The sequence below is a fragment of the Staurois parvus genome, unplaced genomic scaffold (assembly GCF_062004578.1).
Source record: "Staurois parvus isolate SC_StPar_1 unplaced genomic scaffold, SC_StPar_1.0 ptg000199l, whole genome shotgun sequence".
Lineage (NCBI taxonomy): Eukaryota > Metazoa > Chordata > Amphibia > Anura > Ranidae > Staurois > Staurois parvus.
In genome coordinates, this window is record NW_028317995.1 from 1112574 (window position 1) to 1238373 (window position 125800).

Here is a 125800-nt window from a genome sequence, read left to right on the forward strand (position 1 = left end):
TGAAGTCAAATTGAAATTTAGGGTTTCACTTTAAACGGAACACCAGACAAATATTAAAAACCACCCTTTAATCCTGTGATATATTCGTTAAATTAATCATTAAACGTCTTTATAAATACAACTAGCATAAATGCCCGAAAATGTCATAATTATAATAAAAATGAAAGAGGGGAGGTCATTACACTCAGCCAACCAAAACTAAAATTTGGGGTTTCACCTAGATTGAAGCACCAGCCAAATATTTTAAATATATTCTTTTATCCAGGTATATATTTATTAAATAAATATCTTTTTAAATAAAACTAGCATAAATGCCTGAATCTGTCTTTATTATCATGAAAGTGGAAGAGGGAAGGTCAGCACACCAAAATTGAAATTCAGGGTTTCAATTAAAATGGAACACCAGCCAAATACTTAAACAAATACCCTTTAATCCAGTTATATGTTCATTAAATAAACCATTAAATGTCTTTTTAAATACAACTAGGATAAATTAATCTGCCTTTATTATAATGAACACAGAAGAGGGAAGGTCATCACTGTACTGCTGCTCATGCTTTGTCCACCTATAGGCGGGAAGGGAGAGAAGTGTCTAAAGAAGCAGAACTTCAGCAGCCTTTTTTAATGCAATAAATCTTTATTAGTAGAAACAAATATTTTCAAGAAAACAGAAGAGAAAAGGCTTGTTGAGAGGCACTTGAAGAACGGGAGGAGTGCAAAGCAGGGAACGCCACAAGGGAGGTAAGGTACCGCCCTTTGCAATACCATTGCACAGAGGAGGTAAGCATAACATGTTTATTATTTTAATGAAAAAAAAAATTGCACCATCGAATTTGTGACTGTGTTGGAGATATGAGAAGGAAGCGGGTTCCCTGCTTTATATTTGATAGTCCTGTCCCAATATTCAATGTTCCTGGAGGGCAGTTCATGACACTGTCACATCAATCTACACCCTTCTGCTGGAATTTACTTTTGTGAGTTAACTTCTTCATCACAGGCTACATCTTATATATATATATACCACAAATCCTTGGTGATGCATTTGATCAATGCAGCCAAGCTCTGTGCACCTGTACATTGGAGGTCTAAACATACTTCGGAAAGTGGCTAGCATCACCGAGATGGAAGAATTGTAAGCTCCAAAGAGCAAGGCCCTCCTAACCCTTTTGTATTGAACTGTATCATTGCTGTGTTGTCTCCCTGTGAGTCACTTTGGGTGGGGGGGGGCCCATGGAACCCAGCTCACTTTGGAGAGGTGGGGAGACCCCTGTCTCAGCTCCCCATATCCCTCTCATGTGTAAATCACCCTGTGCCTGTTAGGGGTACAGGGTGATCTGTCCTAATATTGGGGTGGGGGGTTGTTGATTGTTTGATGTTATGTGGCTGCATCCCATTGTTCTATTGTTTGGGAGCAAATTATTATGGGATGTATGTGTTTATGTGTATTCGCTTAGTGGTGGGGTGTCTCCAGCAGGCCTCCCTCCTGATGGGACTGTCTGCTGGTGTGAAGTTTGAATACCTGTGTGTCTCTTGTTACTACATGTAGATTGCCCCGCCCTGTGTCATTATGCAGGGAGGGGGAATTGTCCCCTGAATGTATATATCTTGTATCTGTGTTCAAATAAACTAGCCTACCTCCTGGTTTACTTCAAGACTGGTGTCGTCTAGTCTTGTATGGTCGGCTGTGGTGTCTGTTGTCAGTGTTTGGACGGGGAAGCGGTATTTTAACGGAAGTACTCAAGCGCAGTCTGGGTCGGTTCCGTTACACTCCCTTTATATTATAAAGCGCTGAGCCAACTGTTGGCGCTATCTAAATCTTTTATAATAATAACAATAATAATAATTGATACATATATCCAAGTTCAAAACTACATGGGCATGCTGGATCCACTTTCAGACCAATGATATCTACCACACTCTCCTGTCTTCTAGCCTATAATTGTATTATCTACTGCCATGTATAAGTGCCGAGTACCTGTTGAACCTGGATACAAGAATGCCTTACCCTCAGGGCTGGCCATAACATGAACCTGGTTTAGGCGGGTGGAGGAGAGTATGGGGTTGCTTCTCTCCCCTTCCCCTTTCTTTCCAGGGGTTATTCTTCTTACCCCCTCCTTCCCTCTCCCACACAATTTTTTTTCCTCTTTCCCCTCTGCCCTCTTTCCTAGTACCTGGCTTCCATGGCTTGTCAACTCTCTATAGTTCAGGATTTTGTCCACTAGTGGGGACTTTGTTCTCTGGTCAGGAGCCCCATTTTGGTGCAGACTTTAGAGAGCTCAGAGATTGACTCAGCATAATTTATAGAGCTGATAACTAGCTTCACGTAATATTGACTTTTCCTCTTGGATCTGTCTTTTCTGATTAATGTGATCCTTTAGTCCTATCTATCCTGCTCGTCGACCTATTATGGTTTTATATCTCAGACACCATCTAAGCTGCAACTGATATGGTTTAGTCGTATCTTTTCCCCAAATATTTGTAGGTCTTTTATGATATGTCGAACTTCTGTTTGACATATGGTTTCATGCACACTGACAATAATTTTAACTCCCCTAGAAGACAGCAGCGTTTTGGATAAAACACGCTTGATGCTTGTAAAAGTGTGTACCAGGTTTACCCTTGTCAAGCATTTGGGTGTTAATTAATTTCATTGGCCAGAAAAAATTAATTTATTCTGGCCATTGAAATAAATTAACGCTAAAGCACTAAACATGCCTAGTGTTAACACGTATTTCTACGAAATCCTATGTGTTCATGAAGTCATAGGATAACATGCAGGGGAGTTTAGAGACATTAAAAATGAATGCCTGATGCCCTTAGGAGCAGCTGTAAAAATGTCCAGTGTTCATGAGGCCTAAATGTTGCATTCGTTGGATGTCAAAATAAAGTTTTTGTGGAATAAAATAAATACATACATAAAAATAAGCTTTACACCCACTTTAAGCTGGCCATAGATGGTTAGTTTTATTTTGTTCTGCCAAAAGAAAAAAAAACAGATTCCTCCATCCACACAAATGAGGTGCAATCCCCTCTGCTGAGACATTGGGAGAGATTTACTAAAATTGGTTCATTCAGAGTCTGGTGTAGCTGTGCATGGTAGCCAATCAGCTTGTAACCTCAGCTTGTTCAATTAAGCTTAGGCAATAAAACCTGAAAGCTGATTGGTTTTTATGCAGAGCTGCACCAGATTTTGCACTCTCCAGCTTTAGTAAATAATCCCCACTGTATTCTGACAGTGAGACCCTGCAGCTGCTGATTGACAGACGTTTTCTAGCATGTTCCTTTGACAGAATCAATCTCACGATCCCTGTTGGAACAGACATACATACTTGAATAGTTTTTTTTTAAAACCAGAGTTTAGTGTCACATTAACCGCTTGCCAACCGCTTCACTTACATGTGTGGCAGCAAGGAAGCTATCCTGCACTGGATCATGTACCTAGCATGTGATCCAGCTCTTCTGGGTAGGGGGTGCGCGCACGTACACGCCCACTGCCCCGGCTGTGCTGTGATTAGACACAGCGCAAGCTGATCAGTGGGTCCCAGCCAATGATCGATGGCAAAGAGGCTGACAGGACAAAGCTCTGTAAACAGTACAGAACTCTACTCTGTCAGCATGGATGTGCTGATTTTTGTTTCCCTGCAAAGCAGAGAATAAAAACCAGCTCATCCTCTAGTAAAAGTACACACACAAAGCACTGTTAGGCATACACCTAAAAGAGAAGTATAGGATGTGTTTTTTTTTTAAAATCATACTTACCTAGATGGATGCAGCATTGGTCCAATGCTGCATTGGTCCCCCGCTGGCTCTAAGTGTGAGGACTCAGCGAGTCTCGCAGCCACTTTGAGCAGAGAGCAGTGACTGTCAGCTCTCTGCTCTGCCCCACCTCCCCTCATGCTCACTGGAGCACTGGGCTGTAGAGGGGGAAGGAGCCACTGGCTCAGGATAAGTGCTGAGAGGCTGAGCCAGGTGCTACTCTAGACTCGGGGGGTGGATCCTGACTTTAAAGTGTGGATCTTTCAACAGCCTGGACTGGCTGCGTGAAGTCAGCCGACAGTGGGCTTTAGTCTGCTTTCAGCTGAAAACGGGTCACAGGAGTGCAGAACACATTGGACTCCTGTGATCCACAGGAGAAGTGCAGCCAAAAGAGCTTTGGCTACACTTTTCCTTTAACTCTTTGATAACTCCTAGCTGTTAACCCCTTCCCAACCAGTGTCATTAGTACAGTGTCAGTGTATATTATTAGCACTGATCACTGTATTAGTGTCACTGGTTCCCACAAAGTTTCAGTTACTGTCAGATTGACCGCCATACTATGACCGCCATACTATTACAGTTAAGTTGCTGAGCATCGCCATACTAGTATAAAATAAACAAAAACATACATAAATAAATAAAAATTTCAGTATATATCCCATAGTTTGTAGACACTATAACGTTTGCGCAAACCAATCAATATACACTTATTGGTATTTTTTTTACCAAAATATTTAGCAGAATAAAGTTTGGCCTACATTTATGAAGAATTTTTTTTTTAATTGGATATGTTTTATAGCAGAAATTAAAAAATATTGTTTTCTTTCAAAATTGTCAGTCTTTTTTAGCACAAAAGATAAAAACCCCAGTGGTGATCAAATACCACTAAAAGAATATAAATTTCATGTGGGTACAGTGTTGCATGACCACTTAATTGTCAGTTAAAGTAATGCAGTGCCGTATAGAAAAAAAATGGCCTGGTCAGGAAGGGGGTAAAATTCTTCCAGAGGGCAAGTGGTTAAATAACTTAGTTCTACAAGCAATGGTGTTATCATACCATTATATCAGCTTGAAAACATCCTTTTAAATGTTATTTTGTTATTGGATGTGTTATTTGCTACACATTATTTATTTATTTATTACAGGTACGTGTACAGCGCTGTCAATTTATGCAGCGCTTTACATACATATTGTACATTCACATCAGTCCCTAACCCTCAAGGAGCGTACAATCTAAGGTCCCTAACTTACATTCATACATACAAATACTAGGGACAATTTAGACAGGAGCCAATTAACCTACCAGAATGTCTGTGGAGTGTGGGAGGAAACCGGAGTACCTGAGGAAACCGGGTACCGGAGGAAACCCATGCAGGCACAGGGAGAGCATGCAAACTCCAGGCAGGTGGTGCCATGGCTGGAATTCGAACCAATCTCCCTAGTACTGCCAAGCAGAAGTGCTAACCATTTAACTGCTGTGCTGCCCACATTATAACTTTATGTGCCTTGTCCTTGAAAAAAGCCAATTTAATTAGCATGAAAAATCCAACAGTTTACAATGCTTTAGGGCTTGTTCACACTTGACTAATTTATAACTCTTGCCAAACGCCCCTATGGCGTTTGACAGGCGTTAGGCATTTGGGAAGCATTTTTAAAGCTCTTCAAATGCCCTATGTGCATTTTTGAGGCATTTGCCAAGCTTTAAAACCGCACCACAAATGCCTATAATGAAGTTTAATGGTATTAATGCTCCAGAAATGCCTTGTAACGCCACACAAACGCCCCGCAAACGCCTGCCAGGCGTTTAAGGAGCATCATCATAGACTTGAATGGGAGGCTTCAACTCCTCCTGACTCAACATGCCACGACGCTAATGCTTCAGTGTGAACAGCACTGTGTGCTGCCATGTGCAGAATTTTCATAGGCGTTTGGGAAGCATTAACCACGCTTCCCAAACGCCTGTCTAATGCCTGCTGACAAAGGTAATGTGAACTCAGCCTTATGCAAAATGGTCAAACAGGCCACAAAACAAAGAGATTCTAAAATGCAATACTGCAAATGAAAATGAGGTTTTTCAAACATGCTCCTTGTAGGTGGTGACTGAGCTCCTAGCTGGCATGCAATGCAAGTTGGGACAGACAACTAAAAAGGTTACAACTGTGATGTGTTGTACAGTTTAGAGAATCCAAACTAGAATAGAGATTGCCAGGATAACACTAATTAATGATAAGTAGCATGACAAAACCCTTCGCATAAATACGCATTCTAAAGGTGGGAATACACGATTAGAAAATCGACCGATCGGTCATCTGACGACCAAGAGGCATTTGTTCATTGGTTGAAATTGTGGCCCGCATTAACCAATCTAAAAAAATTGTTTGTCGGGCAATACGTAGTGTTGATGTCTTCCGTACAAGTGGAAGTGATGCAGTGTGCGTATGACCTTGTAGCCACGCCCCTCCGGCTAGAATGAGCGATATACACAACAATTAACAGCAATGAGTATAATATCGTTTATTACATTATCTATATAGCCGCTGGCTATCCCCGCTTCAGTCGATCCTGAATACGGCTGCCAAACTCATTCACCTTTCAAACCGCTCTGTCTCTGCCACCCCCCTCTGCCAATCCCTCCACTGGCTTCCAATTGCGCAACAGATCAAATTCAAAATCCTAACGCTGACGTACAAAGCTGTCCACCATACTGCCCCGAACTACATCACTGACCTAATATCCAAGTACCGCCCAGCACGCACACTCCGCTCCTCACATGACCTCCTTCTCTCTAGTTCCCTGGTCTCCTCCTCCCATGCCCGCCTCCAGGACTTCTCCAGGGTGTCACCCATCCTCTGGAACTCCCTGCCCCAACCCATCAGATTATCACCTACTCTCCTCTCCTTTAGGCGCACCCTGAAAACCCATCTCTTCAGGGAAGCCTACCCCACCCCCTGCTAACTTGCCGACCTCCTCCACTCTTCCTACCACTCCATCCCCCACAGCTATCTCCTCCTGTGCCGCCATCCCCTCCCTCCTAGATTGTAAGCTCGAAAGAGCAGGACCCTCAATCCCCTCATGTTTTGCATTGTATTGGTATTGTTCTGTCACATGTTCTGTCCCCCTTTGTAATGTACAGCGCTGAGCGAACTATTGGCGCTTTATAAATACTGTATAATAATATTAATAATAATAATCTATATACATAAATAGTGATACATAAAATAGAATCTGCAGAATTCTGGTTTCATTATCTCATTAGGCCAATCTACTTTTAACATTTGGATTTTTCGTTCATGTTTACGAAGATTCCTTGGTCATAAACATCCGAGTCATCTTCTGTTTCCGCTCATGCGTGATAGCGCTCGATAGATTTTTTTGTACGAACGTCATACCACTGCATAGAAAATCGGTCGTTCGTATGCAAAACGACAACATTTTTCACTGTTGTTCAACCAGATATTTTCGTTCACAATATCGTTAGCAGTTAAAACATCCTGCTCATCAACAAAGAGAAAATTGTTCGATCAGTGGTTCCGCAAAATTTTTCATACGATTTTCTTATCGTGTGTAAGTAGCATATGGAGGGAGATAGAAAAACAAGTTCATTTAAAAACCATGTCGGCCAGGATAGACAATCAGCTGTTCGCATATATTTGTTCTGTCTACCACAATCAGGCGGTAGCATAAAACCTTTTTGATTGCCGGTGACCAATATCATTCCTCTGCACCGCTTCTTATGACCGACCCCCCTCCGCGTCGTTGCCATGGATTGCAGTAATATTTTCCACTAGTTTTAAGAAACAATCTCCTCTGAATCTCATGCTTTCACTAAACAAGCAATCATCACAGATATATAATGCACGTTATGTGACACACGTCAAAGCAAGTTTGAAGGTTATGCGAAATTTAAGGGTTTACAGTTCTAGGTTTGTAAAATAATGTATATTGTAAAAGCGAGATCAATGTGATGTTGGATCCTTTGTGCTACTTGGTAGCGGGTGCAAAAAGTCGTTGACAGGTTTAAAGCAATGTTACATAATGGTAGATAATGGTGTGTTATACTAATGTGCCTGGGAACATACACGGAATTAGAATATCTATAACAACTTAGTAGAGTTGTTAGAGCAGCTGTAAACAGAGGTGATATTACTAATGAACTGAGCGCGTGGAGAACGCCTTACACTAAGTATTACACAGCATTTAATTGCTAGCTTTCCATAAATTATACGCTTATAGAGACTAAATGGCTTATTTAATAAAATAGTGCAAAAGGAGCACGTGTGTCGGAAGGCGAGCATCTAACTGGGTATTGGCTTTTGCTTCTCTTGCTGCACTACATATGAAGACCATCAGGCTTATCCAGTAAGGCAGTGCAAACAGCAATACCGATCTGAAGAATACCAATGAGATGTCATTTTTCACTGATCTAACTTATTGCAGTACACTGATATTTGATTGCTTGCTATGGGGTAATGTATAAGGCCTCCTTCACATGGCTGTTTAGCCGCATATGCCACATTCCTGCAGCAAGAATCATCAGATTCCTAGGCTGGAATGACAGGTGTATGCGAATAGTGGCAGCGGCTCAGCCTATATAAGCTAATGACAGGCTAATGCCCCGTACACATGATAAGAAAATTGTACGAAAATCTTTGCAGAACCACTGATCCAATGATTTTCTCTTCGTTGATGAGCAGGATGTTTTAACCGATAACAATATTGTTAAAAAATCCGGTTGAACAACAGTGAAAAATGTTGTCTTTTTACATACGATGATTAATTTTCAATGCGGTGGTATGACGATCGTACGAAAAAAATCTATCAAGCACTATCACGCATGAGCGGAAACAGAAGATGACCCGGATGTTTATGTCCAAGGAATCTTCGTAAACACTAAAGAAAAATCCAAATGTTAAAAGCAGATTGGCCTAATGAGATAATGAAACCAGAATGATGCATATTATATTTTATGTATCACTATTTATGTATATAGGTAATGTAATAAACTATATTATACTCATTGCTGGTAATTGTTGTGTATATCACTCGTTCTGGCCGGAAGGGCGTAGCTACAAGGTCACACATACACTTGTACAGAAGACAACACTATGTATAGCCCAACTGTTTTTTTAGATTGGTTAATGTGGGCCACGATTTCGACCAACGAAGTCGTCAAATGACCAATCGGTCGATTTTCTAATCGTGTATTCCCACCTTTACAGTGGCCATTGCTGTTTCCATGTAGCCGCACACCATGCAGTTACCTAGAGTAGGGTTGCCACCTCATCCCTTTAAGACCGAACACATATTAATTACACAGGTTTTGGGGCTGATTAAGGTGGTAATTAAACTCACTTGGTGCCTTATCTGCATTAAATTAGCCTCAGAAGTTGTGTAATTAATATGTGTTCAGTTTTAAAGGGATTGGTGGCAACCCTAACCTAGAGTTAGGAACAGATGTCTGAGCCTGGACACAGCTGATTGCGTCCATGCTTGGGCATCTGTCCCTAACCACAGGTAACCCCATGTAGTGTGGCTACATGCAAACACCTACTATTTGCATGCACTTATCATTACAGCTTCAAGAATCTGCTGATTTTTGCCACTGGGAACTGGTGTATGCGACTAAACAGCCATGTGAAGGAGGCCTTGTACATATTATTACTGCAGTTTGCACTTTATTGAATAAAGCTGGCCACACAGGTTACAATCTGATTGTACTAGTACCAACAACATATAGAGCAAGGACCTACCTGACTGGGTATAAATTTACAGGAGCATTGCTCACTACATAGCTGCTGAAAAATCTCACAGGGCATATGTATTTATTGGATTGGATGCAGCCACTGTTCAGCCAACAATTTTCTGTCCGCTCCTTCAATTTTCAGAACAAAGGATGTCAGGTGGGAAGAAACTAACAGGGTCACATATGGATTGAATTTTGAATGCTGAAATTTGCTCAGTGTATGGCCATCGTAAGGCCTCTTCAAGCTAGGGTTGCCACCTCATCCCTTTAAAACCGAACACAAATTAATTACACAGCTTCTGAGGATGATTTAATGCAGATAAGGCACCAAGTGAGTTTAATTACCACCTTAATCAGCCACAGAAATTGTGTAATTAATATGTGTTCGGTTTTAAAGAGATGAGGTGGCAGCCCTACTCTAGGTAACCATGTGCGACTACATGGAAACAGCAATGGCCACTGTAAAGGTGGAAATACACGATTAGAAAATCGACAAATCGGTCATCCGACCACTTCGTTGGTCGAAATCATGGCCCACATTAACCAATCTAAAAAAATCGTTTGTTGGGCAATACATTTGTTTAATTACCAAATTAATCAGCCACAGAACCTGTGTAAATAATATGTGTTCCGGTTTAAATGGATGAGGTGACAACCCTACTTCAAGCTGTGGCTGTGTTGGGATGGAGAAAAGTCTGGAAACACATACTGGGTGTATAGAATGTGTATTTCCTGCACTCAAAGTTGGAACCAGGATTTTTTTCTCAGAGAATAGGTGCAGGTATTCTCCCTTCTGAGTCACTTTTTGTCTCTGCCCCTACCCACCTCCAAGTACCATTTCTTGGTTCCTCACCCTACAGACCTCCAAGTACCATTCCTTGGTTCCTCACCCTGCCCACCTCCAAGTACCATTCCTTGGTTCCTCACCCTACCCACCTCCAAGTACCATTCCTTGGTTCCTCACCCTACCCACCTCCAAGTACCATTCCTTGGTTCCTCACCCTACCCACCTCCAAGTACCATTCCTTGGTTCCTCACCCTACCCACCTCCCAGTACCATTCTTTTTAGAGAATACACAACCAACTATAATTTTGAGGTGCTAAGAAATGTGTATAGAATATGTTAATGATAACAATCAAACAGTAAAAAGTGTCCTCCTTCAACAGTAGATCCCTACCAGCAACAATAGATCTCCCACCAGCAACAATAAACCTCCCCAACAACAACAGACCCCAGCTCCCCAGGGACAATAGATTGCCCAGCAGCCAGCATCAATAGACCCTCCAGCATGCCCCAGCACTTCTTGCCATTACATACATTCAGTGCTGGAGCTGACGCTCCCCCGCTTTCCCATTAAAAGCAAGTCCTGGTTGGAACACCTTATAAAACAGTTTGTAAAATTCAGAAATGTATAGGGGAGAAGCAAGCAGCTCAGTAAGTGCACTACACAGGACACTGCTGATCACACTGTCTGTCATCTAGCTATCCATTTAGAGAGTTTCTAATATGCAGAGATCAAAGCTGATTAGATCAGAAAAGCAGCCACCAACTATACCACAGCGGAGACAAATGTATGTGTATGTATACCAATGTCATATGATCAGAAACAATTACTGGGTCTTAATATTACACTGCGAAGACTATCGATGTGCAGTAGTTCAGATCAACCAATCAAATACTGCATTTCATCAATTTAGAGTAGTCAGACCAGCAAAAGATGATTAGTAAATAGCTGTTGTTTATTACTGCATTCGGTGCATTGATATATCGTCTTTATTTCAAGATCAATAAGAATGTACAAAGTTAGAAAAGCAGCCAACAAGGTTTCATTTTACTGTAGTGCATCTGTTTTTGGGCACTAATCCATAGTAATCAGCCCAGTTTCACCTTTCATCTTGTGGTCTGATCAGTATAATAAAATGTGATAGCTGATTCTGAAGGCCACAGGCTACAGCAACATTTCCAAAATCTACATGGATCGACTTATTTCAGAGAATCTGTGACATGGCTAAATTCATTGCCTGTGCACCAAAATTGGGAAGAAATGTTTTCCAAGCAAATATTATTATTATTATGATACAAGAATTTATATAGCACCAACAGTTTGCTCAGCCCTTTACAATATAAAGGAAGACAATACAGCAACAATACAGTTCAATATTTATTTTACTGAAGGTAGATCCATTTTTGTGCAGTAATCCATAGTAATCAACCTAATTTCATCTTTCATTATGTTGTTGGGTCAGTATAATGAAACATGATCACTGATTCTGGAAGCTACAGACTACAGCAGTGTTTCTGTACCTCCCAAAATCTATGCGGATCAGCTTATTTCAGGGATCCTGCAACTTGGGTAAATTAATGGCCTGTACACCCAACTTGAAACAGTGTTCTACAAGAGGTAGAGGGGTTTATTTAGCAAAACCGCAGAGTGCAAAATCTGGTGCAGCTATGCATGGTAGCCAATCACCTTCTAACTTCAGCTTGTTCAATTAAGCTTTGAGAATAAAACCTGGAAGCTGATTGGTTTTTGAGCAGAGCTGCACATGATTTTGCATTTTCCAGTTTTAGTAAGGCTAGGTTCACATATGTGCGGGTGGTGCCGCTGCAGATCTGCATGAAAATTTGTGCAGCCACACTACCCGCACAGAGGAATGCGGACCTGCGGGTGGGTGCCATTAATTCTAGTGGCACGCTGCCCGCACTGGAAAACGCAACAGTACTGGGAACTGAGGTTCCCGCGCGGGCTGCGTTTTCAGAAAAAGTGCAGGGACTTCCCTGCGTGTCATGGGGCACAGCCGCACATATGTGAACCAGGGGTAAATCAACCCCAAGATGTTTTTCAATAGAAAGTGCAAAGTGGGAAAATGTGGTCAGGTCAATATAATCAAAAATGACCACTGATTTTGGAGGCTGTGTTTCTGCAGTGTTTTTGAACCCCCCCAAAAAAACAAGGGAGATCAGCTTATCTCAAGGACTCTGCAACCCTGGTGTATAGATTGCCTTTACACCCAAATTGTGAAAAAAAATTTTCCAATAAGAAAGTGCAAAGTGGGAAAATGTGGTCAGGTCAATATAATCAAAAATGACCACTGATTTTGGAGGCTGCATTTCTGCTGTGTTTTTGAACCTCCCCAAAAAACATGGGAGATCAGCTTATCTCAAGGACCCTGCAACCCTGGTGTATAGATTGCCTTTACACTCAAATTGTGAAAAAATGTTTTCCAATAAGACATACTGAAAAATCAGATTTCCTTTGACTGTAATTAAATGTATTTTTGCACAAAATTCAATAGTAATCAACCCAGTTTCACCTTTCATCATGTGGTCTGATCAGTGTAATGAAATGCGATTGTTGATTCTGGAGGCTGAAGGCTACAGTAGTGTTTCTGTATCCCCGAAAAACCCACGAGGGTCAGCTAATTTCAGGAACCCTGCGAACTGGTTAAATTCATTGTCTGTACACCCAAATTGGGAAAGAAATATTCTCCAATGCTTTCATTTCTTACACGATTTATCTGCATTTTTAAAATATATTTTGTTTGCAAAATGCTTTAAACGTTTTACCTGGTGGAGGTAATTCCTGAACCATAGTCCTACTAATTAATCATCTCTGTATTACAGCACTTTGCACATCCCTCTTTGCCTTATTAAATAAAGGTCATTCTGTTAATGTAATATCCATATGTAATTGTTATTCATCATAATGAATTGGAATTGCTCCCTGCCTGTAAACCAACTATTCTTCCCTCGCTCTCTCTCTCTCTCTCTGTTTGATTCTATTGTTACTAATATATAATTATCTTGTCGTACTTCTATGCAGAGCTGCATAATGTGTTTGCTAGTTATAAATAATCTCCTGTCATAGCACACATTTTGCTGTCTTTCTGGCTTGCTTTATTTTTTAAGAACGCTGAAAATGTAGCTGTGCGAGCTCAGACCTCAAACGCATTAAACGTATAGAAAAAAAAAAGAAGAAGAAAGGTTTGTTCTTCACGCATCTGTTTAAAGATGTATGGAGGAGAGAAGACGTGATTGTGGTTGATTTCCTTGACAAAGGAGAGAAGGAGTTAAATGGCACAGTGTGCCACCCCCAACCCTCGCCACTTCCCTTATTCTCTCTCTGCCTCCTTATATCTTACACACTCTCCCTCTCCATCTATCCTTCTCTCACACTAACACACATAAGCAGTGTCTCTCTCCCTCTCTCATGCACATACGCAGTTTCCTGTGTCTCTGTACTGCTATCCAGAGTGAGAGACTGACACACACACCAGTCCACCAGCCAACAATATAGGCAGAGCAGAGATGTCAGCACACCCTTGTAGCATTGGAGACATAGGCTCCCTATACAATGTTCATACACTGAGCTAATTGCATTCATGGAAATACTGTCATTCTTCATACGCCAAGGGGATAGGTAAACGTACGCGTATATACAGGAATACAAACACACCCCGCACCTACACGCCGTATTCTGAATAACGGATTTGGCTCATAGGAACTGCATGCAGCTGATGTTATGACAGAGCAAGAAATGCAGCAGCCATGAACCAGCTGTGTATGGAGCCCTGCAGAGCACTGCAAGGTGAGTGAGCTGTATCTATCTATCTATCTATCTATCTATCTATCTATCTATCTATCTATCTATCTATCTATCTATCTTTCTTTCTTTCTTTCCTTCTAAGTCATCCTATACAAATCCATGTCCCTGCCATTATCTTTTATCTACATTGTCATATATATTGCTCACTGATCCCTGTATTAACACCGTTATCTGTGTAATTGCTCACTATACATAGCTATTGTACGTGTACGAATCGCCAATATGAAAGGTCATGGGTCACTTCATAAGTAATTACCTGTAAACCCTGACTGTGAATGGCCTAACACTTTTGTTAACATGCAGATGGCCCCAATTATCACATAACCTTGAATGAGCTGTTATTTATTATAATATAGGAATCTTTTTGGACTGATCCAGCACATACTTGACTAAGTGTGAACAGCATCTCAGATTATAGTTGTATGAAGCAATTATCTGAAGTCAGTCTCCTGTTGTCTCACTGTAGTCTATAATGTGTGGGTTGTGAGATTATTTTTTGCTCCATGTAGCAGTGACTTATTCATGGCGTGTGTCCATATACTATCTGCCATGGTTGCATTTAGCAGTAAAAGTGCCTACAAACTCACGGTACGGAGCTCAGATTTCCTGCTAGATTTTCCATTGCATGTACAAAGTATCAATATGCTCACCGCATTGTCTCACACTGTCTCCACAGACAGCATTAGACAGCTGCTGAGCCGAGCTGGAGGAGAGTTTCGTCTCCAGAGAGTGCAACTGGAGACCAGACCCAGAAAGCTGGAAGACAGGATCCTGGTGAGTAGCAAATGTGTATTACTGCCCTATCCCCTGGATGGCTGTACTTGTCATGGAAAATATCTTAATGTTCGCTGAACATTCATAACTTGCTTTTGTAGAATCCTAGCTAACAAGGCCTAACCTCCTGCCTTCAGGACTAAGCTTCTCTAGTGTAGCATCTTGGCAGTAGGGAGGAAACCACATAAAAGCAATAGTTGATATATCCCCACGCCAACCAAGGTATGTGTGAATAAGGACAGGCTTGGATCAAGGTCCACCATAAAAAGAATGGCATTAACGTTGGTATCAATCTGTAGTCCTTATCTGCAGTGTCCCTTCCAATAAGGCATCTGCACAGAATGTGAAGGGTGTGTGCCATATCAGGAGGAGTGTGGGTAATGTACTGTCTCTGTCTATACACCTGTTACGGATCCACATTCAGGATCTGTTTTTTCTTGTAGCGTTCTTAGAGGATACCTTGAACCTTGTTGACAAAGGATTCAGGATATAGTCAGTAAATTGTTTAATACTGCAGAGCATATGGTAAGCTTTTGGATTTTTTTAAGGAACTTTCTTGAGATCTGATCTTCTCATTAACGAAGGATTCAGGATATAGTCAGTAAATTGTTTAATACTACAGAGGATATGGTAAGCTTTTTTTTTTTAAGGAACTTTCTTGAGATCTGATCTTTATGGCAACATGTGTAGTGCAACCTGTATAATGACAGAAGTGGAGTTTGGAAAGCCAAAGTCAGACAACCACAAAGTGGCAAAGAAAGCGTTGATGCTGTGTAAAGACTGGCATCCTGGCACCAAGCATGTTACCTTGGCAACCCATTGGTTTCACTGCTGTAGATATATCTTTTCGCTAACATTTCAATGATGTGAACCTAAGCATTTTAACTTTAGTTAACGGAGCCTGAGCCATGTCTTTGAAATTCTGGGTGTCAGTTTTGGGTGTTGCCTAGCACTAGTTATAACACGTCCTCTGGAATGTGAATCTACAAGTTGTTAACCTTGAATCCAAATGAAATGATAAATAGGTTTTTAAATAAATTAAACAGCGTTTACAGTAATGAAGTGTTAACAAAAGAAAGGTTAATAGAAATTAAATTTTACCACTACATTAGGTCTATTGAAAATAGAATGGAAAACACTGAGAGGTTGGATGCTTCGCCTGTATGTGTAGGAGTAAAACGTCATGTGTTAACAGTATGGTGTAGCCAGACTAGTGAAAGCAGATGTATTTTTGTCTGATACTGCTTATTTTAGTCATTGCCATTTTAATACTGTATCCAGCATTATAACTGTTACTAACCAAAGATTCAGATAACACTGCAAATATAGAAAGTGTAAGGTAAGACAAGACTCAAGGTGGCCGTTCAATGGTTCAATTTTTCAAGCAACGCTCTTGCTTCAAGCATCACTTGTCGCAATCAGGATTTTTTGTGCTCTTCAGAGAGTAATGATTAGCATATCCAGCTGTTGAAGGTTCTCGTCATTTAACACTGAGATTTTCCAGCTTAAGAAAAAAAATTGTATGCCAGCAGGATCCAGTTTTCCACAAATGAAAGGGTATTGCCTTGCTTGCAGTACTTTACACGCCAACCTAACATAGAAGAGGGCCCCGTCTCTGTTAGCAGATATCTCCCCAAACATTGTTCTCCACCATCTATGATCCCCTGAAAACTAAAAATCAACCCTGACAAATAAACACACTAGCTCAGTTTTGAACAGGGAGAGTATTTGGCAAGCAGTCAAACCTTTAAGAGCAATATGGTTTACATACTGCCTTGCCTGCTGAGCCTAATATGTGGGTGGGGTGTTGGGGGATTTAGTCAAGTCTAGCAGGTGTGAAGGCAGCAATGAGTTTTAGAACTAAATGAAGCAAAGCTGAATAAAATAACCTCACAACACAGCACAAATAGCCTCCGACACACCTGTTTTTCAAGTGCCAGACTGGTTCTGTAGAGTTGAAGACATTTCACAGCTTAGCAAAGCTGTTTCTTCAGTTCTAAGGCTAGGTTCACATCTGTGCGGGTGGTAACGCTGTGGATCCGCACGAAAATCCGTGCAGCCGCACCACCCGCACAGAGAAATGCGGACCCGCGGGCGGGTGCCATTAGTTCTAATGGCACGCCGCCCGCTCTGGAAAAAGCAACCATACTGGGAACAGAGGTTCCCGTGCAGGCTGCATTATCAGAAGTGCAGGGACTTCTTCTCTGCGTGTCACGGGGCATGGGAGTCCATTCAAATGAATGGGCTCTCATGCCCATGCAAAACGTGGCCCGCACAGCCACATATATGTGAACCAGGGCTTAGTCCTCATACACTGGATGTTTTTACAGTGGCTGTTTTTGGCATATGACATTTTTTTCTACAGCTAGTAAACCCCCCAGCATGTTATCCTATGTGTCCATGCACACATAGACTGTCATCAACGAATTTGGAAGGGACGTTTTTTGGCTGGAAAAAAACCCCAGGACTAGTGGGTTTCTAGAGGAGATTTTTAGCTGTAAAAACACTCAAACGCTGAAAAACATGGCAAATTGCTGTAAAACACCGCAAACCGGTGTTTTTTGGACTTTTTTTGACCAAAGAAATAATGCTAAAAACTGCAAATGTGGAAAAATTGCAGGAAAACACAGCTAAACACTTGCAAAAATGCTAAAAAAATGCTAAATGTTTTTAACGTGACTTTACACAGCTAACGTTACCAGTGTTATGAAAATGTTCAGTGTGCATGAGGGCTAATGAGTGTCAGGAACACAGCCCGTATTTATAGTCACACAAGTAGCACAGCCACGTATATGTTAACTCTCACCTTGTAAAACAACCCATTCAGTTTAAAATAGAAATGAAAGGCAAAGTGTTTGTGTATAGATGTAAAAAATATGTATGTATAAGTGATCGGATTATCTCTGTTCCCAGCTGCACAAGGGGCTTAGAAAGCTAGAGAAGGAGAAACAGTAGCACACTAATCTTCCCAGTAAAACGCTGTGCAGGAGAGGAGCATGTCAGCACAAATCTGATCATTGGAGAATAGGCAGGCTGTTCTCTCAGCACAGCGAGAAAATTGACCAGCCTGGGATAGATGTGCTCTCATGGTCAGTTTGAAATAGGAAAGCAGGGGGACTAGTAGGATTAACAGATACAGTCATGGCCAAAAATATTGGCACCCCTGCATTTCTGTCAGATAAGGCACCACTTTGCCCAGAAAATAGTTGCCATTTCAAGTGTTTAGGCATTTTTTGTTTCTCCACTTTTTTGTGTCATAACAACAAAAGAAATAAACATAAGAATGCCTAAAAAATTTGCCTGGAAATAGGAAAGCAGGGGGACTAGTAGGATCAACAGATACGGTCATGGCCAAAAATATTGGCACTCCTGCATTTCTGTCAGATAATGCACCACTTTGCCCAGAAAATAGTTGTAATTTGAAATGTTTAGGCATTTTTTGTTTCTCCACTTTTTTGTGTCATAACAACAAAAGAAATAAACATGAGAATGCCTCAACATTTGAAATTGCAACTATTTTCTGGGTGATGTGGTGCAATATGCGACAGAAATGCAGGGGTGCCAATATATTTGGCCATGACTGTACTTCACACAAAGGAAGTAATACAGAGAGAACAGGATACTTTTTAACACGAGTGTATGCTACAACATACACGTTTTAGGAAATGTTGGGGTAGCATATCCTTCAATCCAATCACCATGAAATGTGTCCAGTCAGATGTTGGGGTATGAAATAAAAGGTTGAAAACGAGCGCTAGGTGGAACAGATATTGGTGAGTGGTAAGAAGCTGCTAGCATAAAAGGCAAAACCTCAAAGACCTCCTCATAAAATAGATGAACATAAAATATGTAGCGCAATAAATTGGATATTTAAATAAATAATAAAATGTACATGATATACATGTGCAAATGAGCAATAAAACTTAGTGCTGAAACCAATTGATGTAAAACAATATCAAATATCCTGAAAGAAAAATGTGCAAATAGTGACAATGGTGCCAAAGTCAGTCTATCCAGTGGTATTGCAAAATAATAAAAACAATCCGTGACATCTGTGGCTTAGAAAGTGAATGTTGATTGCACTAATCAGATAGCGCAAGTAGTATTTTTATTAAAGGATGTAATATAAAAACAGGTAAACAACTTGCATAAAATATCAAGATGGCCGCCGGTCGTTCATAAGGACCATGCGGGCTAAGGTCACTGTGTGGGGGCACCTCCCTAACTGTTGGGGTATGTTTCTGACAACAGATAGAATTGAAGTATGGTGGACTGTATGCCTAATAATCATTAGAGCTGAAGAAGTGGCTCAGATAGGCAGCAAAATGTCTTCAATATTGCAGAACAAGTCCAGCTGAATGTGACTTAATGCTACCAACGAATCCATGACCTGGATAAATGAGAACCTTCACAGCTTTAGGCATTTACTTGTGTGAATGGTTGGTGCAAGCAGGGGCGGACTGACGATTTGGAAACTCGGGCACTGCCCAAGGGCCCGGGTCAGTAGGGGGCCCCATAAGATGCCCCTGGTACCTTTTTCATAGGCTTTTTTGAGTTTGGGCAAGGACACAGGGGCCCCATGATCCCCTATTGCCCAGGAGCCCCATGAGTTGTCAGTCCGCCCCTGGGTGCAAGTGAATAATTTTCATCAGGTCCTTGAAATGTTTTGTTATATCCTATTCTTAGGGAACTTTTTCACTCTTTTTACGTATTACATATTGATCAATGTATTGGATTTAACTTTAATGATCACCACCAGACGTTGAGGGAAAAATCCAGCAGCAAACCATGAAGGAATGGTGAGGATGCTGTATATTGTGATGTCATCTCAAATATCCCCCAGCTAATACACAACTATTGATGTATTTGGATAAAATAAAAGGAAAATGTTTCAATTATGTATTTCACAAACATATAAGTTGATGTTATGGTGTATTGTGGAAAACGTAAGCCGACCCTTGGCCTCAGAAGCTGATATTATCCCCTTTAGCAGAAATCACTTCTAGTAGATGTTTTGCATATCTGCCCATCAGTCCCTGATTTTGACTTTTTGACCACTCCTCCATACTAAATTCCTATGCCTGCAATGTGTTTGTGGGGATCCATGGAAAACCTAATTTAAAAACCCACCTCCCCCAAAGCACTTCAGTGGGATTCACAGCAGGGCTTTGTCTGGACCAGTCCATGACCCTACATTTCTTCATTATGAGTCATTCTTTGGTGGATTTGCTAGTGTACCTGTGATCATTGTCTTGTTGAAAGATCATTTTTCTGATCAACTTCAACTTTTGGACAGAGAGTCTCACATTCTTATCAAGTAAAGTTTGATGTGATGCAGAATTCATAGCTGAAATGATAAATAAAAACTGCCTAGGGCCTGAAGCCACTACTATGCTTCACATTTGGTATGAGGATCTTCTAAAATGCTGTTGGTTTGTCAGTCCATATGTAGGCAGGTGGCCTACTGTATTGTATGTTAGTTACTTGTTTGCCTAGGACAGGGGAAAGGGTGAGGGGAAAGGGGTTAACATTTTGTCGCCTTCCCTGAGTATGTTCGCTGGCTTTTTTTTCTGCGGTCCCCTGCATTAAAGAAAAAATGGAAGAGGTTTGAGTCCCAGAGTGAGGTCAAAGGATTGATAAAGAATAGGAGCAGAAGTCTGCTGGGACCTGTTCCCACTATCGGAGCGCTGAATCACTGGGACACCTGTAGCCATGGACATCAGCGTTTGAGTTTTGCCATTTATGGACTTTTCCCGTAAGGACTACTTCTGTGCAGGTACACTGGGGAAGCCACAGATAGGTGTAGTTAGGAGGAGGATGTACATGTTGTGCCAAGTTATCAGTAAAAGTAATTTCAACTGCTTTGAGCTTGGTGTAAAGTTATTCAAGGGGTGCATGTTGGGGTATATGGAGCAATATGGGGTATGTGTAACATCACTACAAAGAGGTTAACTCACAAAGCAGAGGAGAGGAGGAAGTTGCCAAGGTTAACTAGAACAGCTACTGCAACCAGTCGTTGGCGTGGTACCTGGTTAGGTGACAGATCCTCTGGTAGTGAGGGGGTTGGTGCTCTGACTCCCTCCATAGGTCTCTGTCTCCTCTGGTCACTGGGATCAGACTAGTAATAAAGAGATCTAAGACCTGATGACTAGGTAGGGGAAGGAAAGAGCTAACCCGGGACATGCATGGGACCCATGCTATGTGTCTGGCAGGGTTTCATTCTGTTACTGGAAGTTAGGTAACGGAGGTACGCTTGACTGGTGGAGTGAGCAAGGGCCCTGTATATAAGATACAAAAAGAGGGTGCACGGGCCTAGTGCATTACCTTTAAAAATGAAATTTATTCATAAAAAGTAAATACTCACAAGAGAAATAAAATCAAATGGAAAGCATGTCACAAGGGATGCAATGTGGTTCAAAACCCCTGAAGGTGGTGTGGTGGGGGACTGTAGATTTCTAGATAGCTGGTGGCTGACACGTTGCAAGGTTGTACCTCTTCCTCAGAGCCAGTCTATGTGTCTGGCAGGGTTTCATTCTGTTACTGGGAGTGAGGTAACGGTGGTACGCTGGACTGGTGGAGTGAGCAAGGGCTCTGCATGTCCCCCGAATGCAAAACATACTGTATATCAGTTACAAGTGTGTAGTGACATGGGACAAAACATCTTACAGGTGAACTTTGTACATTATTGTTGCACACAAGTAGCTCATCTCTGAGTCAGGGACTGTCTTAATGTTTGATCCTATCTTGGTTAGCAAGCCTTTGGGCGAGGTGTTACCCCAAGTGCAGAGCTAGTGATCCCAATTATCCTCTGGCATAGCCAAGAACCCTTGAGGACATACAACTTTGAGTAATCGGCAAGGATAAGCTGCCATACCGTACTGCTTTCTCCCCACCCCCACACACACATAATGCATTTTTCCAGAAGACCTGGTCTTTTCCTGATTGTTTAATGGTAAACTGCAGTTTTGCAGTTAATGTTCATTTTGTACAGCAAAGACTCTTTTCTAGCACACCCACCATGCAAGATAAATTGGTGCAATCACTTTTTGATTGTAGATGCATGCACCTTGACACCACCTGCTTCTACGTTCAGATCCCACAATTTTATTTTGGGTTCTTGGGATTGTATTTTAGCATCAAACAATTAGCTATTAGGTTGAATTTGCTGGGTTGGCAGGTTCTGGACAAATTAGCAGATGTTTGAGTTGTACACCACTTGTAGATAATTTTTCCCCATAGTGGAATGATTGATTTCAAATAATTTGGCATTCTTTGTAAATCCTTTGCCAGAATTATAGGCATCCACAACTTTCTTTCTAAGAGCCTTAGAGAACTCTTTTGCTCTTGGCACTATGCCGCCACACACATCAATAGCAAAGAAAACACAAACCCTTGATATTGAAATATACATGAGGCAGGTTCTACATCCATACTCCCTAAGGAGGTTCTAATCTTTAAAGGATAAGTTCACCTTTTACAAAAAATAATAAATGCACGTTTTGTTGCAGGTAAATATTATAGATACTATAGAATGCATTAAGGTAAAAAAAACATTTTGCCTTTATAACCACTTTAGCTCTGTGCTCATTACATTTTATGTTCTTTCCATAGAAAACAAATCCTAGTTGTGACATCCTTAAGTGGCTAACTCTAAAAATAAAAAAACAAGCTTAAGGACCACCATCATAAAAAAAATTGCATTTTTAAACCTGTATGGGATTAATGACTGTCTTCAGTATTTAAATATCTTTTTTATACCAAATTTCATTTTTCTCTCCTCATGTACTGTACATGCAGACCGAGCTGTCTAGGAAAAGTGACAGTTACAGGGATTTGAACAAACAATAGCACTTTCTGCTGTGCTTGAGCAGTTCTAGTCATTATTAAAATTATTAGTAATATTTTTATTTTAATAAAAGATAAATTGATATCATATGTGAGTACCACTAGCAATGATAAAGCTTGTCCCAAACCCTTTTACTGCAATATTCGCTGGCGAGCTTGGTCTGCATGGAAATGTGGTGAAAAATAATAAACAGGCATATGAAATAACTACATGTGACTACACAATGCCTTTTACCGTATGGTTACAGCTGAAGTTAAAATCTATATCTACTGTTGTCTTATTATAATTATCCCCCTAAGACGTATTACAAGTATTCTATATTATGTACTTATTTGCGAACTATTGTACTGATTCCATCTGATCTTCTAGCTCTTCTATCACCAAATGAGCCATTATGCTAAATTATAAAATGTTATTCTATATCCCTGTGACCACATTGACTCGTTGGGAGGAACCCTTCTCCCTCCCCTTCCAATCCATCCCTACCCATCCTCTTCTACTTTTCCTTCCCCTTCCCTCCTCTTTTTGGTTGAACTACTACTTTGACTCTCCCTGCATGGAGATGCCCTGGCCATTCTGGCATTAACCCAAGCCATGCTAGTTGACTGGCTATGGGGACTTTGTCATGTCTTTTTTCTTACGCTGAAAAACGTCAATAAATAGAATTATTAAAAAAAGTCCAAAATGCTATTTTATTGAAGGTGCTTTCAAATAAAATGGTAGGTTTTTTTCCTGTTACTAAATACAAATCTTAATTTCTGTTTTAAAAGATTGCAAACAAAATAATTTTTTAACTGTATTGTTCCCACACATGGCAACATTTTCCTAGCCAGCTATATAAAGATACTAGGTTAATTTTGATTGGTTCAGAATCTGAAATGCTGAAATTATCGCCATCAGTCTTGATTGCATGAATGTTTATTGCTTAGTTACAGTAGGGTCTGCCAATCACATCTTTCCTTGACACTGACAGTATCCCACATCTGCTACTGCTGTAACAAGCTAGAACATTTGCAATAACCAGCACCTTGTACTGTATGAACTGATCATTATCATTACCTACCCAGTAATTGTAAATTAAACTGAATCAAAAGCAATTAAGCTGTTTATGGCCAAACTTTCCTGATCTGTATAGATTGGCCATGAATGTAAGATATATTTAATAACAACAGCCTCTGCTTGTAGAGGGCAAGGCCTTTCTTTTGTAGGCATAGGTACATTAAAGTGTATTTAAAGCCAAAATTTGGGATTTTCCATCACTTTCTGTATTAGAGATAGCAGTCACCAGAACCAGTTGTGAGGGTGAATCTCCCCAGTGGGGGCATAGACCGCAATAAAAACACACCAGATGTTATAACTCTTTCACATTCTTTCCTGAACTCTAAGTAGTTTCCTAGAATACCAGCAGCTAAAGAGGGAGATGGAGTGAAGAATGGTAATCATAGGTTTTAATTGATATCAGTCTAATAAACACATATACAGGTCACAAGCAAAACATCATATGACTTCTAATTATAACCATTGCTGATTCTCTTTTGAGAAAAATACTCTTTACGATTCAGCGAGCGGTAAACACAAGAGGCGATATTTGGGATATGAAATTTGTGTTTGGGAGAAGTGTAGAGGAGGACAAACAATGAATGGGTGGGTATAGGGAGACCATAATGAAAAACCGAGAAAGCACACTGAATAAGGGCCCTTTCACATGTGTGGAATGATCAGGTCCACCTGTCCTTTTTTCAGGCGGACCTGATTGGACCACCCATTGTTCTCCATGGGGAGGTGGACATGTGTCCATTTACACCCTCCTACATCCGATCCACTAAAAACAGACTTCTAGAGGATCGGAACGGATGACAATCTGATGTAAATGGACAGGCGGTCCATTTACATCTGTCCGCCCCATAGAGAACGGCTGGCTTTGTCCATGTCCACTCTGCACAAGTGGAGTGGACATGGACTTGTCATCCACCTTTTCAGCCGAGGTCAGTGGACAGATTGCCCGCTGTACAGGCGGATCTGCTTTGCGGAGTCCGTCTGTGTGAAAGGACCCTAAATGTAGTAATTCTTTTAATCAAAGATGAATAAAAACAAAGTATAAAACTCATAAAAGTGGCCTTGTATTGGAACATGTCAGAAATGCAAGGCTGTGTTTTGTGAGTGCCACATTTTGTTTTTATAAATCTTTGATTGAATGCATTACTACACTAAACTTTGCACTGTTGTGCTTGTGTTGCTTTTCACTATAAATTAGAGCACTCTTCTCCATTTGGCAAAACTGTGGGATACTTCCTAAATCTTTGGACTTTGATATAATATGTTTATATTGATACCATTTTGAACTTCAGGTCTGTTGTGGATTTTGAGATTTTTATGGTTTTCATGTACAGTTGGTTACTTACATTTTTGCATATACTGTGGACAGTCGGAGGTGTTCAATTAAACTTTTGAAAATGTGTCATCCTAAAAACAGTTGCAAAAGCTGGCTCTACACTGGGTAGAATTTTGTTTGAAATTTTTTCAATTTTAGGAACTTTCAATCAATTTTCTAATTGTTATTAGGGTCAATTCAATGTTCATTTTTGATCAAAGGGACCGAAAAATTAAAAGGTGCAGTATGGAAACATTTTTCTTGAAATAACACATTTCTAACAGTGCATGTGGTTTTCTCTGGGAAAGTATATTTGTTCCGAAAATCAAATTTTAAAAGTATATGAGATTTTAAGGTATTGTCAAATGACATTCTTGAAGTCATCGAATGTACTGAGAATCGTTGTATACATTTTTGCACAAACGTTCATATAAATGTTCATTCAAAAATCTTCTAGTGTATGTCCAGCTTTACTTTCCTCGTGATTAGGGCACAAAAGAGGTGGGGATTGGGATCTAACATTTGCCTTTGAGAAATGTAGACAACATAGGAGTGGATATGGATGCATCCAACATGAAATGCAGGGACTGAACTTGACATATGCATTTGGGAGGAATGTAAGGCAGGGTAGTCACCAAAGAAGTGAGTATGGGCAATAGTATGGGGCGCACATAAAAAGGCAGGGTTTGAACTTCACATTTGGGAGGAGTATAAGAAGGGAGGACAATCTAGAAGTGATTATGGACAGACTACATTGTGGGGCACACATAAGAGGTAGGATTCAAACATGACATATGCATTTGGGAGGAGCGTAGAGGACAATACACAAAGTATGGGTAGACATTATTGTAGGGAGCACACCAGAGGTAAGGACTGGAATATATATTGCTTTTGGGAGGAGTGTATAGGAGGAAAGACAATGTTAGAATGGCTATGGAAATGGTGGTATGAGTGTTTGTAAAACTTCTAAAGAAACAAAAAGGTCTACAAGAATTTATGCAAACAGGTGGGCAGACATTATATAACCTTTGCTGCACTAAAAGAAAATAATGATGGTGATGGTGTGAATACTTTTTCAGCTATCCTGGGACGGGACACCAGAATGGTCAGAAAGAGCCCCCAGTACCAGAAAAAGACAACCATTTGGCTAGTCCATAACAATTTGTCAGCTTAATCACTTTTAATTCTAGCTAACAAAAAAGAGATAAAATGACATGCGCTTTCTAAAGTAGTGGGACAATCAACCAACATGCAGTGAATGGTCGATATGCCTGTTGAGTGATGAGTGATTGCCTGGAATTCTAAGTGATAGTTCCCTGAATGATCAGACGTTTGACCACTGCATCCTCCTATGTATGAAGAACCAATAATTTTGTTCACAGCTTGCAAAAATAGTAGATTTGAAATGGAGTCCACTGAAGACAGGTTTTGTTGGCTTGCTTAGTATGTAGTAATGCATACTATTCTGCTTAGTGTATTGTTCTTTGTGTCTATTGGTGTGCTTTTCCGTTCGTTAAAAAAAAACCTTGCCAGAATCCTCCCATTCACAATGATAAACCATGCACATTTATAGGCTCAGCTTTTTTGTCTTCTTTTCTAAAACGTTAGACAATTAAAAGGCTTTCCGAAATAGAGGATGAATGTTACCATGGCAACCTATGTTTTTGGTACCTGTTTCTGTGCAGGAGATTCATGAACAATAAGTTATAGTCTGTAGCTGGTTCATTAGTAGAAGTGCATGTCTGCTTATTTATGTTCATTTACACTCAGCTGTGTTTTTCTGCAGGTAACAACATGCTGGAGATTCTATATTTTTTACATCAAATTACCAGCAAAGGTCAGTATGCTCTAAACTTGATTTCTTATATCCATTGTGGCCTTGACACATTCGATTTCTAGAAACTGTGCAATTGTGTTGCTTGTAATTGTTCTGTTTTGCATGTTGATTAAGGCTGATTCTTTAAAATCTGGTAAAGGAAAATTCCCATGTGGTTATGAGAAGTAATTGTAACCAGAACATTTATATGCAAGACGATACGAAATTGTGTATGCTGAGCTGTCCACTGCTGACTGTGCTATTCTATTGGATTTTTTAAATGTTTCTTTCTGTAATAAAAAGAAAAAATGTACTAGCCACCAAACTAATACCAGTCCAGCACACTAAGCATATAGCTTGGTATCCCAATAGCAAGGGGATTGCAAGTGTAAGGGACATCTGCTATATAATTATATTGTAAAGCGCTGAGCAAACTGTTGGCGCTATATAAATCCTGTATAATAATAATAAAAATATAATGCCGGCTTATGTATATGCCCTATAACACCAATCAGGTGCTTCAAAAGGAGCTTTGCATTATTAGAGAAAGAGCTAAAATTATGTTCACGCCTTCATCCCACATTAACAAATTGTTATAAATTAGGTGTTAAATTCTTAGATTTTCAGGTCCGATGCCCACATGTTATTAAAAGGTATCTATGCCCCAGAATTTATGTATTGTTGTACTTGTTCCTGTAGTGTTAAAAGTACAATTATCTTCATGCTTTCTGGCTTCAATTATCCATCCCTGGTGATCCTACCAACAAGGTGTATCCTAAGAGCTTGTTCACGCTATGTGCAGACAATTACCTCTGGGGCATATAGGAAACAAATGCTGGTGTGGTGTGCAGTGTAGTGTGGAGAAATTCAGCATGCCTGCATATTTCTTCAGTGTACTGGATATCACTACATGGTGCCACGCACCACGCGCCTTTGCAGAAACATGAATGAAGTGGCACTATGAGACACCTAAACAAAAGTTTAAAAAAGTAAGCAGTGCGATGCTCTGAAACATGCATTGCACAACTCCCTGCCAGAGCTGACATCATCATCATCAGCCTGCACATTAAAACACTGTGTTTTACTATGTGGGCTAATGTGAATCTAGTTTAGGACATTTTTAGCGCTCCTCTCGTGAGGGCCACTGAGTTTCCAGATCCCCTTAAGCCCCGCACAGCCAGGAAACATGCATTTTCCACACTTGCACCCACAGTTAGTGAACAGTCCTTGAACTTGTTTTTTGTTAGGGAAAATAACTTGGATAGTGTAATAGGAAGTATAGGATGCCCAAATTTACTGAATGAATGCACGGGGACAACTTCCTTGCTATTTACAGAAACAACATCAGTCATTTCGGATCAGTAGCAACTGCCCCTTATGGGCTAAGGACTTGCAGCACCACCTTGAAAGTTAGCTTAGCTTGTTGCAAACTACATGCAGAGATGTCTCCTCTCACCTGCACAACTGCTCCCAGCTTCACAGCCTGCAGACACTACCAGCCCTCCCGGCTGCTCTGAAGATCTCCCAGAAGAAGGATAAAGAATTAAGCACACTGCTGTCCTTTGAGAGCTTGCTACATGTGACAGTATCTCCCCTTATAAATTCCTGGGTGAGCTGATGAACTCACTCTGTCCTCCTTGCTCCCACTGCTCTCATGCCTTCATCCTGCTCAGGCCACACTGCTGAATAGACCCTCCTGAGCCAGCCTGATCCCATCCTGGAGGCTGCCCCCCCCTAGACCTAGGGGAACCCTCCCAGGCCACTGACAGTCTCCTCAGCGATCCATCTTCCACCTGACTCCTCTGCCAGCCTGACTCTCCCATATTTATGGACTGGTCCACCACTCTACCAGAGCCTCCAGACCTGGAATTGATTAGACTACCATAAACATGATGATTAGATTTCCAATTCCTCCACCCACTGGCTTCCAGAAGGTTCCAATGGTCCTCCAGAACCAGGTGGAGGTGATAGAGTCCCAAACTGTTAAGCCATCCAGCTTCACCTGCAGTAACCTGACCTTAATCACAGACTCACACAGTTACCATGAGGCATAGACAAAAAAAAAATCCTACACTATTGGAGTAGGATACTAGGGGGTGCTACACATTTTAATTCATAAGATGAAAATGCTTAGTCAGTTCACCTGAGGTATGGTCACCCTTTCCCGCACACTCTGGAGCTGAACTACTAGTGATTGTTGTGATGCACAGTGCACTGGCACGTGCTGCCACTCAGTCACTGTCACTACAGTAAAACTGTGACATTCAGCTGCCTCTGAAGAGTGCATAACTCATTGCAATAGGATTAATTTACTAAAGGCAAATATGCTGTTCTCTTTGCAAATAAATTTCCCTTTCCAAGCCAAAATACTTTGTTATAGTGTCTTTGCACATAATTGGGTATTCTTTGCAAAATGAAATTTCAACACATTCACTAAGCTAAGGGAAATTTCCCCTGCAAAGAGAACAGCCTCTTTATCTTTAGTAAATCAACCCTGATTTGCTTACCAAATGTGTTCACAGGAGAAAAAACATGAACTAAGTAATGGAAAAACAGGTTTTAACACAAAAATAATTATAATCTTGTTTTACTTGCAGTTTGGGGGCAGTAAAAACACATGGCTGAGCTCCATTTTTACCACCCCTCCAACTGTTCCCCCTTAAGTTGTAAAGGCAGCAGACAGAGGTGCATACATACCTAGGCTGCAATGCTTTTCATCGCAGCATGGACAAAAATTATCCCTTCCATGATACCCATTCAACTGAAGTGTTGTGGTGCAGGTTTTTAGGGGTTGAAAGATACATTGAGGAGGTGACCACTTATCAAATGACTTTTGGAAAAAGCAGTCCACTGCAGATTGCTCCTCAGTGATCAGCAAGCTAGTTTAAACTTAGGTCACACTTACAGTGATGTAAAAAACGAAGTATTCTTCATGAGGATTTAGTTAATGTTTGGAATGTTTCACTGTCGATGAATCAGGTAGTATTGTCATTCAGTAGAGGGGGTTAAAAAATGATTAAAATCTACTAATACATAGCAATTATTCATTTACTAGAACCACAGGGAATGGTTACAAATTGCTATCGGGTTCTTTTTACCTAGTTCAAAAAAAGATCAAGTATTATTGATGTATTCTTTTAATTTTGTGAGTCTACACTTATTTCCTGTTGCGCCTTATCTGTCTTATACTACTTCCATCTGTTTTACTACCCTTGCTCATCTTTATTACCCATTGTAATCCAGTGTTCCCTTGTGATACTTACTGTGATGTATCCATGTTATTCTCTTTAGATCGAAAGTTCTTTCAGTGTGCTGGAAATCCGATCTCTTACAGCAATCAGTCTAAGCCAGGTAATGAATATTTGTCACACATGAATGATTGAGATTGATAAAATGTATCAAAGACTATTATGCCACCAAATCCAGTTATATAAAGTTAATTTGATTGCTTTGATTACCTATGCCAAATTATCTGAAACAAGGTTCCTCCAGAGGTTGCTAGAGGTTCCTTGATTTGTGGCTGATCGACCTCCAATGTACGCCATGTACTTCACTCCATGTTCATGGCCCAATACAGAACATATGGAAATTGGCAATTATTGCAGTCCTTCCAGGCTATCAGTTGATGTATACCAGTCGCCATTGCCAGAGAATGTTTGACAAAATCTGGTCCAACTGGATAGATACCAAAGGAATTACCATCTGATGACAACCAATATCGGCATGCTACCAGCGTTCTTGGTGGTTATGGCCCAACCTGTGGCATGTTTTTTCATAATGACTTGTGTGCGGACTTGACTGCTACCCCCTGTCTCCTCCTTCCTCTCCTCCTCCCTCCATTCCATCCCTTCCTAACCCCCTCTCCCCCTTCCCCTTCTTGTCCCTTCCTACTCTGTTCCTCTTGGGTGGTATTCATCTAAAATGCTGGAAGGCATGGGCTATACAAATATAAGTATTTCATTGTATATTTAGACTGTTGTTACTAAAGTACCTTCCCATATTTGTTCAATGTATTCTGCTGAGTTTTGACCTGTACTCTGCTCAGTAAATATTTTTGCTGACAATATATATATATATAATATATATATATATGGCATTGTGACTAAGTAGTTGGCCGAGCGCTGGGTTATAGTTCATTACTGATTAGAACTCTCTTTCTATATGAAATGTTATACTTTGGTTTTCCTCCACATTCCCAAAACATACTGGCTACTATTTAAGCTGGGCCTGTAGTAGGTGAGTTTGTATGGGTAAGGACATCCGATCAGTAGCACCACTGGAGTAGGTGCTTCCATGTTGGTCACATATACTCTGTAAAACTCTATATATCCTACAACATATACACTATATGGCCAAAAGTATTGGGACACCCCTCCAAATCATTGGATTCAGGTGTTCCAATCACCTCCATGGCCACAGGTGTATAAAATCAAGGACCTAGGCATGCAGACTGCTTCTACAAACATATGTGAAAGAATGGGTCGCTCTCAGGAGCTCAGTGAATTCAAGTGTGGTACTGTGATAGGTTGCCAGCTGTGCAATAAGTCCATCCGTGAAATTTCCTTGCTAATAAATATTCCACGGTCAACTGTTAGTGGTATTATAACAAAGTGGAAGCAACTGGGAACAACAGCGACTCAGCCATGAAGTGGTAGGCCACGTAAATAGACAAAGCAGGGTCAGTGCATGCTGAAGCTCACAGTGCACAGAAATCGTCAACTGTCTGCAGAGTCAATAGTGAAAGACCTCCAAACTTCATGTGGCCTTCGGATTAGCACAACAACAGTGCGTAGAAAGCTTCATGGAGTGGGAATGTAAAATGTGGTGCTGCGCCACATTTTACAATTTGTGTTAACCATTTTTTTGGTATATGGTTAGGTGTTAGCAGCTTTAGTCACAGGTTCACCGAAGCGCAGGAGGACTTTGAATATTGTCTATGGAATGGGAATGGGCAGCTGCATCCAAGCCTTACATCACTAAGTGCAATTCAAAGTGTTGCATGCAGTGGTGTAAAGCACGCCACCACTGGACTCAGTGGAGACGTGTTCTCTGGAGTGACAAATCACGCTTCTCTGTCTAGCAATCTGATGGACATGTCTGGGTTTGGCGGTTGCCAGGAGACCAGTACTTGCCTGACTGCATTGTGCCAAGTGTAAATTTGGTGGAGGGAGGATTATGGTGTGGGGTTTTCTCTCAGGGGTTGGGCTTGGCCCCTTAGTTACAGTGAAGGGAACTCTTAAGGTGCCAGCATACCAAGGTCTTTTTGGACAATTTCATTCATATCATTTTACCCCTGTACAAATCATTAGTAAGACCTTATCTGGAATATGTAGTTCAATTTTGGGCACCAATTCACAAAAAGAACATTGGGGAACTGGAGAAAGTACTGAAGAGGTATGGAGGAGCTCAGCTATGAAGAAAGAATAGAGGAACTGAATTTATTCTCTCTTGGGAAGAGGAGATTAAGGGAGGATATGATCTCCATGTATAAATACATCAGTGGTTCATATAGTGAACTCGGTGTAGAGCTATTCACCCTGAGGTCATCACAGAGGAAAGGGGGCACTCTTTACGTCTGGAGGAAAAGAAATGTAATCTCCAAATATGGAAAGGTTTATTCACAGTAAGAGCTGTGATAATATGGAATAGACTCCCTCAAGAGTTGGTTCTGGCCAGCTCAGTGGATTGTTTTAAAAAAAGTCCTGGATTCTTTCTTGGATACACAGAATATAACTAGATACTAACATTTATAGGTAAAGTTGATCCAGGGAATATCTGATTGCCTCTCGGGGGATCAGAAAGGAATGTTTTCCCATGCAGGAGCAAATTGGATCATGCTTTACTGGGGGTTTTTTGCCTTCCTCTGGATCAACCCTCAGCGTAGGATTATAACTTTTTTTTTTTTTTCATGGTTGAACTGGATGGACTTTTGTATTTTTTCAGCCAGACTAACTATGTAATTTCATGTTCCCAATTTTGTGGGAAGTTTGTTCAATGTTCCAACATGACTGCACACCAGTGCACAAAGCAAGGTTCATAAAGACATGGATGAGCAAGTTTGGGGTGGAGGAACTTGACTGGCCTGCACAGAGTCCTGACCTCAACACAACAGAACACCTTTGGGGTGAATTAGAGAGGAGATTGCAAGCCAGGCCTTCTCTTCCAACATCAGTGCCGACCTCACAAAAGCGCTTCTGGAAACATTTCCATAGACAAACTCCTAAACCTTGTGGGCAGCCTTCCCAGAAGAGTTGAAGCTGTTATAGCTGCAAAGGGTGGGCCAACTCAATATTGAACCTTACGGACTAAGACTGGGTTGCCATTAAAGTTCATAGGCGTTTGTAAAGGCAGGCATCCCAATACTTTTGGCAATATAGTGTATGTTAGAATTAAGTCATAGGATTGTTGAACTCTTTCTTTGGGTTGCATTGAAACTAATATGTCCTAACATTAAAGCATTGGAACTTAATAATATTAATATTTTCAATGGTTTAATCATGTATTTTCCCCTTTTTTCAGATACTTATTGAGACAGAAAAAGGGAGTTTCCAGTTGACTCTGAGTGCGCAGAATACCGACCAGCTCATTAATGGCATCCAGGCGACCCTGTCCAAAATATTCCCTACTCCAGATACAGTGTGAGTTCCTTAATATGAATTAAAATCCCGGTCTCTGTTTTTGACACACGGCAGCTTAATTAGTTCTCAGCTCATCTGTCACGCGTGAATGTTTTAATTGCAGACTGATGGTCTCTGTGGTATGGAATGCTTTTATTAACAGTTATCTTAGCCTAAAAGAAATAACAGATTCAGGAAATTGCAGGGTCCTCAGACAAGGCTAGTATGCTCTGGCAGGAACACATCAGCCTTACTAAAATCTTCTGAATTGCTTTTAATTTTAATGTCCTTTTGGTATACTATATTTATTTCAAATGGAACTCTTACATATATCTGCTGTTCCATTTGTAATCTTTTGTTTAGTTCCAGTTATTGGGAAGCTACTAGTGCTGATCCATTTCACAGTGATGATACACAATTAGAAAGTTTTCAGAAAGCAGATTGAAAGGAAAACAGCCCATTTTACTTTTAGTTGATCCCAGTAACCCTAGGTTCACACCTAAGCGTTATCCGCAGCGTTTTGCATTTTGCAGAAATGCACAGCAGTCTACTTAACATGATTTCCTATGCAACATGTTCATATCCTGGTATTTTCACCCGGGTCAGGGACTTTTTTGAACGCAAAAAGTTGCCTTTTTGGTTTTATAGACTTCAATAGAAACGCTGCAGAAAAGCATGTAGTGTGTTTTTGCTGCGTTTTGTGTTTTAAATCTGTCTAGCAACAAGAATAATTTAAAAAATGAAAAAGAAAAACCGCAAAACGCATCAAAAACATGCCAAAAACGCATAAAAGATGCAAATGCAAAAATGCAATGCAAAACACAATGCACAAACGTCTCAAGCACAACCTGAATAGGTGTGAACCTAGCCTTATAGAGTGTCCAAATCGCAAGATTTTTGTGTCACACACCCCTCACTTTTGATCAGGATAAAGCTTAACAAATTTCCAAAACCCCTATTCATCATAAAAAGCTCTGTTATTGTGACCTCCCTCTCTCTGTATCACCGGCCGTCCCTCAAATCACACAGGTGGCAATTTACTAAAACTGGTGCACTCAGAATTTGGTGTAGCTGTGCATGGTAGCCAATCAGGTTCCAAATTCAGCTTGTTTAATTAAGCTCTGACAATAAAACCTGGAAGTTGACTTGTTTCTATGCAGAGCTGCACCAGATTTTGCACCATGTAGGGTTGGTAAATAACTCCCCAACTGAACAGGATCAGCAGCTCACATCACATATAGGATAGAAAAAAACACAGCTCTCATAGTGAAAATCTGCCTTTAAAATCACCTATTATGTAGATGCACTTACAATTGTATGCAGAATATACAGCGATTTTAATTGCATGGATCTATGAAAATACTCCCATCATTGGTAATTTAATACCAACGAGCTAGGCTATATTCATTTGACATTTCCCATATCTTTTCATCAAAGAATATAGGTAAAGAAGGTCAAATTCTGTTTGTAGGCAGATTACTGTCAGACAAGTATTTTCTTTTGTTAATTTGTACACCAAGCAAACCATGGCATAGAATTGTGCGTGATTGCTTTGAATAGGGTAAAACAGCAAGCATGAATGAGTAGTTACATTGCATTATGTGCATACAGGCTAAATATGTGGTCAGTTTTTCCATGTATACAGTATGGTACTTCACTATGCCTTCCATTGTACATAACTCCATAGATTTACAATGTTGTAGATCAGTGTGAAGCTTATCTCAAAAATTTTTAGAAAATCAGTAAATTGTGTATCTGCGTATTCTTATTACCAAAAAACAAATATATGTAAAATTAGGGTTATATACACATCCACCCACAGAATTTCATCTAATACAAATATGCAGTGCTCCAGAAAACGTGATAATTCACGGTTAATTCAAGTGTAATTCAATAAACAATCCTATCATTCCCACTGGGTATCGGTAATGGAACCCAGTGCTGCAAAAAAATTTTATTTTTTTTGTTTTTTATTTTTTTTTATATAAAAATAGTGATATACCCTACTGGGTATATCACTTGCTCCCAAAATTCAATGCTACAAACACATAAATGAATAAATAATATGGAACAAAACTCAGTTTGATATTAGTGCTATACCCTACTGGGTATTACTCCCAAAGTTCAGTGCTGCAAAATTGTCAATAAATAATAGAACAAAAATAATACACAATAATGTCCACTTAGAATCCAAACTAGAAAACCCAAAGTCCAGTGCTATAAAGCTGGAAACACAGTTCCCACAAAATGAGTGCAATGAAATCAATTCTTCCGTTTTCAACTCTTTATGTAAATGAATTCCAGTGCTCCACCACAGTGCAGTCTTTGGACTTTCTATTTTAGTTTGGATTCTAAGTGGACATTATTGTGTACTATTTTTGGTATATTATTTATTGACGGTTTGTTTCATAATGTTTATTAATTTTTTTGTAGCTTTGAATTTTGGGAGTAATTACCGTACCCAGTAGAGTATAGCACTATTTTTATTAAAACTTTTTTTTTGGAAACACTGGGTTACATTAACAATACCCAGTGGGAATCATCAGTGGATCACTGCAAATCTGTATTAGATGAAATTCTGTTGGTGGATGTGTACATAACCCTAGTTTTTACATATATGTATTTTTTGGTAATAAGAATACACACATATGCGATATATTGATTTTTAGTTTTATTTTTATTGAGATAAGCACCACACTGATTTACAACATTACTTTATTACATGTGGGGACACATTGGGGTTGATTTACTAAAAGCAAATAGGCTGTGCACTGCAAGTGCAGCTGCTTTAGATCCAAGGGAAAGATCTGAAATGAGGCGAAGCTCTGCTGATTTATTTCATTCAATCATTTGCAATCAAAAATGCTGAGGTCTTTTTTTCCTTACATGTTCCCCTAGAGCAACTGTACTTTCAGTGCACTTGCAGTGCACAGCCTATTTGTCTTTAGTAAATCAACCCCATATAGTGTTGACAACTCTAAATTATCTGAGTGGTAGTGCATAAGTAGACTTTGCTCTTTTTATCATAGTTTTACATGTCTGCGCATTTCACTGTTTCTTTGCTGTCAGTCTAGACTCTAGAGTGTAACAACAAAGGGTGTAGATGGTGCAGTCATTCCTGGCTATCTGCTTAGCCATAGCTTCTAGTTCCCTTTTTTTACTTGAAATCTTACATACTTTACATAGGTTGCATCATTTAATTGAATTTGCTTTTCCTATTGTGTTATCTACTAACATCGTGCTCAGGGCTATGGATAAGGGGGTAATCACCAGTCTTCCTGTACAGGACCCAGGCCAGCAAGAGGGCCCAGGCAGCTGGGTGAATCGGATGTGGGCACGGAGGGTGATTGGCACGGCGAGGGGGAAAGTAATTACTGTAACCAATCCCCTGTATCCCTCTCTCTGCATCAGCTGAAAGCTGGCTTCTTCTCCTCTCCCTCCCACTGGCTTTCAGCTGCTGCAGAGAGAGGGATACAGGGGATTGGTTACAGTAATTGCCCCCCCCTCGCTGCACTCATACATTTCAACCTGCTGCCCAGGCCCCCCCTGTGTGCCCTCAGCCCTCCAGTTTCCCTCCTGTCCTTTCCACCGACAGCTGCAAGCACACAGTAGGATCCTTTGGGATGGAGAGTGGGGGAAGGGTCCAGTAAATATGTCACATTTACCAGCTCCTTTTATTCCTGAATTAACTCAATGGCTGTATGGGGCCTCATGGTTTCTAACAGTAGCCCTGATCAGTAGCTATCTACTGCATTTAGTAAAATTCGAGAAACTGAATATGATAAATATGTCTTCAGGTTTATCAGCTATTATTATATAAATGTCTGAACTAGACATTTGAATGTTCTACGTTTGGGGTGATTGAGATGATCTGATTGATGATGGGGCCCTAACTAAAATTGTATGCTATGGCTGTGGCTCATGCTTCTGCTGTGAGGTCATAGAGATCAATGACCCTAGGAAAATGGTATGAAATTGTTATTTCTATGTAATGAATAATTCAGCCTGGAATCAAATAGATTGGAATAGCTTCCATAACCTGTGCTTCTTATACAGATGTCATATAGCGCACAGGATGATCAGCTGCATCTCAAACATATGTGATACAACTCACTTTAAAATGGCTGTCATTTAATCAACTTACCAAGCAGGTGACTGCAGTTCCTGATATGAAACACAGCTATGAGTCCTAGCTAATACAAAAACTGCTACAGATCCAGGGCTGTGTCAATGGTCTCATTACAGCAAACCTGTGGTTTGACCATACATGGCAAAGAAAGGTTTGCATTAATGGCAGCCTCAGTAGCAACACATATGTACTTACCCTTAAATCCTCAGCCAGTCTGTTCAGCCACCAAAAACTAAGTGTAAAATGCCCTGGCAAGCCCCTGGTGGTAAGGCACCCAAATCCAACAAGGTTTATAGGCGATATGCTGATCAGCTTATACGTGTTCTCCTTAAGGTTTATAATGAGGCTTTCCAGCTGGGTGGATTGCCTTCATCTATGAATGAGACAATTATTGTTGTTTTATTGAAACCTGGGAAGGATACCTCACTCCTATCGCCTATTTCTCTCCTCACTTTTGATGTCAAACTTTTGGCCAGAGTGTTGGCGACTAGTTTGGTGAAGGTGTTCCATAAATTGGTTCATAGAGACCAATCAGGATTTATTCCAACTAGATCCACCGCACAGAATCTGCGCAAGTTATTTTTGAATTTACAAATACCAGTAGATAACCCTGGTAATAGCGCAATCTTTTCTTTGGATGCTGCTAAAGCCTTCGACAGTGTTCAATGGCCCTATCTATGGGAGGTCTTGACTTGTTTTGGGTCATTAAAGTGGAAATAAGTGTAATATCTCCTAAACATGCACCGTTTAGGAGGTATTTATGACAGCAGGTGCATGCAATCTTAAGGAACGGCATACCCATGCCGTTCCTTCAGAGCACTGCGCCGTGGCCTGAGACTCCTGCGCGCATGCGCGGGAGTGATGTCATCACGGCTTGGCCAGTCAGACGGGTGGCACTCGTGAACCCGGAAGGAAGACTGGGTGAAGATTGAAGCCCTGTTAGCGGCTACAGCACACCGCTGGAGGACTTTGATTTAACGAAAGTCTTTCATAATATGTTAGTATGCAATGCATACTAGCACATTATGACATTACCTTGCAGGGGATTTTTTATTGTGCTTTAAGTGGATTCAGAAGCTTTATGCGGCCTCATCCACCAGAATTTGAGTGAATGGGGAACTATTGGATGTGTTTCCACTTCCAACAGGGGTGCCCATTGTCGCCTCTTCTGTTTGCCCTAGCCCCAGAACCCTTGGCGCCTTACTTCCATGCATCTGCGACCATTACTGGATTTGTGAGAGGCCAACGGGCATATGTCATATCACTGCATGCAGATAACATATTGATTTATTTAGGGGACACACAGGGATCACTATAAAATGTAATGTCTCTTATTGATGACTTTGTAGCTTGTCTGGGTACTCCATTAATTGGAGCAAATCAGTCCTTATGCTGCTGGACACACTCACTGCTCCCCTACATAATTGTGCTACCCCAGTACAGATTGTAGCCTCCTGTCGCTATTTGAGCATACAAGTCACTTCAGATCTTACTCAATATATAAAGCTCAACTTGCTGCCTTTGCTACGCAAATTCTTTTCTGTTTGTATGGTCTGGACAAAACTTCCTTTGTCAGTTGTTGGAAGGGTTAATCTTATTAAAATAGTATGGGCCCTTCAGCTACTATACATTTTTCATAACTCTCCCATCTGGATCCCACATAAACGAATCTATAAAATCCCAGACTCCCAGTTCTGGGTATTGATTTGGGGCAATAAAACAGCCAGGACTAATCTTTCTACCCTGCAACTTGCAAAAGATCAAGAAGGCCTTGCTGTTCCTTATTCCATATTTTACTATTCTGCATCTCAACTTCAACACCTGGGAGGTTGGGGCATAAGGACCCAATGGATCCTATCCGTAGCTTATTGGTACCATGGGGATCTCACAGTCCCACCCTTTCCTTTTTTGGAGGCGGGGTAAACACATTTAGACCCATTAATCCAAACCATAAATCTATTAAGGATCCTATGTCAGAACCACCCTAGCTGTGCATGGGTTCTGCCCGTACACCCCAATATGGCATAACTCTAATTATAAGGAGCTTAGCATGCTGGAGGGCTTCCAGTCCTGTGACAGATTGGGTATCCGATATATTACCCAACTGTCATATATCAGATAAATCCTTTTCTGATTTGCAGATGGAGTTTCCCTACCCAGATAAATATCTCCAACTTAGGCATGCACCTCAAAGCTATACCTAACAGAACACCCCTTGATGTCAGGACTGCTTATAGAAAGAAAAAAACAGGCTATGATTTCTAGAGTGTATTCCATTTTACTTAATTCTACTCGTGATGCCTCTAAATTATCATGTAGAAGGGGCTGGGAGAAGGATCTGGGTCCCATTGATGGTGATGTCTGGGAACCTTGCCTAACCTCCAATCCTTTGGTATCAGTATCAGCATCCCAAAAACTTTCCCATTTATACCTACTACACAGAGCATGTAGGACACCCACACAGCTACACAGACAGGGGAATGGTCTACCCCTTTATGCCAGAAATGCGAACGGGACAATAGGATCTTTTGCATATGATTTGGAGATGCTCCCCATTATTCCGCTACTGGTTGGACATTATCACTACCATATCTGAAGTGTTTCTATTTCAACTCTCAAGCAGCCCTATTGTTTGTGTGTTGGGTGCTCTGGACAAGGAACCACTTACACCACAAACCTATGTAGCAGTTTTATATCTATTATATCTTGCCTGCAAGCTGATCGCTCAATACTGGATGTCCTCCCAAGTACCAACTAAGAAACAACGGGTGGAACAGGTGAAAACATGCTTATTCGTGAAAAACTCACATATCGAAATATACCCCAAAAATGTTATTCTTTATGGCAGCCTTGGCTGGATATACCAGGCCTACCACACCATTTGGTCCAAGATAGGCTTCTGCAGGGATAGGACCAGGTAGGGATCTCCACAGATTTTCTGATTACCTACCTCAATAATTAGAATTCTAAGCTAAATACCTGGAACTCATAGGTTACGCTTTTCTTATTCTGTCTTGTTTTATAACACAGTTTTATTCATATAATATTCTGTTGACATGATATCTGTATGATTTATGACGGACAGGCATTTTAATCAATTGGTGCAATTGGTCTTATTTCTCCTCTTGCTGAAATGTGTAATATCAGTTTATACAAACAAAATCTTAAGCATTGTATTGTACCTCATCTCCTTTATGGATATCCTATGTTATAGATGTTGTGCACACCATGTCTTAAATAAACATTTTTTTCTTGATTTAAAAAAAAAGAGTGTAAATCTCCAATCAGAACTTGGGACTTGCACTGGTCCTCCTCTCCTTACTCTTGGCAGTCAAACAGGGTGACAGGAGAAGTGTGTGCTGCTTGTAGGTTTGCCATAAAAGTGAACCTGCATGAGCAAAGCACAAGCTAACTTTATGGTATAAGAGGGCTTTGTTAGGACCCAATATTTCCAAATACCTGCACTCAAATGGTTGTTGATAAAAAGAGGTATTGAACACTATTAAATGCTTATTTTTACCATTAAATTAAAGGTGAACATTTTGCTATTGGCAACCACTTGACTCCAATTATTTTTTGCCCAAATTTCATGAATTCTAAAATCTCCTGGGTGTTATTTTTTCCACTCTGACTTTATACAAACAGTGCTCATTGGCATTCCAAAACAATAGCTGATGGCATAGCACCCTAGTTGCTAAGGATCCCTTGAAATTGGCCATAGGTTTCTGAACTATCTACACATTTGCATGCTAATATATAAAATATTGTGGAAACTTGTAGTTTCATTATGGAGACTAATTAAGACCTAAAGTTTATATTCTATTATTCTATGTTTGTTGGCCTCTGAAGGCACACCTATAGTAGTCACCTGTAGAAAGTCTGTTTTCAGTCCCAAGTAGAGGCAGAAGAGGTGTCTGACTTGGGCATCATTCTGTGGGGGGATTCAGCTGAAGATGAAGCCTCTCCTGTCTCCAGAACGCCCACCTGTCTCCTGCACTTAGCAGTAACAGACTGAGCTGTAAAAACAGATATCCTCCATGTGTAATCAGAGAAATTGCTGTCACTGTTACAGCTGCCTTCTGTATCAGGAGCCCTGAGAAATATCACAGAGTAATTGTCAAAATGACAGCAGAGTTCCAATAATGCTTGCCATAATTATGCAGGGAGGGCTGCAATATCCCTTTGTAATCTGATGGACTGAGCTGTCAATTTGACAGCTCGGTTCTACTTTTTGTTTCTTTATGAATGAAAGCTACCATTGCAGCCTTTACTAATAAATTACTGTTATGTTTGAGAAAAAAACCCAAAAAGTGGAGATCTTTCTGCATGTCATAGCTCCTCAGCAACTATTTACACTGCAAGTAACACCTATGCTCCAGGAGAATAAATGTAACAAAAAATGTAGCAAACACTGATAAACTGCTGCTATCTACAGCTGTCAAGTGAACTAATTGCAAGGGTTGTGTGTTTTTTTTTATGCAGGAGTTGCTAAAGAAACCCTAACAAATTAAAAAGATTTTTTTCAATAAAATTCCATAGAAAAGCATTATATGCTCCTAGATACGTTTAGAAATTATCCCCAAACACACCCAGGTGCATGAGGCCTTAGCTTTTGTTTTGTTGTTTTTGTTTTTTATTCATTTTTTTTGGTTTATTTTGCATATCTGTTTTTTGTAGTATAAACATTTTAAATACCACATATGAGGCATTATATAAAAATGTTATTTTGTTTAGAAATAACTTTGCCTTGCTTTGTACTATAAATAGAATTTTAATGCCAAAATAATTGTGAGTAATTGCAGAATTCTATTATTTCTGTAAGAACATCTATTTTGAAACTACCATTGGCCAAGCTGAAAAATATTATTTCTTCATCCTACTTTGGTCTGTCCGCTTATATTTACATGTAAAAGATCTGTCCATCTCATTTCAGAAGGATAGGGTAAGCACCATGTAGCATTCTAGCCTTGGGTGCCAGAGGACCTTGTCCAGTCCTACTGTATCTGTTGTAGAAAGATGAGGGTCAGTGTGTTGTCTGAAGGTCTCAAAGTTGAAGGTAATCTCTGTGAATAAATTCAGTTATCCTCAGGTTTTAATTCTCTATTCAAGGGCCTTTCATCTTCAGAAAGGGATGATGGTTACGTTGAAGATTGTCATGACAGTCATTTTATGCTGCTGACATAAAACGAACTGAAGCCTGTTTAAAAAGATGACACCAGCACTGCATAAAATGAAATAGAAAAAACATACTGTGGCCCAGTTTCATCAAAGTGCAATAACACTTGTGTTAAAAAGACATAATATTAATTGAGATGCCACTTTCAAATGACTTGAGTGCTATTTAGCACATCTTAAGTGCTATTGCAGCTTGATAAATCAGGACCATTAACAATATGTTTTTAGATCGGGTCAACTTTTTCATCATCTTTCCATAACAGTTGTGGCAGTTGCTCCCACTGCTCAGTATTTACAGTGCTTCACCAAACATTGTGTAAAAACCTTAGCAGAGTCCAATTAACAAACTCCCTAAATGCTTAACTTGTTAATTAATATAAGAACAATTATTCATATTGATATGGATTTCAAGTCAAGATTTCCATATTTCTATGAACTCTACAATTTATGAAAAGAAGATAAGACAAATAGAAATAGCTTAGTCTTTCTGGCTCGGAGCCTCCAGAGATATTTTCTTTGATCTTTTTAGTGATAACAATAGATTAAAGGAAACTAGCATGTTATTGGTTGCTATGGGGTATAGAATTGGAATTGGAACCTTTTGTAGATTGGTATTTAGGAAACAATGTTTTCCAGTCACGTTTTTTGCATCTAATCAAGCTTTCCCTTAAAGTTTTGCGAATAAAGCTTTCAAACATGTACTATAACTAGATGGCGAATCAAATCTATTGAGAAATGCATCTGCTAGTACACTATGTTCAGACCTTAATTCATCCAGAAAGGTTGCAAAGTGTGTCTGTGGATTTAATTATTCACCTAAGCATTTTGAAGTGGATTCCTGAAGTTGTCAGTTGCCATTTAACATAGAGGACTGGAATATATGCATTATACTTAAACAGCTTCTGTACCACCCTATAGCAGAACTACTGATACAGGGTGGCTGGGTATATATATATATATATTTATATATATATATACTGTATATATATATATATATATATATATATATATATATATATATATTACACGTGATGTTGCATTTCCAGATAGGGGGCGTTGCGCACACTCCGCCCTACCTGCTCCGCCATTGGTGGCTACAGCTGTCGATCACTGGGTCCCAGCTGGAGATTCTCCGCCAGCACCCAGCGATCGCCGAGGAACACTGACAGGAGAAAGGTCTGTATGCTGCTTTGTATTGTTCTGCCATACACTTTCAGAATTTATTTCAAGATTGATCGTTTTTCAAATTTAAAATTTTTTAATAGTTAATGAAAAAAAATCAAGGATCATTTTTGACCGTAGTGAGGCAAAAAAAAAATCAGTGAAAAAGAATTTCGACATATGAAATTCTAACTGTGAATGTGGTTCCCAGTCATTAAAAAATGTACTCATTGTAATACGTATGTGCTAGGAACATTTTGTTCTGGAATTAGAATACCTTAATGGAAGTGATTATAAATAGTATGGGAATGTATAGGAATTCCATTTAAATGTACAGTTTGTCTTTTATAGCAGTGTTTTGTATCATAAAAACATTTTTGAAGCCACTCTTATAGGTTAGTACCTGTGACATGACTCAATTTGTGCATCTAGCCTTCCACTCAGGACTTGAGTTAAGGTTGGACCTTATATGAACATAGCTTTACTGTGATGTTCTGTCTCCATCTAACAGATGTCTGGTCAGGCGACAGTATCCTGAATCTACAGACAGTTCAAGGAATTCATCTCCAAATTCAGACATAGCAGGGCTGCCAGCAACAACTGGAATATGTGGTGAGATGATGTATATATGTAAAAGCTACTGCCATTTTCATAAAAGCCACCAACAATTATAGGTGTTTAGTTGAGTTCTAGGAGGTGTATGGGCATGGCTGGATTTCCTATTGAGCATAGCAGGAACATACCTTTTAGTGGCAGAAGAAAGGAGGTGACATAATATTAATTTTATTTACACTTTGTCACAATTCTCTTCAACATTCTTTTAGTAATGATGGTGATCCTATCAGTGACGGGTTGGTTCAAGAGCCAATGGCTGTGTGCTCTGTTGATGGAAGTCCAGTCCTGTGTACAGGGTATTCTTAGTGTCTTTAATCGAAGATGCTGCTATTAATTGGATCAGAAGACATTTATAGAATAAGTGAAGCATTGATACACTGGAATATAAAGATCTAATCCAGGGATGGGCAAACTTTTTGACTTGAGGGCCGCAATGGGTTCATATATTGGACCCGGGGGCCGGACCAAGAGTAGATGAATTATGTGTATGTGTCATCCATAGTAAGTATAGTAATATTCCCCCATAGTAAGCATAGTAATTAATCCCCCATAGTAATTCATCCCTCATAGTAATTCATCCCCCATATAGTAATTCATCCCCCATAGTAATTCATCCCCCATATAGTAATTCATCCCCCATATAGTAATTCATCCCCCATAGTAATTCATCCCCCATAGTAATTCATCCCCCATATAGTAATTCATCCCCCCATAGTAATTCACCCCCCATAGTAATTCATCCCCCCTATAGTAATTCATCCCCCCTATAGTAATTCATTCCCCATATTAATTCATCCCCCATATTAAGTCCCCAAGTCCCCCCTGTGTCAATTCACTTACCTTTGCTCCGCGCGTTCCTTTCGCCGTGTTTCCACGCCGTTCCGGTGTAGCATGAAAATCTGTCTCCTATGAGGATCTGTCCCCCTCTTCGCATGTGCCAGTTTCAGGCATTAGCAGCCGATCAGCGATCTCCGGCACATGCGCAGATACGTCGAGGGAGACAGATCCTCATAGGAGACAGATTTTCATGCTACACCGGTCTTCAGGGCGGACTGTGAGAGGAGCCTAGCTCCGCGGGCCGGATTAAAAGGTCCGCCGGGCCGTATACAGCCCGCGGGCCGTAGTTTGCCCATTGCTGATCTAATCCCAACCATCTAGTTTTATTGCAATGTTTTTTGAACTGCGATAGGACAGTCCTATAAAATGTGAGAGAAAATCAAAACTCGATCTGTAAAATAAAATTTCAAAAACATTTAAACTTTTGGAACATTCTCACTAGGATGCAAAATTTTGTGCTTTAGCTCTTCAGCTTATTTGGCATTGAAACAGTCCTGCTCATAGTGTTACCACTGCAGCCAATCATTATTTTACACTTTTAAATGTAATCTCTGCTATTCTCTAGCTAGATACCAACCATGCTTTTCTGTGACACTTAATTCTGTTGCCCTCTGTGTTCTGCTCCTTTTTGATGGTCATGTACATTTTTCCTGGCAGGCTTTGTGAATTCAAACTGGTGGTCTTGGGTATGACATTAGGATACTCTTTTCCTTGTTAGGCAACATGATGTATCTGTATCTGTATCATGATGTAAGATCTTCGTGTCCATAGCTACAAAATATTATATGATTAAATATGACTTTAAAAATTGAGTCAGTGATTGAAGATTTACTGAAATATAACTGTCAGTGGCTGTTAGAGGGGTAGATTTTTTTTTTACTACTACACATGAGTCCAAAGTTTAGCTATACAGTATACATTAGGGGAGGTTTGTTAAAACTGGAGCCCAGAGAATCTGGTGCAGCTGTTCATAGTAACCAATCAGCTTGTCCAATGAAGCTTCGACAATAACACCTAGTAGCTGACTGGTTACTAGCCACCACTACACCAGATTCTCTGTGCTCCAGTTTCAGTAAATCTCCGCCAGTATGTCCCAGCTTTATAGAAAGTAGTTATAGGGCCCACTGACACAAACCTCCATCTTAAATGCAATCCAGCTTCAAATTCTGGGACTTAGTGACTGGTTTTACCCCCTCCTGTAGAGGTAATTGGATTAAACTTGATTGAAGTCTCTCCAAAGTAACTTCCAAATGCTACTGTTACTTAGATAAATCATTATGAAGCCTAACATTACATGACCCTACTCCAACTGGAGGGTCTACTGTGAATATATGAATATAGTCTCCTAGATTGTAAGCTCCAAGGAGCAGGGCCCTCAAACCCCTCATGTATCGTATTCTATTGTTACTGTACTGTCTCCCACTATAATGTACAGCGCTGAGCAGACTATTGGCGCTATATAAATACTGTATAATAATAATAATAATATAGTTACAAGATTGTACAGTTTGGCAGGAGTATCAAGAATACTTTAGTTGAATTAAAAATATAGCAATACTAATTCATCTATAGAGTAAGTATGTAATGGACTACAAAACTTGTTAAAGTGGAACACATGCCAAATCTTTTTGAGGGGAAGATTAGAACTTCAATGAGTTTTTTATAATTGGGTTGGGAAGATTTATCCTAATTCTCTGTACCAGTAATAGGTGGTCACTGAGTCAGGAAGTGAGAAGCATTCTCAAGCCAAGGGTAAAAAGCAATAAATAATCTGACAGGGATCCTAACCAATGACTATCCAAAACGAACATGCACAGCAGGAGTTAAAACAAGACCCAAGAATCATGTATTATTATATAGATAGATTTCACACATAAAACCGAAACATCAACAAGCTTGTAAGATTAGTCCTGAAAAATATAATTCCAACTTGCGAAAATCATGTTGGAAGAGCTCTATGTTTAGACTCTGGTGCCTGTCTAATCAGCTTTCTTTTTTTAAGAAGGTCACAAAGCAGATAAGAATAAGCTGATTATTGGGTTCCTGTTATAAGTTGTTTTTGTGTTTGGTCTGCGGATAATAATAAAAAAGCCTGTTTCCTTCAGACCAATTTCAGTCTCTAAAGCTTGTTAACTATATACACTATGTGCAGGATGGCATTAAACCATTAGCGTCTGCTGACTTTGCCTTCCTTATTATATAAAGCTGGTGACCTTGGCTCTTTGTCAGTACTCTCAGACAAAAAAGGAAAATGGTAGGGGCACATCATAACATAATTTTGCTACAGCAAACATAGAAAAAATTATGACGAGAGACACTCAGGAATAACAAAAACTGCCCCATAGTAACAAATAATAAGCCTAATTCTGGGCATTGCTGGCTATTTCTGATGGGTAGTTGGGTGATAGTAAGCACCAACTTCTTGAAAAAATTGCCCTTGAGCGGAGTCTAGTTGTTTCCTTTGCTATGGAGCATAGAGCAAATGGAAGGATCAAATTGGCAAATATGTGCTATTGTTTCTATCATGCAATAATTACCATAGGTCCTGAAGATGCAACAAGTTTGAGGACAGACAGAAATCTCCGTGCTTATAATATTAGGGAGATATCTACCCACCTAGGACAGCTTTACAGTTATAGATCACCTGCTATAACCTCTATGATGAGTAAGCAGAACTCTTTGTAAGCCTATCAACAGGGGCCTGGTGAAACAATTTGTATAGGCTTTATGTGTTCCAACAGACTTATAGAGAAGATTGAGGGGTTAATTTACTAAACAGTGGGCACGTTTTACTTTGCAGTATAAATTTCACAGTTTACATTTGAAGTTGAATGACTAAAAGAGTAGAGGCTGTACTTTCAGCAATGTGAATATTGGAAATAGGGTGTATTTTCTTTGAATGCCCAATCTTGTGCTAGCATAAATCCTGTTGTTTTTGTTTCTTAATTTTTTAGGCACATAATTGGGTATTCATTGAGAACACATTGTAACCTATTTACATTCTCTTTATAGTGTATTATATAATAGTCTTTACTACTCTAGTAAAACAACTCCCATTATACAGAATGTGCACTTAACCTGGTGAAGGGCTCATGCACACAAGCGTGTTAAAATACTGTCTTCTACACTAAATCTTTCTACAAGGAGCTGGAAGAAAAATCCAGCATAGAAAATGTTATGACATTTAGAAGTGTATGCGTACAAACTCCATTCTATTGTTTGGAATAATTTATTTTAATAGCGACTAGAATGAGTTTAAGTGCACATGCGCACCTTTACCACCAGTAAGCCCTTCTCTGCACACAAGGGGATGTTACATTTTTATTGAATGAAGACATTTTTAACACTGAAATGTGGTTTTCATTTAGTAAAGTCCACTTATTCCAAAATAAAATGTTAAAAGCAAATCAAATCTTTCTACATTTCAATGTTCTGAGAAGATTCATATGAATTTTTCTTTTCCTAAGCATTTTTGCTCAAAATTCTATTAATCTATGGCCAGCTTGGTGTGGCAAATTCCTGACTAGATTCTAGATGTAAGTGGGTAGAACTGGTGGTTTTTAGATACAGCAAACTTTATCATGGTGGTATATAACTGAGGAAAGTTTTGGAAACACTGCCTTACATTAACAGAGCCCACTGTACCAACTAGGGGTTCAAAAACAATCCCTATACTCTTAAACCTCCAAACGTTTATGAGATGGGCACATTTTTTTTTTCTGTTTGGGAAATAATTCATTGCAACTAATTTTGCTGGGAAGAACTGTCATGAAAGAGTTTATTTTTGTGAAGGGTAGGCATGCTGTTTCAGTAAGTCTATTATCATCATTCATATTCACATCTGACTGACATTTCATTGATTACCACGAGGGCTCAAATTATCTCTTTATTAGCCTCAATTATTGTCTAGATTTTCATTTCACGTTCAACAAAGGCAGCACAACCCGAATCAATGAATTCAATAAAAAAAAAAAAAATCATTTTTTTAATCATTTTTCTAATCAGATTCTCATTACGTATTGATGGGGTTTCAATGAATAAGAGGTGGCTCTGTAAGTCAATATTGTGGTAAAATGGTATAAATCTGGCTTACCTGATTTCTGTCAGCCATATAGGTGATGATTTACTAAAGACAATTAGACTGTTCACTTTGCAAGGAATTTGCACTTTGAAAGGGAATTTTCCCCAGGGCTTAGTGAATGAGACAAAGCTCTGCTGACTTCATCATCCAATCATGTGCAAAAAAAAAATACTGTTAGTTTTTATTTGATTTTATTTTCTTTGTATGTGATTGCATATTCTTTCCCAAAGTGAAATTTCAACTCATTTACTAAGCTTTAGGGAAAATCCCCTTGCAAAGTGCAACTTACAAGTAAACAGTTTTTTAATTAATTAAATAAATAAATACATTAACCTCATAGTTTATTATCAGGTATATAAAACAGTAAAAATAGATAAAAACTTAGGGATGTACCTTGCAACATTACAAAAGCAGCTTTATAGTAGGTGTGAAAATAATAGCTTTTTATATATATTGGCGCTGCTGATTAAAGCAAAACTGAAATAATTAATATGTTTCCCCCAGTGACCCCCCCTTTTCCAGCTAACTTACTGATCTATGGAGTTCTGATTATAGCTTATGGTACAGAGCTGGGTGCATAAACACAATTATTATTTCAGTTACACCTAAAACGAAGAAAGTAAATCTCGATTTTGCTTCATGAAAAAGCCTTGTAAATGTCTTTTGAAAATATCAGTCATAAATATACAACCTGTGTAGTTACTTTTAATGAATTCACAATTGTTCAGTACTAGTCTTTTGTTATAACTACTGTCATTTTTGTAGGTGGCTTTTCAGAGACATACGCTGCTCTTTGTGACTACAATGGTGTGTGTTGCAGGGAAGAGGTGCAGTGGGTAAGCAACTCCCAATTAAACTGGAATATCAAGCCAGTGGCTATATAAAAGTGGAGGCACAGTGATATTGACTATTGTTACTTGCCAAAATATTAATAATTCTGTTCATCTAGTCTTGTGATTCACACTGCACACCTAGGAAGTTGATTCATAGTCTGGTAAGCAGGCAGGAGGCAGAGGGATGATCTAGGAGCCTGCCCAACTGCACTGGAAATGCAGAGTGTTAGCTGCCTGGCTGTATAGTGTGGCAGGTCATATGGATTATATGTTTGGACAAACATTTCCAAAGCATTTAGAGGGTTAATAGTAAACATATACAACTTTTTTAAAATTCTTTATTATTCATTTTTTAAAGAGCAATGCAGAATTGTATACAAAGAGTACCAGGGTACATTAAAGGATTAGTTCACCTTTTAGAACATGTTACGTGTTACACCTGTATTTAGGGTGTAACATGTGACATGTTCACACTGCTGCAGATCCTGCCCCCCCCTAACAGTTTCCCCTGTAACAGCGAGTGGAGGTTCCTCTGCCCTGCAGCCACTGTGCTCCACTCACACAGCAGCACAATTCATTCACAGTAAACTGTAAATGAGGACACTACAACTCCTGTTTGCCAATGGAGCAGATGGCTTGTAGTTTTCAATGGACTGTTTGTAGTCCATTGACACTTCCTACAGATCTCAGACTGACAGCCCGTTCAGAGGAATTGGCACAGAGATGTAGGCTGAGCTGTACATGTCCGCTGGACCCTGCCATTGCACCCAGCAATCCATTGATGATGGGTGCAGTGCTCTGCAGGCTTCTTTGAAAAAAAATAATTAATGCACATTTTTCCTGCCAAAATATGTGCATTTATTATTTGTTTCATAAGGTGAACTTACGATTTAACAGTTTGATCTAGAGGTCAAGCAAAACATCATAATCAACATCCCTTTGATTTATCCAGTCTCACATTATGACCCAAGACTGGGTTCCATTAAAGAGAAGAGGTAAATTCTCTAGATCCCCAATATCAACTGAACCTTGTACAAACTATCCTTTTATGAGTTAACCTAGATACCACTTACAAAGAATTACATAGAGCACTAGCGTTGAGTGGATTTCCTCAAAACACAAGGAAGGAAAGAAAGTAAGCCTCTGAGACAGAGGACAAGGAAGGATAGAAAGAAAAGAAAAGGTGTGTGTGTGTGTGTGGGGGGGGGGGGGGTATTGGAGAGGAAAAGGAAATGAGTTAGGGGATTTTAGAAGGGAGAATAAACCTTCAAAGACGTGCAATCAGTGCTCCATATTCAGGAAAGCCAGTAAAGTCCACCCAATAAAACCATGTCTTGCAAAATTGGTCCTCTCTGTGGTTTGAAGATACCTTCCATGGTTTTGATCTCATCAACTTTGGCGTTTCAGACTATGATTGGAAGAGGGGTCATCTGTTTTAAATAAAGGGGAATGCAGGATTTAGCTGCATCCAAAAGATATATCAAGAGTGAACCTTTATACAATGCTGACAAAGGTGAAGAAGGAAGGCCGTGCAGTTATCTCTGAGACAAACATTGGTTAATTGGAAAATAATGTCCCTCACCTGGTTCCAGAAGTTGTGCAAGAGGATGGGCATATTTCAGCTTTTAAGGGATTCAATCACAATGGCAAACAACTGTTTTATGAGCTTCTGAGGAAAGCTGCCATTGTTTGTGCTCTTCTCACAGGACAGTGTAGCTTATTGCACTTGGCTTCGCTCAAGTCACTGCTCTAAATCTAGGATATGGCCTGTGATTCAGACATTGCCAGCTTCTGTCAGAGGCTTCTGAAACAGGGATTCAGTACAATAAGTTAGTGGTTAGCACTTATGATTTGCAGTGCTCTGGGCCTCAGTTTGAATCCCAGCCAGTACACTACATGAAATGTGCCTGTGCTTGCGTGGGTTTCCTCGGGGTACTCCAGTTTCCTCCCACACTCCAAAGACATGCAGGTAGGTTAATTAGCCCCTGTTTAAATTGGTCCTAATATGTGTATGTATATATGTAGGAATAGGTACCTCCTATTAAGCTCCTTGAGGGCAGGGACTGATGTGAATGTACAATATACACATGTAAATGCTGCATACATTTGTGGCGCTATATAAATATCTGTAATTAATAAATAACAGATTCTCTTTAAACTAATCAGATGTCAGCCATAAACAGGTAATAATTGGCCAAACACATAAAAGGCTGTGTTTTATTTTAGGATGTGGATATGATTTATCACTCTCAGGACAGCCGGGAGTTTAACCTGCAAGACTTCAGCCATCTGGAAAGCAGGTCAGAGGGTCAAGGTAAAAATGCAGTGTAAATATTCACTGCCTGAATTTTTTCCTAGTTACACCATACATTTTGTGTTTCACAGGGACCTGGCTCTGGTTGTTGCCGCTCTCGCGTACAATCAGTATTTTCTCAGGCTCCAGGCCGCAAATCTCAAACTGGTAAACACTGTACATATTTTTTTGAGAAATAATTAGCCTATGGTCATATATGGCTATATTTTTAATTTTTTTTTTTTTAATTGTAGGGATCGGAGGTGACAGAGCAGATCCTGCACTGCGTCGGCCGATCGCAGCACCTAGAGGAGCTAATCCTTGAGGACTGCGGACTGAGAGCGTGAGAGTGGGAGACAGAGAAGGAGGGTTATTCAGATGGGATACCGAGATAAGGGTAGAGAGGGAGATAGGAACACAAGGGACAAGGTGGATGGTTGAAAGTCAAAGGGAAAGGGACAAGCCTATGGGTAAAAAAACATATGATCTCTTAAGAATGGCACAATCAAGAGTCTGTTGCCCAGTATAGTGTGTGATTGATTGCCTAGTTATTAAGGGTACCTGTCCGGAAGGCACGGTCAGAGTCAAATCATTTTATTTAGTGTTGAGCGAAGGGGAACCTTTGTGCTACACAGTCAAAGAGCATGACAGAATGACTGGATGAAATAAATTGGGAATAATAAATATGGTGTCAGGCTAGTTTTGTTATGTCCAATAGCAAAGTACTCCCTCTCTCTCTCACCCCTTATCCCTCTCTCTCTCCATTCCTCCTCTCTCTGTCCCTCTCTCTCCTGCAGTGATTTTGCTCTCCGCTTGGCCTCTGTGTTGGCAGATAACTCAGCCTCCTCATTGCATTCACTGAACCTATCACACAACCCGCTGGAAGATCGAGGTAATCCAACTTCTGCACTGTACCTACATGTCCATGTCACATGTTATGGAAAAATGAAATCGTGTCAAGCATTTAGGCCTTGTTTACACTTGCTTCATAAAGTGGCATTTGGCACCCTTTTTTAAAGCACTTTGAATTCCAATCAAAGCACCTCTCGCTAAATCAAATAGTTACCTTACAGTTCTGTTCACACTGTTGTTTTTGCTGTGCTTTGCTTTGTTTCTTGGCCTTGAAAGCATCTCCAAAGCATCCATAGAAGTCTATCACAATGCTCGCTAACAGCACTATTGCATCTTTGAGGCATTTATTTAGAGTTAGTTTTGCTTTGTTTTGGAGGTATTGCAGGTATGAGATATCCCAGGATGTCCAGGAGATATCCCAGGATGCACTGGGAAATCAACAAGTGAACCAGACAGACGTCATCAGCAGTCACTGCTGGTTCATGTGTATATATTTTAGGAGTGTCTGGTGCAGATGGCACATCTGGGGTGCAGTGTGGAGCAGCAGGAAGGTGAGCAGGGTCCGGACCAGAGCAGCACAACTAGAAGATGGCACATTTGGTGAACAGAATGGGAGCAATATAGTGGGAGGTGAGCAGGGACTAGAGAGAGAGAAGACTGAGTGGCAGAGAATCAGCGGAGCTTGGGGGCCAGAGTGGGAGAAACTAGCAGACATCACACGTGGTACACAGCATGGGAGCAATATAGTGGGAGGTGAGAAGGGATCAGAAAGAGAGGAGGATCAGCAAAACAGAGGATCAGCAGAGCTGTGGGTTACTACTGAGTGAGGGATCAGTACAGCTGGGGGTTACTACTGAGCAGTGGATCAGCAGAGCTGGAGATACTACTGAGCGGGGCATTAGCAGAGCTGGGGGAGCTACTGAGCAGGGGGGACTGCTGAACGAGGCACTAAAAATATGGGTATCTGCTGAATGGGGGTACTATTGAGCCAGGTTACTGAGCCCCTTTAAAACAAATAGAACATCAACACACACACAGAGTATTTGCCAAGCTTCATTAAAGCTTCAGGAAGCATCAAAAACACATAAAAAATGCACAATGAAGCAGTAGACACTTTAATGTGTGTTACAATGAAAGTAAGTGTAAACCAGCCCTTACTCTCTGCTGGTCATAAAATGTTATTAACTCATTAGACAGATTTAATAATTCTGTGTTTTATTTTACACTATCCTCTAGGAATCGCAGCACTCTCTCAGCAGTTTCTGTATTTTCATGCCGGACTTCGGAGCCTCAACCTGAGCAAAACAAATATTACATCTAGAGGTACAAGGGTGATTGATATTGTGTGACTTTTTGATATTTGATCATGGTAATTAATGATATTTGCAATTTTTTACTATGTATAAAAGAAAGCAATGTCAGGAATGGGTGACTGATGCACTGCAAATGACACCTCTGTGCCTGTATAATGTAGTGTATGAGTGTATATTACTGTGGAACTTTCTTTCTGTAGGAGCACTCTCTCTGTGTCAGTCTCTCTGCCAGAATGCTCTCTTCTCCTCCTCGCTGCACTCTCTGACCCTCAGTAAGAACCCTGGACTTCTCGGGAGTGAGGAGACCAATGTGAGACTGATCCCTAACAACAAAAAGCAGATATAATGCATGCTTTCATCCTTCATATATCTATCAATGCCTAATTTATTGCACACTCCTTCCATTTACTATCTTCTTTCTTGCATGCCAACTGGTCGTTTTCACACAGTATCCAATAAGTGTTATGCATGCATGCTTGCAAATTACAGAAGATCTTCCTTAAATGGTTTTCATTCATTCATTCATTCATTTTATTTATCCTGTAATGAGCCCTCTACATGTTTAGAGTGCAGCAATGTTCTTTCTTTCTGTAACGCTACTCCCATAGGAGCCATAAGAATACTAACCAGTTCCTCCCCAGTTGCTTTACCCTGCAGCCAGTCACATAGCCTCATGCACACATTTTTCCAATATTCAGTGTAGGGGTGTTGTTTTTGTTGTTTCTATTTTTGAGGAATTGGGATAGGGATGAGGGAGATCAGTGGGATACTCCAAGAATATGAATCAAAGGGGGGCTAAACAGCACAAAGTCTCTAAGATCCTTTAGGAATGTCTGTATTCACAAGGCCCAAGAGCAGCTGGATGCCTTCCTCCATGATACCAGACCAGGAAAAAGCCCCTCAGTCAGTATAGCAGAACCCAGCATTCAGACCACCACCTGAGGCCACATGACAGTAGATTCCTGGGAGGGCAATGTGCCCTCTCCCAGTCTTGGTCAATCTTATGCAGGAAAGACCCAGAGCCGTGTGTGCTCACTGAATATATACAGTTACCCAGCATGCCAACAGAGCCAGTCTCTCTGGGATAGGCTTCATGCTGCCATATGTATAACTCCACACCTATCATCCAGAAACTTCTAAAGTTTCCTGGATACAGAGGAAGCTAGGTAGACTGGCAGCATCTGAGCACACAGAGCAGACCTAACTAAATGATCACTGCTCACCAAATACAGTAAGCTAACTATGCTTTTTCCTAACAAATATTTACAGGCACACTGAATACAGTGTGGCACTAAATGTATCTATCAAACACAAGCTAAAGCTAACTATCTAAACCTAGCACCTACCTAGGAGGGTGCTACATTTCAATTACTATAGCTCAGCTTTCTGAACCTTTCCAACACAGAAGAAGCCTTGAGATAACTGATCTCAGGCAGCCCCTGCTAAAAATTAGTGCATCTACAACTCATGATGTGTGATGGTCAGTGGGAAGAATGCTCCTCACGCTTGTGGTCATTGGGAACAATTACCCTCTTACAGATAGCTAAAAAGGTCACTGCTGTCAGTGGAAACTTATCTGAGACAGAAATTACTCATTACTCAAGGAACCCCTATCAACCTCTGGAGGAACCATATAGTTCCATAGAAACCTGATTGCGAAACCCTGCGCTAGCTGTTTACAAACCAATACAAAATTGAGACTAAATATGTGTAAAATTTAAATTTACTAAAGTGGGCACAAAGTATTTATATTGAGGGTTATGCTGCAGATGAGGCCTGCAGCAGATATTGCAGTTTGCTAATATTAATGACAGTTCTGAAGGTATTTTTGCCAGTGCTTCAAAGAAAAAAACAACAGAAATCTCACCATCCAAGTCCTTGTAGTACATAGGGGGTGGTTCAGATTAGAACTTGAGCAGGTCACATCTGTCTATATGAAAAAATGTTTATATTAGTACCGTGACAGTGGTACGACAGAAGGAATCATCAACCAGTTTTGTATTTTAAATGTCTAAGTGTCCTTACCTATAGCACTACTACTAATGAACAAAAGCTTTCTCCTAGTGTGCCATAGATAAAGTATATCTCTTATTCTCTCTCCATATTGCTCATATTGTACAGATAATCCCATTGTCAGATATCTACAGCCTAATAAAACCACTGTAAAATGCTTATCTATTGCTAATATTTCCATGATATGGCTCCATAGAAATCTTTGCTGCTTGGTTTGCTATATAGAAACCCTTTTTAAAGTCATCCTTTGTCTCCATGTCGTAACACATACCCTTACTGCTACTTTATAATCCACTTACATTTTAACCTCTCTTCTGCACGCTCGTAATAACTAATACATCTCTGTTTTCCCAGGCACTTTACACTTTTCTGTCTCATCCAAATTCGTTGGTTTATTTGGATCTCTCAGGAACAGACTGTGCTGTAGACACTGTAAGAGAATGGGAGCAGTGATATGGGTGCCGTTGTTATGGATGACAGCTGTATGCCTATAGTTAATGGCCCTTGCCTGTTTTGAAAATGGCGGAAAAGAGTTGTACAAGTGTTTGAATGTTTTCAGAAAATGTGATGGTGACAGAAGTGTGAGGTTTTCTTTGCATAAGGAGTGTTTATTTGAAGAATAAATTATTGTAATTAGGATATCAGTTAACTGGCATAGAGCTATCAAAGCAGTATGATCTTTCCCTTCAGATATTCGGGGCATTGGCTCTTGGTTGCTGCTCCTGTCTCTCACATCTTGATCTCTCTAAGAATTCTCTGTCGCACCGGTAAGTTTCCTTAAATTATATTTTATATTTAAGAGTGATGTTTGGAGTTTACATCCAATGCTGTCCATCATTGTTGATGGTGATGATAGATTTGCAAGTTTTAAAGGGAAGCTATAGTGCAATAACAGATACTATATATATTTAAGTTATTACTGTAATATTTACCATAAATAAGTTTTTATGTGACTTTGTAGTTTTACATGTTTATTGTTCCATAATATTTTTATCTATGGATATAATAATTCTTCATCCATTCATTCACCTGCTTATTAGAGAAATTAAACATTATCCTTTATTTTCTATCTATTATATTTCTGGTTGCATTCTGGTGTGCAGGGGTGGACTGACCATTTGGAAACTCGGGCACTGCCCAAGGGCCCGGGGTCAGTAGGGGGCCCCATGAGATGCCCCTGGTACATTTTTCATAGGCTTTTTTTAGTTTGGACACAGGGGCCCCATTATCCCGTATTGCCCGGGGGCCCCATGAGTTGTCAGTCCGCCCCTGCTGGTGTGTGACTGTACAGTGTTAGCAGGACTGTGCAGGACAGTAGGAAGAGTGCAAGGATTGCAAGTTATGCTAGAAATTGCACATTTAAAGTCTTTGCTTAAACTATTTAATATACAGTAGATGTGCTTGGCTAAGGTCCAGAAACTGCATATGTAACAAATATGACTTTCACTGTGTATTTACTATATATACTGTGTATATATATATATATATACATAAAACAATAATTTTTTTAATATTGTTACATGATTTGCATCCAGCCGAAGTCTTGTACATGTATTTCTAAAAAAAAAACAAGATAATTGGAAAGGCTTTACATTCCCATTCTGTTACTGACAGGCGTACACCGGAGACACTGCCATCTGTGGAGAAGTTTTTCGGCAGCTCTTTGTCACTGTCCCACATATCACTGAGTGGAACCAAAGTGCCCCCAGAACTCTTGCGGTAAGAAATGTTCTTTTCTGTTTGTTTTTTCTGTATAAATCATGGAACTATGTAGAAGTGTAGTGGAATGCCCATTTGCTAACCTTGCTCAGATGCCAGTGCAGACCCCTTTAACTTCATTTCCCACAGCTTTCTGGCAGGGTCGGGACAAGGGGAGGACAGGAGGGGCACCTGCTCCAGCTGTGGGTTTTTTCCTTGGGGGGGGAGGGCGCTGCATAGTGAGGCAGTCTGCCATATTTGCTGTTTCTACCAGCCCTGCTCTGGTTTATTTCATATTCAGAGATCAAAACAGAATCCCATACACTTCAGGATGATTCCACTGTACTTCTTTTAAACCCCGCTGCACGTTGCTGCAATCGGGCAGTGGGACTGGGTTCCTCAAACTCAACTGTGAAATGAACAGTACTTCCTCCTGTAAAGTACACTGGAGACTTGCAGACATTACTATTAAAACTGAACTCTGCAATTAAAAAAATGCATCTGCAGTGGGCCCCTCACGCACTGCACAGGTTAAAGCTAAAACAGCGGTCTTCAAACTGTGGCCCTGGGGCTGGATGCGGGCCTTTGCTTGCTTTTATCCACTCCTTGGGCCTCTCACTGATAAGAGGCACTACTCTGGCAACTGACAACAATAATGGGGTGCGATTTCTCACACTGACACCAATTATTGGGCACTATTCCTCCCATTAATACCCAATGATGGAGCACTATTCCTCCCAATCATACCCAATGATGGAGCACTATTCCTCTCTTTAATACCAAATGTGGTGATGATTATGCCCATTGATGCCAGGAAACTTTCCACTGCCACTGGCCACGCCCCCCCCCCCCCAAAAAAAGTCTGAAGGACAATAAACTGACTCTTTGTTTAGAAAGTTTGGAGATACCTGATCTAGAAGACAGAAAAATAGTCTGAAATACTTACCTTGTTCCTTGCAATAGCAGGTTTCTCCACTCTTTTCTCACCATCCTCTTGTACAATGCAGGACTGATAGAATGTAAAATCCACCAGTTGACCCAGCTATTGTAGGAGACTTTTCCTAATTGCTACCAGAGTACTGCAGATCCAGTGAGGTGACCCTTTGTCCCTGGATCCCACCAGTTGTTCACCTGTCACCAGAGCTACCCTGGACATCACTCAGAAGGATGTTTTTTTATAAGGCTAATCACTAGTAGCTTGTGTTCTGAAATGTTTTAGTGATTCTCAGATAGACTCCGTTTTGCTATAGAGTCTTATAGAGACTATGCTATGTAGCTATATGTTACTCTGATCAAGTCATAGAGATATTGCTATGGAGAGTGCATGTGTGTGCAGCTTTCATAATCAGACCCTATGGTATTTTTTGCCATCCTGAACCTGTTTTGCATTATTGCTTCTATATTGCATTTACTTGTATACAAGAAACAGGTACACTATGACCTACATACAGTAACTATGCTTCCTGCTGTAAAAGAAGAACAACGGGAACTGAGCAATTGTTCCCAAACTGTCAACATAACATTTCTTACAATGCAAGTATCCTAAAATATTTTTTGGTGATTGTTTCTATTGCAAGCCCTGTTGAATTATCATAAGAATTCAGCTTCTTAACTATAGTGTTTCAAAGGCATAGCAATGAGGCATTAACTTACATTATGGTACAACACATTCAGGCAATGGCAGCACTAATTGGATAGTGCATGGCATGCATAACTGAATCAGCTTTGCAACTGATAAGATAGTTGTTCCCTTGAGAGAAAAAAAAAGAAACGTACATTCAGTGCTCAATGCCATCAAGGTGATTGGTGATCTGCCACAGGGAATATAATATATTTACTCATATTTACTCATCTATAGTTGCTATAGTAGTTTTTTTATTGGCATCTAGAGACAGTGTGGATTTTTGCTGCATCAAAACTACCTATTCAACATCTAACATGAATAACTAAAAGTGGCTTTAGGCACACCTTTGCCAAAAAGCATAAACATAAGGGCTCAGGCAGCGGTAAGGGCACATTTATAAAGCCCTGTACTCCACAAAACTGGCTTAGATCTTTATCTGCTTTAGGACTCTGATGCAGGCAAAGCTCCATTTATTTTCATGAGTGGAAAAAATGTTAAAGGGAGAGAAGAGCTCAGACACACCCTGACCCACATTTTATGAATTATTTGTAAATTTAAGGCATAGTGTGGTGTAATGCCTGTATTGTCTTGCAGATTGCAATATCCATTCTGCTTTTTAATAGGTCCCTAAGATTGTAAACATAGCCTGTTATGGTGCTGTCTAGTGTGCTATAGGATGATTGTTCAGAAAAAAATAAATCCAGAACTGAAACTGAACTGCAAGAATGCTATATTTGTTAATGTACCACAGCTTACCTTATGCACACCACATATCTTGTTTATCCACTATGATCCTTGAAAGATCTGACATAATTTATTCTGCCATCTGGCAATTACGTTGCATTGAATTTTAATCAGCATAGCTAGCGCAATGTCCACTTCTCATGTTAGGCAGATTCTCTATACCCCTCCTCCATATCCACAGAGACAATCACAGGTGGGAGTACAGCTCTTATTCACGCCACTCTGCTTGTTGAAAGCATCAGAATGAATGTACCTTCACCTTATGTACACACTGTGATGTGTTCTGATGCATCTTTTATATGCCTAGATTAACAATGAAGTTTAGGATGAATGTTCCATGTGCCCAGGGATGCAAAAACACAATAATGTGGTTAGGCCTTGAAGGGAGACATAGAATTCAAATACTGCTTGTACATGATACTGCACTTGCAGAGATTCAAAATGTTTTCATATTTGCAAGTGAGTAGAACACTTTAGAAGTCTTTAGTGGCTTGATTGAAGGCTACATTAACCAGTATGCTGATATAATTAGCTCAGTGTATCTCTTCCAGGGCCATGTTGCAGGGTTTATGTTCTAACACTCACCTCCAGGATGTTCACCTTGACTTAAGCAGCTGCGAGGTAAGATGTAACTAGGTGATTGTAAAGAGCGTTTTGCATTTTTATGTAAATTTAAATGGCCAATGTTAACATGTTAAGAATTGTAAGATGTAAGATTATTTTCAAACATATATTTCTTCACCTGGAATACTGTGCAGGAATGTCCAGGTACAGAAATGTGGTAATCTTTAGACATTTGAGTTTTACTGCTGCCTTCGGGAGGTTTGGGCACTGGCAAACAAAAAACATTGTCAGCCCCTGTATAACCCAGTCTTCAACTGTTGTGCCTTGGGGTGGTTTTTTTGTTAGCTTCCTAGGAAATTGGAAGCCTTTTATTTGGCTATGGTAAAATAAAATCTAACCATATTTTTTGCAAGCTTCTTATATTTTTTTTTCTTCAGTCAAGTTACTTTTTACACAGCCATTTTTTTTCTTTGTTGAACTCAGTCAAGACTTCAAAAACCATGCTTGGGTTTGCATAACAACTCTCCGATTGTTGTACTGTCAATAGTTTTGGAGGCTGAATGAGGACCCCACTGGACTGGAATTTTGCAAGACAATCCTGGAATGTGACCTTTGAGCACTTGACCCTGAACTGTACACTGTAGTCAAAAGCGGAGCACTCTCCAGGGCCAGAGCCATGGCACAACCTCTGTTGTGACCCAGTCCCTGAAGATTTGTGTACCGAATATGCCTCTGGATGTGTTGAGGTTAGCCTGGAATGTGACCTTCAGGCACTGTGCTCTGCATTTTGATGCTTTTAAGATGTTTATATATTGGGTTAGTTAGCTGCAGTGCACCCTCTAAATCAGTGTTTCTCAACCTTTTTTCAGTCAAGGCCCCCTTTAAAATTATGGATACTCTCAAGGCACCCTTTAAAATTCTGTACAATCTCAAGGCACCCCATTCTAAAATGTAAAAAACTATTCTATACCCATCCAGTGCACCCAACGTTAGAGGTGATTTACTCTTCCAAAGCAAATATACCTTTGCACACTGGAACCGACTAGTATTCCAGTATGTCTCTCTGTTTCTCTCCCTAAATCTGCTAATGTGACCCCAGTGCTGACGGAGAGGGGCAAACAAGGAAGAAGTGCATGCACCCCACGTCCTTATCAACTGATGATGGCATTGTTTGTTAGAATGTAGGCAGCTATAAGGTCATAAAAGTGCACAATGAAAACCTGTGGCTTTGTGTACTAAAAGGCAGGATTGATCCACTTGCTGGCTTGTATACAATTTTTGGGCATTTTGCCAAGGCACCCCTGAAGAAGCCTGAAGGCACACCAGGGTGCCTGGGGACTCTGGTTGAGAAAGGCTGCTCTAGATCCAGATCTGTGGCACTGTCTCTAGTGTGACCCAGAATCTGTGGGAACTACCTGACAGTCGGCCATTTTAAAACTCCCGCCACTACCATCTTACAGTCATAATGGTGTGCTCACTTTGCAGTCTTTCTCCTGCCCTTCAGCCCAGAGAAAGCTTTGTCCTGTTGCTGTTCCTCTTTCTTCAATGCTTCATAGATCAGCTAATCTCCAGTCTTGTTCTGTTGCCTGCCTTCAGTGACTTACTCATCTCTAGCTTCCCGTGGCCCTTTTTAGCCTGAGCTGCTTGGGTTTGGAGTACACAAGACCTTGCTTCACTTTGGGCGTAACTGTTTTCTGCTATACAATGCAACATGTCATTTTAAACATACACAGAGGGCAATCGCAGTGACCTTATCCCATACTCCCCCTTTGCTTTTAGGAGTGTTTTCTCTGTGCTCCAGAAAGACCGGACACCTGTAACCTAGGTTTGTCCTCATTTAAGTATTTTATATCTCTACAGTGGGAGGCTGAGGCCTCTCATGTGTTCACAAGACCCCTATTATCTGCTACAAATTTTTACAAGAGTCTGTACACAATTAATGGAACCATCCTAGTGCAGAGGCTCTAAGCACGTTCAAGCACCATCCATGACTGAATCAAATTCTGACCCTATTGGGCCTCCAACTAACTCTAAGCATGCCTCAGGCTCTTATTATTATCCCTTGTTCATATTTAGAGCCCATACACTCTACTCCCAAAGACTCTGCATTTCAGCAAGTTCTGTTTATTCCATATGGTTCACAAAATGACTTATGCAGTGCATTTTACCTTGCAGTTGGAGGATTATCCTGTTATTCCAGGCATATGTTGGAGATGTTTCAGCTTTTAGAGCAGGTTCAGCTGGACAGACCTTCCCAATCCACACAGTATTTAAAATATACCTCTGTGGGAACTGGAAACAACCTACAGAATCAAGGCTCCTCCTTTCTACCCACTGTATTTCACTGTATTACTGTATTTCACTGTACATCTTTCCAGGTTGTTTGAAAAGAAAAAATAAAACACAGTTATGAATGATTACAGTGAGTGATCAGTACTGATCAGTCATTGAGTTCATTTAGGAAAGGAAGGGACTGGTAAATGTGACATATTTATCAGACCTTTCCCCACTCTACATCCTGATTGATCCTATTGTGTGCTTGCAGTTGCCAGTGGGAAGGAGAGGAGGAAAGGTGGCAGTACTGTGGGGGTGGGAGCACACAGGGGGGCCTAGGCAGTAGGGGAAGTGTATGGTGTACAGGGAGGGTAATGAATGCAGTAGGAGGGGAAATTACTAGGACTGGTCCCCCATTTGGCTCTCTCTGTTTGAGCTGAAAGTCAGTGTGAGGAAGAGGAGATGAAGCTAGCTTTCAGCTGCTGCAGAGAGAGCCATTGAGGGGACCTGTTCCAGTAATTGCTCCCCTAGCCCCGCCGATCACCATCTCTGCCCACATCCAATTCACCTATCTGCCTAGGCCCCCTACAGGAGGACTGGTGCTACTCCCTTATCCACGGCCCTGTCCCTACACCTTAGAATCTCGATTTCCTACACTGGTAGGAATCTATTCTTGGAAATGGTATTCTATTTGATCATGTGTTACTCCCTGCTTGAAAATCAATTTCCATCATGAGAGGCTGCACTGCTTGTGGTGCTGGACACTCATCAGATCTCATGAGGGTCTAGTGACTTGCAAGATCAACAGAATCAGTTTTTACTACTCCCTTACCTTTTAAGAGCCTGACTGTTCCATATACTACAATAGTTTGGACCCTGGTGTACTTTCCTGGCATTCTCATTGTTGTGTGCTCAGGAAGCATTCACTACAAAAGACAGTGTCCTATATACTCTCAGTTTTTGCTAAGCCAAAGGTCCTTTCATATACACTGTTTGAGTATAGCAGATTCTTTCCCATTCACTTCTTAGGGGTTTGTGGGATTGTTTGGGAACTCCATTTCATGTAGCCCCTTCTTATGCTGTCCCTTTTGAGTCTCCTTCTGAATTGGAGAATCTGATATTTGGGCAAAGCACTAAGCTGGTCCTTTTGAATCTAACCATTGGCCAAATTCTTGTCAGAGTAGGAATTATCCCTTTCCCTCATCCTGGGAGGATTTTCCTAAATGATATATCATCTTGTCTACTCCCTGAAATTGATTATATGGAGCAGACAGCCTTGCAAGTTGTCAGGGAGTCCCTCAGTTGGTCAGTCTTTATTTTAACCTCCACTGGACCTCATCTGGAGGCCTGATTTCTGCCTCTAAACAATGTTACAACTCCCCCTGTAACTGACAGGACAGGTAGTTTTTTGTACCACCTGTTTTCAATATGGTGAATGATCGGTTGTCCTGCACATTGGTAATTGAGGCTAATCATTTGCTGTTTCCCTTCAGTGGTATCTACCTGTCCTGAACTGGAGCACCAGCTTGAGCCGCCTTCTTCATATTTGATTGTCCCTTCGTCATCCTACCTTCATTCAGGTGCTGATCTGTTGAGATTACCTGGTAGTATGCTCTCCATACCTATTGGATCTCTCAGCAACTATTGCCCACCCAACTGCTTTGGACATCCCAAGTGTCGAACAATTACTACATTCCTATGTCCTTTAATGGATGATAAAGAAAATAAAATGTCTCTACTTACTGTACAATCTTTTTCTTGAAGTCTATTGAGGGAGGCAGGACCCTTCTGTGTTGTTGGCCTTTTGTACTTCTTTTTCACAAAACTGGAACATGACAGTTGGAGGTGGTGTTGTACAGGGGCTGGCTTAATGTTTTTGGTTTGCCAGTGCCCCAATCTCCTGAAGATGGCATTATAACCCAAATGTGTACGAATTACTAAATTGCTGTAGGAATTCATACACATTTGTGTATTTACAGTAAAATCTGTTTTCTTCAAGTCAATAGACTTGAAGGAAAAAGATTTTATGGTAGGTAGAAAAATCTTATCCTATAAAATACCCCGGTTTGTTATTTCACATTACCACTTACCTGTACATATACTTCTTAATGCATTGTCAATTAATGCTATACACAAAGGCAGCTTCAGCTTTCATGAATCTTTAGATTTGGTCATTAAATTGTAAAATGTGCTGCCATTTTCATTTTTAGCTTTACTATTTCTAAATTAATATTTGGACCTTCATTATCATCTTTCATGTTCTGTATGTTTTAAATTTACTTTATGACTACTTTGAAAACCAACTAATGCTTCCATATGGTTTCAGTTGCGTGCTGCAGGTGCTCAGATATTGCAGGACCATTTTCCTCCTATCAGCAGTGTTGGAAGCTTGAATATATCTGATAATGGTGAGGAGTGTTCTGTTTTAATTACGTATTTTTTTCTGCTGTCCTTGCTACATATACTGTACTCTGCATTTCTCTTCTATTCCTCCCTAGCCACTGATCACTCTGATCCCTTCAGTTTTTCTCAGACTCTCTTTTTCTTTGGAATCCTTTCCTCGTGCTGTTTTGCATATCTTGCATCTCCATACCTTCAGACCTTAAAACTCTCCTATAGCTAAACTTGTGAAGCATGCATAAAATCTGGGTTAATATATTATCTTTACTGACCCACCATTTTGTCCTTCCCAGTCATAACACTCAAAAGATTTATGAACAAATGTACAAATAATCTACTGAATTGTCCCATGAACAGTAAACGATTGCAAAAAAAAAAATACTTAAAAATTTACTAAAAATGCTCATGTGGAAGCGTTACAATGTAGGGAATTTATCTATAATAGTATATGACAGTTTGATTATCTAAAAGATGTAATAGATATGTGAAAATATAATTTGTTCTTGAAATCAACTGTATCTCTCTGATTTCTGCCTTATGTCAATGGGTGGTCTTATTAATTTTATAATTTGTATTTTTGAATTATAAGATAATGCAGGGTCATAATTTCTACTTTACCTTGTTTATGCTGCACCTGTTTTTTGTGTGCATTTGTTGCTCTAGATTTTTTATGCATCGTTGTTATGTGCTCTTGGTTATAACATTTCTCATTGCAGCTCCAAAGGTGCTACAGTATGTAAATAATCATGCTACTAATACTATTGATATTCATTTTTTTTTTTTTGCTACGTTGCTATACATTTATTTCCATATACATTATTTTTTGGTGCAATACTTCACTTTAAAAATAAATCCTATGATTCCTTTTTCATTTCTGTCAGGCTTGGATTCCCATTTGCTTTCACTTGTACCAGCTCTGGGCAGAAGTAGACACCTTAAGCATCTCTCCCTGGGCAAAAATTTCTCAGTTAAGTCACGGTAAGGATATTTTCTGTTTTGAATAAATCAAATTCTATTCCTGCTATCTTACATTATATTTTATTAGTATACTAATATACTGTAGTGCTGCCCCCTTTGTATAAAACCTTGGTGTAAATTATATCTGTATAAGCATGACATGTGATGATGGGGTTGATTTACTATACAGTATGTGCAGGGTTTGTTCCCTTAGTAAATGGAATGTTCACTAAAAAAAAAAGATTTTGCCTTGTACCCTGACTGATCAAATTGAAAAGCATCGCTTTTTTAGTAAACTAAGAAAGCATTCCATACTACACTTAGCAAGTGAGGCAGTAGCAATTTGAGAAAGTTAAAGTCCACACTATGATTGACTTGTCTTGTCTTGGCTTGTCTCTGACAATAGGCACTTCTTCAAGACAAGTGGCCCCACTAGCTATTCCTCCTCCTTTGTCTCTTCATTGGAAGCAGATGACCAGGCCACATAGCACGATTGGTTGCTATGATGAAGATGACCAGATCACATAGCATCATTTGTTGCTGGGACTCAAGCCTCTGGGCTGCACAGCATTGTTGGTTGCTAGGATGCGGGCAGCCCAGTTGCCATCACTATAACAACCAATGGCCCAGCTGCCTGCATGCTAGCAACCAGTGATGCTGTGCAGCCTAGCCATAAACATCTTAGCAATCAATGACATTGTGCGGCACAGTCAACTGCACCCTCACGTAGCAGTGGTCTAACTGTAATTAGAATGGAAAGGTGGCATCTAATGACACTGTACAGCTCAAAAGCCGATCACAATAGGAGAAATAAACATGAACTACAGTCTGTCTAAAAAAAAGAAATTCCTTCTATCTACACATCTAAACTTGGCCTCTCTTAGCGGAAGAGCAGAAAAGCTGGAAAATAAGGAATGAAGAATGCATGTTCTTTACATTTCAATACCATTTTGTTGGAGAGGTTATTACAGGTATTTAAACATGAATGTATAGCGCTACCCCCTTAAGAGCCGTTGAATATTTTTGAGTTCCTTGTCTGTTCTGGCCTGATTTGAAAGCACAGCCCCTGCTGACACCACCGTAAGACGTTGACCAGGAGAATCCCCTGGCCCTGAGGCCAGTTCACATATATGTGGATTGCAAAACCAGTGTATAGTGTTGGGCTGCTCAAACTACATCCACTCTAATGAGAACTAAACTGTTGACATAAACATATATATGTGCAAAAACATGAAATAATCACTTGACAGTATAGGTTAGAAATAATAGTCCCATAACGTCTCTGTAGAATTATTGGTGAAAAATGTTTTCCTACTGGTGAATGAGCCCACTATCCTGGTGCTGTAAATCTTTCAAACAGTGTGCACCACCGTAGTATCCATAATTTATAGATGGACTGTCACCTTCATGTATTGACCGGTATATAAAGACAGGTCAAACAGGCATCTCCCCTCTTAGTGGGGGGAAGGTATATCCTCTCCTCTGATGATAATCCACCTCTCTTTGTGGCCACTGTATCCTCAGTGCTATCCCTTTATCAGCATAGCTGGCTCTGTAGGTAGAACTCACAACCATATAAAGCGACCATAGTGCAGCACGTTTCATAAAATCCACAAATAATTTATTTAAAATTACACTCACATTTGACAGTAGTAAATCTCACAGAAAAGAATAGCTGCAAACTACAGCTAAGAATGTGCAGCGTCTCTGACCGTACTAGCTTTTTTCCGGCTCTGACGTCACCTGGCTCCTCCCTATGCGTATCGTCACTAATCACATGACTTCCTCAGGGACTGCACTCCTTGGGGCAGCGGCAGCCATCTTAACCACAAGCGCTGCATGTACCTGGTGTCGGTCATTAGGCACATATACATGTGAGTGTGGTGTTATTTCTGTTACTATAGGCACCAGCACCTTTTCACTTATCTTTTGGTTTTCAAGAAATCGGAAATTTTTTGTATTTTCTGGTGTTCATTTATTTTATTTATTTCTTGCATTTTCACATGTGGCAAATTGTTTAGTAATTTTGATTCACATTTTTTAGCAGCGCGATCTATATACACTTTTATAGTGCTGTGTCAATTAGCTGTGAAACCTGAGCTTCAATCCGCACCGCACATGTGTGAATCAGCTCTGAAATACAAAGTAACCACACAGTTTAAGGTGAACCAATATTTTGATTGTATTCAGATCAAAGTAAAAGAAATAGGACAAAGACAAAAGAGATAATAGCAAGCATGTACAACAGTTAGACACTCTACAAGGCTCACCCAAAATGTCCTGCAGGACCAGAGTTTAAACTACAATCTCCGCACTGAGATATCGTTCCCAAAAATGAGCTGAAATAGGCTATCAAGAGTTTAGGCTAAATCACTTTTGGATTCTCAATGTCTGGGCACAGGGTTTAAATCAGAAGATGCATATACAGATGCTAATGTCTCCTTTAATATCACCCTAGAGTATAAAAAAAAAACAACTCTTCTGCGTGCTCGTTGGGGCCCTAGTTGGTGCACATTAAGTTTGGGGTCATTTTTGTTTGAGATTTCTTGAAGAAGGAAAAACACAGTAGAAAGAAAATTTTCCCCTAACTGATGGTAGTGGAACTAGAAAAAGGTCTCTTAATGGAAGTAGGTGAAGGCAAGGATCAGTATAGATTAGGAAGGGGCAGGAGTAGACTCCAATAGAATTTGTATTCCAATAGGTAGGGAATTGATTTGATGCAGCCAGTTGCTTTATAGCTATAAAATATTGGAGGTATTACCAGTGTCACTGTCCACAAAAACACATGTGCAGCAGGAGTCCTGCATTCAGAGCAATGGGGGGGAGGGGGGGACAACAGTATTGAATTGGGCTAAAAAGTCTGTGTTTCAAGTGGTAGACTGTGATGCAAAGTGTACTGTACTGAAATAACTGAGAAAAACAGCAGGATATCTGGTAAATGAAGGCAACTTGGGTTGTGGAACTCTCTCACCAGGCCTGGTCCTCTTGGTCTCTCTAAGAATGGAATGATACTGGTCACCATTCAACTATCTGTCTGCCTGCAGTGTCAGCTTCTCCTGCTTGTCAACAACACCAGTGATCTGTAGTCCTTCCTTCTGGCTCTCCGATTTAACTTGACCCTCAAAATCCCATGCCAGTGTCCAGCACACATCCTCCCTGTCACACAGTTTCTCTCCTCCCTCCGGAAAATTCTAGAGATCTTGGTTATATAGGCCCTCGCCCCTTCATCAGCTCTTTTGGGAAATATAGTCTGCTTTCAGTCTATCCATGCACAATAGTCCTGCCTTCAACATACAAGTTCAATAATGCCTTGCGATACTCAAGTCTGTTATAGCTAAACTGCAGAACACGGCCATCTTGTGGTTAATCAACATCCTGCAAACAGTAACAGTGCAGTGTGTTACAAATTGTGTATGAAATTGTATTTGTTTTTTATTGCTTATGAGTGTTCTTCTTTCAAATTCTCACTTAGTGTCCTTGAAGAGATTTTGCAGAGGATTGTAAATGTTCTTCAGGATGAAGACTGTGTAAGTGTTTCTAAGATATGCACACCTACAAAACATAAAATTGTTTGCAAGGCAAATGTTTCACTCCACTGTAGACTAAAACTGTTTTCATGATATAGATATTGTCATAAAAGTAGCACTATGGCCTCCCATTAAATAAGTGTTGCAGCACTTAAAACAGTATTATACCAAAACCAAAAATGTAGCATATTTCAGCATACTAATCATTAGATGTGGCAACTGCATTCGTTTTCTTTATTAGGCTTTCTTCCCCTCTGTTTTTACCCTGTGATCTGGCCAGTAACACACCTCCTGTATTAGAGTGCCCCCACTCTGGATGAAGAGTACAGGGGCACCTTTGGATAGCAGCATTGTCAGTCTGGAGGAGGGGAGTGTTAGATTGACTAACAAGTATAGATACCAGAGGCGGACTGACCATTTGGAAACTCAGGCACTTACCGAGGGCCCGTGGTTAGTGGGGGGACCCATGAGATGCCCCTGGTACCTTTTTCATAGGCTTTTTTGAGTTTGGGCAAGGACACAGGGGCCCCATGATCCCCTATTGCCCGGGGGCCTCATGACTTGTCAGTCCGCCCCTGATAGATACACTAAACACATTGAAGCCAAGCTCCAGCTAACACTTTATAGGCAGTTACAGCAACAGTTACAAAACAACAGTTTTTTTCCATTTTGGGATAAAGGTTTTACTTAATAAATAAATCTAACCATTGTAAGCACCCCTGTCAGTGTTAAATTGTTTGTCTCATCCCTCTAACTGCTACATTTGCAGGATAGATTGTTCTTTTGAAAAAATTAAAGACTTACTGGCCAAATCACTAGATGAAAATATAGGAAACAGAGCCTAAACAGGAAAGCTACTGCAACCATCACATCTAAGAATTGGTCATTTTTATTACTGCTTTAACCACTTCCCACCCAGCCAGATATATAAGGTTGGGCATGAGAAGCATCATTCTGAGAGGATGTACCTGTGTGCTCACACATCCTTAGGGCATGCGGCAGCACGATCTTTGATAAAGTGTCCCTTGGACACAGCAGTTCACAGATTGAGGAACATGGCCAATATCACAGAGTTCACAGTAACAGTAGTAAACAACAGCTTTCATTCATCATGCCCTTGTTTACTTTTGTGATCTTTTTGATTGGTCGCAGTGATCATATGGTACAGGGCCAATGAATTTCATAGTACTAAACACAGGCTAAACACAGGCTGCATGAACGCAGCAGATTGCTGTTAGAAGTGATTGCGTATAAATTTGTCCTACCCTTTCATCTGCAAACCCCACCCCTTTATCTTTAGGCTCCACCTCTTCCTATTAGAGCTCCGCCCACTGACAACGATGGGCGCTATTCCTCCTACTGACACCAATGATGGGGCACGATTCCTCCCACTGACACTAATGATGGGGCACAATTCCTCCTCCCACTGATACCAATGTTTAGGGCATAATTCCTCCCACTGATACCAATGATGAGGCACTATTCCTCCCACTAATACCAATGATGGGGCACTATTCCTCCCACTAATACCAATGATGGGGCACTATTCCTCCCACTGATACCAATGATGGTGCCCCATCATTAATGTCAGTGTGAGGAATAGTACTCCATCATTAGTGTCAGTGGGAAGAATCGTGCCCCATCATTGGTGTCAGTGGGAGGCATAGTGTCCCATCATTAGTGTCAGTGGGAGGAATAGTGCCCCATCATTGGTGTCAGTGGGAGGAATAGTGCCTCATCTTTGGTGTCAGTGGGAGGAATAGTGCCCCATCATTGGTGTCAGTGGGAGGCATAGTGTCCCATCATTGGTGTCAGTGGGAGGAATAGTGCCCCATCATTGGTATCAGTGGGAGGAATAGTGTCCCATCATTGGTGTCAGTGGGAGGAATAGTGCCCCCTCATTGGTGTTAGTGGGAGGAAAAGTGCCCCCTCATTGGTGTCACTGACACCAATGAGGGGGCATTATTCCTCCCACACTGACACTATTGATGGGGCACTGTTACTCCCACTGACACCAATTATACTTACATCGCTGTGCTGACCCCTGCTCCAGCCCGGGCTCCCTCCTTCAGGCACAGACACTTACCCATCAGCTGTCTTCCTTCTCCAGCTGCTCCTTCACTCGATCTACAATCTTCGCGCTGCCGCTCAGCTCCTCCTTTGCAAGCTCCGCCTCCTCGCCTGTGATCACCGGCGAGGAGGCGAAGTTTGCAGAGGGAGGGACAGGCTGCCATAGGCTGCCCAGTGATCCCAGGGGTGTGGCCAGATTCGAGGGGCAGCTTGTCATCCCGCCCGCATCACAATCAAGATCCAGGAAGATGAAGACACCGGATAGACACCCTCTGCACCCTTCCTCCAGCAGCGCCTTGTGGACCAGATTGACGTGGGACACGGAGTCGCGGACACAGGTAAGACACAGCAGCCCCTGTCCCGCCGTGCCGCCCCCCTGAAAAGTGCTGCCCTAGGCAAATGCCTTCTTTACCTCGTGACAAATACGCCCCTGGTGAGGAGGCATTGCAGCCACTTAGACCCTGCACAAGTGACCCCATTCACTTGAATGGGTCAAGATCAATGGGCATACAGAGGGTATAATTCCTGCCACAACTGCAAAGAAAACCATCACAGCCATTGCATGTATACTCTCCCAGCCACTGCCTCTGCAGCTAAAGGGGATAATGGCTGAAGGGCAGTAAAACTGCAGTCTATCCATTAGGTTTTTTAGTGCAGTCAGCCAGTGTCTCCAATCACCAGCACAGCAGTCACAGTGTCGCCAGACCAGCTAGAATCAGTGTTCCTGATTGCCACCACACCAGAGCAGTGTATGTCAGCAACAGTGTTCCGTATCACCTCCACACCAGTTGTAGTGTCAATACACCACTGTAAGTGAGCAACAGTGTCCCTGATTGTCACCACACCAGTCCTTTTGTTACCATACCAGTGTAAGTCAGCGTTAGTGTTCCTGATTGCTGCCACGCAAGTCCCCATTGTCACCAGACCAGTGCAAGTCAGCAATAGTGTTCCTGAGCACCACTACACAACTCCTACTGTCACCAAACCAGTGCAGCCAGCAACAGTGTTCCTGATCACTGCCACACCAGTTTAGTGCCTCTGCCTGCTACCTGTACTGACTCTGGCCTATTTATTGACCATGTTTCTGCCTGCTGCCTGGACCGATCCTTTGCCTGTTTGCTGGCCATGTCTTTGCCTTCCCTCTAAACTGACCCATCTGCACATCCGACTGACTGCGTTTCTGCAAGACAACAGTCCCAGCCATACCCTGCAGACAACTATACTACTAGAAATACAGAAACTCTTTTGTTCTTCCTTCTTCAGCCTCCTGTACTTCCTGGCCAGTGAACATGGTGTTCCTGAAGGCAACCAAGTACCAGTAGGCTAGGCTTGATTGGCTTATAGGAATGGGGACTGCTCTAGGTGATGCTACACTAAGCTATATTCCCTGACCACTTGTACAGAAGCAGTCATTACAGCACATTGGTTTTCACACAATTGGTTTATTTGTGTGCTACACAAGATACAATGTCCAGTACATAATCAGTCCAAATAATGAAAATGTCTCACACATATGGTATTGTAGAATGTGTTTTGGGTTGAAATTCTAAGTACACCCATTTTGTGTGTAAAAAATATATATATTTTTATAACTTGGCAACTTTGTGTAAAAAAATTAATTAAAATTGTCTTTCTACATTTTCCAAAAACTTATGGAAAAATACTCAACATGCCACTTAAAATATACCTTGAGGTGTTTACTCTCCAAAATATGGTCATTTTGTGGGTGTGTCTACTGTCCTGGTGCTCCAGGGCCTCCAAAAATGTTATAGGTAGTAAGGAAATTAAATGCATTATTTATGCCCCTATATAGTAGCCTGAAGATGCTCCTTGGATTTTGGGCCTCTCTATGTGGTTAGGCTGTGAAAAAGTCTCAAATATGTGGTATCACCAAATTTGGAAGGAGTAGCAGAATGTATTTTAGGGTTAAACTTCTATGCCTATGATGTATGTTAAAAACATCGTATTAATTGACAACTTTGTGTAAAAAACACATTTTAATTATCTTTCCTGCATTTTCCAATAACTTGTGTCAAAAAAATAACAAATTTCAAAAGACTCACTATGCCTTTCAGAAAATACCTTGGGGTGTTTGCTTACCAAAATGTGGCCGTTTTGTGGAGATTTCTCCTGTTCTGACACTTCAGGTACTCAAAAAAATGATAAGTAGTCAAGAAATTAGATGTATAATTTATGCTCCTAGAAAGTCTAAAGGTGCTCCCTGGATTTTGGGCCCATCTGTGCATCTTGGCTGTGAAAAAGTCTCACACATGTATCATCACTACACTCGGGAGGAGTAGCAGATTGTGTTTTGGGGTGTACTTGTAACTATGTCTATGCTGTATGTGAGAAATAACTTGTTAATATGATAACTTTGTGAATTAATAAGAATTGTGACAAAACATTACAACTTCAAATAACTCACCAAATCAATATTAATAATTTTTACTTTCCTAAATAGGGTCAGTTTGGGGGTATTTGTACTGTCCTGGCATTATAGGGCCTCAAGAAATGAAATAGGCAGTACATCAGGATTGATTGTTTTTCAAATATATAAACCATAGTTTGTAGACTCTATAACTTTCACACAGACTAAATAATACACACTGATTTCAATAATTTTTACCAAAGTAATTTAGCCAAATACATTTGGCCTAAATGAAGAAAATGTATTTATTTGCAAAATTTTATGACAAACTAAGATAAAAAATATTTTTTTCAAAATTGTCAATCTTTTTAGAGTGTTGCAGGAGTAACTATCATTCAAAGTTTGACAGCAATGAAATCTGAAAAATGGCCTGGACAGGAAGGTGGAGGGGGCAGTGTGTCCTTGAAGTGGTTATTTATCAGTGTATCTGCACTTACAGTTTTCATCACTGCAAAGTCCCACAAACACATGTTGGTCCTGTCAGCAAAATTAACCTAACGTAGTTTAGAGCTACCCCGAAGGAGCTGCTGAATAAGATGGGTCCCCTGTTCTTTGCCTTGGCCTCCATAAGAACTTCATCCCCTGTGACACTCTAGGTTGAATGTAAAACGCTTGCAATATCACAGAAAATCACTGCAAGTAATACCTGTAACCAGTAATAGTATAATGTCAAAGAAAACAGGCACTGGGCTCGTTAGCAAAGGAAAGCTCAATATATTGTCACCAACATGGTTGGTAACAAGGCAAACATGAAAATGGATTAACGATGTCAATAACACAATTTAGCTTACAGCATGATTAGTACTAGGGACTAGGCATAAGATTACACTTGGCATTTAGATCAGCAAAACAGGAGCAAGTTCACCTAAAGTACATCAGTGGACAGCAGTAAAGCTTGATTTACTGAATAGAGCAGATTATACAGGCTGAAGGGCAATAAAGGTGGCTATGCTAGGCCTAGATTGACTGGATGTGAAATGAAAAAAAAGAAAGAAAGAAAGAAAGGGGAGAAGGGAACAAAGGGAAGTTGCAGAATGGTTTTACTGGAAAGGCAGTCCTTTATGTTGTTCTTTGTTGGGGCCCTTTAAAAGTGTTGGTGCACTTAACAGTCTTAGTAACCCAGCATGCAGTATAGTTGCAGCAGAGATGCACTAAAGGTGCGGTATAGGTGTGGTACAGGTGCAGTATAGGTGCAATATACTCAGTGTCCTGCCTTCAGTAACTCAGAACCTGCTAGCAGTGTGAACAATGGGCAGTGCCCTCTCACCAGTCCCTGTAGTGAGGCTGTGATCTCTCATTGTAGAAAGGGTGCCCTCTCAGACTCTCCACAAAATGCCTCAGGAGATTCAGCAATGGAAAGCAGAGAGTGAGAGGGTGCTCTGATGTCCACTTCCAGATCTCAGGCTGGTCCAGGGGTGGACTGACAACTCATGGGGCCCCTGGGCAATAGGGGATCATGGGGCCCATGTGTCCTTGCCCAAACTCAAAAAAGCCAATGAAAAAGGTACCAGGGGCATCTCATGGGGCCCCCTACTGACCCCGGGCCCTCGGGAAGTGACCGAGTTTCCAAATGGTCAGTCCGCCCCTGGGCTGGTCTAGCCTCTAAGCAGTGTGGTCAGCATGCAGCTGGTGTGCTCTCGTTGGGTCCCTTGCTGCCAAGAGGAAGAAGCTTCCCAGGCAGTTTGTTTAAAGCCATCTTCTCACTCCTCTTACTCTTCAGCATCTCTTGGGAATTGCAGTCATTATATGGCTGCTGTCTCAAACTACAACTCCCATGATTCTCAACACTCTGCATAGAAATCTATGGCTTGGCTATGGCTCTCAGCCTGTTGGTTGGAGGGAATAGTACAGCATAAAATCAGCATCGTAGCAGAGGCTGGAAAGAACAAAAAAGCAATGTCTTGTTCTCCATGTTATTGTAGCTCAGCACCTGGCTACAGCAGCTTCATATCATGATGTGGCAACAATGCTGCAGTGCTCCTGAATTCAGAGCAGTGTCATCACTCATTTGTAGGCTGTGACTGCTTGCACTGCAATGGGGTGAGAAATTGCCTGCTTGCACTGCAATAGGGTGAGACATTGCCTGCTTGCACTGCAACGGGGTGAGAAATTGCGTGCTTGCACTGCAACGGGGTGAGAAATTACCTGTTTGCACTGCAAAGGGTTGAGAAATTGCCTGCGTGCACTGCAATGGGGTGAGAAATTGCCTGCGTGCACTGCAACGGGGTGAGAAATTGCCTGCTTGCACTGCAACGGGGTGAGAAATTGCCTGCGTTTTTCTGGAAGGGGGTGAGAAATTGCCTGCGTGCACTACAACGGGGTGAGAAATTGTCTGCGTGCACTGCAACGGGGTGAGAAATTGCCTGCTTGCACTGCAATGGGGTGAGAAATTGCCTGCTTGCACTGCAACGGGGTGAGAAATTGCCTGCTTGCACTGCAATGGGGTGACAAATTTTTCAGGGCACATGACTATTAGCCTTATCACTGCTAATTCACTGGCCTGCAGCATGTTAATCAGCACCTGGCCAGACCCAGTTCTGCTCACAACGTCCTGAATTGACAACTGCCTCTGTTGCTAGATTTATAGAATTCATTATTATTTTGTTAAATATGAAGAGTCATGTTTACTCAGCAATAATTATTGTGCACATGAAGGGGTTAAATCACTGTCACTTGGCTGAACAGCTTGATCAGCATTTAAATTAGATAAATAAAAGCATGAAGAATAAAAAATAATGTATATATTAAATACTATCATTACATATAGTAACAATCGTCAGAATGCAACATTTTTACTATACTGGTTCACTGCGAAAAAAAATATTATATTGAAGATTATGCCAAAATGATTACAATCTGGGGAACACACTGCAGTATTCCACACTGTAAAAGCAATAAAATATGCTGTGTATTGCAGGCTAAGGCAATGAATGTGTGATCCTTGTATTGCCAGAGGCTTGCGTAAAGAGTCTCTTGCAGAGCTTCTCAAATAAAATGACTGTGTGATTCATCACTCTTTGATTGGAAGTGAAGTGACACATGTAATTCTGAAGGAGGAGGTGCTGATGTTTTCCCTTCCACTGTGTTATGTAGTTTCCTGGGGTGAGCTATACCACTGAGTGAGATACTATGTTGTGCCTCTCTATTACTATTTATGCATCCCCTAGGGAGAAAAGCATTCATGCTGTTTATGTATTTCTTCCCGCAGAGCAATGTTATGGAGGATAGCTAGATTTACAGAGCTGTATAATTACCATATCTGGCTAGCAAATAAGCTATTTGTGATTTTTTTTCCTGTAATATTAAAGGTCGTTCAGTGCATATCATTGTACACTATCAGTTTAGATTTATTCCCCAACTCTTGCCAATCCTTTAATACATTTTGGACAAAGTAACAACCAGTTAAATATGTTACTATGATTTTAATACAGAACTTCTGATTTTTTTGCAGATTTCAGTTAATCTCTCATGGTGATATCATGTCTCACTCTGACAGTGGCTGGCCATACATTATACAATTTTCTTGAGATTTTTGCTTTAGGTTTACCAAAAACCGTATGATACAAGGTCAAACCCAAACAACACTTTCAGTTTATTTATTTCAGGCACTTATATAGCACCGTCAATTTACACAGCGCTTTACACATATATATTGTACATTCACATCAGTCCCTAATCATCAACGGGTGTACAATCTAAGGTCCCTAACTTACATTCATACACATAGTAGGGCCAATTTAGACAGGAGCCAATTAACCTACCAGCATGTCTTTGGAGGGTGGGAGGAAACCAGAGTACCCAGAGGAAACCCACGCAGGGACAGGGAGAGCATGCAAACTCCAGGCAGGTGGTGCCGTGGTTGGGATTCAAACCAACGACCCTAGTACTGCCAGGTGGAAGTGCTAACCATTTAGCCACTGTGCTGCCCAGTTGTATCCAGTTACGAAGGCCCTTGCACTACACAGTTAAAGGTAAATTTAAAGGAAATTGGGCAGAAATTGGACAGAAAATTGTAAGAAAATTGTATAGTGTATGGCCAGCCTTAGAAGCTGATTGGTTTTTATGCAGAAGTGACCCTGAGTTTGCACTTTTCAGCTTTAGGCTGGCCATACACTATACAATTTTCTGTCCAATTTCTGCCTTGTCCTTTAGATTTACCTTCAACTATGTAGTGCAAGGGCTTGACTAATTGGATACAACTGAAAGTATTGTTAAGGTTTGACCTCCTATTATATGGTTTTTGGTAAATCTAACACAAAATTCTCAAAAAAAAATGTGTAATGTATGGCCAGCCTTAGTATATGAACCCTGCTGGGTTTTTGAAGACATTTTGGCAGATGTGACTCAACTGCATATATGAGTATTTGACCATATTGCTATAAAGATCTGCACTGATACACCATGGCTTTTTATATCTTACTAAAATGACGGACAGGCTTTTCATTTGCTTTCCTAGAACATTACACGCACCATGTGGGAGGTAGGAGAGGGAGGGGAAATGGCCCCAATGAGGACACAGACAACTAGGGTTCCTCCAGAGGTTTCTTGAGGTTCCTTGCGTTATGGCTGATTGGCCTCCCATTCAATGGTGCCTGTATAGTTTAAGGATCAACATTACTTTGCAGAGCCAACTGCATGATACCAATTTATTTCTTCACCCGTCTGACCATCACTGTAAGGGCTCATGTACATTGCAGCTGATAAACACACGTTTAGGAGCTGTGCAGCATTTTTTTCAGCAGCCCCTGAACTCTCCCTAATGTTTTCCTATGTGTCCATGTACACATCATCGTTTACAGCCGTTTACAGGCAGTTGAGTTTACAGTCATTTTTTTGAACGCAGAAAACTTACGTTCAGCAGTCGATTTTATCAGCGTTTCAAACGCAAAATGCTTGTAAACGCGGCTAAATGTGGCTTAGCTCTTCCATTTCCAGATGCTGTCCAGAGCCTTTTTTTATCATGAAAAATGCATGCAAAGCGTTTTCCCGGTACTCAAATTGACTCGGTACACCATACTTAGAGGTTTTGCATGAAAGAAAATATGTTAGACATTGCTGCAATAATTTCTGCACAGAAATGAGCTGGAACACATCCAAACACCACAAAAAAAAAAAACCCAGCTAATCAACAAATACTGCTCTCTCTGCTTCTGCTCTCTCTATTTCCCTCAAATTGTCTGAAATAGTTAATTTTTTACTGTATTTCAGTGCTTTCTGGGCATTTTGGAAGGTCTCCTGAGGTTATCTTAAAAAAACGCTTCTAAATGCAAACGCTCATAAACGCTCATAAACGCGGTATGCAAACACGGCTACACAGACGTTTTTTAATCTACGTTTTCCAGCAGTCAGTTTCTATCGTTCAGAAGTGTCCCGTGTACATGGGGCCTAAGGGGAGCACTCTTCCCACTGACCACCAATGTAAGGGGCATTTTTCCTACTGATACCAATGAATTGCTTTTAGTAGGGGTTCCCTAAGACATAATAATTATTTCAAGGGTTTCTCTGGGGTAAATAAGTTGAGGCTGCTCTAGAGGAATTCTAATTTCATTAACAGCAATCAAAGTGATGATTCCAAACAATGCATACATTAATTTTACCAAGATGTATTCACTAATTGCTATTGCTGTCTGCATAAATCACTATGTAGCTGTACTGATCTGGGCACCTGCGCTTTTTGGCCCCAGAGCAGTCAGGAAAAAAGCATATCAGCAAAACAGACAGCTACAAAGCATTCCTCAGTAAATTTATTATATAACATTTTCATTATTATATAATTATATTTATCATTATTAGGCTAGGTTTACACTTACTGTGTGTTGCAGGGTATATGAAACCGTGATTAGATAAGGCTGAGTTCAGACACCATGATAAAAGCAGGCAATGCTCCCAATATCAAGCACTGCTTGCAATTTCTTTCAGTTTTTGGGCCATTTTTGCTCCCAATATCAAGCACTGCTTGCAATTTCTTTTAATTTTTGAGCCATTTTTGCTCCCAAAATAAAGCACTGCTTGCAATTTCTTTAAATTTTTTGCCCATTTTTGCTCCCAATATCAAGCACTGTTTGCAATTTCTTTCAATTTTTTGCCCATTTTTGCTCCCAATATCAAGCACTGTTTGCAATTTCTTTCAATTTTTGGGCCATTTTTGCAACCAATATCAAGCACTGCTTGCAATTTCTTTCAAATTTCGGGCCATATTGCTCCCAATATCAAGCACTGCTTGCAATTTCTTTCAATTTTTGGGCCATTTTTGCTCCCAATATCAAGCACTGCTTGCAATTTCTTTCAATTTTTGGGCCATTTTTGCTCCCAATATCAAGCACTGTTTGCAATTTCTTTCAATTTTTTGGCCATTTTTGTAACCAATATCAAGCGCTGCTTGCAATTTATTTCAAATTTTGGGCCATATTTGCTCCCAATATTAAGCGCTGCTTGCAATTTCTTTCAAATTTTGGGCCATATTTGCTCCCAATATCAAGCGCTGCTTGCAATTTCTTAAAATTTTTGGGCCATTTTTGCTCCCAATATCAAGCGCTGTTTGCAATTTCTTTCAATTTTTTGGCCATTTTTGCTCCCAATATCAGCACTGTTTGCAATTTCTTTAGATTTATGGGCCATTTTTGCTCCCAATATCAAGCACTGTTTGCAATTTCTTTAGATTTATGGGCCATTTTTGCTCCCAATATCAAGCACTGTTTGCATTTTCTAATAATAATAATTAATAATAATAAACCTGTCAGGAAAATGGTGTGTGTTAAAGTTGATACTCGGAAGAATGAAGAAGCTGAACTACCATATGTGCCCATGTCAAAATCTGCCAAATTGTCATTCATGGGAACATAAATGTTAAGTATTTAATAATACATCTACACTAAACTGAACAAAATATAGAATACACAAATTACATAAAAAGTGATGCGTTTGCCATCACCCAAAAAAACGTGTCTAAAATTTGTCTAACTGGTACATGATAAAATAGTTGAGTTTTCGGAATGAATGGTTTAAACTGGTACAATAATAGTTTACAAAGAGAAAGTAGTGGAGTTTATTTACTAAAGCTGGAGATGTCTACATATAAACCAATCAGCTTTCAGGTTTTATTGCCAAAGCTTGATTTGAGCAAGCTGAGGTTAGAAGCTACTTGGTTTATATGCAGAAGTGAACCTGATTTTGCACTCTCAAGCTTTAGTAAATAAACCCCAGTATGTTTGGGGTCTGATTTACTAGTGTCAGCTGGAAATGCTGAGCATCGTTGACTCTTCTTTGAGGGCAAAACAATATTTGATTGCACACACATCCATGCCCATGCTCTTGTTTGTCTAAGCACATCCATATAGTGAACAGTGAGTGAACAATTGTTGAAATTAACAAGTAATTAAGTGAAGAATATCACCCTCTAAGCAATCTCTGTTATAAGATTTACATAGAACTATGTCAAAAGCATTTTGTGGAATATCAAAAATATATTCTGTCATCATTTTGGAGATAAAAATCAACTAATCCCTTCCATTTACCATATTGTGCCTGCATGGGTTTCCTCTGGGTACTCCAGTTTCCTCCCACACTCCAAAGACATGATGGTAGGTTAATTTGCTCCTGTCTAAATTGTCCCTAGTATGTGTATATATGAATGTAAGTTAGGGACCTTAGATTGTACTCCCCTTGAGGGTTAGGGACTGATGTGCATGCACAATATGTAAAGCGCTGTGTAAATTGATGGTGCTATATAAGTACCTGTAATAAATAATATTTAATGCTAAAAAAACTGACCTCTCCTGCAGAGCAGTGCCAGTTAGACTCTGCATTAGGCACCTGGGCTGACAAGAATTGATGGATGGAGAGTAGAGTGAGCATAACTGATGACTTATCCATGTGTTGCTGCTCCTTAGTTGTCCAATCAGCAAACTGTAGGCAGGGAAGTGACACCACTCTATTCTTTAGCTCTGATAGCAAAAGCAGAATCACCCTCCTGGCTATACTGCCTGTTGGAGGTGTATAAAATGTCAAATGTCCTTTGTCAGAGAAAACTGTTTACATACAGTATGTTTATTTTTCAATGCCGGACCAGGGACATTGCTCACTTGTAACAAAGTGTGTCCCATGTCTTGCTAGTTTCTGCATAGTGTAAAAATCTTTTCCCCACTTTTTCTAGGTCCTCTTCACAATTATTTTCTGGTGCTTCTGGAGTTAACATCAGCTGCTGAAAGTTTGAACTAGTTGTGCACCTTGCCTCTCCCATTGTGCATGCCTCTTCCATTCATAGGCATGCAGAACAGGAGAAGCAAGGAGAAAGCAGATCTTGTCATTCTTCTGCCCATTTTCCAGTCACAAAACTTGGAAAGAACAGTACAAGCTCTATGAATGGAGGAGGCAGATGAGCAATACAACACTTTCACACATGGCTGATGTTAACTTAGCAGTGCCAGAATATCAGCTATGTGGGGAGGACCCAACCACAGTGGGGAGAAGATTTCTATGCTATCCAGCAGCCAACCAGACATGGAACACACTTCATTAGAAGTAAGGTACATACCTGTTGCTGTCTAGCAAAATAATGATTTAAATAAGCTTCAGATATAATATCACAGTCATGGAGCAATTTATTAGAAACACCTGTTACCTCCTTATTTATGCAATTATCTAATAAGCCAATCCTGTGGCAGCAGCATGGCGCATTAAACCATGCAGATACAGGCCAGGAGCTTCAGGTGATGTTCACATCAAATGCTACAATGGGGAAAAATGTGATTTCAGGGATTTTGACTGTTATCCTCAGAATGTACAACATATTTATCCTTGAGGCCATTGGACTACAACAGCAGAAGACAATGTCAATGTCTTCATCTGTCAAACAAAAACAGAAGGTTGAAGTGACATTGGCAAAGTCTCACCAACACTTGGGCAGCCAACCAAAGCAAATTGAGGAGTGGAAAAACTTAGTGTAAAACCTAGTCTGATGAATCCAAATTTTGCCGAGGCACATATATGGTAGGTTAGTTGCCAAGGCAACCGGGAAGCATCCCGCACCAGCTTAAGAGGCTGGTGCCGGGCGCTCCGGGCGCATTCCGTTGTGAAGTCATCAAAGGATCCCCAGCTACGGCGGGACCTTTGTGACTAGACTCTGCCAGCCCACCCCCAGCCTCACAGAGACCCCACAGGAGGGGAGAGACAGCCAGAGACAGCCTGCCTGCCATTGCCAGAGACCCCACAGAAGGGGAGAGACTATCACAGCCTGCCTGCTATTGCCAGAGACCCCACAGAAGGGGAGAGTTTTTCACAGCCTGCCTGCCATTGCCAGAGACCCCACAGAAGGAGAGAGACTATCACAGCCTGCCTGCCATTGCCAGAGACCCCACAGAAAGGGAGAGACTGTCACAGCCTGCCTGCCATTGCCAGAGACCCCACAGAAGGGGAGAGACTATCACAGCCTGCCTGTCATTGCCAGAGACCCCAAAGAAGGGGGAGAGACGATCACAGCCTGCCTGCCATTGCCAGAGACCCCACAGAAGGGGAGAGACTATCACAGCCTGCCTGCCATTGCCAGAGACCCCACAGAAGGGGAGAGACTATCACAGACTGCCTGCCATTCCCAGAGACCACCCATCTGATCTGGACTCCACAGGTACCTGTGTTCCGCTTCTACCCCTGGGAGACCAGGCACCCTGTTGGATCCATGAGTACCTGCTTCCCCACTGTGTTACCTGAACTGTTGCCCCTTTTAGTGGCAAATTCACCCTCTCTGCCAACCCCCTTATTGAAGGACTGCCGCCTGTTTGTATAAATAAAGCTTTGTGCGTTTGCCATCTACTCTGTGTGTCCTGTCCTGCCTTTCCTCCGTCACAGTGATCCTGGAGAGGGTTCAGACGTAATAAAAGTTTAGCAAACAGTGGGGGTGTAAATAGTAGTGATGAGTCATTTCAGAAAAATGAATTTCAGCATTGAAAAAAATTTGCCAAAGTGGAAAATCTAAAGTTAGCTCATTGAAACCATTATACTTTTTTGGATGCTGCTTTGTGGGTGGTTTAATTTCTCTCATTTAGTTTATTTTAATAAGCTTTACTTTTTTCATTGCCCATTTTTTATGGTTTTGAAAAAAACAGAAGATGATAAATAGCTTTTTTGGTACAAGAAATGGTCCAGGATAGTTGAAAGGCACGTTCATAAATCTCAGGAGCTATTTAAAGTCCATTACACCATTAAAAGCCAGGAAAAACATTTTCATTTTGCCTTCCCCATTGATGTCAATGCTTTTCACCAACATTGCAACATTTATTCTTACAAAATCCTGTAAAATATGCTCACTTTTTAGGGGAATTAAACTCTCAGCTTCACTCATTACTAGTAAATATGTGAACTGTAATGGTTTAGTTCACCTCTAAATGCATTGCATTTTATATGTAGATCTGTTTAGTTACAGAGCAGAGGAGCAATTGCGATTACCTGTGATCTGATCAGCTAAAATCAGCTTCAATTAATACATACACTAAACTGTCACAAGCAAACATTTCATTGGCTGTTTTAGATTATTGCAATTTAGTTCTCTTTCTTATAAGAAAAATATATACACTAAAACTTCTTAAATATTTAGAAATCTAATAATGTGTGAATTCGTAAGGTCACGTTTATTTTTTTGCTATGTTTCCTCTTAGTGCCTGCAGTCTCTGTCTCTCGCAGACTCTCGCCTAAAATCTCGTACTTGTATCGTGCTTAATGCTCTTGGGAGCAACACATCTCTTCAAGAGTTGGATATCAGCGGCAATGGAATGTCTGATATTGGAGCGAAGATGCTAGGAAAAACCTTACAGATAAACAGCACTCTACGGTGAGGTCTACTCTAGAATTTAGAAACCTGGGTTTCTAAATAGCCAACATAGGCCATGCTAGGGCAGCAGAGAGGATGATGATTATTCCTATATATAATGGATAATAAACACAACATATAATATATTCTAGACTGGTCTGCAGTGTATTGGTGGAAAAGCATGCTGGGTACTTACAGTTCACCAAGCCTAGGTCCGCATACCTAGGACAAAATTGCTAGAAGAGTAGAGCAACAATTTGCCCTACTCTTCTGTCTTTGGATCTAGGCATACTAACACAGAGTGGACCAACAGTCTCTCACAGCCTTAGTATGATGCTAAGGATAAGCAGTAGACTGCTGCACAAGACTTTTGGCCCCAGGAATACAGTCAGGTCCATAAATATTGGGACATTGACACAATTCTAACATTTTTGGCTCTATACACCACCACATTTTAAATGAAACGATCAAGATGTGCTTTAACTGCAGACTGTCAGCTTTAATTTGAGGGTATTTACATCCAAATCAGGTGAACGGTGTAGGAATTACAACAGTTTGCATATGTGCCTCCCACTTGTTAAGGGACCAAAAGTAATAGGACAGAATAATAATCATAAATCAAACTTTCACTTTTTAATACTTGGTTGCAAATCCTTTGCAGTCAATTACAGCCTGAAGTCTGGAACGCATAGACATCACCAGACGCTGGGTTTCATCCCTAGTGATGCTCTGCCAGGCCTCTACTGCAACTGTCTTCAGTTCCTGCTTGTTCTTGGGGCATTTTCCCTTCAGTTTTGTCTTCAGCAAGTGAAATGCATGCTCAATCGGATTCAGGTCAGGTGATTGACTTGGCCATTGCATAACATTCCACTTCTTTCCCTTAAAAAACTCTTTGGTTGCTTTTGCAGCATGCTTTGGGTCATTGTCCATCTGCACTGTGAAGCGGCATCCAATGAGTTCTGAAGCATTTGGCTGAATATGAGCAGATAATATTGCTCGAAACACTTCAGAATTCATCCTGCTTCTTTTGTCAGCAGTAACATCATCAATAAATACAAGAGAACCAGTTCCATTGGCAGCCATACATGCCCACGCCATGACACTACCACTACCATGCTTCACTGATGAGGTGGTATGCTTAGGATCATGAGCAGTTCCTTTCCTTCTCCATACTCTTCTCTTCCCATCACTCTGGTACAAGTTGATCTTGGCCTCATCTGTCCATAGGATGTTGTTCCAGAACTGTGAAGGCTTTTTTAGATGTCGTTTGACAAACTCTAATCTGGCCTTCCTGTTTTTGAGGCTCACCAATGGTTTACATTTTGTGGTGAACCCTCTGTATTCACTCTGGTGAAGTCTTCTCTTGATTGTTGACTTTAACACACATACACCTACCTCCTGGAGAGTGTTCTTGATCTGACCAACTGTTCTAAAGGGTGTTTTCTTCACCAGGGAAAGAATTCTTCGGTCATCCACCACAGTTGTTTTCCGTGGTCTTCCGGGTCTTTTGGTGTTGCTGAGCTCACCGGTGCGTTCCTTCTTTTTAAGAATGTTCCAAACAGTTGTTTTGGCCACGCCTAATGTTTTTGCTATCTCTCTGATGGGTTTGTTTTGTTTTTTCAGCCTAATGATGGCTTGCTTCACTGATAGTGACAGCTCTTTGGATCTCATCTTGAGAGTTGACAGCAACAGATTCCAAATGCAAATAGCACACTTGAAATGAACTCTGGACCTTTTATCTGCTCATTGTAATTGGGATAATGAGGGAATAACACACACCTGGCCATGGAACAGCTGAGAAGCCAAATGTCCCATTACTTTTGGTCCCTTAACAAGTGGGAGGCACATATGCAAACTGTTGTAATTCCTACACCGTTCACCTGATTTGGATGTAAATACCCTCAAATTAAAGCTGAGAGTCTGCAGTTAAAGCACATCTTGTTTGTTTCATTTAAAATCCATTGTGGTGGTGTATAGAGCCAAAAATGTTAGAATTGTGTCGATGTCCCAATATTTATGGACCTGACTGTAAGTAGTATTAAAATTCAGTTCTGAAAAAATAAAATTTGTACATTTAATGTTACCCCTATCCAGGCCACCTGGAAATTTACTTCAGGTAGATACCTCCTGTTGAACCTGGTTTATAATTAACCAGCTGTTGATTAACTAGAGAATGTTAGAAAGGGAGGGATTAGTATTACGACTGAATAAATTCCACTGGTCATCTTTTTTTTTTTTAACTTCTTTTTACTGGTATTTTAGCATAATATATAAGATATAAAACAGAGCCTATGGGGCATACCCCGGCTCGAGATAGCACAATGAGGCACTGCACAACCAAGAAACAAAACAAAAGAGCAACTACTGTGATAGGACCCACTTGTCATCATTATTTTTCTTTCTAATATGTTTGCTAGCAATCTAGAGATTTTTATATGACATGACTGATGTTCTTAAAAGTCTGAATACTGTAGGATATTGTGCTTACAATGTGATAAAAGAAAAGAGACTGACTTTCATACATTGCATCTCCTGTCTGATATATGCCTTCTCCTTCTCCAGATCTGTGCTTTGGGACAGGAATGCAGTGTCAGCTTCTGGGTTTATGGATGTGGCAAGAGCACTTGAAAAGTAAGTTGGCAAAATGGGGCTTTTCATGTATGGGCTTAAATAAATCATAATGATATTATTACTTCTTTTTATGCAAACTAGAAATAAAACACTTCGCTTCATGTCCTTTCCTGTGGGAGACATCTGCCAGGCTTACCAGAGACACCCTGAGAAAGCAGAAAGTGCCTGGAGGAAGGTAACTGACTTGTTCATAGAAGCCTGTTTTATGACATTTTTGGAGACCTACAAAAAGATAATGTTCATAGTTTACAATTTTTGCCTATTTCATAAAACAGAACTGGCAGAACAAATTAAACAAGGGGTTGGACTTTAGTCCCACCAACTTAGAAGACCTATATAAAGATCTGTTACTATCAAGATCGGATTACTAATGTTCCCTTTGACCTGTGGGCAGCACAGTGACTAAATTCTTAGCACTTTCACCTGGCAGTACTAGGGTCATTGGTTCAAATCTCAACCACGGCACCACCTGTCTGGAGTTTGCATGTTCTCCCTGTGCTTGCATGGGCTTCCTCCCACACTCCAAAAAAGACACGGTAGTAGGTTAATTGGTTCCTTTCTAAAAACTGGCCCTAGTATGTATGAATGTGAGTTAGGGACATTAGATTGTACATTCCTTGAGGGTTAGGGACTGATGTGAATGTACAATATATATACATGTAAAGCACTGCATAAATTGACAGCGTTATATAACTACCTATAATAAATAAATAAAAATGACCATGAAAGATTAAAAAAACTCAAATATATTTTTTTTAAATGTTTCCCCTGTGAAATACTAAATAGAAAAAATGGTTTGATATAATAATACACATGCTACAACCATGTCCACACACAACACTCATATTCTACAGATACAATCTGAAATGTGTGGACAACTTTAATATAATATAATTTCTCATAAATAGTGTTTTATTTTCATAGGGTATGTATAGTTATTTTAGGGCAAGGAAGAAAAAGCTAATGGTGGTGCTGGGGAGCTGATGATGATGGGGATAGGGGATAAACATTTATGGTGAAGTGAGGAGGATTAAAGTCAATGATGTGGTGGGGAATGGAAGCAGATGGTGTGTGCAGGACAAACCCTTATGGTAGAGAAGGTGGTAGATATTGTGGGGATGGGAGCTGACAGTGGAGAGCAGAATGGGTGGTGATGATGTGCCAGAGAAAGAAAACTTATTAGGATAACTTTTTGGGGACACAGAACAGTGGGGATGTGCATTATGTATTAGATATGACAGGGTTAATGAAAGTTGGATAAACCTGGGATCATAATGGGATTTTGGGGAGGGCTGATGGAATTTATGCAGGACAGGGACCTGAAGATGGGTGGAGGAGAGCAGGATTGGGATGGAAGACTAAGCACATTCATGTCTGAGATTAAAGTGGAAATCGGTAGTAGAGATAATGGAAGAAAGGTGCTGTTGGGGAGTAGCAGTTCAAGAACAGAAGGGGAACTCAAGGTAAAAAATGAGTTGTGTGGACAGAGAATTGAAATACTCCAATGACATTGGGGAGAAGGAAGAGAATTGACTCAGAGGAGAAGAGCAGAGAATCTGACACTGACTGACCCAGAGAATGGGTGCTAGGGGATGGATTTGAGAACAGGAACAGATCAATCCAATAATGTAATATTTTTCTTAGATACATAGCTGTCTCCTTCGAAACTCTCAGACTTTGGCTGCCTCTGATCAAAGAGCCCTGCGACTTCAACAGGGAGTAGCAAGCAGTGCAGAACAGGTAATAAAAGTCCCATTTCACTATTCCATCCCTTACTTGCATGATCTAACAGTCTTTCTCTCTCTCTCTCTCTCTGCCTTTATCCACCTCCCACTATTAGATGCTGCAGACACTATCGATGTTGATACATGATCACATTAATGCTCTACGGTCATGTGACCTGGAAACTGTTCAAGAAGATATCATATGTGCAAGACAGCTTCTCCGAGATGCCAAGAACTGTCGGGCAGTAAGCCTCTCCTAAGCTAAGCCATACAAGTCATGCTGATCACTTGGCCACAGACCAGCAATTATTTTATACTGTTAAAAAGAAACCATAATATAATAAATAATAATAAAATATATACAATATTATAAGAAAATATTAAATACATATTAAACACATAGGAATATATAATCTAATAATGATTGTAATTATAGCTACATCTGCCTCTATGCAGTCCATACAATGCAAAATTATTCTGGTGTTTAGCAAAGCATTTTTACTGCAATATTAATGGAAACAACCTTATAAAGAATGATGTAATATACTGTCATAATACATAATAATGTCACAATAAAGCTTTTGATCTGCAAATAATACGCAATTATGCATGCTGATCTGAAAGACCCTTAATTAATAGCATCAGTAACACTTTTTTCTTTAGTCAACCACACACTGGAAGTTATCTTTCTCCCTAGAGGGACACATATTATTCCATAGTCTCATACATCCTTTTCAGTAGGGTTGATTTACTAAAACTGGAGAGTGCAAATTCTGGTGCTTGTGTGCATGATAGCCAATCAGCTTCTAACTTCTGCTTGTTCAATCAAGCTTTGACAAAAAAACCTGGAAGCTGATTGGTTTCTATGCAGAGCGCAAAAGATTTAGCACTCTCCAGTTTTAGTAAAGCAACCTCAATATGTCTGTTTCTCTAACACTGACACTTTTCTTACTACTAGTTATTACCACGTCTTCTGGAAGCGGGCAGCTGGCTGTCTCCTTCTGGCCCTGCTCAGCGCCTCCTTGAAACAGTCTCGTATGAACTGTCTCGAGCAGTAGATAGAGAACTGCAGGTAAGGGGAAAAGCATTGTTTTCTTCAAATGTGACATTTCCATCTTTCTATCCCTTTGTGTCCAATTTGCTGTCATATTCATTGTCTATTCTCTTTAGTGTAGATTGTCATGTTTACCTGATCTACTAAATATAACTTAACACTTGAAGCTCAGAGAAAATGATCATTTCTCACTTTGAACCTGTTTGATTTACTAAAGGAGTAAAACATGTTCACTTTACATAGCTAATTTTCCCTTATCTTAGTGAATCACAATTGACTATGCAAATAATACCATAAAATGTGCAAGGAAAATTTTAAAAAGGAAACAGGACTATTGCTCACCCATGATTAGATCATTGTAGTTAGCACAGGTTTTCCTGATGTGCAGAAAATGCACTTATTGTAGCAAATGAGGTGAAGCTATGCTGACTTCAGACATCCAGTCATATGCAAGTAAAAATTCTGGTTTGTTAAATTTTACTTGTACATTTCTTTACAAAGTGAATTTTCCCTTCGCTTCACCTCATGCATTAAGCTAAGTGAAAAAGAACTTTCGTTAGAGTATATATGAAACAAGTCTAGTCAAAGTTCAATGTTTTCTGTACTGTCTGAGTCTACATTATCTACACACAAAGCTCCACTCACGAAGCTAACCAAAAACATTTGAAAATTACAATAAAGATGCTTACAGTGTGTAAAAGCTTTGTAAATTGAGCATAATTATGGCAACATACCAGTTTGGTGATTGAGCTGTGTTCTTAAAGGGGAACTAATGTCCACAAATACTTCCACTCTAGCTATGCTACATCTGCAAGCTCTCTAGCTGGAGCCACATCTTCTCCTGGCTTCTTCCAGGTTAAGACTCATCAATCATCTTGATCGGCTGGCCAGGGATGATGTAACACCTGCACATGTGCATGGGAATTATTTCATACCATTCCCGGGTGCTGGAGTTGTAGCACATTCGTAATTCAATATACAATTGTGATGTTGAAAGTAAGAACCCTTTATTGCAGGAGAGACATAGCATGTCTTTTCTGTGATAAAATACCTTCTTGCTCACAATGTTTTAAGGCTACAGTTCAGCTTTAAGATATTATTATTATTATTATTATACAGGATTTATATAGCGCCAACAGTTTGCTCAGCACTTTACAATATAACGGGAGACAATAAAGCAACAATACAGTTCAATACAAGAGGGATAGGAGGGCCCTGCTCCTTGGAGCTTACAATCTAGGAGATACATTTAGAAGCAGGATCTCATGTGCTCTTGGGATCTTGCTTTAATTAGGAACTTGGACTGTTTTTTGTTCAGCACTGGATTATCTACACAGGACGTTTGATAATAAAGCCTAACTCTAACCAAAACTTTGTTTTATTTTGCATAGAGTAGAGAAGCATTTTTTTATGTTTTTATTGCTGCCTGCATCCCTATTGGGGAGATTTCCCCTTACTTCTTGTTGAGACTAGACATTTTGAGAAATCTTCTGAATGGGGATACAGACATCAATAGAAACTCAATCTTAATAGACTGGGGAAGAGTTAGAACATCTGGCAATGTTTTGTTTGCTCTCCGTGTCATCCTGTTTAAGTAATGACCACATCCCACATTTCTTGTAATAGGGTGTAATAGGGACAGTAAGTGAGGGGAAAATCTCCCCAGAGACACCGCAGACAGGAATAAAAAGCTGACAAAAAATAAATCTCTTCCCACTCAAAAAAAAAATAGATGGACTTAGGCTTTTTCATACAAGAGAATTGAGTTATCTTTGTTTCCACACATACATACTGCTTTTAGTGCTTTTAGAGCCCTGCTATTTTGTGTATTATTTTCTATGTATTTTAGTATCCCATTCTAAAAATATTATTACAAAATTACAAAAATATTATAATATTATTATAATATAATAATATTGTAAAATTATTATTATTTATAATAATAATATTATTATAATAATAATAATAATAATAATAAAAATCATTACATAAATGTTATAACTGATTTTTTTTTGTGTGTGTGTGGCAAAATGAGCAGTTATATACTCCAAGCTTGGCTACAAATTACATTTGTTTTTTTATGGCAACCTGTGAGACATTTCCTCTCTCCTTCAAATCTGCACTAGGAAAAATAATATTTAAAGATGATTGGCTAGTAAGATCAAGTTTGGAACAACAGCAGGTCCAATTTATCAAAGCCTCTAAAGAAGGAATGTTTTAACTTTGTAGCATCTGATTGAATTATCATGTCCATTCTGCAATACTGCAGTGAAGGGGATAATCATAATTGTTAATATGCCTAAAAAAAAAACCAGTTTCTTCCGTTGATATACAAGGCACATTTTCAAGCATAAGACTGACTAGTGGGGTTTATTTACTAAATCTGGAGAGTGTAAAATCAGACTCACATCTGCATAGAAACCAATCAGCTTCCAGATTGTATTGCCAAAGCTTAATTGAACAAGCTGAGGTTAGAAGCGGATTGGTTTCTATGTAGAAGTGAGCCTGATTATGCACTCTGCAGCTTTAGTAAATAAACCCTGCTGTGTTTTTGAATACATTTTGGCAGTTGTGACTCATCTGCAGATATGAGTATTGGACCATGTTTCTATAAAGATCTGCACTCATACACCATTGCTTTTTATATCCTACTAAAATGACAGATTGGCTTTTAATTTGCTTTCCTAGAACATTGCAGACACCATGTGGGAGGCTACTCAGGATCTTTTCCCTGGAGCAGCACGGGATGCTCAGCGAGGAGGAGCAATGCTTTGCAGACTTAGAGAACAACATGGACTCAGCCCACCTCACATTCGGGATATGCTTCGCCAAGTGGGGAGCGACATACACAACAAGCTGAGGTAAGCACTGTAGTATCAACCAGGATAATACAAATACAATGCATTGGAAAGCATTATAGATAAGTTAATTGCCACAAAATATACTGAAAAAAAGATATACAGTAATGGAAACATGTACCGACAGCAAAGGACACCTCCGGCTTCAATACATCTGGGTCATTTGCCCAGTAGAAGCATAGAGACCAAGAAAGTCATAGTGAATTCAGTACTCCAGATCTGCATACTTGTGCTGGGGTATTGACCTAACAGTATTAAAACCTTAAAGTGGAATTCCAGTCAATAGCTAACTAAGTCTTAACCTACTCCCACCCACATTCTAAAGCTATTCTATCTAACCCTGTAGAGAAAAGATGTGCATATTTAGCTATTCTGAAGCTGCTCTGGTCCAATCTCCAGCAGCGGCTTCTGTGTGCAGGAGAGATCACCGACAATGGCTGGAAAATGCCTGAGAGATGACGTCACCCATAGACTTACTATGGGGCATCCATTGTTGGCTGCCTCTCCTGCACGTAGAAGTCTCCGCTGACAGCTCAGCCTGGGGCCGGATGGGAACGGATTCAGAGTAGGTAAGTATAGGGATCTTTTCTTTACAGGGTTAGAAAAAATAGCTTTAGAATGAAATAGCTGTTGACTGGAATTCCACTTTAAAGCCCAACTCTGGGCAGATATTTTCAATAGAATGAGTTCCAGACAGGGTACAGATTTTAAAAAGCAGCTCAGGCTGCAATAATCACCTTCAATTCTGTAACACTGGTGTATCCTTGTCCTTATGGATACTATGGTCCTGATGTGTGAAGATTCAGTATTACATACCACATAATAACACATAATAACAAAGTGTCATTATAGGGTTTATATCCAAGCTTTATTCAACTAGAAAAGTATTATTTCAGTTATTTTCATTGCCTGCAATTTTTCAAGGGGAGTTTTATAGATTATATTTTTTCTTGCAAATTTGAAACCTGATTTCCAAAGACTTTTCACTAAATTAAAAAGTTAGCTTTGGATATAAAAAAAGGAAAGCTACTTACTGCATTGTCCAGCCTCACTACTCTTATATTACAGAGGCACTTGACATTTTCTTTTCAAGTAAAGGCACAGAAAAAAATTAATTAAAAATGAATCTGCATGTGTGATATTCTATATCAGGTATGTGACTCCACTCCTCCCCCTGGGGGAGTTCATGTGCATCTCCCATTCTTTTTGATGAGACCTCTTGGGTGAACCAGAGGTTGTTGTTGATGTGTTTTTTTTTTTTATTGTTTGAAGACATGTTTTGGGCTTTGTTCCTTTCCCCCATTTCTGTTTACATCTGGTCGAGAAGGAATAAGATGTAAAAAAGAAAAAGCAAGATATTGTCAAGAAAGTTTTGGATCCTTGTGGTCTCTGTTTTGTTTGATTACCATTTCTGTTATTCTGTTTATTACGGGATCTGCGTATCCACGTTGTTCTATTTATGTGTAATCCTGCTGTTGCAGTAATGTCATTGTGGATTCTGTAAGTACTGTTCCATTTTCTCCGTTATCTTGACAATAAAAGTTGTTTGGATTAAAAAAAATGAATCTAATTCTAGTCGGGCTACTGATCACAAGCTTTTCATTTATGCAGGAATTTGATGGGGAATTTATATTATTTAAGTCCCCTCCCATGGTGTTTTATTTTTATATTTTTAAAATAAACTTTATTCTATAACAGGATAGTATTGCTAATTTCCACATAAATTTACAAACAGAAAAAAACTACAATATTGAATAACCTAGACAGGATACAGAATTCAAGGATAAACCTTACAAGAGCAAAAAATCAGGCCTGGCCTGCCAATGTGGCATTTGCTGGTTGGTCAATCTGAAAGTACTGTATTTATGTACTGTATGTGGGTTGGTGTGAACTCCTATTGGCTGTTCAGCCACATTCAAATTTGTTTTAACTAAATAGGAAAATTCTTTGTACATTTTGCTGAGATGTAATTTAGGCCTTGCTCACAAGGGTGTAAAGAACAGGCATTTGCTTTGTGTTACTGAAGCTTTCCAAACACTTTGCAAAACCAGGTTTTGTTCTATAATATAAAACTGAATGGTCAAGTACAAACGTGAAAGATCAAAATGCATTATTATCGCTTTACATTGCATTATTTTAGATTTCAACAAAAGTTTAACCACGTGCCCACCAGAGGATTTACCCCCCTTCCTGACCAGGCTGTTTTTTGCGTTACTGCGCTGCGTTACTTTAACTGACAATTGCGTGGTCATGCAACGCTGCACCCAAATTAAATTTACGTCCTTTTTTCCATGAATTGAGCTTTCTTTCTGTGGTATTTGATCGCCTGTGCAGTTTTTTTTTCTGTGAGCTATAAAAAAAGGGATTAACATGAGGGGCGATCAAAGGGTTAACTGTGTGCTGGGAATGTTTAATTAGGGGGTGGTGCATGTGTGATTCACTGTAATCACACTGCTGTGGATGTCTGTGCTGTGAAAAGCCATCCACAGCAGTGTGCCTGAGCTGACAGAGAAGAGAACTGTTTGTAAACAAAACAGTTCTCCTCCTCGTTGGAGATCCTTGGAAATCACCGGGCAACGGCGAGTAATTACTGGCTGGGGCCCGGTGAGTGACAGCCACAGCCGTGAATGGTGGTGTGGGTAGGGCGTGCGTGCGGCTCACACGCGCCCCCTACCCAGAGGTGCAAAATCACGCATATACAGGTAATTGTGCGCACCGTTGCCACCCTGTAGCAGTATATCTGCTATAGGGTGGTCAGCAAGCAGTTAAAAAGCTTTACACAGCAATTTACAAACGTCTCCTAAGCAAACCAAACTGCACCATAAACAATGTAGCAATGCTATGTAAACTCATAAGTGTTTACCTTGCATTTTCTTGTTAATGCCTGTGTGATCTTAACCAGTTGCTAATCGATATTGCTCTAGCAGGAGCAGGCTTCACAAATTTTGCTCATGAACACACATATGGATTAGAGTATTTTGTGTACCAGAGTTTCTTATTCAGAGTCTATACCTGTAAAATAAAATTTTGGCACATAATAATGTATTGCTATTAATAACAGAGGTTAATATTACCTAATGTATCTCTACCCACTTGCCTTCCTGAGGATTTACCCCCCTTCCTGACCAGGCCATTTTTTATGATACGGCGCTGCATTACTTTAACTAACGATTGCGCGGTCATGCAACGCAGCACTTAAATTAAATTTACGTCCTTTTTTACCCATGAATAGAGATTTGTTTCGAGGGTATTTGATTGCCTGTGTGTTTTTTATTTTTTACGCTATAAACAAAAAAATACTGACGAATTTGAGAAAAAAAACTATATTTTTGACTTTTTGCTATTAAACATGTCCAGTAAAAAAAATTAAAAAAATCAAATTTTGTCATAAATTTAGGTCAAAATGTATTCTGCTACATATCTTTGCTAAAAAAAATCCCAATACATGTAAATTCATTGGTTTACGTGAAAGTTATAGTATTTACAAATGGCAATATAGTAACTGGAATTTTTGGGGTTTTTTTTAACTAGCAATGGTGGCGATAAGTGACTTATAGCAGGACTGTGTGACTGCAGCGGGCATTCTGACACTGGAGGGAACTAATTTGGTGTCACTGACATCCCCATTGACACCAATACAGTGATCAGTGCTAAAAAAAAAAGCACTGACACTGTACTACTGGTACTGGTACTGGGCAGGAAGGGGTTAACATGTGGGGCAATCAAAGGGTTAACTGTGTGCTGTTTTACTATGTGGGCTGTGTCTGTGTTTCACTGTAAGCACACTGTTTTGTATGGCTCTGCCAGTGTGCAGGAGCTGACAGGGGAGAGATCTATGTTGTTTAACTCCCGTCGGAGATACTCGGCAATCACCAGGTGCCAGCGAGTAATCACCATCCGGGACCCAGTGATTAACAGCCGAGGCCAAGAATGGTGGCGCAGGTAGGGCGGGCACGCAGCTCGTGCATGCCCCCACATGGAAATGTAAAATCATGTATATACATGTGATTTTGCGCACCCCTGCTGCTTTGTAGCAGTATTTCTACTATAGGGCAGAGGGGAAGCCCCTACTAACAACCACATGTGTAGATCCAAAACAACCTATCAGGTTCAAACCTGGACTGAAAAATGGCACAGGGAGAGTGAAAGTCTGAATATGAGTTGGTTGCTTTTGAACAGTTCACACTCTTCTTATTTAAGTTTTTAATAATCGAGTCTGCTATGATGTTTTATAATTCCAGAGCTTCCCAGCTTTCCCTCATGACTCGCCTCAGTAACTCAGTTTTGGAGCAAGTTCTACAGGAAATGCAAAGAACACACAGAAAATTGGTAAGTATAAAATAACAAAAAACTATGCTAGTGTAGTGTGAGCCAAAATATTAAAAAACAAAGTTAACCCCTTCCCACATCTGTACATACAATTATGTGCACTTCCTTTGAAATACATCTACTTCCCATTAGAAGAAGCTGCAGTGCAAGAAGTGCAAAGGCCCAGAAAACCCATTCACACAATGCTAAAGAGGAAAGGGTCACACTTCCATGACATCATAAAATCCAGAAGCTTAATTGTTAGACAGCACACACAGCATCTTCCACCCTAGATCCACACCTCAAATGCATTTCACTAACTAACGCATTTCACCCATCCAGGCTAAGTTATAAATGTCTCTACAACTAAGCCCGGATGGGTGAAATGCATTACAGGTGTGGACCCAGGGTGGAGGGAGGCAGTGTGTGCTGTCTATCAGATAAGTGGAAGCTTGCGGATTTTGTGACGTCATCAGAGTGCAGCCCTTTCCTTCTTAAGCTGGCCATACATTATACAATTTTCTTGAGAATGTTACTTTAGATTTACCAAAAACCATATAATATGAGGTCAAACCTAAACAATACTTTCAATTGTATTCAATTAGGCAGGCCCTTGCACTACATAATTGAAGGTAAATCTAAAGGAAATTGGGCAGAAATTGTAAAAAAATTGTATAGTGTATGGCGAGCCTTAGCGGCATCTATTTCCTGCATTGAGGTGGACCTCATTGATTCTGCATGCCCTGGGTGCAATAAACAGACTACAGGGTACTCGCTCTAGCCTTGACATAGATGTTGAGTGAATACATATATCGGTGTAGCGCTATTGCATAATGTAAAATCAAAAATATAAACTATAATAATATAGTAATTACATAAATATATTGCGATCTGATCCTCTAGGGATCAAAATGTGACACACCTATACGTGACACAGAAATGGGTATAGGATTGGGTGTCAGCAGCTTATAATAGTATTATATTAGTATTATTATTATATTAATTTATTTGTTATTATTTTTCACTTAGAAGCGCAGGAGGTTCACATTATTATTATAGATGTTGAGTGCCAAATACTAGATCTAAAATTTTGTACACCAGAAAACATCGATGCACTGTCATAAGTGGAGAAAATCTAACTTTGTTCATTGTAAAGATTTGCCTCACTGTTTATTCCTATAATAAATCTTAGATCGGCACATTAACCTCAAACATGTTTCAACTGACTTCTGTAGAAACCCATCTCGACTAAAATTTATACAGCCCTCCAAAATCCCTGCTCATTAATTAATTCAATTAATAGAAAATGTGCTTTTTAAAATTTTGATTGTCTTGATGTTTTTTTGTTATTTTATTAGTGTCACTAAGGAGCAGCAGCATTTATTTGGGAATTATTTCACAATATATTTTTTGGCGCTGGTGATTTTTTGTATAAATGTTTAGGTCCACACTGATATATCTGCAAATCATTTTAAAGGGATTAATAAGCGTTTTCACCAAACACTACATATCACTTGTTGCAGTATTAGTATGGTATGTAAAGAACTATATGCTGACCTCTATAGCATGGCATATAGTAAGGGAGAGAACTCACATTCTGATTTATGAAATCAGAATCTTCTAAAAAAAAAAATCATTGGATCAGAAAAAAAAATGTGTCTCATTCTTTCTTTTTTCCATAAACCTTCACAGGCTCGTCACAGATCTCAGCTGCAGAGTATTATGGAAGAAGAGCAGAGGCTGATGGGATACCTCCCACAGACACCACCAAGGAATAAGCAGGAAACCCATGAAGGAGAGATGTATTCTAGTATAGTAAGTGGTTATGTCCATTTTCATTCCAATATGCAATACAGTTATGCTAATCTTCGTGATTTTTACTATCCGTAGCTTCACTTTTTTTAAGTCAACCGCTAACCAGCATATGTTTCTTTTATGATATCTATGAGCTGCACCTGGACAGATTGAGGTAACGGAGGAGTGCCGAGGATGGCAAAATTGGGCCTGGTATCAAGTTTTATCAAGCCCCAAGCCTTCATAAACTTTGGCATTCTCTGTCCTACTAATAACATTATGGTTCACTTTTCACCTCTCAGGCTGATATTCTATCAGTTGCATGTACTTCTCAGGACCTTATGTACTGGCCTTTAACACTTTACATTAAAAAAACATTAAAGTGGTATTAAAGCCCAAAAGCAAACATTTATTACTGTATATTGCAGCCTACCAATTCTTATATGTGATGGCTGTATTCGTTTTCCTTTTTAGACTTTATGTCTATTGTCTGTAATTCTATTGTTTTTCAACAGAACAAGCTATCCTGCAAATATAGCAGTTACAGGAGGCAAACCATTTAACACTTACAGGGGTGTTTTCAATGGTCAGATTTTATTTATCTTTGTAAAATCTTTATTCCAAAAGGAAAAAGTGTTTTCTGTAACATCTTAAAAATTGTTAGCTAGAGTTCAGCTTCAATTTGTTAGTTTATATAAATCTGCTAGTACACCTAACATTACCCTGCCCTCAGATTAAAAATGTTGCTGTCTGCTGTGCCCCATGTGCTCATTCATCCAGAGTAGGGGCGCTATAATGGAGGGGGTGAGTTACTGACCAGATCATCAGGTAAACACGAATGCAGCCACCACCATCTAATGATTAGTAAGCTGCAATATGTTACATTTTTGGTTCTGGGTTTAATCCTGCTTTAATTGCCCTCTCTCCTTATGTCCTTATTTGTATCTCTGCAGGATACCATGGTAATAAAGAAGCGTCTCCAAGGCAGGAAAATTCGCCCTGTGTCTGCATTTATCAGTGAGATCTCTGATATATATATTATTTCCAAGTTTTCACGCACAACGCTAACATAAACATTTCCATGCAACATGTTTTGTGGGAAACATCCCTTTATTGTTCAACTATAAAATCTTTCTGTTGTAGAATATTAACTAAATCTGTATGCCCCTCATTTGGTAGGTGTGAGTGAGCAGGAATTAAGCCCCAAGACACTAGATTTGGGGTCCCCTGGCTCCCGTGAACTCAATTCTCCACCTGCGCTCTCCTCATCCGCTAGCAGTCAGCTCTCTCGCTCTCTAAGCGTGTCACTAGAAGGTCTTTCTGAACTACCCACAGAAGGGAGTAAGCTGCAGCATCAAACCCGGGACAGGCCGAAGCAACAGTCACGTAGAGCGCCAGGAGGAGGAAAGGTGAGAGAAAGCTGGGGTTGAGGGCATAAAATCACTCTGAATAAAATATGTTCATATAAACCCACTCAAGTCATTCTTGAATATCATTATGGCTAAATAAGAGATTCAGCTTTTTAGTACTTGGACTGCAGAAATTATCCCTTACAAACTCTATAGGGTTCAGAGCATCAATGCATTTACTACCCTGGTTGTTTAATATCTCTGTTCATCAGAAAACATTCTAATCTAAAGCAATAACTGACCCGTGTATAGGCACCCTAAAGAAAAACGATACTTTGCTTATACATGGTCAGGTATGGAGGCTAAGTGACTGAACTGAGTCAATCGGTGCTGTCACAAAGGGAATCCATAGCCCTGTGTCTGCTATGACTCTGGCGACTCGTAGCTGTCATTTCAATACTGGTGACTGAACAGAACAGCATGGGAGAGAAAAGAATATAGGTGTTTATTGCTAGGGAAGTTTGCATTAAAGAGAACCTGTTGTTTAACACAGCATGGCAAAGTGGGCTTTTCCAGATTTTTTTTTTTTTTTATTCCACCTATGTGCATTGTAGCAGTAAAACCAAATTACCACTAAACCAAGCAGGTATTTTCTTGTTTACTCTTTTTATGAACTTGAAGCGCAACAGTTTTTTTTGGTTAGCTTTTTTTTGCTGTTACCATTCAGAAAATATTTTATCACTTAAGCCAGCCATACATGGATTGAAATTTGGTTCAGCAGGGACCATCTGAGATTTGATCCATGTATGAGCAGGCTGATTGTACCCAAATCAATCCATCAATCAACTAGGGAACAACCAGCCTGTTGGATTTTTTTACTTTGGATTACTGCCAGTGGCTATAGCCGCTAGCAGTAACCATTGTGTTCTGCCTGTCAGGAAGGCACCCTGCAACACCCCCCTTCCCCGTCGGCAGAACACAATAGCACTGCGGGAAGCATTCCCCCCATCAACATTGATTGTGTCGATGGGGGATTCAAACAATATTTTTTCCTTCCATCCAGGGTGGAAGGAAAGAAAATCGAGTAATCTATGGGCTGCTTAAGGCGATGCTGCTGGTCTTCTTCCATAAGTGACAGACATCTTACACATGAGAGTCACTGAGTTGAGTTTTGTTTGTATTAGACTCAGGTGTCCGTTTATGAACCAGCAGTAATAGATCGCTGCTCAGTTCTCCGGCATTCTCGGAGAACACAGTTCTCCTGTGAATGCAGTTTATGAAGCAGTTCTCCGAACGAAGGGAGAATGGTCTCCAAACGCTGGAGAACGGTCTACAAACTCTGGAAAAAGGCTGATTTTACTATAATCTCGTGAGATTACAGTAAAAGATCAGTTTACTAAACAGAGGTAAATTATCTCTGCTTAGTTTGCGGTCCCTCCGATTCTCCAGCTCTGGGCTGGAGAATCTGGAGGGAGAACACAGATCTCCAGTGAAGGGCTGACATGATCTCCTGAGTGTCATAAACTGTGAATGACCAGAGAATAGCTGAGATCCGTTGAATCGCAGCTATTCTCTGTGTCATAAACGGACACCATAATGTTTTAATCATACTATAGAACAACAATTACTTACTGTAATACTTACATAATACTGTTTTTATTTTTTGCATATAAAATGTCTACTTTAATAGACCTTGAGTAGTATGGTTATATAGGCAGGCTGATCATGTCTTTTAATTTAGGTGCGGGGCCCAGCTTCTGATTCTGAACGTCCTGATCCTGCCTTAGACGAGGGCCTTGATGAATTTTTCCATCGCACAGTGTTGACGCAGTCAAACAGGTGTTGTACAATATCCCTAATTCTGAAAATTCTGCATGTGTTGAAGTAGGGCTACAGCTATAGCTATGCCTTGCACTATGAAAATCATAGAACAGTGTTGTATCACCTGTCATTTTATGTCCCTTCAGTGTCTCTTCAGGTCAAGGTGATACAGATGCACCACCAAAAAGAAGGCGTCGCAGCCTGTTCCATTTCCGTAGAAGTCGGACCCCAAAGAGGGAACAAGACAGAGGGAGAATTGCTCCTCCCCCTTCCCCAGGTCCAGAAACATCAGATCATGTGAAAATTGAAGGATACCCAATAACAAATGGAACTTCTATCAGCAATGGAGCTGAAACACATAGTATTGGTGGAGTCAGGGGCTTACCTGGCCGAGGAACACCGGTAAGCAGCAGTTGACAAATGTACAAATATACACATAATAGGTCACAAGGAGGTTTCTACAAACCAATGTTAGATTATATTAGAATTCTGTATCTAACATAGCCAGTTTTATTTCTGGGAAAATGCTACTTTCACATTCCACAGAGGTGTTGTGAGTGTAGCTATCCTTTATTATAATACAGCAGCCTATGCCTTAAGTTTAATGCAACAACACAGTGGACCCAGACTTTGAGGATGGAAAAGCAGACAACAGTCACAGAAGACAACTGTAATATTGTACAAAAAATTCTGCAACACACTTACCAGCTTGCCTGCAAAAAAATGAGCCCTCTCTAACAGGTCATGCCATGCAAATTTATGTGAAAGCCACAGTGCCTCGACAAGACTCCTCCATACACTGCGGTCCTAACACTGGAGCTTTGACAGTCTCCAAGTTGAAACACATATAGCAGTGAATAAATTAAGAGCAGGTTTCCCTGTAATTGTGCCATTGGCATTCCATCATTCCTGGTCGACTGTACAAAACAGTCCCTGTTGAATACTGTGTTCAATGGAGGAATTGTTACACCAGACACAATGCATTAGTGCTAATATAACTGTACATAGTACAAAGTCTGGGACATTACACAAGGGGACCTGAATGCTACCACTGCCAAAACTGCCAATCCCTTTTGATACATATTATATTCATGTTACTAAGCAGTAATTAACTGACTTTGCAGGTGAAGAGCAGGCATTGATAGATAGTGTTAGTTTGTAAAAATCTTGCTACATTGCATATGCAACATGTAAACGTTAACTTTTGGAGAAGGTACCTGAGAGACTCATTGGAAGGCTTCTGCATTGCTCCTTGGGTGCAGTGGAGGGTTCTTCACCCCTAACCTTCCCAAAAGTTGACATTTGCATAGTGCAAGTGTATAATTTAGACAAACTAGCATTGCTGGTCTATCATCCTTTAACCTCTTGGCGCCGGTGCCTCCCGGCCCATTAAGAGTTTTCAGAAGCCGGGAGGCAGGGCGGGGTTTTAGGGTCATGTGATTCACCGTCACGGCGGTCACATGAATCGGAAAAGGTCCCGATCGAAAGGAGAGATCGGGACCTTTCCGGGAGTAGCGGACATATGTGCTGGGAGCGGGCAGGGCATACGCTCTCAGCACATACAGGTGAAACTCAAAAAATTAGAATATCGTGCAAAAGTTCATTTATTTCAGTAATGCAACTTAAAAGGTGAAACTAATATATGAGATAGACTCATTACATGCAAAGCAAGATAGCTCAAGCCGTGATTTGTCATAATTGTGATGATTATGGCTTACAGCTCATGAAAACCCCAAATCCACAATCTCAGAAAATTAGAATATTGTGAAAAGGTGCAATATTCTAGGCTCAAAGTGTCCCACTCTAATCAGCTAATTAAGCCATAACACCTGCAAAGGGTTCCTGAGCCTTTAAATGGTCTCTCAGTCTGGTTCAGTAGGAATCACAATCATGGGAAAGACTGCTGACCTGACAGTTGTGCAGAAAACCATCATTGACACCCTCCATAAGGAGGGAAAGCCTCAAAAGGTAATTGTAAAAGAAGTTGGATGTTCCCAAAGTGCTGTATCAAAGCACAATAATAGAAAGTTATGTGGAAGGGAAAAGTGTAGAAGAAAAAGGTGCACAAGCAGCAGAGATGACCGCAGCCTGGAGAGGATTGTCAGGAAAAGGCCATTTAAAAGTGTTGGGGACTTTCACAAGGAGTGGACTGAGGCTGGAGTCAGTGCACCAAGAGCCAACACACACAGACGGATCCTGGACATGGGCTTCAAATGTCGTATTCCTCTTGTCAAGCCGCTCCTGAACAACAAACAACGTCAGAAGCGTCTTACCTGGGCTAAAGAAAAACAGACCTGGTCTGTTGCTCAGTGGTCCAAAGTCCTCTTTTCTGATGAGAGCAACTTTTGCATCTCATTTGGAAACCAAGGACCCAGAGTATGGAGGAAGAATGGAGAGGCACACACTGCAAGATGATTGAAGTCCAGTGTGAAGTTTCCACAGTCTGTGTTGATTTGGGGAGCCATGTCATCTGCTGGTGTTGGTCCACTGTGCTTCATTAAGTCCAGGGTCAATGCAGCCGTCTACCAGGAGATTTTGGAGCACTTCATGCTTCCTTCCACAGACGAGCTTTATGGGGATGCTGACTTCATTTTCCAGCAGGACTTGGCACCTGCCCACACTGCCAAAAGCACCAAAACCTGGTTCAATGACCGTGGGATTACTGTGCTTGATTGGCCAGCAAAGTCGCCTGACCTGAACCCCATAGAGAACCTATGGGGCATTGCCAAGAGAAAGATGAGGGACATGAGACCGAACAATGCAGAAGAGCTGAAGGCCGCTATTGAAGCATCCTGGTCTTCCATAACACCCCAGCAGTGCCACAGGCTGTTAGCTTCCATGCCATGTCGCATTGAGGCAGTAATTGCTGCAAAAGGGGCCCAAACCAAGTACTGAGTACATATGCATGCTTATACTTTTCAGAGGTCCGATATTGTTCTATGTACAATTCTTGTTTTATTGATTGCATGTAATATTCTAATTTTCTGAGATTGTGGATTTGGGGTTTTCATGAGCTGTAAGCCATAATCATCACAATTATGATAAATCATGGCTTGAACTATCTTGCTTTGCATGTAATAAGTCTATCTCATATATTAGTTTCACCTTTTAAGTTGCATTACTGAAATAAATTAACTTTTGCACAATATTCTAATTTTCCGAGTTTCACCTGTATGTATTTTTTAACTGCACGCAAATATACGGCCGCTCGGCGTCAAGGCCCAGAAGCCGAGAGGCCGCATATTTGTGTGCGCTCGGCATCAAGGGGTTAAGAAGTGACAGGTTTATTTTATATCACTTCGCTGCCTGAAGTCTAAATTATATATTCCATCTTGTAGATTTCCTAGCACATATTAATATAAAAGTATTTTCACATACAGTATAGTAAACATTGAATGAACACATGAAAACTTTGAGAAACAATGATCAGTTGATCATGCTGTAATGAACAAATATTGGTTTAAATATCTGTTTTCAGTCCTGTGAGCAAAGGTTAGAGGAAGTACAACCAGCAAGAGTACGAGGCGTTCCACTTCCAGGGATGGATGGTGTCCGGCAATGGAAGGAGGTATGTCCAGGAGGGGCATTGTTAACTTTTCTTATGTTATGACATTTGTCCCCAGGAGTGCTTTATTGAGTTATAAAATTATACCTATAATTTTCAGATTGATGCACCAGGAAGTACTAACTGCGCTCCAGAGGACAGAAGACGCTCTTCTGGGGATGGGGGTAAATATTTATTACACCCTATGTTCTCTATCAGTACTTTTCCATAATTCTAAAATCTCATTATCTCTTCCCCATGAGCAATTCAATCCATGCTTGCTCTGTCTTTTTTCTGGTGTTTCTCCCCACCTATTTTCCACTGTCTATGTGCTTCCTCTCTGTATGTGCAATGTTTCCCTCTCTGCCTTTCCCTACACTTCCCCTTCCTTTTTCTTCTCTCTCTGTCTCTCGCTCTCTCTCTCTGTCTCTCAGAGGAGGGTGCTACGTTTGAGGACAGACAGCCTTGTTTTTCCAACGGAGACAGGAACAATCAGAAGAATTTATCAAGAGAAGAGGTAATCCTAACATTGAAAGCTTTCCAGAGTCTGGGAAATAAAAGGGAAGAGGTAGTGACCCAAAATAATAGAAAGCAAGGAAGCCATCAGATATACAGAATATTTTTTGTGTGCATTGGCTAATCCAGATAATTGTTCATTTGTTATTCACTATTAGTGGAAGAAACTGCAGCAATTTATTATGATATCAAATCTGTAAAACTGAAATGAAATATGTTGCATGTAATTATACAATTAAAGACTTTGGTAGTTCTAAAAAAATCAAACCTTAAAATAAACTATATACAGGCAGTAACACTGAATTTCCTAATAAAAATGCTTGATATATAAGAAAAATACAAAAAAGTAATGAAATGAATGTTTTTTTTCTATTTTAGATCTGTTTTGGCCACTCCATGCTAGTGGGAGGGGTGACTGTAAAGAACAAGTGTAGACTGAAAAGGCAAAGAAAATTATGGTGTTAGTTAGAATTTGCATTTGATTGTCATGCAAAAGCTTCAATGCTTAATTTAGACATACTGCATGATTTAAAAAACAAAACAAAAATAACCCATGAATGTAGCATTATAATGAGACCCTGAACACTTCTTTATTCTGGAGATGTGTATTTGTTCACTCCACAAAAATCATAACAACTCTTTTATTGCTTTGGCAGGAGATTGGTGCTTTGTTAAGTTAACAGACATTAGTCTGTGAAAGTAATTTTAGAGGTACCAACAGTATATGACTGGCATCTGAATCAGTCTCTCTAAGGAAAAAACTGATTGGCTGGGCTGGATTTGGCCAGATATTAGATATGAGATAACACTAGTGTGTGCTTATACTCAATGCACCGAACATGCATAAATATGCAAGATGAGCATACATGTCTATTCTTTAATCAGTAAAAAAAAATATTGCTCAGGGGTCCACAGCTGACTACCATCTGGTTTGATTAATCACACTGCTATACCATTTTTGTATGTTAAATGTGACATGTTAAAAGACAGCACATGTGTTAATATTGTTTGATTTATTAGTGGAAAAAGTTGTGGGTGTAATTAATTTCTGTGCAAATTTAACACCTGATTCATAGTGCATTTTAACTAGGTAAAAAGGATTAATGTGTGCTTTAAGATCACTTTAGCTTTCCATCTACTTCAAACATGCCATGTTACAGTAGGAAGGCTATGCCTAAATTGTTCCTATGGGTAACTAATATGTGTAGCAGATACTGCTTCCTTTTATTAGGAATTCAAGCCTTGTTGTCTGTAGCCCTCCTGAAGTGCCTGTGCAAACAGAAACTTTCTCAAAGTCGCTGTTTGCATAAGCATGTGCATGTCCATCTGCACCACACTTGGAAATTCCAGTGCCTGCAAATAGTTCACCCGGGCACCACTGTGGAATGAAGTCAAGGGCATACTTACTCTCCAGTAAAGGACGTGGAGACAATGAGGGAATGGGGAAACAAAGGGTGGGGAAAGACTCATCTCATTAAAAAAATCTAAAAATGTAATTAAAGGAAAGAGATGTCTTCATAACTTTTACTTTCAGCTATCATTTATTTTAACACTTTTATGGATGGAAAATGCCAGTCTGGTACACTAGGCATGTGAGTTGGTATCCTATGGCAAGGAGGTAATAAATGTATGCCCCTTCCCCACCATGCATATCCAAGCCCGCTTGTCCTTGAAAATCGAAGGATTGCTTGAAAAGTAGTCCCTAAAAAGTGGCACTTCTTCCAAAACATACATGCTTTTTGCCAATGGACTCCAATTCTGGCACCAGAAAAGTGATTCAGACATGAATAGAAGCACTAATGTGCAACCTGCTTACTCAGTGATCTAGTAAAGAGTTCTTACCTGTTAAACGTTGTTGCCAAAAACACAAAGAAACTCTCAATCCTTCTTTTAAAAAAATATTTTAAAAATTATATATTTAGTTTAATCTATGCAACATCATCTGGCACATCACTTGGGCTCCTCTTTTATCAGAACCCAGGCTAAGGTACGTATCTAGAAACACCATTCTGGAGGTGAGGTGATCCTGGCCAGTGATTGCTGCTCAGGTTTCCTGTGGACATCACTATACCAGACCATATCTGTGTGCAGGACATTTGGTTGTGTCTTTGGCACTACAGGTGTTTGCATAGCAAAGGTTGCAACCTACTTAACACATACGGGAGAGGTAGGTGGTTTACCCTATGCAGGGTACCTCTTCTTGGGCACAAGAAGTACAGAAGAATCTGAGCCTGTCAGTATCAGGCAACATTACTTATTTATGAACCATTCTCATATCATCTCCAACTGATGAATGCATGCTGCACAATATCAGCATGGCAGCTTTGGGGATTGACATTGCTTACTGTCCAGCCACAGAGATACCTTTTTTCCTTCCTTGAGTGCCAGACTGGTAACTTAAGTATTTAGAGCTACAATCTTAACAAAAAATATGATGATAGAATAATAATTATATTACTTTATAGAATAATAGCACTTAGTGCTGATTCTACAAAAACAGTATTTATATAGCATGCCACTGGTCTTTAGTGGTCACCCCCCCTTGTGTTTATGGCTACCTTTACAATTATTCTGATGAATTCTTCTGAATTTTTATGGTTCAAAAATCTGTTTCTGTGCAATGCAGTGCAGTGTTAACTCATTTTACACATTAGCGCCTAATCATACAGCCTATGAATTATGTAATCAATGCTATGATTAAGCATTAATGTGTGAGGGGCTTTGTGTATCCTTATACTGCACCACTGTTGTTTCAGTCAACTTACCAAACAAGCAGATATTGGAATGCAGATGCAGTTTATTTTATCTGATTTTTGCTGTGGGCTAAAAAAACGGCTTTGAACTGCACCCATTCTAGCTCTGTAGCAGAACTAAGTTGAGCAGTAATTGATTCTGTGTTCTTTCAAGTTAAAGTTGTTTATGTAAACTTCTTTGTTGAAGCATTGAAAAAGTAGGGACCATTTGGCAGTAAAAAGTGTGATGTTGGGGTAATTTACCATAAAGAATCTAATTTGGATTTTCATGTTGTCAATGTATCTTTTGCGTCTTGCATGTTACTATAAAAAACAGAAAATTTCACTAGTGTGTTATTAACAGAACTTGAGTGATGGGGTAGTTTAATCGAAATTACTTTAATATGAAGCAATCTGTCCCCTAAATAACAGGGTAACAGAGAATGTTTACTTCCCATTCACTGCACATTCCCGTCCCTTGTTTTTCCAGGGGGGTCTTACTGTTTCCTGCCCCCCTTCTGCAGAACTGCGGCCAATTGCTGCCCCACGGGGTAGGAAAGTGTCTTGTGGGGGGGGGCAAGGTGATACCGAATGTCCGGAAGAGGCGAGGAAGGAAATACCAGTGCCCAGACCAAGAATCAGAGAACCTGTGAAAGAGGCGACCCCCCCAGCGGGAGGTGGGAACAGCCCATTGCAAAGACTACACAGCATGCAGTGCACACTCTCTCACCCACGTTTACCCAAGTCTGCATTTTTGCTGCCTATATTTGTTACCGCTTTCTCAATTTTGGTTTGTAAATGCATTCAGCCTCGCTGTTTATCTCTACATTTTGCATTTGTTTTCATTTCTGACATTTGCTATCCATTATATTTTGCTATTCGTGTGCCCTCTCTCTTTCCATTCTACTGTGACTTACAGCAACCCTTGCTCTGTAATGTAATCCCTTACTTTTTTAAAAATGCTTTCATTTAGATGGTGCGCCACCAGTGCGTAGGCCTCCTCTTAAGCCTCAGCGATCCCGAAGGATGCAGTCATGTGATTCAGCTGAAGCACCAACTTCTGGTGAGATCTTTTTATAACATAAGAATAAACATAATAATGTACACTCAGAAATCACATGATTCCAGCTCACTGTATAATAACAAAATTGTTTTAAAATAATTATGTTTGGGTCAAGCCAAACATCACTGATACAGACATATGAAAACAAGAAGAAAAAGGAAAATTGTCCTTCATAGTTCAGTAACTGGACCTATAAAATGAATTTGGTTTTTCTTGGCAACGCCGTAATCAAACGTGTTTGATTAGGGCACACCAATGAATTTGCTATAACCCCCATATATCCTTCAACGTATATTTACTTTTCCTCCACTCCCCCAATGCTCCTTTCACAACCTAAAACCAAAGAAATACCTTGTACTTCTGGGTATAGAGAAACATGTGATTAACTCCATATGACAGCACTGGGCCAATCAGCGCTATGATATGAAAAATTTACTCCAGTGACTTTTCTGAGAGAGGACTTTCCTTTATCTCCCAGCATTGGTCAAGCACAGCACAGGTTCACTGTAATTAGCTATGACTTTTAGCTTACAGAGGACTTTCCTTTATCTCCCAGGATTGGCCAAGTGCTGGTTTACTGTAATAAGCTACCTCGGCCATTGTATCTTCATAGCACTAAGCTAGTCTGGGTGGGCAATTAGGAAAAGAATAATTAGGAATTAGGAAGAATTAGGAAAAGTAACATAACTAGACTGAGATATAAGAGACACTGTTACCTTGCCCATTTAGAGCAAAGTGGCAATGTCTCTGTAAAGGGCTGACCTCCAAAGGCCTAATGTTTGCCAGCACTCCGTCTCTGCTCCTGCCTCTGTCACCACCTGCAGTAAAATGTCTAGTGTCGGCAGGTTTCAGATGTTAAGGGGAGCAGACACGTCATATGACAGTGCTCAGTCCTGGTGGTTGGCTGCTAGATCTGAACACTGTCACATACTCCTCTGTACTGGGAAAAGTATTGGATATTCTCACAGAAGCAGGAGAGGTGAGGGAGCTCTGGCAATGTATCAGAGGTAAATTACGGTAACAGTGTCTCTTTAAGTATGAGGGCATTTATTCCCTGTATTTTATTATATAGAGAGATTAGCTATGATATTTTGTTCTAGTGGCTGGAACAGGTATTACACTGCAAACAAATGAACAGAAAATGCCTCAGACAGGTGATGCCTTGCAACGTGGACTACGCCACATGGCTGGTAAGTTCTAAGCCTACTTAAACGTAAACAGACTCGCCGATAAAAACACTTAAGCCAGGTAAGGTTTAAAGCTATTATTAAAAAAGACCTGCATGCTGCAAGTAGTGTACAGTTCCAGCTCACTCTTTGTCCACAGAGCCTTCAACCTCAGCACACAATCTACCTTGTGTGCTGGGGATGGTGGTAGAAGGAACAACAGTCCACCCCCCATGCAGCAAACATTAGTTCCATTTAAACAGAACATAGCAAATTTGTTCAATATGTGCCTTGCTAATCAAACATTGAATACATTCAAAGCAACATTATCAAAGTAGTAATAAAAATCATTATGACAGAGTTTAATTTATAGTGACCCTGTTGTAAAAAAGAAAAAAGAAGATTCTTCTGAGGAGAAGATATATTTACCTGTCCCTGTTATCTGTCTTCAGTAGTTGTAGTTTTTGGGGCATCCACTTCATCGTTATGCACTCCTGCGACCTATTTTTAGCTGACAGCGGGCTAAAGCCCGCTGTTGGCTGACATCACTCAGCTGATCCAGGCTCTGGAAAGATCCTGACTTTAAAGTCGGGATTCACCAAGATGCCTGAACCGACAGCTGGCTCCGCTGCTCAGCGAGCTGCTGAGAGTCTGAGCCAGCCGCGCCACCCAATCCAGTGAGAACTGGAAGGGCAGAGCAGAGAGCTGGTGACTGACAATGGTCTTTGAGCACTCAGTCCTCAGTCTTAGAAGCAGTAGGGGACAGATGAAGCATTGGCAACCTATAGTTTTTTAAAGAACCCCATACTTCTCTTTTAAGGGACACAAGATGTATTCAGTTACATACAGTTATGCAGCTGTCTGAAGTGGAGACAAGGCAAAGCCTTGGACACTAAACATGGATTCCACTGTCAAGCAGAAGCTGGTCCATCCTGTAAGATGTTCTCTGAGCACAGGTCTCTGCATTAGAAGCTCTCGTAGATACCCTCAGTGTAACGTGAGTTAGCCACAGAGTGCTTTACAGGTCTTCCCACTGGGAGGATTAAAGGTGCCTGGACGGGGCATGTCCCCTGGATACTACCTAGTTTTGCCATTTACTTGGCAGGGACCAGAAGTTGACTCAAGACCACTGCTACAGTAAGTGTGGACTTTGCCCTTATCAAAACCTGGTAGTATCTTAATTGCTCCTAGAGTCCTCTAAGCGGCTAACTTGGGAGCGTGGGCTGTGACACTTTTGGTTGCATGCCAGCAATTGTAGAAGGCATTTTGAACATGTGCCTCCACTAAGTCTGCACAGTCTGTTTTTAATTTGGAACACTATGAATACGCGTGCCATTTTCTTAGATTGTGAAGGACTCTCAGCTAGTCTCTGGATATTGCTCCCTGTTTTCTCCTCTGTGGCATCCTACAATCCTCAGGACATGTATTGTTCTCCCTGCTGTCTACAGTGACAAGGTCACAGATGGCATGGGCCCTACAGGTGCTTGTGAGTGTCCGCTTGAGGGAATCCCTCATTTACATCAGTATGATCATAAGTAGCAAAAGGGCAGCAATCCTGCAGGCCTTGCCTGTTTATAATCCACTGACAGTTCTGGGGTGGATTGTAATATTGCATTGGAGGGACCTGACACCAATAGCCTGGACTACTGTCCCATGCCTGCGTTGCAGCACTCCTCAGTCTTTTTTTAACCTCTTCAAGGGTAACTTCCCATTCCTTTTTATCCAGGGAGGAGTTCTCATCTACTGTGTCTGGGTTTATGGTGAGAATTTCAGCCATGTTTGCTGACTCAGAATGCAGGGGCCGCAAGTGTCCATTCACAGACATCACTCTAACACTTAAGGATACCATTTTGGTCCTTAGTGATGCAGTACATGTGTCTGGGCTTGGCACGGCCTGTGTCAGCCATACCTAAGGTTACCAGCCTAGGTTGTTTTAAAGGTCCCCAGCCTGTTGAAATCTTTTATGTACACTCACTATTTCAATCTGTTTTATGCTGTAATTATCCTACTCCAGAGAAAGTCTTCTCCCAATTGTTTTGCTCAGCAATATCCCATTGAGGGATTCCTTAAAAAATGGGCCATACCTATAGTGGATCTGGCTATTTACTGTCTTAACAAGACTTTGATTGTCCCTGTTGAGGACATGCTAGTTCTTAAAGATCTGGTGGCCGAAACTCTTAAAAACCTATTCCAAGGCCTTTCTCCCTCACAGGCCCTGCCCTGCAACTGTCCATTGCTACAATGTCCCTCTGTCAGACCTTGGTTAGTTCGTCCAAGGATATATCTCAGGGCCCTGGATCTATCTTAATTGATCCCTCTGTCCTTCAACAGTTGGAGCTCGTGCTGGTTGTTCTGTTCTACTGTGCTGATGGATAGATGGATATTATGCGCCTATTATCCAAAATGAGTCTTCTTTTGGTACACATGTGGACGACCCTTTGGCTCAAATGCTGGTCTGTGGAACAGCAGTGCAGGAAAACAAATATTGAGCAGGCTTTTTATGGGGAATGCCACTTTGGTGAATCTCTAGACTCCAGAGAGAAGAGCACCGTCTTACCCCAACAAAAGAACTCTAACATCTATCTGGGAACTTCTCTAAATCAGAGGCTAAGGGGGCCTCAAAATTCAAGGCAAGTCCTGGACTTCCAAGTCCTCCAAACGAATGAACAAGTCCTCCCCGCAATAAAGGGATGCCCCCACTTATCAGAGTGGAGGGACGTCTGTCGGCCTTTGCAGCCACCTGGTCCCAGGATATTTCGGACATCTTGGTGCAGAACATGGTATGCTACATGCTAGAATTTTGGTCTTTACCTCTGCCCTGTTTCATGTTGTTAACATCCCTACAAAGGCTAGCAAAACTCCATCCTGCTCAGGCATAGTTCCTTTCTCAAGGGGTCATAGCCAGTGTGCCCAAAAAGGAAACGTTCAAGGGTTTCTACTCAGATATATTGATTGTTCCCTAAGTTGACAGTTCCCTTTCACCCCAATCTAGATCTAAGGGTTCTCAACATTTTCCTTAAAGTTCAAAGTTCTGAATAAAATCTACAATGTCAGTCTTTGGCTCCCTTTACCCAGGTGACATTTTAGCCTCTGTGAACATCAAAGATGCCCACTTGCATGTTCCCATCTTTCCAGGGAATCAATGCTCATTTTGCTGTGAGCTCTCAACATTATCAATACATTGACCTTCCCTGAAGTGTATCCACAACACCACAGGTTTTTACCAAGGTGCTAGCCCCTGTATTTGCCCTGCTTTTTGCTTGATGTATTCCCATAGTGCAGTGTTTCTCAACTCCAGTCCTCATGGAGCCCCAACAGGTCATGTTTTCAGGATTTCCCTCAGATGAAACAGCTGTGGTAATTACTAAGGCAGTGAAACTGATCAAATCACCTGTGCAAAATAATGGAAATCCTGAAAACATGACCTGTTGGGGGTCCATGAGGACTGGAGTTGAGAAACACTGCCATAGTGGGATATCTTCAACTGAGGGAACAGTCTGTAGAGGCTCTGTCATTCTATGTCTATGAGGCTGTTCAAACCCTGAAAAGGTTTGGGTGGATCATGGAAACAGAGCTGGAAATGACTAACTACTGCTTGGAGTATCTAGGCATTCTCATGGATACTTCCCTATTCAAGGACTTCCTTTAACAGGAAAAGCTCCATAGAAAAGGTCCATATACCCAATTTTACTACAGACCATTTCAGCTCAATGTCCTAGCTGCATGGGACAAGAAAGCTCAGTCTCTGGACCATCGCTCTCACCTGAACCTCAAGACCAGGCTTTCCCTGGACTAGCCCTGGAGTCATGAAAATACTTTCTCTGACCAGTTCCTATAACGAATGCCAGCCTTTTGGACTAGGGAGGATTCCTGAACACCCTTACGGTGCAAAGAACTTGGTCGCTGGAGGAATCCTGGTTGCCAATGAACATTCTGGATCTGAAATTCAGTTTTCCCTTTAGCTCTGAACCTCTCAACTGAAAGGCATCAAACTGGAATTCAGTCAGACACTTCCAGAGCAGTGGCTTATATCAAGCAAAAGGAAGGAACCAGAAGCTTCACAGCTCAAAGAGTTGTTGATCAGATTTTGGCATGAGCAGAACTGTATGTTCTAGTTCTGTCCCCTCTACACATTTCAGGCCTGGAAAATTGAAAGACAGACTTCCTCAGCCATCAATGTCTGTGACCAAAATTGTCTCCAGGTCCAGAGATCCTCTAGCCTTCGCTAGAGTGAATGCTATGGTGACTTTATGGATCAGTTTAACCTGATCTACACTTTTCTCTCTGAAACTCCTTATTCGCCTGCTCCATATGGTCTAGATGAAGGGCATTTCATTGATTCTCATTGTATCAAACTGACCTCTTGGCACTTGGTACTTGGACTTCGTCACATGTCTGGCAGAGTCTCCTTGGGTCTTCTAAGATCACTTAGATCTTCTGTCCCAAAGACCAGTTTACCATACTGCTCCTCAGTTGCTGGCTTTAATGGCCCAGCTGTTTAAACATAGGTTCTGAAATACATGGGCCTAATCTGGTTCAGATTTACCTATGCTCTTAAAAGCTAGGAAGTAAACTTCTCGCTAAGTCTATTATTGCATATGGAAAGCATTTTTCCCGTGTATAAGGTGAGGAATTTCCAATTCAGGAATTTCTTAGTGTGATGATTATTCTGTCTTTTCTCCAGTCTCGTCTGAATCAACATCTGGCCTTGAGTACCATCAAGTTTCAAATCTTGGCCCTAGTGATTCTATTTCAAAGACTGCTTGTCTCTAACTCTTTAGTAGAAGTCTTTGTGCAGGATGTCATATGTATTGTTCCCCTGTATGTTCCCCAGTGATTTTGTGGGATCTCAGCCTGGTTCTGTTGGTTCCCCCAGAAGCAATCCTTTGAACCTGTCAGGGTTATTCCCCTGTCTACTATCACTCACAAGGCTGCCTTTCTCCTTGCCATCACCTCTGCAAAGAAACTTTCTAAGCTGATGTACTTAACCTGCAAGGAACCCTTTCTTCTGCTATATAAAGATAAGTTTGTTTGGAGACCGAAGGCCTTTTTTCTTTCCAAGATGGTTTCCTCTTTCCACCTTAAAAAATACATTGCACTCCTCTCTCTATGATCCACAACATTCCAAGATTTTCCTTCACTATCTGAATATGGTATATGTATTAGAGTGTATCTTTCAGCTTCAGCCTCTTTCAGACAGACTGACCTTTTTTTTTCATCATTCCTGAGGGTCTTCTTAGAGGACAGCCTACTACTTATTCCACTATCCCCAGGCTGATTCCCCAGCTCCTCATTTGAGTCTATAGATGTAAGACCAAGGTTCCACCTTTCCCTTTTAGCACTCTACTAGAGCAGTTAGTGCTTCATAGTATTTCAGCATTAGACATCTGTTTCATCGCTTTTTTAGGTTTTACCAAGTGGGTGTTCAGGCCTTATCTGATGTCAGCTTTGGTCGTAAGGTTCTTCAGGTGACTCTGTAAGTTCTACTGAGTCCCTTTTGTTAACCTGTTTCTCACGTGGGCCTGTTAGCACTTTGTTGCGTTGCCAACCCATCAGGTGGAATGCTTTTGGATGTCCCTAGGTTGCTTAATGCATACCTGAAAAACAATATCTTAAAATACGATTTTAACCATAAAACAATTTGCATTTTGTCTTACAAAAAATTTACTATTCAACCCTTCTCCAAACAATCCTAGAGCAACATATAGTAGACAAAGTAGTATTTCCCTTTCAAATCCTATAATCTCCCCCCCAGTATACACTTTGACTGTGAATTTCAGAAGCAAAAGAGTGTTCATATTCAGAGTGGCAACAAGAATGCAAAAACAATAAATGCAAAATATACGGTATTTTGTGTATGTGAAATGAATGTTATTGCACTGATGTATATATTTTCATTGCAGAAGCCAAAGAGAGAGATGCAAAGAGTCTGCCTTTATAAGCTTGACTCCACCATCTGGAAAACTTGAAGTGTGACTTATTGGAAATCTGCCTGTGAACACACCATACAGAGTGCCCAACCTTAGTCAAGGTTGCACTGAGAGGCCTATAACATATGACTGTGCATTTTCAGCACCTAATAAAACTTTAAACCTTGATAAATGGTTGTTTTCTTGTATACCTAATATGTACAAAAGATGGTTTAGCGACAGGAAATATTACTGCTTTTAGATTGATAGAAGGTGTTTTCCAAGAGTTGGAGATTGTTTAAGTCAAACAGAGTCCTAGGTAAGCTTCCTTGCACACTGGTGTGTTACTGCATTGGCTACAACTGCTCCTGGGCCTAAGTCATGGGGTGCAACCACAATTGCTATATCTCTTTATTTATCTTTATTATATGTGTTGAAATAATGTGTACAGAATAAAGCAGCCTTTTCTTTCCTTCTGATCCTTTTATCTCTTATCTGCTAATTAGGCTTCTAAGGATTGAGATAGGTGGATTTGTTTTTGTTAAAAATTAGCATCTAAGTTCTGAACAAGGCAGATAAAGAAATCTGGATTCAAGACAAAGAGACTGACTCATTTAAACCCCAACCCTCTGTTTGCAGATATAATGAAACATTTTTTAGTATTTATGCTTATGGGGGAACTTATGCGTTGTACTCTTTTTCCTAGGTTGTAGAACATTCACAATTTTTAAGACACTTCAAAGAAATATTAAACTGAAGCAGCAGTTTATAGGGTCATTTGGAAGTGGAGTGCCATGGTAAAACATGGATGTGGCTAAATAGAGGTTTTATGGGGTGTGGCGAAACAATGATAGTCATTGATAAGATTAGTCATAAACTTAAAATAGGAATATCAAGAAAAGAGAAAACCTGCACTGCCCCAAAATACACTGTATTATGTACACGGTATGTAAAGGCAAAAACTTTTTAAATCTGAGATAGAATTGTGAAATGTTAAGATACTCTGTCAAGTTTTTATTACTGTCTGTGTCCCTACCGGTGAAATTTACTTCTTTTTGTCTTGCTGATTATTGTCACTGAGACAGAAAATGAGTGGAAATCCATCCAATTTAGAGTTGTCAACACAGGAAGAAGGGCCAGTAAATTTTCCAATGCGGACAAATGTTCTGATGTCTAAGAGGCAAATTCCCTTCATATCGGGGAGGTTTCCTCACATTTCCAGTTGCAGCTTCAGGATGGGAAGTGAGGGAAACCATCTCACTGGGAAGCATACAGCAAACATGGGTTTCTGTATTCTATCCAAAACTACAAAAACGCTTTACCTTGACATACACTACAAGAACAAAAATTCAGGACTGGTAATGTGCGAGAATTTGAACATCTTGTACTGTTCAAGTGTATGTATAATGAAAACATTTTGCTGCCTTCACTGCCTCTCTGGAGATGCAACAGAAAACTGAAAAAAATCTCCCCAAAGTGAAGGGAATTCTTATCTTAGATAGTTGTCACCAGGATAGGTGTTCCCCTTGGATAATTTTACCTTTAACTTGTCCTCTCTTGACAACTTTAAAATTTTGGATCTCCCCTTATTTTCAGTCTCACTGACAGCAGTCACCAGAAGAAAAAGAGGGAGAATCACCTTATCAGGTATAAAAACAACAATTTGATCTTAATAGAGATCTAACCCGTTCCTACTTGGTACAAAACAAAAACAAATTTGCCTGTGCATACACTTTATAATATTAAAATACAGCAAAGTTATCTGTGGAATATCTATATTTCCACTCTTATTTAGTTTTACTTAGTATGGAGATGTAAGTTAAAGTGTGAGTTTGAAAGAGGACCTAGTTGATGGAGAGTGTGATAAGGCTGAAGCATTATGGGTGGAACTGCATATGGGGGAGCGCACTACAAAGGTAATCATTGGAGTTTGTTATAGGCCACCCAGTGTTAATGAGGAGGTTGAGACTCCGCTCCTTGCACAGATCGAAAGGGCTGCAAGGACCGGGACAGTAATAACGGGGGATTTTAACTACCCGGAAATTGACTGGAGTAATAGCACTGCAGGAACAGATAAAGGGCAAAAATGTATAAATCTACTACAGTTCATAGAGGCCCCAACTAGGAATGATGCTCTGCTGGGCCTGGTAATCTGAAACCATGCAGAGCTTATTATTAATAATGTCCATATAAAAGAACATTTGGGTAGCAGTTGTTAGCTGTAAACAACAAGCACATATGGGAAAAATAAAAATGCTCAACTTTAAAAGAGCTAATTTTCCAAAGCTGAGAGCTGCTCTCCAAGACATAGACTGGGAGGGAATATTGGCATCGATAAACACAATACAGAAATGGAAGTTCTTCAAAAAGACTGTATGTAAACACACTGCAAAACAACAGTTAAGTTCGTACACAAGGTGGGGCACACGACAAGGATCATTGAGTTCTGGTAGGCAACAAGGTGGTTGGTCCGTAGCACCGTCTGGGCCCACAACAGGGAGCTGGGCAAGAATTAAGTCCAGCTTGGCACACAGTAGGGAGGCAGAGCTCTGGCGGGCAAGGATTAAGTCCGGGTTGGCACACAGCAGAAGGCAAGCTCTGACAGGCAATGGGTTAAGTCCGGGAGGCACACAGCAGAAGGCAGGCTCTGGCAGGCAATGGGTTAATGAAATAGAATAAAAACTGAGATACTCTTGGCTGAAAAATAAATAGGAATCAAAAGGGGTTCTAAATTAAGTTACCCCCAATAATAAATATAGCCGACTCACATATAAATGACTATGTGGTGTCCTCAGAACCTAAAGCAGCATATGAAAAGGAGACCTTCAGGAGAGGAGACCAAGGGGAAAGGAGCCCTCAGGTCAAAGGGGTCCAAATGAGGACAAACAGTGGCTTAATGAAAAAACAATAGCAACCATTTATTGCAGCATGATGGGCAGACATACAAATACAACAAATAAGGGAAAAAGAAGACCTCACCACCACCAATAGAGACAGATAAAGGATGGAAATGTTGTGGTAATCCGGGATGACCGGGATGACACCATGCACAAGAGAGTCCCGACACTGCGGTGTAGACACAAGGCCTATGAGGAAAATGAAGTTCATGCACTATGGGATGTAATATGGGAAAAGAAAGAAAAAGCCATGAGAAATTGTTACATATGGTAATAAAGGACACAAATAAAGCTGATTCAACCGTATCCTGTATATCTAGCTTTTTAGGAAAAAGTGATTAATAAACAATCATGATTTAGGCAACAGGAAGGAGAAAAATTGGATGCATGTGTTCATGATGGGACCACAAATAGAGTAATTCTCAGTGAAGCCACATATAAATTGAATATAGTGAAGAACTGGATGATGACACTCGACCAAAAATATAGCTGTACATGAGCTCATGTAAATATAGTTGAATGGAGGCAGGTCAGAACATTCCCCCCATAGCAAAACCCAACCAAGGAATGCAGGATATAGTAAGTGTTCCAATTGCAGTAAAAATTGCGGTATCAATTATAGAATTCACACCAGTTGGTTTTCACACACAGCCATTTCTGGAATCCAGGCGGTGTTAGATACACGATATATAGCTGGAATCAACAGTCATTTGATTGTAAGATGAAAACACTGGTCTCACCATCTTCAGCCCTCATGCATGATAAACACTGCCATCCTACAATCATGCCACACATGTAATGAATTAACTATGACCTGCAGATAGTCCAAAGACATACATATACAGTGGGGCAAAAAAGTATTTAGTCAGCCACCAATTGTGCAAGTTCTCCCACTTAAAAAGATGAGAGAGGCCTGTAATTGGCATCATAGGTAGACCTCAACTATGAGAGACAAAATGAGAAAAAAAAATCCAGACAATCACATTGGCTGATTTGGAAAGAATTTATTTGCAAATTATGGTGGAAAATAAGTATTTGGTCAATATCAAAAGTTCATCTCAATACTTTGTTATATATCCTTTGTTGGCAATGACAGAGGTCAAACGTTTCCTTTAAGTCTTCACAAGGTTGGCACACACTGTTGCTGGTATGTTGGCCCATTCCTCCATGCAGATCTCCTCTAGAGCAGTGATGTTTTGGGGCTGTCGCTGGGCAACACAGAGTTTCAACTCCCTCCAAAGGTTTTCTATGGGGTTGAGATCTGGCGACTGGCTAGGCCACTCCAGGACCTTGAAATGCTTCTTACGAAGCCACTCCTTCGTAGCCTGGGCGGTATGTTTGGGATCATTGTCATGTTGTAAGATCCAGCCACGTTTCATCTTCAATGCCCTTGCTGATGGAAGGAGGTTTGCACTCAAAATCGCATGATACATGGCCCCATTCATTCTGTCCTGTACATGGATCAGTCGTCCTGGTCCCTTTGCGGAGAAACAGCCCCAAAGCATGATGGTGCCACCCCCATGCTTCACAGTAGGTATGGTGTTCTTTGGATGCAACTCAGCATTCGCTCTCCTCCAAACACGACGAGTTGTGTTTCTACCAAACAGTTCTATTTTGGTTTCATCTGACCATATGACATTCTCCCAATCCTCTTCTGGATCATCCAAATGCTCTCTAGCAAACTTCAGACGGGCCTGGACATGTACTGGCTTAAGCAGGGGGACACGTCTGGCACTGCAGGATCTGAGTGCCTGGCGGCGAAGTGTGTTACTGATGTTAGCCTTTGTTATGTTGGTCCCAGCTCTCTACAGGTCATTCACTAGGTCCCCCCGTGTGGTCCTGGGATTTTTGCTCACCGTTCTTGTGATCATTTTGACCCCACGGGGTGGGATCTTGCGTGGAACCCCAGATTGAGGGAGATTATCAGTGGTCTTGTATGTCTTCCATTTTCCAATTATTGCTCCCACAGTTGATTTGTTCACACCAAGCTGCTTGCCTATTGCAGATTCAGTCTTCCCAGCCTGGTGCAGGTCTACAATTTTGTTTCTGGTGTCCTTCGACAGCTCTTTGGTCTTCATCATAGTGGAGTTTGGAGTGTGACTGTTTGAGGTTGTGGACAGGTGTCTTTTATACTGATAACAAGTTCAAACAGGTGCCATTGATACAGGTAATGAGTGCAGGACAGAGGAGCCTCTTAAAGAAGAAGGTACAGGTCTGTGAGAGCCAGAAATCTTGCTTGTTTGTAGGTGACCAAATACTTATTTCCCACCATAATTTGCAAATAAATTCTTTCCAAATCAGCCAATGTGATTGTCTGGATTTTTTTTTCTCATTTTGTCTCTCATAGTTGAGGTCTACCTATGATGCCAATTACAGGCCTCTCTCATCTTTTTAAATGGGAGAACTTGCACAATTGGTGGCTGACTAAATACTTTTTTGCCCCACTGTATATATATGTGATTTGTGGGAAAGTAATTCCAAACCTGCCACTTGCCAAACGCTGGTGCAGAGTGTAGAGCGGTACAAGCCGACCTTTCGGTACCATGTAGGGGCTTGCAGGGTGTTCAGCAATGTAGCCCAGGTTAGTATCCCCAAACTGATTGACGTAGGTGCAGAGTATGCAGCGGTGCAAGCCAGGTCATGGAAGGTGTGGAGGAATTTGCAGAGTATGCGGCAGAGCGGCTGGGTAATTAATTTGTGGTGGATAGCGTGGGAGACAGGTGTAATGCAGAGAATATGCGCAGGGAAGTTGGTCCAGCGTGGCGTGTGCCGGTCAGTCGGGACTGTGCAGGCGCCAGCGTCACCCAGAAGTGACGTAACGCGTTTCACCCACCGAGTCACGTGGGCTTCTTCAGATTAAGGGCAGCCATATTTTTGGAGTCCTTTATATTGAGGGAGAGCCTCACTTTCAAATATTTTAATGAGTGTGCTCGAAGATCAATCACAGGCTGGAAAGAGGGAGGACCATTGTCATTTCAAGAAGGAAAATTCCAAAAATGGATTATAATAAATTAAAAAGTGGGACATAAACACAGTCCTAAATACCTAAAGCCCTGGCAGGCAGGATACAAGGGTATATACGTAAATGCCTATATAAATGTATATATTAAAGAAAATGCACACAGTGGGGACATCACAAATCAATCAAAAAATTAAAAAATAAATAAAAAAATAAACCAAAAAATAAATCAAAAAAATTGAAAAGATTGATTTTTTTTATTGATTTGTGATATCCCCACTGTGTGTATTTTCTTTTCGCTGTACATGGGAGCTAATCAGCTTCTAACTTCAGCTTGTTCAATTAAGCTTTGACAACAAAACCTGGAAGCTGATTGGTTTCTATGCATAGCTGCACCAGATGTTGCACTCTCCAGTTTTAGTAAATCAACCTTAATATGTTCACACCTCTTCTTCTGAATATGTTTCGATTTGTATACATTTCTGATTCTGTAAACTTGGTGATGTAGCACCTTTGCTTTTTATATACAAATAATAAGTAAAAAAAAGACTGGTCACTGCTAATGACTGTAATAGAATCCTATTACAAGCAATACAGTGATCATTTGCTGTGCTGTGCAAATGCCTAAGACATCTGTGAGATTCATTTTTTATAAATAGACCCCAAAATGATGGATGATGAAAATTCTGTTCAAAGCTTTACCTCTGGAAGACTTGCTGCCAATCGAGAAATGTAAAAACTCTTAAAATAATATTTTTGGATTGTTTTTATGTAAAAGAGTTTATTTTAAAGTGGGGGTCAGCAACCACTAGATTGTGATCTACCAGTAGATCTCAGCCAGTTGACTGGTAGATCACGGTCAGAGCTTGCTGACCCGCCATCCCAGAGCATCAGAGTGCATTGCAGAGGGGGTACTTGTAAAGTTGGAGCTGTAGTAGGGAGCAAGAGCTCTGCAGCGCCAGCTCCTACACCCTGTCGTGGTTGGTGAATGAGGTCTGTGCAAGTGCCTTGCAATCTTGTGCAGTACAGCAAACAAGGGGTTAAACAGGCAGCAGTGTTTTGCTTTCTCACCACCTGCAAGTCGCATGCCAAGTCGCATCCAGTGTGAACCCGGACTTAAAGTATAATGTTAAATTTTTTTAAACTTTTTGGATAGAATGAAGGGGGATTAGAACACCTGTCATGTTCTTCCTGCTGTCTTTGCCCGTTAGGGATACTGACCCTCTATTTGTCCTGTTTGCCATTTTCATCTAAAGTGAAAGAAGTCCCAAATTTTGTGTTATCACCAAAACAGGAATAAAGGGGAAATCTTCCAGTGGGGACACAAGTTTCGGTGACAACCAATGATTCCCTAAATTTGGAGAGATATCCTCTCACTGCGTATCAGTAACCGTCAGTGCTGCCTATCAGTGCCGCCTAACAGTGCCAGTCAGTGCCACCTAACAGTGCCAGTCAGTGCCACCTATCAGTGCCGTATATGAGTGCTGCCTTTCCGTGCCCATCAGTGATGCCTGTCAATGCCCATCAGTGCCACCTATCAGTGCCATATATGAGTG

At 40.4% G+C, this 125800-nt stretch overlaps 1 protein-coding gene across 4 annotated transcripts; it reads left to right on the forward strand.

The window, feature by feature from the left end:
• The first annotated feature begins 13610 nt into the window (after positions 1-13610).
• Positions 13611-118581, forward strand: CARMIL3 (capping protein regulator and myosin 1 linker 3). Of its 4 annotated transcripts, none has more exons than XM_089678182.1 (40): positions 13611-14088; positions 14783-14880; positions 26884-26934; positions 30205-30264; positions 33433-33551; positions 44507-44607; positions 50294-50364; positions 52588-52661; positions 52747-52822; positions 52909-52997; positions 53452-53546; positions 54743-54829; positions 55020-55129; positions 57187-57264; positions 57523-57599; positions 58447-58551; positions 61450-61519; positions 66063-66144; positions 67018-67114; positions 70566-70620; positions 85768-85940; positions 88482-88550; positions 88632-88725; positions 90195-90290; positions 90391-90519; positions 91233-91346; positions 94017-94189; positions 98428-98515; positions 100187-100309; positions 101242-101305; positions 101624-101697; positions 103379-103476; positions 103605-103860; positions 106937-107026; positions 107124-107187; positions 107437-107519; positions 110741-110927; positions 111224-111313; positions 112414-112503; positions 118383-118581. In XM_089678182.1, the coding sequence occupies exons 1-40, from the start codon at positions 14049-14051 to the stop codon at positions 118418-118420; spliced, it is 3828 nt and encodes a 1275-aa protein (XP_089534308.1). In that variant the 5' UTR covers positions 13611-14048; the 3' UTR covers positions 118421-118581. The 4 variants fall into 4 exon arrangements, with proteins under 4 accessions (XP_089534308.1, XP_089534309.1, XP_089534307.1 ...); XM_089678181.1 differs by having other exon boundaries at positions 13612-14088; positions 101468-101697; XM_089678183.1 differs by lacking the exon at positions 110741-110927 and having other exon boundaries at positions 101468-101697.
• Positions 118582-125800: the final 7219 nt, after the last annotated feature.

Excerpts from the sequence above, each read along its gene's own strand:
- CARMIL3 (XM_089678181.1), top strand. The coding sequence starts at position 14,049 with ATGAACCAGCTGTGTATGGAGCCCTGCAGAGCACTGCAAG. Across the intron at positions 67,115-70,565 it reads AATTTCTCAGTTAAGTCACG|TGTCCTTGAAGAGATTTTGC; the intron begins GTAAGGATATTT and ends ATTCTCACTTAG. Across the intron at positions 101,306-101,467 it reads CCCTGTGTCTGCATTTATCA|GTGTGAGTGAGCAGGAATTA; the intron begins GTGAGATCTCTG and ends CTCATTTGGTAG.